This window comes from Haemorhous mexicanus, chromosome 19, assembly GCF_027477595.1.
Source record: "Haemorhous mexicanus isolate bHaeMex1 chromosome 19, bHaeMex1.pri, whole genome shotgun sequence".
Taxonomy (NCBI): domain Eukaryota; kingdom Metazoa; phylum Chordata; class Aves; order Passeriformes; family Fringillidae; genus Haemorhous; species Haemorhous mexicanus.
In genome coordinates this window covers 2,661,383-2,780,435 of record NC_082359.1, presented here as the reverse complement: position 1 = coordinate 2,780,435, position 119,053 = coordinate 2,661,383, and the positions used below count along the sequence as shown (strand labels likewise).

General features: G+C 47.7%; 5 protein-coding genes across 12 annotated transcripts; 3 read left to right on the top strand and 2 right to left on the bottom strand.

The window, feature by feature from the left end:
- The first annotated feature begins 4,237 nt into the window (after nt 1-4,237).
- UPB1 (beta-ureidopropionase 1) lies at nt 4,238-38,595 on the top strand. 2 transcript variants are annotated; one of them, XM_059863712.1, is made up of 10 exons: nt 4,238-4,437; nt 20,691-20,862; nt 22,312-22,399; nt 23,068-23,162; nt 23,412-23,573; nt 26,504-26,673; nt 29,907-29,988; nt 30,799-30,841; nt 31,574-31,728; nt 35,092-38,595. In XM_059863712.1, exons 1-10 carry the CDS (start codon nt 4,364-4,366, stop codon nt 35,173-35,175), a joined length of 1,125 nt encoding a protein of 374 aa, XP_059719695.1. In that variant the 5' UTR covers nt 4,238-4,363; the 3' UTR covers nt 35,176-38,595. The 2 variants fall into 2 exon arrangements, with proteins under 2 accessions (XP_059719695.1, XP_059719693.1); XM_059863710.1 differs by lacking the exon at nt 4,238-4,437 and adding an exon at nt 19,914-20,063.
- GUCD1 (guanylyl cyclase domain containing 1) lies at nt 36,270-45,683 on the bottom strand. 2 transcript variants are annotated; one of them, XM_059863708.1, is made up of 7 exons: nt 45,227-45,683; nt 43,648-43,732; nt 42,029-42,194; nt 41,688-41,774; nt 41,217-41,308; nt 39,396-39,637; nt 36,270-38,921 (listed from the first exon to the last, which is right to left on the bottom strand). In XM_059863708.1, the coding sequence occupies exons 1-7, from the start codon at nt 45,666-45,668 to the stop codon at nt 38,830-38,832; spliced, it is 1,206 nt and encodes a 401-aa protein (XP_059719691.1). In that variant the 5' UTR covers nt 45,669-45,683; the 3' UTR covers nt 36,270-38,829. The 2 variants fall into 2 exon arrangements, with proteins under 2 accessions (XP_059719691.1, XP_059719692.1); XM_059863709.1 differs by lacking the exon at nt 41,688-41,774.
- On the top strand, nt 45,528-48,058 carry SNRPD3 (small nuclear ribonucleoprotein D3 polypeptide). The gene is made up of 4 exons (XM_059863713.1): nt 45,528-45,626; nt 46,127-46,275; nt 46,871-47,063; nt 47,897-48,058. Exons 2-4 carry the CDS (start codon nt 46,150-46,152, stop codon nt 47,956-47,958), a joined length of 381 nt encoding a protein of 126 aa, XP_059719696.1. The 5' UTR covers nt 45,528-45,626; nt 46,127-46,149; the 3' UTR covers nt 47,959-48,058.
- A 9,612-nt stretch (nt 48,059-57,670) lies between these two features.
- On the bottom strand, nt 57,671-77,885 carry LRRC75B (leucine rich repeat containing 75B). Its single transcript, XM_059863715.1, has 4 exons — nt 77,580-77,885; nt 72,928-73,056; nt 69,859-69,971; nt 57,671-59,325 (listed from the first exon to the last, which is right to left on the bottom strand). The coding sequence occupies exons 1-4, from the start codon at nt 77,835-77,837 to the stop codon at nt 58,803-58,805; spliced, it is 1,023 nt and encodes a 340-aa protein (XP_059719698.1). The 5' UTR covers nt 77,838-77,885; the 3' UTR covers nt 57,671-58,802.
- A 9,020-nt stretch (nt 77,886-86,905) lies between these two features.
- On the top strand, nt 86,906-118,440 carry GGT1 (gamma-glutamyltransferase 1). Of its 6 annotated transcripts, XM_059863948.1 has the most exons (14): nt 95,936-96,091; nt 96,644-96,785; nt 107,050-107,211; nt 108,250-108,377; nt 108,601-108,690; nt 109,679-109,871; nt 111,010-111,167; nt 112,013-112,162; nt 112,662-112,798; nt 113,604-113,791; nt 114,593-114,720; nt 115,009-115,121; nt 116,109-116,222; nt 117,609-118,440. In XM_059863948.1, exons 3-14 carry the CDS (start codon nt 107,054-107,056, stop codon nt 117,750-117,752), a joined length of 1,701 nt encoding a protein of 566 aa, XP_059719931.1. In that variant the 5' UTR covers nt 95,936-96,091; nt 96,644-96,785; nt 107,050-107,053; the 3' UTR covers nt 117,753-118,440. The 6 variants fall into 6 exon arrangements, with proteins under 6 accessions (XP_059719930.1, XP_059719932.1, XP_059719928.1 ...); XM_059863947.1 differs by lacking the exons at nt 95,936-96,091; nt 96,644-96,785 and adding an exon at nt 86,906-87,057; XM_059863949.1 differs by lacking the exons at nt 95,936-96,091; nt 96,644-96,785 and adding an exon at nt 86,972-87,119.
- Nucleotides 118,441-119,053: the final 613 nt, after the last annotated feature.

Below are 119,053 nucleotides of genomic sequence, written 5' to 3'. Positions count from 1 at the left end.
CACAAAGCAGAGCTGTTTTCACCCAAACCACTGCCCTGGCAGGAAGGGGGTGTTCCACAGCAGGACCTGAGGGTCCATAACTGCACCATGCAACAGCTTTGCCAGCTGTGACTGGGCCATCCCACCCTGCTGGCTCTCCTTCCATGTGGCCCTGCTGGGGGCACCTCAGACCATCACCCTTTCAGACTTCTGCCCAGTTCCTGCCAGCCAAATTAGTCTGGAAATGGAGGCAGGAAATCTAGATGCTGCTGTGGTGTTTCTCCTGTCAAATCTGAGCAATGCTGAAGCAGAAGTAATTTCCAGCTTCTTCCACTGGGCAGCTACTAAATGTATGCCTAAGGAAGTTCATAGAAGTCTGTTCAGTGCAGAAGCACTTGAAATTAGGAGATTCTGAAATGAAAGTTCACCAGATAGCCATCAACCACCAGTCATTCTCTTTTCTGGGTCACTTTGCAGCTGTGCTCCTCACGGGAGGCCCCAGTTTGTGGAGAGCTGCTGGCACCCTGGTGCTCTGCAGTCCTGGTGCTCTGCCCGAGCCAACTGCCCAAGCTGTTCAACCAAGTGTGGAACTGAACAGCTTTTTGATTTTCCCTCCTTTCACAAACACTGAGCGTTTTGTTCTGCAACATCAGAGGCCGGGAGCTTCAGAACAATGGACGTCTGCAGGAGCCCAGCAGGAACAATGCTGTGCCTAAGAAAGAGAACTTGGAAGAACAGAGAGAGCTCCCAGTTTAACAGCACAATTGGCCTGATCAGAAATCTCTGCTCAGAGATCCACACCTTGGCTCAGACCCCCTGAGCAATTAGACTCTGCAGGGCTTTTGCTGTAGACAAGAGCTGGCTGCAGCTCTGGGGAACTGATGACATTTCTGAGTGATGAAGTAGGATGGGACTGTGGAGGATTAGCAGGTTTGCCCTACAAATGGGAAATAATGATTTTGGCTCTAAAGAGCTTTTCACAGTATTCAAAGCAGCACAATCTTCTTTGTCACTTTTGCCCCCAAACAGGAAGGCTTTGCTGCTAAGCATAATACACACAAGTGTCTGCATGTGTTTCAATAAGTTCCAGGTAGTTAAAAAGCTCTGAGCACCTCCTCTGAGGCCCTGTGGACCTCACAATTTACTTTCACAGGAAAGATTCCTTCAGTCTTGCATTTGACTATGACCATGTGAGAAAAGAATTCTCTGTGTGTTCATTCACGGGAAGGAGACAGACTTTTGCCAGCTCCGAGTGACCCTGAGAGGAATCCACTTCTCTGATGCCACAAATGAGCTCCTCAGGTTAGATGATGTGATTCACTGCAGGTTGGAGTCTCGCTGAATAGGAAGTGGACCTGTGTTCCTCCATAAATTCCCAATCTCCTCTTCAGTGTTCAGACAACAGAGAGGGGCATCTCTGGATATTGGAGATGTTTCCTCAGAAATGACGCAGTGGGTGGAGTTGTTGGAGGAGTTTTGGCTGTAAGATGCAGTCATTTCTTTGCTTTGGGACTGCAGCAGTCACTGCTAAGATCCTGCAGTGTCAGGAAAGTGCTGTCAGAAAATCAGAATTTCATTTCAGCAATTAGAGTCCTTGCAACACATCAGAGAAAGTAATGTAAACCAAGTTTGGGTCTGAGAGCAGCGTGGTGATTTTTCAGCAGGTGAAAGGCAAGGAGTGGGAAAAGTACTTTCCATCTGCAAGTTCAGAGTAAGCTGTACAAAGATGAGGTTATGTGGAGTGCAGATCCATAATGTGTGGTCCAAGACTGTTACCCTGTTGAACTCCAAAGCAAAGACTGTGGTTTCTGGGAGTGTTCTGCAATCCAGAGAGGTGACTGCAACTTCTACAGATCCCAGGGAAGTCTTTAAACCTGCTAGCTTGGACACTGACAGCAGTGGAGCTGCAATTGAACGGGTTTAGCCAAGGATTTACCCAGAATCTGAGGCAGCTCCCATCTTTTGTCTTTCCTAGGTAACAGCTCATGATGACAAAGAAGAAAGCTATGTGTGTGGTGTATCTTGCTGCTTCAGCTGTTGATGAGATCATGGGGATGTTTTTTGGGCTGGTATTGGTCCAGGATATTTCTTCTAACTGGGAGTTAAGCATATCTTGGGTACTTCATGTTGCTGGAGAACTTGCAGCTGCATCATTTGGGTACTTGGCATCATCTGGGCTGTGAAAGATTGTGCCTGTTCTTTGGGATTTCCATGGATACAAGGCTCTTGGGCAGTGTGATGATTGCATCCAGGAAAAAAACCACCTCCTAATAAAGAGAGTTGAGCAGCCTGGATCAGTTCTATGAAGAATGCAAAACAAGCCTGGGCCATCTCAGGGTAAGCTGCACTCATGGTGCCTCCTGAACCCATGTCCTGTTATTGTTGGTGTGGAACGTGAGGGTCTGGGCCAATGAAAATAAGGAAGGTGACTTGACAGACACAGATTTTATCTTTTGAGATTCGTCATGACCTTTCTTGTGTATAATAAATAAAGTTGACTCAGGAATTGGCAAGTGCCCTATAACACACAGTCCTGGTGTTGGGACTCGGCAGAACGTTCTGCTTAGCAATGCACTCTGTTGGCTCTGATTGCCAAGTTCCTATTTTGGAGGTGGAAGGGCTGAGCAGTGGCAGATGCTGAAGCCTCCTGTGGACAGGTGTGCTGGGCCCAGCCAGGCTGGGTGAAGGCCGTTTTCACTCCTTGCTCATACAAGCTTTTACCACTGAGCTGTAGAAAAAAGAGTCCTGCCAAGGAGAAATGCTGTTTGCAGTGCTGTGAGTCCTGGGCCCAGGCAGGCTCCCATCCTTCCACATCACTGTATAACCTGCCAGGCAGTTAAGTCAACATTGAACAATATTGCTTCCTGTGTTAATGTCTTGAGCAGCCCTGCCACACACACTGGATCCTGTGATATTAAACCATTCCATCATCCAGAGGATTTGACTGGTTTCACAGGTGACAGGAATGGTAGCTCTGAGACTTGCCGAGTGACTCCCTGACATCCTGTCTTCTCTGTTAATGTGATTGTGAGCAATCACAGGTTTCCTGATCCAGCCCTGAGATACACAAGGCTCCTTGCTGGCAACTGAAGATTGTGCTGCTGACTTGAAGCTGTTCTGTACTGGTAACACATCCAATTGTGAAGTTATTCTGCAGATCCAAAAGACTTTGGGGAGAAGAAGGCTAATGTTTGCATTCCCAGTCCCAGAGAGGCTCCTGGGGGACAGCTGCAGTTAATTCAAAAGGATTGTGACTGATTGAAAGGCAGAGCCTCGAGAGGAGAGCACTCAACAGCAGTACAGGGGTGCTGGGCTACGTGGCACCCAGCACCTTAAAGGACAGCTGACTGCCTCGTTTCTGAGGTGCCTGCCATTTGGGAGCAGTCCAGTATTCCAAGTGTTTCCTGCCTTTCTTTATATCCATGCCAAAAGCACTAACAGAATAGGGTGGAGACAAAAAAAAAAAAAAAAATCTCAGACCCTCCTCAAGATCCTCCTCTAATTCCAGAAGGATCAAAATGCTAAAGGTTGCATTGGAAAAACAGAAATAGTCTTTTCTCCCACCATCGGTAACTCAATGCCACGAGTAAAGCTGAGATTCAGCTGCTTGTTCTACAGCTGTGTCCTTTCTGAAGTCATGAGAAACAGCATTTTGGTTTCCTTCCAGAGGAAATACACAATAATATCCCTAACTTGCACTGAGGCCTTCCAGTCTGCTGAACTAACCCAGCTAGCATTCATCTACAACAAAATTAAACCCAAGATCCCCTATTCCTTATGGATTGAGCCAATGCATAGGAATCAAGTCTTTTGATCAGAATCACTTCTAGCTTGCTTTCTCTAAGCACTCTCTTCCCAAGCAGTTTCTCTCCCATCCTAAATTCTGTGTTTGCAGATGATCCTTTCTTTCCTGCCACACACCAGACCTAATGCACAAGAAGTTTATCCAAGATGTAGGGGTCACCTGTGCCTTTCCATGGTTCAGAACTACCTGCACTTTCAGGGACTGCAGCACCTGTGTTCCTGTAGATTTTCCTTGTGTGGCTGGAGAAGACGTGCTCTCTATGCTAACAGAAGTCCCTCATTCCCTTGCAGGAGGATCTTTCCATCAGCATTTGATTTGGAAACACTGTGTGGGACATACAGTCCTCTCTGGGAGAGTTTAATGCTTTCTTCCCATCAAAAGCATGAGGCTGCGTCCTGGGCTCAGGATGTCAGTGACATGTGGCTAACACAGAACACTGAAGCCTGTGTGTCAGTCAGGTCTTGGAAGAGCTGTGCTCTGTCTGCTGCACAGACACGTTCACAGTCTCCAAAGGGAGGTCCTTGAGGACAGAACCATGAATTCAGTGTTTTCCAGGTGGCTGTGTTCTCTCCGTGCCAGATGAATCCCAGTGCTGTGAAATGTGTCCCTGTTCTTCTTCCTAAAGAAATGCATCTGCTGATGTCAATTTCCAGGTAAGGACACAGGAACCTGCTCCCCTCAGCATCTGTGGCCTTTGGCCTCTGCTGGTAGTCAGGCATTCCAAGAAAACTAGAAGTGACCTAAAACCCTTTTTTTTTTGCTAACCCTTGGCCAGTGTTGCAGATAGAGAAGTAATGGCAGTTTTCCAGCAGGTGAGACCCTCCAGGCCAGCTAAGTAGACAAGAAAAATAAACACAGGAAATATCATCCATTCAATAAGATAACAGAGAAAGGAGAGGCTGGGAGAGCTTTGTGATGCTTGTGTGTTGAGGGGAAACCCAGAGCTTGGAGCTCTCTCCAACAGGAGCAAACAGATGTTGAACCTCAGCACAAAGGAAGGGGTTACTGCCTGGACAGAGGGGAGAGGAGAGTAAAGGAATTTTCTGCTTTGCCCAGACAGAGCAGGGGTTGCTTTCCAGGGTATGGGGTCTGTGGAATGAAGATCTTGGGTCTAGATATGGGGTGAATTAGGGCTTTGCTCCAGGGCAGAGACTGATCAGCTCTGCTCAGTTCTCAGTCTCGGGGTTGATGGAAATTCTGCTCTGTCTCACCTGTGAAACCCATATCCTGAACTCTTCCCTTTGTGTCCCATCCCCCGAGATCCAATGGGCTCATCAGAGCCTTCACACTGCTCAGTTTACCCCTGGTGGAATGGCAGAGCAGTACTGCGGTGAGGCATCTGCTGCCTCCATCCCTGTGCTCAGTGAGATGGAGAAACCACCTGTGGTGCCCAAAATAGCCCATGCCTGGGCAATCCAGTCCAAATGGTGTTGATAGTGCTGGGGGATTCCCATGCCTCATAAAGAGGCTTTTGTTGGGAGGATCTAAACTGAGCTCCAGGCCTTGCCAGCTGTAGAGAGAAGCAGATGGATCTGCAGTATAAAAATAGACGGAAGCAGACTTGTTCTGCCTCTTTTCTTCACCAGCTCAAAGTACAGCCCCAGAGGTGCCTGGTCAGCAGAACCGGAGCAGGGCACTGGGTGCTTTGCAGCTGCCAGTCTGCCTGGAGCCCATTAGCTACTGTCAGAGACAGAAATTTATCTCTTCTCAGTCCCATTGCCTTACAGCTGCCATGTGGACAATCTTGTTTGCTCGCAGCTGTTGGCAGCATGTTACATCCTATTTCCCTGGGGCAACAAAAGCAGAAGAATGGGACATTTCTGTGAGACACCATGTCCCTGAAAGAGGCATTAGTCTGTGGCTATGTCCTCTGAGATCTCTGTTCAGCACTTTAGGAAATGTGCTGAAGGCTTGCACCAATGTATCAGGGGCTGTTTCAATAGATGACTGGTAGATTTTGTGGCATCTGAGACCTTTGTGTATTGCACATGGAAATCTCACCTTTCCCCAGCCCCAGTTACAGGGGGAGCATTTTGGACTGGTATTGTCTTTGTTGTTGCTCCAAGTGACTTGGCTGCCTGTTTCAATGTCATAAGTTCATATCAAAACTCTGAGGTTAAAACACCTTCCAAAGGCATCTGATGCTCATCAGCCTTGGTCTCTTTATGTAGATTAAAAGGGGATGTCCCCTGTGGGTACCTCCAGGCCCAGTTGTTCATCCCAGTACTTTCCATCCAAGATTAGAATTTTTTCAACTCTAAAATATGATGGTTCTTGTGCACAAAAGCAATTGAGAGGCTGCACCAGGGACAGTCAGGACATGTCCCTGTCAGTCCATCAGTCCCATGTTTGCATAAAATCCCCTTCTCAGCTGGGCATTCCTACTCCATCCCTCCTGCTAACTGAATAAGGGGCATGTGGATGTTTCCTGAAGGGGCTTTCTAAAGGCACTAATTTGATACACTCAGGCCATCTTCCTGTAATGAATATTCCTGAGGTAAGGTAATTGAAGCTGACTCTGCATGGCTGGCATGCTGGCTGATGGGATGAATAGGAAAAAATTTATTGTTCCAATAAATTCAAATGTGTTGTCTCTCTCTATGCTCCTGAACTTCTGCCTGTGTTGTTTGTTTTGAAGGTGGTTGCACTCTTCCTCACTTTTTTTCTTTTTCATTTAATCTTGTGAACCTGTTCTGCACTTTTTCCATTTTTAGCTTTTTGTTTCTTTGTTGGTTTCTTCTCCTCTGCCTCATGCTCTCCTGCTTCCTGAAAAGCTGCACGCTGTGGTGTGTCAGGCAGAGGCCCTAAGGTTGGCCATACCTCTCCACACTGGCATCCAAGGATATACTAGCTGATTCCCTGATATTTGTGTGTGCCAAATAGCAGCAAGAAGGGAAGAGGGAGAAAAGAATAGCATCATTGGGAGAAAGCAGGTCAGAGGCTGAGGTGGGTGTACAAATGGGGCCCTTTTGATGAGAAATTTCCAAAAGGCTGCAGAGAGTTTCTCATCAGGAATATTCTCCCTGATCACAGACCCCAGTGCTCTCATTTGGTGCTGGGAGTCAGGAAATAGTGGCAGCATTGAGCCTTTCCACTTATTTACAGCATTTCCTTTTGCTTGCTGGGGGGCAGGAAGGTTTGTCTAAAGGTCTTGTCTTTTATCTGAATAACTCTGATTTGCCAAGTAGAGGCAATTGCTGTTCCTACACCTTGGGAAGCACATGATGGGGAAAAGGTGATTTCTGCACCCCAGAGATTGAGGTTTTTCCTCACACCTCTAGAAAGCCTGGATTGACAGAACTGCTGACAAGAACCCACCTGTAACGTGCCAGTAAACAGACTAGGAAGCATCTGCCCTGCATTTCAATGGTGTAAAGTTGACATTTAACCCCTGACTGTTTATTTTTTTAGCTGCCTAATGTTTGGTACTTACAGGAATGTTTCAGCCGCTACACTGATGGGATTCAGCTCACAAGATGATTCATCTCTAGTGACTGCCATGAGAGGTCTCTACACCTAGTGGGGGAGCTCAGTGTTGCCTCCACTTTGGACAGTCAGAGGCTGGGATCTGGTGGGATGGAGCCTTCACAGGAAATTCCAGTAGCACGGCAGGAAAGGTGGGATCAAACGTGGGGCTCCAGCAGTCCAGTCCAGACCACATTTCCATCTCCACATGTCAGTGAAACCCTAGATACAAACTAGAATCGGGACTAACCGTGTGCTGTGATCGCTGTGTGCTTGGTGCAGCGCAGCAGGGGAAACATCCTCCAAAACACAGCCCTTCTTTAGCACCTGATTTGGGCAATAACTTGGTCTAATAATTCATCAGCATTCGAACCGGAAGTGCAGCATGTGTAAATCGGTACCTCCGTTTTTCCAGGTGGCCACCGGGCGTCATTTTTACTTTTGTTTTGCGTTGATGAACTCGCACAGGATGCTCGAGCTGAGGACCGGAGCAGTGAGTGCTCCCTCTGCTGTCTGTGGTCTTTCAGGTTCCTGGCTAATCTGCTCCCTGCTCAGATTAAATGATTTGCCGGGCTGGAGATAAACACTGGAAGCTGTTTGGTCTGCAGATGGCTCTGTAAAGGACCCATCAAATACACTTATTGCTGCTTATATGCAAGGCCCAGTGTGGCTCACAGCATGTGTGTGACTGAATTCAGGTTTGGACTGAGAGAAATATCCCAACGAGAAGGGATGGATGTGTCACTTTTGAGGATGGACTGGACTGGGGGACACTCATGCAAGTGGTTTTTCCTGAGGAGGTGATACCTGTGATGTGTCATCCTGCGTGAGACAAGAGGAAATAAAAGCCTGTTCAATTTTGTAGGCACACAGTTTTTGGTGATGGGGTTGGGGTAGGTAATTGGTAATAGGAATTGGGGTTGTGGCTGAGCCTCATCTCTAATGGGCTGCAGCTGTGAAAAGCAGGTGACCAGCACTGACAGCAGAGAGACATGGAGTGCCCAGTGCACTGACCAATCACCAAAGGGAACAGAGGGCACACAGGTGCAATGCATGAATAATGAAGGGCATAAAAGGATGAGCTAAAGAACTTGATGGGCAGATGCTTGCAGCCTTCTGAAGTGACGTGGTGTTGCTCTGTACAGGTTGAAGCCTTCTGAAATTGTACAGTGATCCTCTGTGTATTGTGCCTGTCTCAATGGTGACACAATTTGGGGTAGAAATCTCAGGTCTGTAAAGCAGCTTCTTCTATGGACTTCTCTGATGGTTAATTTCAAGCAGGTTTCTTTACTCTTAAAGGAGAGAATGATGGAGACTCAGACCAGGACACATGACTTGACTCAGCATCAAGACTAAGGCCCTTAGGGAGGTGCCAAGAAGTCAAGGGGGAATGGGGCAACCACAAAGGATTTTTAAAAGCAATTAAGCAATTTAAGAGCAAGAGTGCCTCTAAATTACTCTGAATGTTGTGATTATTAAGCTTATTAACCCTGGTCATTATTTGTTTGGGTGAAGATAGAAAACATTCTGGCTGTTTGAACTGGGTAGTGCCTTGCCAGACAACAGCAGCAAGTTGGGGGGCAGCCCTTCCCTTTGCCTTGGACTTGTGTGGCTTCTCACTTCATGTTTATGAGGCCTCTTTTTGCTTTTGGAGGGTCTTCCCCTTTGTTTGCTTGTTTTGTGGGGTTTTTTTGTCCCCTCAGGACTCTCTTTTTGCAGACCACATTCAGGAATTGTGCTCAGGAAGACATTCCTGTGTTTCTTGACTGTAACATAATTCTTTGTTATGGTATTGCACTTAGTTCAGGTGCCCCTGAAGGATGAGCAACTGTGGACAGAAGCAACAAGGTTTTCTGGCTGTGATTGTTCACTGGCCTGGCAACTAATAAAAGTGCTATTTTTCTTCACCTTGGTTAAACTGCAAACATGACCCTGCATGCACAAGATGTGGAGGTTCAATAAACCCAAAGGGCTCATTGTTAAGCAAAGTAAATCATCCTGAGAGGCTGGGCATTACATGGTTTTCTACATTTAAAAAAGGAAATTACCTCAAGTATCTTTCTTGTTGTTGTTAAGTTTGACCCTTGCTTTGTTAGCAGCTGTACGCATTAAACAAGCTAAAAAAAAATATAGCATTAAAAAATGAGATATAGAAATAAGACAAAGGAATAAGAAAATCAAGCAACAATCTGATCATATATCTGAGTTTATCCAGACCACATTGAAGCTGTGAATTGTAAGCAGGCAGCTAAAAGACAAAATTGTAGTAATTTTAGAAGTTTTGTTTGAGTTTATGAAAGCCAGTGAGAACATACTTATTGGCCAAGTATGTGGATGAGGGAAGCTGAATCACTGGCAAATCAGAGGCAGGAAGAAAGAGGTGGATGCAGAGGTCAGGACTGGGAAGGGTTATTGCCTGGGATATGAATATTTTGTCTAATGCATAAGGAGATGGAAAGGTGAAGAAAGGCCACAGGCATATTAGTTATTTGTAAATTGCACTATGCCTTCCCTCCCTCTGCCTATTTGCAGCCATTGTGTGGAGTAGGCAGCAATATGTGTGCAGGCTGCATCCATCCATCTTCATAATGGCTGGGTTAAATTGCACAATCTTTAGGAATATCATTTGCAGGCAGCGCTTATTGCTGCTCCCAGCCTCTGTCCAGTAATCTGTGGCTCCAGGGGCTGGGCACATTTTGAAACTGTGGTGAGACAGAAAGTATTTGTATGCTGCTGCTCCTCTCACCTTTATATTCTATTATTCTGCTAAATCATTGCTTTGTAAGTAAGCATTCGTCTAGGACTGGTAATTCAAGATCTTGTGAGTCAACATGACTAGAGCATGATTCTTTGTACCTGTAGGAAGTGAGGAATCCTTCTACTCAGATGCTTATATCCTTGGGGAAGGCTTCCACTGAAAACTGCAGCTTTGTATATACAGAGCTTCCCCGTGGTTTGGTTTTTGAAGAGATCTTGCTTGCAGTGGAAAATTACACAATGCTAGAAGGAAGCTTTGAAGACCTGCAATGGTTTATATGAAATTAGGCACGTAAGGTGACCAGAGAAGCACAGACCAGCAGATGTGATAGTGTATCTTTTTTTCTGTACACTCAATGCAAGGTCCAAGTGAATCTCTGAAGTGTTGCAATTCCTCAGGATCACAGCCTAACTGGATGTTGTTTTGCAATGCTGAGCAGCCCTTCAGTGTAATTGCCTCTTCCCTCCCAAAGCCTGAACATCTGGATTTATGGTGAAAAAAGCAATCCAGCAAGAAAGGGCATGAGAAATGGTACCCCTGTGGATTAGAAGAGATACTAGATATGGTCTGAGTTACAGCACATGTAAGACACTCTCTGGCATTCCCCAGTTGTCCCATCCCTCAGTAACAGTTCCACTGCTGCTCCTCTCTGTTGGGAACTGCTGCTCACAGGGACAGCTCCTCAGCCAAAACATCTCTCAGAGCTTCTCTGCCATCACCTAAATGGTGCCACATCAGCCCCTTTCCATAGGAACTACTGATAACAGCCTCTACCATTTTGCCCTAATATCAATTTATTAATTACCTTTCTGTGTTTTAGGTGCATGTTGGTTAATTTTCACCTGCCCACCTCTCTTGGGAGAACATACAGCCTGTGTGTTACAAGATCATAAAAACTCTATAGCTGAAGGGGATGCAACAGTAATTGAGGTGACCACTGTCTCCTCCTGGGACAAATATGAATTTTGGTGCTCTTGAAGGAGCTTTATGGACCCTACTCACACATCTTCACCTCTGCCCGAAGTGCCTGCTAATGCTCTGTGGAGTCAGGGTGAGGAGTGTGGAGGTGTAGATAGGCAGATAGATGTTCTTCACTGCTCCTTCTGATTAACAAGGAGGAGGCTGTGCTAGAGGGGCTTCCCAGAGCACAGCCTGGCTTGATGGAGGCTCTGAAAAAAAAATCTAATTTTATTCAGTTCCTGGAACTGAGCTGACGCTGGTGACTGTCATTATGCCAGGCCCAGGAGGAACTGAACTGTGTCAACGTATTTGTGAGTGACATGCTTGTGACTGCTTCCCATTGTGGAACAGAGGATGTAAAGGGTGAGAGAACAGATTGCAAAAATCTCCAGGCATGCAAATAAAGGGGGGGGGGTATGCATTTTTTCCAAAAACATTGATTTTTGGTATGTAAAATGAAGGGTCCTTTGTTCAGGGTATTTCTCACCCAGACTTGCATCTTGGAGAAAAGCAAGAGCTAGTGCTCATGTTGTTGTTAGTGATTAAGAATTCCCACAGGAGACCCAGTGTCTCTTTGACGTAGGCTTATTCCTTTGTGTGCTGGCTGACTCCATCCCATCAGTGAGGCTTTCTCTTCCTCTTTCTCTCTCTTCTCCCATTGCCTTCTGCCCCTACCAGCCTGAAACAGCATCTTTTGAATAATCTTTGTTGACAGAAGCTGTCTTGGTTGTAGATGCTGCAGGGGTTGGGAAGGCTCCTCAAGCAAAGTTCAGTCCTTGGGGTCATGGAAACCAGCCAGGAATTTCTGCTCTCCCATTCCCAGGGGCATGAGGAGCCCACAGAGGAAAACCAAAGGTGACCATTTCCTCAGTTGAAATGTCACTGACCTGAATTGCAGATGTTTTCCAAGACTTTTTAAGATCAAGAGAGTAGTTTTGGAAATATAACGGGAATCTTGATGGAGGACCATTTCAAATTATAGAGTCCTATGAAACAATATAGGAAATTTTTATTTGAAAAGAAGAAAGCATTATTACTGTCTTTTTCAAGTCTTCAGAGCTTTTTTTATCACACAGGATACATATGTGCAGCTTGTTCATTGAGGGAGCTGGATATTAAATGGCCAGATATTATTTCTTGAAAATCAAGATAGTCTAAAATGTTAGCTATGTGCTATAGGATCCTGAGGATAGTGTGCTACAAGGAGAAAGGAGGTGACAGTGGGACTAAAGCTGCCTCTTTTCTGTAAGGGTGATATCTTAACAGCTCTCATGGGAGGAAGGACATGTTCAACCTAATAGGATAATGGAATAATATGTTGAACATATCAGCTTTGACACAGACCATCTGGTGGCTGTAGACACAAATAACCTAAGGAAAACAAATTTGAAATGTTTCAGGAAATGGCTATATGCATGCAGCACAGTGGGGAGGGGCAGGAGGGTGCCTGTGTGTAGAAGGAAAGAGATAAAAGCCCCTCTCTTTGGCTGTGGGAAGAGTGTCTCACTCATTCCTGGAAAGGACTACATTCCATCCTTAATGATATTTGGGCTATAAATTTAGTACTGACATCACCTCAGGACCCACAGAACTCTGCACTGTGAGGCTGGACCAAAGGTCTCATATGGAGTCTAGCTGGTAAACAGAAAAATACCCAAAGCCAAAGAATCTTCCTACAGTTACTGTTGGAAATTTGCTCAGAAATTGTTGGTATGGTAACTATTGCTCAGCAGGGAAATTATCTCCACCAGTAGATCATCCACAATCTCTTCCCTTCCTTCTTTCTACTGCCTTTGTGTTTCTAGCACATCCTGTCTCCTTATCTCTGTCCAGCCAGTTTAAGTTCCAGTGACCTGCACGGCGCTCAAGCCGAGTGACGCGCTGTGTCTGGGGCCCACGTGGGTCTGCTCTGTGTGCACAGCCCGGCTGCCACACTGCAGCTGCTCTGTGACCCCCAGAGGCATCACTGCCATCACTCTGGGTTCCCTCTGCTGTGCCTGGGAACATGGCACCAATGGCAGTATCAGTGACATAAACTGCTCACAAGCCTTTAAAAGATGCTGAAAATTCCCCAAATCTTGCAGACGCAAATCAATCCTTGCAGGTCTCCTCTTCCCTTGGTGTACAGGTGCTGTCTTGTTTGGAAGTTTTTGGTTTGTGCCATTACAAGACCACAGACACCTGTATGGGCTCAGGAAGGAGAGTAGAATGTCTTGCACTCTTCATAAATGCACCTTCCTCCTTCCTCCTTCCTCATGTGCCAGCAGCATGTCAGCAGCAAGTATAACTTTCCCGTGCAGGAATGGCTTTGATAAAAGGTACACTAATAAGATATACTCCATTGGCGAGTTATTTCTGGCACAGACAGAACTGGAAGGAAGTCAGCATTACACACAGAAACTCTTTGGCCTGGGAAGGTCTGAGAACCCTTTAAACACTTGGCTCAGAAATGGCTCTTTTCCTTTTATCTAGGAGATTTTTCCTTTCCTGTTAATTAAACTTCTGTTTTGTCTTCGTCATGCTCTTTTGCCAGCATCTAGGCTGTTCATGAAGACACCAGTTCAATAACCACCATTTGGAGTGTCAAGCTTATGTTCCTACTGTTTGTTTGCCAAGTGCAGCTGCAGCTGTCTGCCCAATTTCACATGTTCCTGTGAGCCAGAGATATTGGCCTTTGCTACACAAATGTGCTGTTGAGGCCTCCCAGCATCCCTTCCATGAGTTGTCCTTAAAAGATGGCAAGTTTTGTTGTCTTCCCACTTGTCTGAAAAAAGGGCTTGTTTACACAGAACAACTGATTTGGGTTGCAGTGAAATCTGCAGTCCAAGTGAGATACTACTTCTGGTTAGTGCCCCGTATTCTCAGTAATATCACAGATATTCTCACTGTGGAACAAAGTATGTTACTCAGAAATAAATTCTACAGCAGATCAGGTTATTCTCAAGCAGAAGATTCCAGGCTGGGTGTTGGTGTCAGTCCCTGTGTATAAAACCTCTGAAATCCTGAGACAATGTGTCTGGGTGTCAGGGGTATGGATCAACTCATTGGGTAAATTCAGTAAGGGTTGGAAAACCTTTGCCACTTCTTAGCACAAAATTGTGCTCCCACATCAAGGTGCAGCAGATGGATCCCACAGATGCTCCTGTTTTTCTTGCCTTTCCTGCCACTGAAATCACTCTGTGGGTCTGGTTCCTTCAGTGGGAGCTGTGAGTTGAATGGCTTTGGTGAGAGACTATAATGAGGAAGTATTTAATATAGAGAAAGTTCTGTCTTTGGGGCAACCTATGTAACCTGCACTGGAGGTCCTTTTATAAAGTGCATAAAGATCTCTATATGAGATCTAACCTGTTTTCCCTAATAATTCTAGTTGTGGGAAGGGTCTCATCCTCTATGAGAGAGAGACTTACTGCAATTTCCTCAATCTCAGCACGAATGCCTTCTCACAAAAGCAAGGTGTTGACTGGTAGTGGATGTTGCTGTTTGTTTTGTGCTTGTCAAGTGTGAAACTAAAGATTAATGTAGCACTCTGTTGACTGCTGTGTGCAGGTTTTGACCTGCCTGAAAAATATTCAGTGCCTATCCTAAAAGTTACCCATTTGGTGTCCAGTTCAATGGGCAAGTTCTGGAAACTCTTCAAGGTCCTTGTTGAGCTGCTTTGAATACCACCAAACTCCAAATCATACAACTGAGAGCCGGGCAGTGTATTGAATCATTTCACAGCAATTTGCCACCGGCCAAGCTATTAGCCAAAGCTCTCACCTAGAAGATAATGGGTCTTGGGGCCATCTAATAGGCTCGCCTGAACAATTTGCAGGTTTTTGCATGAAATAATTTTTCAATTACTTTTTTGCTCTTAAGAGCAATGTAAGGCTCCTTTATTCTGCATTTGGTTTTAACTTGGATGGCTCTGAGGTAGCTGTTTGGGATTACATTACAATCAGATCCTTTCTGCAAGGTTAAATGACTGAAAATTGTCCTTTTCAGAATTTCAAACAAACTGCCATTCCTTTCAATATGATCTCTCTATCAAAAGCTTTTCCAAAGTTCATACAATTCACATAGAGCTTCCACTCAGAGGGGAACTCCTTGAGGATTTTGAAGTTAGCCCTGTGATAAATTCAAGCCCATCTTTCTCAAAATCAGACCACTCAATTCCAAATTAGATGTTTGCTAATTCCATTATCTAACAATATTCTTGACAGGAATTGGGCAGTATAGAAATGGCACGTTCCAGACTCTTCCTCATCTCTCTGGCTCTTACACTTTGAAATACCTAATTTCTGCAAGGATTGAAACAAAAGATCTTTCTCCTCCTGTGAGGAGAGGGACATCTTCCTCATCCCAGATTATACCTAAAATTCATTCATTTTGGTATAGACTACTACTCACTTTGATGAAGGACTAAAACACTATTTATAGTAGGTGCTTAAAACTGGGCTTCCTGAACCCGTGGAAAACAAATGCGCCAGATTTTATTCTTTTGTTCTTTTAATAAACTGTCCGTGAGATTCTTCCCCTCCCCTCCTTTCCTGCTGGTTTACTTGCATTCTTATATGTTCAGTGTTTTGCTCTTCTGTCTTTGTTCCAGTTTATCAGCAATTTACACACAGTTGTTTCCCAGACTCCATGATTTCAACAGCAAAAATAACACTGACCTTTTGAGCCCATGAGCAATCGTGTTGGTGGTAATTTAGCAGAAAGTTACAGTAATGAACAAGAACTCTGCTCTTAAATGTTAGATCACTAAATGTGTTTTATGAGTCTTTATTACTTCTTTAATGCACTTCCTGTGCACCAGGGAGACAGCCATATTCCAGGGGAAGATGAAGTTTTTAATTGGCCAGGTAGCCAATTTGCAAATCTCTTCTGCTTTAAGGATACATTTTCAGGTGTGATTCAGTCAAAGCAATCAAGGAAAATCTTTCTAGCTAGAAAGACAACAGCACTAACAGAAGGGATCATCCAAAGATATATTAACTCTGAAAACTGTGAGCTGGGCTTTTCCTGTGGGAGGGAGGGGAGAGTGCTAAAAACTTAGATTTCACTGCCCGGATTTGGGGCTGCCTGGGGACTGCTTTGGTCCCAAGCATGCCTGAGAGCAGACAAAATGTATTGTCAACAATAAACTTCCTCAGTTTTCAGCCACTTCCCCTCACCCAGCCTTCAGAACAGCAGGAAGCCAAAAGCAGAGGACACAAAGCCAACTAGATGAGGTTTGTAATTTGGCTCTGCTGCTCTATAGGTGATTGTACCCATGGCTGATGCAGAGTTCACAGTTAAGACAGGTAATCTAAATGCAGGCTGGAATTTTCCATCCATATCAAAATCCTCAACTTCACTTTGGCTTAAGTTTGCATACAAACCCCTTTCTAAAACTGATTACAGTGCTTGTAAGGATTTAAGTAGAATTAGGAAGAGAGCTTTGTCTGTAAAAAACCCAAACCCCAAAAGCCCCAAAAGAGTTAAGTGTTATTAGCAAGAGGTCATGGTACAAAGGAGTGACTTCAAAACAGAGAATTTTGGTTTTCCTGCACCACAGCACCCTTAAACCAAAGCAGAGAGACAGGAAGGTTACCAACTCCCTTCTTTTAGCTGTGTGTTAAAGAGCCTGAAGCTTGTGTTTTATCTTCCCTTCATATTTTAGAACTTCTCCTCTCCTACACTTCTATTATGCTAATTCCCCTTCACTGCCTGTCTCTTAAACTTGAAATGTTTTGAATCAGGTGTGTTTCAAGATAATTGTGTTATATTTCCACATGAAGCAAGGGAATTGGAATTGGAGGTGAAGCAATGTAAAGACCTGATTGCAGTAGAATTCAGTAATTTATTTTGTGGCCACTGGAAGAGGACATTGTAGAAGATAATTTTAAAGGGTATTGCAGCATTAAAAATGCAAGCTTAGCCAGAGCACCAACATCATGTGCCCTTGCAGGACACATCTGCATCCAGCCAAATCCCTTGATGGGTGTTAATGACCAGCAGCATGACACTGGGGGTATCTGAGGCAGGTACTGGATTAGGGACATGAGTTATTAATCTATTTAGCTGCTCTGGGGAATTCTGTGGGACCAATTTCAAGGACTGACATGCAAAGAAAGTGTCAGAAACATGATTCACATGATGACAATAGCAAGGTTTGTAAGAAGCTGGGTGTTTCAGAGGGAGCACATATACTCCTACTGCCTCAGGAAGGACAGACAGAAATGCTGCCTCTAATCCTCCCTGTGAGCACTGGTTTGTGGTGCTGTGCAGCCTTTTCTCCTATCTCGGGCTAAAGCAGAAGGACTTTGTTTGTTTGTTTAAATCTTTTCTTGGGCCTTTCCCAAATTTAGCCTGAACTCCAGATATTTGGCTCTTAAATTAATTCTCCAGGGTGCTTCTGACTAATGCCAGGGTGCTATTGTGGGGTTTTACAGGAACTCTGGGGAACAGTTGCATCACAGAGCTGTGGACCAGTGCTACCCAAGCCCAGGTTGAGCTCTGTGATGGTGCCTGTGCAGTGCAGGGTTTCAGCACAGAAACACACGAGAACTGTTTCTGTACAGACTGCACTGTGTGGTCTTGACTTCTCGACTTTATGGACCACCCTGACTGAGGGCAATGGAGATGAAAAGCATGTGCACTTCAGAACTGTTTTGCAGGAATTTTCCCTCATTTTGAAGTGCTTCTGTTCCATAAAATACTTATTTTCCTCTAAATCAGTTATTACAGTTTGGGTTCATACCAAAAGCTTCAGCTGTTTCTCAAAACAATTTCTTGGTCCAGGTAATGCAGAACTGAGAAGAAGTTTAAATACAGAGGTTTGAAGAAGTCAGAATCAGAACTGGGATCTGGATTCAAGCATCCTACTTAACAGATAATTGCAATGACTGAGGTAGAACATTCAGACTTAAACCCAAGCCCTCTAATATGCTTTGTCTGGGATATGGAAGGCATCTTCCTTTATTAGGTTACTTTCCTGCTCAACATTAACATTTCGTGCTTTGAAGGTTTATTGTGTTGGCTGGAGTTATACCTTTATATACACACAGTCCCTATGGAATAGCCTGGTCTCCTTTCATCATTATTAGTAATTCTAGGCTTGTCATTTCCTATCCTTGCAGTCTGGACCTCACTGCCTTGTTGCAGGATGGTTGATACGGTGCACAGGAAATGTTCTGTTTTTTCAGGTCTCCACTGTTCCTAAGTATTCTTTTCAGGGGCTTCAGTTTTATTGCCATGAAGTCCATTTCCTACATGTAGTACAATTTACTAAATTACAAATAAACAAGGCACCAATAGAGAAGTCAGTGAAAGTTCACACTAAGAATAGAACTTAAAGAGAAAAGTTCAGTTATGTGACCTTCTTCAGGAGCTGGAAACAAAATAGACCTGCTGTTTTTCCCTTTAATTTCCAGTCCAGCAGAAAAGAACTTGAACAGTTCCCAGAGAAACCCAGGCCCTTCTGTTTGTTTCTATGAATCCTCCAGAAATGCTTTATCTGTTGACATCCTGGCTATGCTGATAGGAAATGAACTTACTTGGCCTCCTCATTTCCCCCTATATTGTCAGCTGACTTTTTCATTGATCTCCCTCCCTGCAATGTTTAAAGATTTGCCAGCCATGGACAGAACAAAATGTTACAGATAGGTACCTTTAAAATTGTCAATTAAAGAAAATAAGGATCATAAGATGAAAAATCCAATGTATGTATCAGTCACTGCCTATTACTGCCCTTCAGAAACATGTTTGGGAAAGAAAAGTAATTTCACTGAAACTTTTTTGGTTAAAAAGGGTGAATTAGAGAGACAGAATCACACATCTCCAAATGCCTTGATGAAACCAGACTACCCCTGGACGCTTTCTGCCTAAAGTTAAATATTAGACACTCTCTCCCTGACATTCTTTTTTTAAATTTAGTCTAAAAGGCTTAATATTTAACTCAAAATACCTAACAACTGCAAATGCTAAGTGCTGAAAGTTGTTACATCCTCCAGCAGATACATAAAGCAGTGCTTAGACTCAGTGGGATATATTTAGAGAAGTGTAGCCAACCCTGGACTTCGTGTTCCACTCGAATGAGAAACCCGGTTGCTATGTTGTGAACTTCTGTGTGTTTTGAAGCAGAAGGCATGGCCAGTGGTTCAGTGGGAAAAACTGCTTTAAACAGGGTGTCTGCCTTGGACCTGCAGAAGGAAATGGCCTTTATTTGGTGCACTTTTATTTTGTCCCAGATCAAGGCTTAATTGGTTCAATCCTTTATCTGACATTAAGTCTGGTTTTGGGATGGATTTCCAATTACAATGGGCCTCAAAATCCATGTTAAACTCAAAGTTAATTATTACTGGCTCCTGTTCAGAGTTTTACTGCAACTTCAGCGGACACACACATATCCCTGAGAACCACTGCCTTTTTATGACTTATTTCCAAGCCTCTTTGTTGGACAGGTATCACTAGAAAAAGCTCCTAGAGATGTTCTGCTTTTAGATGAGTTATATCTGAAGCACCAGAGTTGGTCCAGAAGCAGCAAGCAGCCAGGAACTGCCCCATCCCCTCAACATCCCATCAGCCGGATCGATGGAACCAGAGCTGGCGATCTTTTTCCTTTCCTTACCTCTCCTTTCCTTTCTTCTTTTTCTTTTCCTCTTCTTCTCTCCTCTCTTTCCCCCCCCTTTTTCTCTCTTTCTACTCTGTGCTCATATGGTAGATCAGGGACGAACATAACATATTCCCACACCAAGTGACTTTTTGTGGACTGTCCGACTTTGTGGTTCTTTTCCACCACGAGCATTTACGAGTCCTGAGCTCTCCCTGCCCGTTTGCGGCCGCACTCGCTCCCGAGGCAGCAACACTCCGGCAATGGCGGCCCCCTCCCCTCCCCCCGTCCCTGAGGGCCCCGGGCGGGCCCGTCCCGCCAAAAACCGTGAGGGGAGCGGGGCGTGACCGACGGGGCTGCCCGGGGCAAAGTGCAGGGGCCACCGAGCGCCTGAGGGGCTGTGCGCGCTCGGGCTCCGCCATGGCGACCGAGCTGGAGTCGCTGGACTTGTGCCTGGAGCGGCACATCCCGCCCGGGGAACTCGCCGAGGTGAAGCGGATCCTCTATGGGGGCGAGGCCAGGTGCGCCAGCAGCACGGGCTCGCCCCCCGCTCTGCGGGTTTCCGTCCCTCGCCGGGCTCCGCGGGGATGCCCGGCCCGGGCGTGAGGGGAAGGAGGCAGTGTGAGGGCGGGTGTGCAAGACACGGGGCTGGGCTGAGGGGAAAAAGGAAAAGTAGGGCTTGTGGTGCTGCAGTGAGGTGACTGGGGTTTTTTGGAGGTGATCCGGGTGTGGGGAGCAGGGCGGTGTGAGAAGATGATAGACAGGGATGGAAGACATGACGGGAATAGTGATATCGGGGCGATGGAGCCTGAAGAGTAGGGATTAAACTTGAGGGAAAGACATGGGAGGGAAAGTGTTTGTAATCCAGGTATGGCAGGTGGAAGTTTGTGTGTGTGCTCCTTGATTTCTGCAGCAAGGTGTTAATGTCTGGGAATGACAGGAGGGCGGGGACGGGTGACTGAGGTGAAAAAGAGGGAATCAGCACAGGAGCTGGGCTCTGCCTGTGCCCTGGCTGGTGGGTGACATGGGGCATGGCAGCTTGGGTGTCTCTGCAGGGTGAGGCAGAATTGTCATCCCCTTGGTCCATTGCATTCAGAACAGAAGAGAACATCTCATCTTGAAATGTCTTTATTTCCTGTTCAATTCAGAAAACTTGATTTGCCAACTGCTGCGCTGTCAGCAGCTCAGGAAAGAGATTTTGAACTACAGGGCTATGGATTTGAAGCTGCTTTGGAGCAATTGAGAAGGCCACGTATTGTTCGAGTGGGACTGATACAGAATAAAATTCCTCTTCCCACAGACACGGCAGTGGCAGTCCAGGTACACAAACTGGGACTGGGACTGGGGCTGTTTCTACCTCCTCTTCTGCTGGATTGAGACATAACACAGTTCAGTTGTTGATTTTACGAACTTAACGTGAAATGTCTAGTGAGTGTCTGGCAGTACAGGACCCATCACTACTGCAGTAGAGCATCCTGTAAGAAATTTGAGTGGCACATTTAGTTTCACTGTTTTCTCGGAAACATCTCTTGTATTTACCTAGCACGTCCAACCTGCTTGCAGTTTTTCCAAAGGTAAATATTAGTCGCTCATTTTATACATGAAAATCCTTTGCCTCTAAAATGAAACACAAAATCATTTACACAAAATCAAAAGGGATGGCAACCAGAGGAAACCACAGGTGCAGTTCTTGTTTTAATTGAGAAATGTTCCATTACAGGAAAATCCATTAGAGGAAACAGATTAATAAAGCTGTGTTCATTATTCTTTGTACAGCAGTGAGTGAAATCTTATTACAAGATAACATGGTTTAGTGGTGACTTGGCAGTGCTGGGTTAATGGCTGGACTTGGTTGATGATCTTAGAGGTCAATTCCAACATTAATTATTCTGAAACCATCATCTCTTAACATCTTGGACACAGCAGCACAGAAGTGACAAATCTGTATAGAAATAGTCTCCTGAGTGTAGCTTTAAAAAAGGGAAAGAAAATACTGCGTTTATAAACTCTCCTGGAGTAGTAGTTTTGTACAGTGACAGGACAGAACATTTCTGAAGTAGTTTTGGAAAGATTACCTATCACAGATGCAAGTCATTAATTCAGTGAACGGATCAAGTTTGTGGATTTATAAGGGCTTTTGAATAAAGTACTATATATCAGCTATATTAATGATTTTACTTTATGAATAACTAGTTAACTGTTTCTGTAAATCAATGTACAGTTTTTGATTTCATAGACATAGACAAAACTGCACTCTTGTCTTAATTAATTTTTTTTTGAAACCTGAAAGTAGCAATGCAAAGTACTACACCTATGCTCATCTTTACATAGAATACTCTGGAAAACTAATTAATAAATACTTTGATCATCTTTCTTGGTAATAATTACCCAGCTGTTAGGACAGAGGGCTTAACATCCTATAGGTTGTTTACAATGAGCAGCAAAATTATAATTTTGGTTGATTCTGTTTAGATTTTCAGCTTTTTGCAAGTCAGGCAGCAGTGAGTTTCCAGCTATATAAATGTTGCAACCATGGAATTAGAATCCCATTGGAATAATTTCTCTATTTTCAGCATGCAAATGCTTTTAAAAATCTATATCTGACTCTATTACCAGTGTTCAGGAATGATCCCTCGAGTTACTCCCCCTGAAAGCAATGGCACTGAGTATAGAGCAGGATGAACTCAGTGTGAGCAAAGGGTGTAAAACCAGGCAGCTGACACAGAGGTGAGTTAGAGCATGTTCCTTTTTTACATTTCTCACCATCAGGTGGCTGCTCTGCACAGACGCATCGAGGAGATGGTGGGAGTGGCTGCAATGTGTGGGGTCAACATTGTGTGTTTCCAGGAGGCTTGGAGTGAGTATTTGCTGTGGTTCCCTCTGGGCTCTCGGATGTCAAGTGCCCTCTATTTTAACAGCTGTCCTGTAAATGAACAGTAGAAATCTTCCAAAATACAACAATTGACTGTAGTGATTTGCTTCCTAAAGGAAAAACCAGAGAGTCTGATATGGAAGAGATACGAGGGGTCTGTTGTATTGAAGACTGCCATATGATATTTGGAGCTCCTTCATGGCATCCTTTATGATCCTTTCCTCATTTTTTTCCTCCTAAAATTTTGGGGTTTTTTTCTAGACAGGTATTAATATTTAAAAATCTGCTTTTAATTAACATGGGATGTTTGAGGCTTAATAGAAGCAAAACCCTTCACTTTCATGGGCAAGTGAAAACCCATGAAGTGTTTGTGGAAGCAGGTTGTTCACAGTTACACCAGTGACTGGGGTATATTGTCTTTTTACCCCTGCTGAGACTTCACTAAATGCATCCATTCTCTTCTGGTTTGCACTGTGTGATCTCAAAACTCCTTGCCCTGACTAAAAATATTTTTAAATAGCTTTTGCCTTAAACAGTTGAAGGAAAACAGTTGAATCATTAATTGCTTAATTTTTTAATCTGTATTCATGCAAATATCATGTATTTCTTGAGTGACATGAACAATTTTGTACATTTGCTTTGGTGTTTTCCAGCCATGCCATTTGCCTTTTGTACAAGAGAGAAACTTCCTTGGACTGAATTTGCTGAGTCAGCAGAGGATGGGCCAACAACAAAGTTCTGTCAAGAGGTAAAAAACCAAGCAAGCAAAAAATAAAAGACCAACTGACATCATTTGAAGGAAAAGACAATATGTCAGTGAACTGGCAGGCAGAATTTGCTGTATTTCTGACTCGTACCTGTGTTATTTAACATTTCTAGTTAACATGTAATGCTGTTTTACCCTTTCTTTTAGTTAACTGTTTCCTGGCTGTGGTGTCTGTCATTCTGGGGTGCTACAGGCTGGTGTCTAACAGAGGAACTGTGTTCATTTGTGCAGCTTGCAAAGAAGTACAATATGGTTGTGGTGTCTCCAATCCTGGAGCGAGATGAACTGCATGGAGGAATTCTGTGGAATACTGCAGTGGTCATTTCTAATTCTGGAACACTCCTTGGCAAAAGTAGGAAAAATCACATTCCAAGGGTTGGAGATTTCAATGAGGTAAGGTGCAGTGCTGTGACAATCAAGTTAGTCTTACCCTGCAGCTCGTGTTTGTGCCAGCATGTGTTGTGGCAGGAAATGCAATGTGTTTCTAGAAAATGGGGTTCACTTACTGTCAAATCAGTTTTTCTGAGATGAAGTGATAATTAATTTATCAAGAAGGAATAATTTTTGTGAGAATGATGAGTCTTGAAGGAAAAATAACATTGAATCTTGTTAGGTACTCTTCCTTCACCCAGTGAAACTTCAAAAGTCTCAGGTACCCTTTAAAAGGATTGTTAAAGTTACAGCTGTGTTGTGTTTGTTGTGCATGATTGGCTTGGCTAGTTTTGTCATGTGCACATTGAACTTACTTTAATTTGCAGGGCAATTGTTTCATGGTTCAAGCATGAACATTACTTGCAGCCTTTCTCTGTTTCTCTGTGAGGTTGTCTTGGAAATGACAGTTCTTTTGCTTGTGCTTATTCGAGCAGAATCCCTTAATTCATTGTGCCTCTGACTGAATAGCTGGTTTATGGCATCTTCTGTTTACTAATGGCATTATTGCAGCTGAAGCCCCCAGCAGGTTTTGGGCCATCCTCCAGAATCAGAAACTGAACTGGCAGTAAAGGCAGTGACTGGTAGATCTGAAACGTGTTTATCCATCCAAACAATTATCACGAGCAGAAAGATCAGGATTAAAAATTAACTGAAGTCTAAAAATACATTGTCTTACCTAACTAAATCTCTCCTTGTCAGCTAAAGTGAGTAATTAACAGAGGCATTTCTGCTAAGCACTGGAGGCTGCTGTATACCTGCAGTAGCTTTTGTTCCCTGTCTGACTGCTCCTGTCATCAAACTGAGGCTTCAGAACCTAAAGTGCTTTTTTTATTAATGTAAAAAGTTATTTTGGGTCTCAAAACTTCGTGTTCAAAGACCTCTGGAAGTTTTGACTTTGCTCCCAGTCCTGATCAGGCTGGTTTGAGTTTCTCCAGAGGAGGCTGTTCATAGAGTTCTACACAATGAATTTCTGGCACAGCCTGTCAGTCACCAGTCTTACCTTGTATTTTTAACACTTATTCTGATACTTAATATTATTTTATCAGGTCTGTCCTTTAGCTAGCAAAAGTAGTAACTAACAAATCCATTGGTTACTTTCCACATTTTTTATTTGTTCTTTATGTAATCCAACAAAAAAATAAATTCCTGTTGCTTGTGCTAAAATATTATGTCTTTCAGTTTTCCTGACAGTGTTTAGTGGAGAATCAACAGATTCCAAGAAACTCATTGTTTACAGCTATGAAACTGTAATGAGAGACACCTAAAAAAAGAAAGTATTTTTACTTTCTCATGTGAAGTATAAATAGAGTTGCACTAAGAGTTTTGCATAGTTGCTAAAAGAAGTTAGTTCTTAGAATCCTGAATGCCAGAATTACTACAAAACTATCTGTTTATAGCTTTCAGATATACTGGAATGATCTGGCATTTCTTCTTGTATCTACTTGTTACAGAATCAAGTAGTGCTTACCCAAGACAGCACTGTCTTCAGCTGGCTTTGTTAGCAAAGCATTAAGGCCACTCTTCTGAGCTGAACAATTCTGATAAAATAACTTCAGAAACCACCCAGGCTACAGGAATGGATTCTATTCATCTCTGTTACTTTAACGTTGTTTTCTTTATCAACAAAGTTAAACCTCAAGGAAATATCGAATTTGAAATTATTTCTTGTGGATTGTCTCTGTAGGGCAGATGGGAAAGGAGCCTTGTTAAAATCGTGCCCATTGAATCAGTAAGAACTAAATAGAAAGGGCAGAGAGGTTGGTCTGTGGCCTATTCAGCCGCGTGTGGGAGGCTTTATAAACAAAAATCAATCCTTCTTGAGACATCACACTTTATTGCTGTGGAGAGGATTGTGACCTCTGGTGTGAATTAAAGAAATAGGAACTGATGAATTCCCTGAAGCAACAGCATTCTTGTTTTTCTTCTGCTGTTGTAAGAAAAGAAGCTGAGAATAGGAGAAAAAATGGAAATATATTCATTCAGCAGAATTGTTTTGAAGAAGACTTGTGTGGGGACCCACCATGCAGTCTGCTGTCTACAGACATGAAAGGAGATCAAATCACTGCCCAAGAGACTGTGCAATTTCATGAGAACTGATAATAAACAAGAAACATGAGATGATTATTTTACTGGACATTCTGAACCTGTAGCCCTTGGTTTCAGAAGGTGACCCCCTGTATCTGCCATGCCACTGGCCCACACTTACAGGAGGCCCAGGTTTGTTCCCCAGCTGTACCTGCTTGCTTTAGGCCTCAGATGCTTCCATTTCCTTCAGGACCAATGGCAGTGGTGGTTACAAGGAACAGATCATTTCAATAAAGAGGGGTCTGCTTTACAGCACACCTTCCTTCTGTGATGAGAGATGTATCCTGTTGGATCAGGATGGTGGATTGTGTCCCTTGCTCTTCTGTCTCAGATCAGCACCAAAGGATACTGTCAGGAGTCAGCCTGGCCACTGCAGCTTCTGTGCTCCCTTGGGATCCTCAGTATTGTATAAGGAATGTTGGGTGGCATGTCTTGTCTCCTTATCTGTGGGTCTTTGTCCCTGTCTTTGTCCCTGTCTGAACCTGGTCATGGTACTTTCAGAAAGCAGCACATTTTGGAAGTGCACTGCCTGCTGCATAAAAGAAATTCCTTTGCTCGAAAGCAAAGGTATAAGAGTGTAGTTTCAGTGAATACACACTCCTGCTAGTGCCTTGGCATTTCTGTATCCATCTTTTCTACTGCCTAAGTGATTTTGTAAATCTCATCATACTATCCTCAGCCTTCCATCTACAGATTAAAAAGCTTTTTTAGTTAGAGGTAATTCTTTGCACTTTTTTAAGATGTCTGCCTTTGTGGGTTTTGTTGGTTGGACTTTTTCCTTTGTTTTTTCTTTTGTTTGTTTGTAGTCTACTTACTATATGGAAGGAAATACAGGACACCCAGTGTTTCAGACACAGTTTGGGACAATTGCTGTGAACATCTGCTATGGACGCCACCACCCTCTGAACTGGCTCATGTATAGCATGAATGGAGCAGAGATCATCTTTAACCCTTCAGCCACCATAGGGGCACTCAGGTAAAATACAAACTGATCTGTGCCATTGCTTCCTTTCTGGGTTAACTGAACCTCTGAGCCCCTCACTGGGGCCTAAAAGGCACCTGGCTGAGGTCTTGGAAGTGTGGTCTCCTTGTTTTGCCTTCAGAAAGGAGCCTGTGTACTCCTCCACCAGGAATTTTGGGTTTCCAGTCTCGTCCCAGTAACTGATTCTCTTTGAGAACTTTATTGTGCATCAGCAGCTCTCCTGTCTTTGAGACAGCATTCACCAGCATCCAACTGCTGCTCTGAAAACTGAGTATTTATTTAGATTTTTTTATGTAATATTTTTGCTATACCATAGGTAGTAGTCGTGTTCAGGCTTATTTTACTAGCTTGCATTGTCCACCTAAGGAGAATGGTATGAAATTGCAGTTTTCAGAACCAAGCTGAGATACCCTTTTCTCGGAATTTTCTTTTAAACTGTTGGCAATTTTATGATTATCAGGCCTCTTGAAACAGACTGGACCAGTGTAAATTGTCCCTTGAGATTAATCTTCTGTAGATTAACAGTAATTGCACCTGAGTGACTTGATTTTTTTAAAGCTAACTGTGGCTTCTTGGACAGAAAACATGCAGTGTGTGTGCAGTGAGCAAGCACCTCTGCTGTGTGTGCAGTGAGCGAGCACCTCTGCTGGGTGTGCAGTGAGCAAGCACCTCTGCTGTGTGTGTGCAGTGAGTGAGCACCTCTGCTGGGTGTGTGCAGTGAGCGAGCACTTCTGCTGTGTGTGTGCAGTGAGCGAGCACTTCTGCTGGGTGTGTGCAGTGAGTGAGCACCTCTGCTGGGTGTGTGCAGTGAGCGAGCACCTCTGCTGGGTGTGTGCAGTGAGCGAGCACCTCTGCTGGGTATGCAGTGAGCGAGCACCTCTGCTGGGTGTGTGCAGTGAGCGAGCACCTCTGCCGGGTGTGTGCAGTGAGCGAGCACCTCTGCTGGGTGTGTGCAGTGAGTGAGCACCTCTGCTGGGTGTGCAGTGAGCGAGCACCTCTGCTGGGTATGCAGTGAGCGAGCACCTCTGCTGGGTGTGCAGTGAGCGAGCACCTCTGCTGGGTGTGTGCAGTGAGCGAGCACCTCTGCTGGGTGTGTGCAGTGAGCGAGCACCTCTGCTGGGTGTGTGCAGTGAGCGAGCACCTCTGCTGGGTGTGCAGTGAGCGAGCACCTCTGCTGGGTGTGTGCAGTGAGTGAGCACCTCTGCTGGGTGTGCAGTGAGCGAGCACCTCTGCTGGGTGTGTGCAGTGAGCGAGCACCTCTGCTGGGTGTGTGCAGTGAGCGAGCACCTCCCCTGTGTGTGCAGTGAGCGAGCACCTCTGCTGTGTGTGTGCAGTGAGCGAGCACCTCTGCTGTGTGTGCAGTGAGCGAGCACCTCTGCTGGGTGTGTGCAGTGAGTGAGCACCTCTGCTGGGTGTGCAGTGAGCGAGCACCTCCCCTGTGTGTGCAGTGAGCGAGCACCTCTGCTGGGTGTGTGCAGTGAGCGAGCACCTCTGCTGGGTGTGCAGTGAGCGAGCACCTCTGCTGGGTGTGTGCAGTGAGCGAGCACCTCTGCTGGGTGTGCAGTGAGCGAGCACCTCTGCTGTGTGTGTGCAGTGAGTGAGCACCTCTGCTGGGTGTGTGCAGTGAGCGAGCACCTCTGCTGGGTGTGCAGTGAGCGAGCACCTCTGCTGGGTATGCAGTGAGCGAGCACCTCTGCTGGGTGTGTGCAGTGAGCGAGCACCTCTGCCGGGTGTGTGCAGTGAGCGAGCACTTCTGCTGGGTGTGTGCAGTGAGCGAGCACCTCTGCTGGGTATGCAGTGAGCGAGCACCTCTGCTGGGTGTGTGCAGTGAGCGAGCACCTCTGCCGGGTGTGTGCAGTGAGCGAGCACCTCTGCTGGGTGTGTGCAGTGAGCGAGCACCTCTGCCGGGTGTGTGCAGTGAGCGAGCACCTCTGCTGGGTGTGTGCAGTGAGTGAGCACCTCTGCTGGGTGTGCAGTGAGCGAGCACCTCTGCTGGGTGTGTGCAGTGAGCGAGCACCTCTGCTGGGTGTGTGCAGTGAGCGAGCACCTCCCCTGTGTGTGCAGTGAGCGAGCACCTCTGCTGTGTGTGTGCAGTGAGCGAGCACCTCTGCTGTGTGTGCAGTGAGCGAGCACCTCTGCTGGGTGTGTGCAGTGAGTGAGCACCTCTGCTGGGTGTGCAGTGAGCGAGCACCTCCCCTGTGTGTGCAGTGAGCGAGCACCTCTGCTGGGTGTGTGCAGTGAGTGAGCACCTCTGTGTGTGTGCAGTGAGCGAGCACCTCCCCTGTGTGTGCAGTGAGCGAGCACCTCTGCTGGGTGTGTGCAGTGAGCGAGCACCTCTGCTGGGTGTGTGCAGTGAGCGAGCACCTCTGCTGGGTGTGTGCAGTGAGCGAGCACCTCCCCTGTGTGTGCAGTGAGCGAGCACCTCTGCTGGGTGTGTGCAGTGAGCGAGCACCTCTGCTGTGTGTGCAGTGAGCGAGCACCTCTGCTGTGTGTGTGCAGTGAGTGAGCACCTCTGCTGTGTGTGCAGTGAGTGAGCACCTCTGCTGTGTGTGTGCAGTGAGCGAGCACCTCTGCTGGGTGTGCAGTGAGCGAGCACCTCTGCTGGGTGTGTGCAGTCAGCGAGCACCTCTGCTGTGTGTGTGCAGTGAGCGAGCACCTCTGCTGGGTGTGTGCAGTGAGTGAGCACCTCTGTGTGTGTGCAGTGAGCGAGCACCTCCCCTGTGTGTGCAGTGAGCGAGCACCTCTGCTGGGTGTGTGCAGTGAGCGAGCACCTCTGCTGGGTGTGCAGTGAGCGAGCACCTCTGCTGGGTGTGTGCAGTGAGCGAGCACCTCTGCTGGGTGTGTGCAGTGAGTGAGCACCTCTGCTGGGTGTGTGCAGTGAGTGAGCACCTCTGCTGGGTGTGTGCAGTGAGCGAGCACCTCTGCTGGGTGTGTGCAGTGAGTGAGCACCTCTGCTGTGTGTGCAGTGAGCGAGCACCTCTGCTGGGTGTGTGCAGTGAGCGAGCACCTCTGCTGGGTATGCAGTGAGCGAGCACCTCTGCTGGGTGTGTGCAGTGAGCGAGCACCTCTGCTGGGTGTGCAGTGAGCGAGCACCTCTGCTGGGTGTGCAGTGAGCGAGCACCTCTGCTGTGTGTGTGCAGTGAGCAAGCACCTCTGCTGGGTGTGCAGTGAGCAAGCACCTCTGCTGTGTGTGCAGTTAATGATCACCTCTCCTGTGTGTGTTGCAGCGAGGCGCTGTGGCCGATCGAAGCCAGAAACGCTGCCATAGCCAATCACTGCTTCACATGCCCCATCAACAGAGTTGGAACGGTTCGTATCTTCCTTGCCTCATTCATTCCATCATTCAGGCCTTGAGCATGGGTTTGTTCAAGGCAGCATGGGCTCCCCTGCTGGGTAACCACTGTCCTAGGGTTTATGATGTGATTTGAAGATGGACAGTGATGAAGAGATTGAGAGCCGCCTCTGTTGCTGGCAGCCTACTTTTTGGTTTCCTGTTCTTGAATTGAATCTTTGTAATAGGCACCCACCCTTTTGCTAACTCTCACAGTTTCTCTGGTGAAATCACTATTCTTTTAGCCAAAATGACTGAAAATTCATATATACTCAAGTCAACGGTACACAACTTGTGGCTGTTGTAGAGCTACTATCTCTTTCTGGACTGTAAAATTCTACAATGAAGTTGAATAATGCATGCAATAGGTCATTCTTACCTTCAGACTAGTCCAGTTACACTATGTGTATATTTTTAAAATTAGAATCCCTGCAAAAATCCAGAATTGTCTTTGCTGCTATGTGAATATGTTTGCCTTTTTTTGTGACCCGAAAAGATATGTTTGGTTAAACATCTCCTCTTCTGCCTCTTTAAACTTGTGAGATGGATACAAGGCATGTTCCCTAAAGTGTATGAACAACAGGCAGTGATACAAAAAGACCTTGTGTTCTACACTATCCATCACAGAAACTGGGCCCCTCTGATGACTCCCTTTAGACAGTGCTGATCATGTGCCAGAAAAAAATATTTGTAGATTTATATGAACTCCCAAAATATGATAGGCTAGCAAGGATTTCTTGAATGAAACGGAATTATACTGCCACCTATGGATTCCTCTTATTTCACAGGAATACTACAAGAACGCCTTTACTTCTGGAGATGGTGGAAAAGGTATGTTCAGAAATCACATTCAGTACCAGTTAAGGAAGTTAAAGAAAAGGATCAGTGAGGAGTATGAGATTTTCTTGTATGTGCTTATATGTTGAAACACAGTAATTTGTGCTGTGAAAACTGTGGCTGCTTGTGGCTCCATCCAGAGTGTGCCTGAGCCCTTTTTTTAGCCAGTTTTGGAGCTAAGTGCTTTTAGCAGCTGCATGAGAAAGGTCAGTGGAATCCATGGCTTAGTAGTACAACAAATGTGGTTGATTCTTGGCACAACTCAAGAGTTGTGAAATATGAAATAACATCTTTTCTGTGCCTCAAATCCCAGTGTTTTCACCTCTGACCTTTTATTGAAAATAGAATGGGTGTATCTCTGTCAGCTGTTTTGAAAATGTGTGATTTGACAATTAGAATTCATTTAAATGCAAAGTAAAAAGCAATGAAAGCAAAGCCTTTCATCCGGAAACTTAAAAAAAATAATGGGAAAGCAATAATGGTACATTATTTGAAAGGCAATGCAGGAAGATTTTCCTGATTACTTCATGGTGTAGTGTGCATGAAAATTATAACTGGCCAAAACTGCAGTTATTCTAGCATCATGCTGTGACTCTTCAAAATTATCATCTTGCCTAAAGGACAGTGAGTCCCCAGGAAATGGAGTCAGGTTTAGTGGGACACTGCATGTTAAGTTACAAACCTATTTGCAGATGACAATACATGCTTTTTAAAAATCTCTCTAAGCACACCACGAGCTGGGCCATTTCTATGGCTCGAGTTACGTGGCTGCTCCGGATGGCAGCAGGACCCCGGGACTCTCTCGCACTCAGGACGGGCTGCTGGTGGTAGAGATGGACCTAAACCTCTGCAGGCAAGTCAGTGACAAATGGAATTTTAAGGTAAGCCTGACTATAAAGGAAATCTAATATAAGCATAAACAAGCTTTGATAATGATTCTTTGTGGTTGTCAGTTTCCCTGGGTCTGGATTGAAGGCACTTGAGACTGTAGTTCATGTTTGGACTCAGGTGTTTATTATTTCTTGTCAGCAACACAGTCTCACTACTGAGTTCAGCAGCTTTTCATTAGAAGGCACAAAATGGCCAACAATCTCTTGTTACAAGGTCTTTTAAGACTAAACTGTCCAATTAAGAGCTGACACCTGGATTATTTTCCCTTTTAACCTAATAACTGATCCCAAAGAGCTGCAATGGGGACTTTACTGCCCAATTACAAAATGCCACCCAAACCCAAGAAGAAGAAGAAGGAAGAAGAAGCATGAAGAAGAAACCCAGGACAACACCCTGTGCCCTCCATCTTGCTTCTATCCACAACACACTAAAAATCCCAAAACCTAAATTTCTCACCAAGTGATAGACCTACACTGCTCTCTATGATCTATTTCACACTTTTGTGGATTCCAGTCTCTCTTGAAGTCTGGGAAACTTTCTCCATGGATGAGGGTCAAAATCAGTGCTGCCCTGGGGGTCAGGGCACCTCAGAGCAGACAGAAATATTCCCAGTGCCCTGGGTTCGCACAGTTCTATGATGTTACAATAGTTAAAAGGCAGCCTTTTTTTTTTTTTAGCATTTCAGAGCTTAAATTGTTGAAGCAATTTAACAGGATGTTATGGAGGCCAAAAGCATAAATAGATTTGGAAAAGGAGTAGCTAAATTCTGGGGAAATAGGCCAGTAGCTTTCAGATGAAAACCGTAGCCTCAGGACCTTAATGTGGATTGCCAGCAGCTCTGAGGATTGCTGGGGAAGAGTTTTGCTTTCCTTAGGCAGTGAATGCAGCCATTTGTTGCTGAGCTGAGCCAGGCTCATTGGATCTGTCCACCTTGGTATATCTTCTTAAAGGCCTTAATTGTCAGTTTTGGTGAAATTTAGTGAAAACCCAAACCCACAAGCTTGAGAAATTTCTGAAGGCAAAATTCTTGCAATGTTAACTTCCTGAATTTGTGGATATGTTGAAACTACAGAGAAAGAACTGTGTACTCTATATATTCATCTCTGAAGCATCTTAACACACATTTGAATTTATCTAATCAGATTAAGATAGCTGCAAGCCACTCCATATGGCTTTAACAAACCTTATTTATTACTATTTTTTTGTGTTCTGAGGTAAAGCTAATTTGGTTCATCTTTCCAGAGGGCATAATTGGATTTAATTTGTCCAGCAGCAGTGCTGGTTGAAGAAATGACTACTTCAGCACAGCAGCTTGCTGACCCTTCAGTTGTGCCAGTACAAGCTGTGTGGGGTGCTATGTTATATACTGATTTAGTGGAGTGAGCAGATTAATTTTTTTTAAACAAATGACTCTCCTTTTTTATTCTGATCAAGTTTACAACAGGCCACACAAAGATTCTGTTGGAACAAAAAAAAAGAAAAAAAAAGTGGCAACTCTGGAAATAGGCTTTGTTGATGAAGAAAACATCTTGTTTGCTTCTGTGGAGACAGATCTTTTGTTCCAGTTCTCCGTACTGCTAAAGACCAGAAGTTTTTCGTAGTCACACTTAAGATCAGAATGATTTGAATCCTAACAAAATAGACCAGAACTCCTGGCTAGCAGCTGTACAATATATGTAGGTTCTTCAGAGATCACCTGGTATTTAAAATAATCACTTGCAAGGAGTTTTTGAACATCATGCTACTGCAAGCAGACATTTATTTTATAGAGCTGCTTTATTTGCCTGTTGTTCATTACAGTATGGTGCAATATTCAAGATGTTTTGATGTCAGCTTGACATAAAAATGAAAAGTCTCTGTGAATTTGAAATGCTAAATAAGCTTTCTAATTAAAAAATAGTAATTTCTTATCTATAGCTCAATTTCTTTGCTGATATTGCTCATCCATACAAAGGGACTGAAACCAAGAAGTAATTTCAGGTCATCTTTTGGAACAGAATTGCATTTGTTATTTTACAGATGCCTGTGGTAAGCATGTGGTTGTTGCCATAATTGAATTAAGTTGTGCTGAAAGATTCTTAGCTTTTCAAGTCAGGCACGCATTTAGTTTTGCTTTGCCACGAGTCTGAGGCCCTTACTGCAGAGCAGAGGCTTGGTGTGTCAGGGGCATGGCTCCTACCAGCTTAGGAGGGCTATCTGAACAAAAGCAGTTGTATTGATTAGGAAAAACAAACAGTAAAAGCAAGACACTGCCCTTTGGCTGATTGTTGTAGAATTGTGTATTTTTTGTTTTCAACTCCTGTGCTTTCAGCACCTTTATCTCATGTTCATGGTGTGGAGTGCTGTTGTTGGGCTTTGGCACTTAAGGCAGAGCTGTGGTTTTGTTTATGTGACAGGGGAGAGCTGTTTCCTTTTCCTCTCAGTTGTGGCCAAGACAGAGGTGGTTCTTGCTGAGGGGAATGAGGAAGAGTGGCCGCAGGTTTTCTCACCCCCTGCAGAAAACCTTTAGCAGCAAGTAGGAACCTCATTAACCTGCTCTGGTAACTGCAGTTTGCACCCAGTGATGTCTGAAAGGGACATTCTGTAGAATGTCTTTGCTAAACTTAGAGCAGCAAAGGGGTTAAACAAATTAAATAAAGATGTAATTTTCCTCTCTCAAAACCAGTGTTGTGGGTTGTGCACTCAGAAGAGGACAATGGCACTACTTCAGGTGCTGTATTGCAGCACTTCCAGCACTTGCTCTGTTGCCCAAACCACTGGTACTTTGTATTATCAATGGGTGAAGTGAGAGTAACCCTGGCGGTGTCAGTGGCATATATGCAAACTTACTGCTGGCAGCAGGGTTCTTTAATTGTCAAGGACATGACATGGAGCCCTAATTACAGAGACACTCCTCTGCCTTCATTGACATAACTTAAAAAATTGTTGATGCATAAGAAAGCAAGTCCACCTTTCACATTCAGCTTTCAGCTGTCCAGAATAGCTATAATAAGTAGTAAGTCAGTGGACATGACTGTCACTGAAGGAGAGCTGCAAAACAAGGTGTTCATTTACAAGTTGGACTTTTCAGGGTGGAACTACACTTCTTTTTTTGGATAGAAATACAGTCTTAGGCAACATAATATGAGTTCTTTCATTAAAAAAAGTTTTTATAAAAACAAGTTCTTTTATTAAAAAAAGTTTGTGCTAAGGCACTGGAGATCTTGATTTTGAGGGAATTAGGGTTTTGATGTTTGGGACAATTAAATCATATATTGTCATAGAAAGAACCAGCCAGTGGATATAAATATTTTCTACTGAAGTACTTTTGTAGCTTACTTGAAAGAACTGAAGCTTTGATTTTTCTTTTCCAGATGACTGGTAGATATGAAATGTATGCAGAAAAGCTCGCTGAAGCAATCCAGCCTTTCTTTATACCCAATATCATCAAAGAGTAAGAGAGAGCATCTCATTACACTCAAATGTTACAAGACAAATTCAAAGTTACTGTTGGATTATAGCTTTACTATGAATCACAAGTTGCTGTTTTAATGTTGTCAGTTTAATTTCATGTAACCAATTTTAAATAAGAGGAGTTAGAACTATGTTATGTAAAAGAATTTAAAGTGGCTTCTTAAGTGTTTGTCATTTACTCTGAGTCTAAAGTTGTTCCTAGCTAGAAATACATCCAGTGTTTTTGTAGAGTAGATACAGTGTACTGTGATAGTTGATGGGATGAATTCAGAGGACATGAAAATTTTTACGTAAGCTTTGCATTGTACATCTGTTTCTGCTTTCTGGTTTTTACCCTCTGCCCAAGTGCATAATTTAGGGAGAAATGAGGCAGAAATTGTTTTCATCTGGGTTTTGTTTGCCTTTTCTGCTTACAAACTACTTGATGCAGTTCAGTTACAGCTAAGTAATGTACCACAAGTCCCAGTTGCTGTGGGTGCTGTAAAGCAGGACTGCTTTGGTTCTGTTGCCTTTTACACAAGCACAGCTGGAGCAGTGTCTTTGCTGGGCCCCTTCTAGGTGCAGAAGTCGTGCTCAGGGAGATGCTTTGGTATCTTCTGAAGCTCAGTGCCCTGAAGGGAAGCAGAATAGAGACCCTGGCCAGTGCACCGGCAAGGCTGGGGCAGTTGCATGCTTTTGACTGTGAACAGAAAGCTCAGGATGGGTAAGGAAACTGCTTCCCTGGGGCTGCACTCCAGTAGGATATGTGGCGGCTGCAGAGTATACAAACCAGCTCTGGAATAAAGGTAGTTATGATACATTTGCTGTTCTTAGGTAGTACTGAAATTTTAGTAGTATACTTAGTGTTCTTAGGTAGTATTCTGAAATTTTGCTTCATATGATTTGGGTGATGGCAATGAGTGTTCAGGCAATGCAGACTGAATACAATTTACAGCCCAGCAACTATGAATTTGTAGTTAGTAATAGTAATAAATATTTGAACTCTTGTTTTTGTTTTACTACATTACAATTTCAGATTTTCAAAAATGTTATTTCTAATAAACTTGTTAATAAATGCACTTGCTACGTTGTTACCAGGTTATTTGTGAGCTTAACCTTTATTGAGAATGGCTTAATTACAAATAAAAATATATTTATGTATAAAATCCCTGCATGTAAAATCCCCTTCCTTTGCTATTGACATCCTGACAGAAACAAAGCAACAGAACATTTTCAGAGTGTTTTGTAATAGGACAAGTCTTGTAATAGGAAACAAAGTTCCAGAAAATGCAGGTGTTCTGGATGCTTGTGCAGTGAGCTGCTTTTTCAGTTGAATTTGAGTCACATACTCAGTCTTTTCACTTGGCTTTTGCTTCTTCTTGTGTTTTCATCTCTCACAGCCATCTTCCATTTGGCAGCTGTATGAGATCCTGTTGTAGTGGACCTCTCCTTTTGTCTGCACTAGCTTAGACAGCTTTGCTTATCTTTCAGTTCTGTTGAAGCATTTAAACCCTGGGTACCCAACACTTACCTGTCAATATTGTTACACCTGTGTGTGCACTTAGAACACTAAGCCTGCCCTTAAGTTCATGTTTTCTGTAGACCCAGGATTCACTTTTGGTAATGGAAACAGTAAGATGCTGAATGCCAGTTACAAGCCTTTGTAAGATTTGTTTTTATTCAACTAATCAAGCCTGCTCTAAGATAAATCCTGTGGCAGTTTAATGGTATTGAATGATCTACCTACCTGAAAATGCATGGGTTAAGGAGGTACCCTAACAGCCTGTAGCTTCCATACCTGTTAATTATTAACAGAGCTAACACACTCTCTCAAAATCAAACATCACGATTTTGACCCTGGACATAAAAATTCCCAGATCAGGGGTCTTCTGGTTATTTACTTTGGAGGAGTTGAAAGGCACTACCTACAACAGGTTTTGTACCTTTCTTCTGGAAGGATTCTGCTGGTGGCACTGATGGACCAGTTCTACACAAATCACATCCTACCTGTTGCTCATCACTGCCAGAATATATTTAAACTTCACCAATGACAAGCAAAATTTGACACACAAAACTTCCTGTCATGCACTTTTGTTTGGATTTTTTTAAGGGTTACTGCATTTTAGATGTCTGTTATAATTTTTTTGCCTTTGTACAAAGGATCACTCTTGATTCTACTAAGTACTTAATCAACACTGTATACTTTTCAGTTAGTAACAACTGATAAAAAAAATGTTTATCTTGCTAAAAAAACTTTCTATGCTGAAAGTAGGTTCCTATTTATTATATCCACACAGTTTCAGAACTTGAACAGTTCTTTTCCTAAAACCATGCCAGAGATGTGGGATCTCTGCCTTAAGTGCAAATTTTCCTAGTTTTATGTCAGTGCTGATTTTTCTACTCACTTTCATATAGGCAGGACTGAAGATTGAGACTTATAAGAAATTAGGATGGATGAAGCTGAAATAAGTGGCTTTTTCTTACACTTCAGAGTGCTCCTCAGGTAACAGAGGAAAGGGCTATGAATGGGCTGCTACCAATTTCACTTCACGTCTCAATATAGCAACAACTTAATCCACATACAGCTGCAGTATAAGAGCCAGAACAATCTAAATTCCTGCCTTCTTGTAGAAGGTATGTGTGTATTTCCTCTTTCCTTAATTGATTTTAGCTCTTCTGAGAATGTCACTGAACTAATACTAACAGCAAAATTTGGCTCAAATTATGATTTAGCATTTTAGATACAATGCAGTAGATGCTGTCAGGTATTTACACTTTACACATAAAATATATATACCATTAGTGTGGATGATAATTTTCTGCATTTGCTTAATAAGTTTAAATATTTAGAATGTTCATATTTAGAATGGATTCTGCAGAAACTGGCACATGTGGGTGGCATAACATTCAGAGCTTTTTGCAAAAAGCACTACAGACTTCCAAGTGCAAATAAAATCTTTCCACCTAAAGTTTTGGAGCAATATGGAGCTCTGAGCAGTCATCCAAGAGGATTTAGCCAAAAGAGATTGAGTTTGTAGTGCAAGGGAGTAATTCCAGTATTGCAGTTGCATAAATGCTAAATCTCTGTGAATGTGGTAGATGGGAAGTTTCCTACATTGCAAACAACACTGATGAACCAGCAAGGCATTTTTTTGTTATTTAAAAATGGTTTAAGTTATTTTTTTTCCCTTTACAATATTCTGCTGAACTTCAAATCCATAGTTTTTGTATGAAGACCAGCCCTTCATGCTTTGACAGAGAGAAGCAGGTATTTTCTGTTTTTTCCTTTGTTTACCTAAACCTATGCAAATATTACCAAGTGTTGAAATTCATAAATTTGGTGCTTTTTTCTTATGTATTTAATTTGAAAATAAGCTGAAAGTGAACAGGCTCTGGGCCTGTATTTTAGAACTGCTGTCAAATGTGCAGTTTTGAAAATTAGGGGAAGAAAAAACCAAAGACAGATATTGCAAAATCAAAAAAAAAAAGAAAAAAGGTAAAGACAGCATTGCAATATAGTCCTGTCAATGTCTGTAAAGCCTCCCTTGTTGAAGGTCCCACTGCAGTCCAGGAGTGAGGTGTGTGCAGGGGAGTCCTGAGACGAGCAGCCAGCTGCCCTGCAGGCTGTGCAGGAAGGAGCAGGAGTGTGTGGGTGGGTGTCAGCTGTCTGTGTAGATGAACAGAATATCTTCATCCGTGCCATAACTTGTCCTGGCTTCCTCAAAGTTACTGATGCTGGTGCAGCATGTTCCTGGAAGGAGGAACAAAATGTTAGAAAAGATTCAGAAGGATTTGCCAGTGAAAGGTTCTTACATGGGATGTAACAGAATCCACAAACCAAACTAGTACAGAGACTACACCCAGCAGCTTAGGTTACAGCTTTACTCAGATTTTTCACCTTAGAGAGCTCAGTGAAGTAGTGCTGCAGATAGGTACCAAACTGGCCCTTCTGCTATATTCTGCACATAGACATTTCAGCATCTCTCACCAGCCCATCTGAAAGCCAGACAAGCCGATTGCTAGAATGCCTATCTGAATTCTTCAACTAAAATCACACCAATAAATGCAGCACTGATCTAATTAACATGGCAAAACCCCTCCTGACAAATTGGGTAGGGATGCTTAAAATGCCTGTGCACTGTGAGGGGAGGTGCAGCTGTGGCTCTGTCAGACTCGTTAGTAATGCACTGGCTGAGAATCCATCCAAAAGGGACAGGCTACTCACGGTCAGCATAGGCAGGGTTGTTGTAGTAAATGCTCCCTGAGGCTTTGTTGTAGCCACATAACACGATGAAATGGCCCTGGTAGTCAGGGCTCCTGCAGAAGCACTTCTGTCCAATGGGAAGGAAGCAGCAGTATTTGACAGGACTTGAGCAAAGATCACACAGCAGCAGGACTGCGTTCACAAGGACAATGGCTACGTGACCCTGGGACAGGTGGTTTTGGATGTCTTGAATGGTTACTGTGCTGCAAAGAAAAAAACAGACACACTTACTGAAAGAGGCTGATGTAAAGAAAGGGCCTGATGGTGGACAGTGCAGCTGGCACCTTATAGATACACTATAGATATACTTCTTTATCATAGGTACAGCTCTTTGCTGTTAAACCCTGCTGGCTTTGCCATGAACAAAGCCTGACAGAACCTGTAGCATTTCCAGCCTTTTCATTTCATTGCTGCTGCTGAAGTGCAGAGCAACAGCTCTGGATTCTGCAGTAACACAATCTGAGATGACACATCAGGTGCCCCAGAGAAGAGAATTAAAGGAGCTGGCAACTCACTCAGTAACTTGAGGGACTTCTGTTGTAGGAAAATTTTAAGTGAAGTGTTCTCTCTTGCTGTTAGAAAAGCTTATCTCTGAAACACCAAATCTTTATCAACTGAGTGGTTAAATGTTGTGTAACCACTAACCAATTTAAGGTGTACCCAGATTTGCCTGTGTCACACTTGATTGTGATTCTCCTAGCTGAAGTTTTGAATTGCCTCATATTTTGGGTTTTATTTCTACAAAGAGTAAGTGTTCACCAAACATCACCTATAACCTCATCTGTTAAAAGCTGTCCCTCTCTGAGGCAGATGGTGTGTTCCATATGCATGAGAAACTCATCTCTTGGATCTGTTTCAGGTGTCTGTGCTGTGTGCACCACCTGACTGAACTCACGTGCTTTTTATTTAATCCTTCCCAGTGTCACTTCCCCACTCTGATGGCCCAGCCTCAGTACTGCACAGGTAGATATGCCCTCTGTCCCTGCCTTGATCAAGACTGCAAAAGCAAGAGGGACTGTGTGTCCCTTCTCTCCTGTCACAGCTTATTAATTAAAGTGAAGGTGACTCCATGTATGATAGAAAGGACACTTGATTCTGCTAAATATAAGTTACTCTCCAGCACTCAAATATTACTGTGGCTGCCACATATCCTCTCTTCTTTCCTTACCCCTAATCATTGGGGTGGATCCCCACTTTGACAGCAGGGATCCAAATCCAGCTTCCCTATAAAAAGGAATGTGGCTCAAGTTGGATGCTTAGTCATTCCCCAATAGAATTTCACTGCTGATTATGAAAATTCTGCAGTTTTTCCATTTCTTCTGGGTTTGTAGTTCTTTCATGGAGTTCCTTATTTCATGATCTCCTTGGCAAAAGCTCCTATGCTAACTTGTAATTTGCATGTTTGTCTGGGAACAGAGATCCATAATGATTGCATAGCTCTGGGAACAATGAGTCCTGTACCCACATAGCATTCTCCTTAATTCCAACAATGGCCAATTAGAGTGTTGTAGGCACTCCCTACTGCCTAAGTGTAATGGATAACCAAATTCAAAACATAGCCAGCTCCTATCAGCAGTTTCTTATCACTTTGCATCATGACTAATTTTTTCTTCAGACTTCATTATTAGCTCTTGATGTGCATGAGGTTTTTTTAAGACAGATATAGGAGAAAGACACTAATTGGTAAAAAAAGGCTTAGGGCCTGATTTCAGTCTCTTTCAGTGATTTAGCTTGGTGCCTCCAAGAAAAGCAGAATCTCCAAAGAGAAAGAAAACAGCTTACCATTTCTCCACCAGCACCTTGCAGTCTTTGGCTTGTGCAAAGAGCTGATTCACTCGATTCTCTTCTGTGTCAAAGTGCTTCCTGTAAAATGACTGTGGAAATAACAGAAGTTCTGAACTGGAATGGTGTTTACCTTGGGTAATCCACCACTTAAGAGCCTGCTCGCAAGAGCCTGCATAAGTTGGAGCTCTGGCTATAGGATCAAAGATCTCTCCCTTAGTTCAGTGGAAACAAGACAAGGATTTCTGCTCTGAATTCCAAATTAAATTTGCTCCTGGTCAGTTACTGTTGCAGTTTCTATCCAGTGTCTGTTCAGCTGCCTACATAAGAGAAGCCTGTCTGGTTTCCCAGGGGAAACGGGGCAGGAGCTTGCAATAAAGTCACCACTGCTACAGGCCCTCCTTGGCCCCTTGTTGGCAGTCCTGGAGAGGCCAAGCTCTCAGTGGATGGGAGGCTGAGTTCCCCTCTCACCTCTAGAGGTGGATCTTCCAGGTCAAGGCTGAGGCACGGTGGTGGGGAAAGTGTGGAAGCTAAACACTGCTGCTGCCCAGGCTGTACCTGTTCTGTAGATAAATACAGGGCTTCAGTCTCCAAGGCTGTCAAATAGGTCGGAACCTTTCATGAACACTACATGCAAACTTTTTAAAAAGTCAAAAGATGGAATCAATATGAGATCGTATTGCCTTTGGAACAGATCGGTGCCAGTTTTGGCAGTAGGTCAAATTAACTGTGGTTGACTGTCAGTAACACACCAGAACTTTTACAGCATGACACTCAAGGCCTGCTCACCCCCTGTAGATGAGAATACTGACCTGATTTTTGTAGCCCTTGTCCACTCCGAGTGTCTGGGTGCAAAATTTATGCTTAACTCCGAAGTGCCTCATTAGGTAGGCCAGGTCAATAGTCCAGATACTCTTTGTTAACTGGAGTTCCTGGATGGCTTTCTGAAACTCATCATTGTCCAAATGGTTCAGGTACCTATAGTATCAAGAAAGGCAGGGGAAGGGAAGCACAGATCTTAGGAAAAGCAAAGTGTATGCTGTAGTCCAAGCCTCTACATCACAGCACATAAAAACTGAAACAGGCTTGGCTAAGAAATAACAAAAAAAAAAACCAAAAAAACAAAAACCAAACCAACCCACAAAGGAGACAGAAATTTAAGGAAGGGAATAGGGAATATTTAACTGGATTTATTGCTGACTTTTAAAAATTGTAAATGTGTGGTGCCTTGACTGTTTTAGAGTGCTAAAAGTGTACAGGTGCTGTACCAGAGTCAAGCTGGTATAGAACTCTGTCCTGAAGGGTTTACAGTGTAATGTACAAGTGTATTAGAGCCAACACAGAAAGAAGAGTTAAAGACTAAAACTTCCTTCACACTATAGATGGATTGTAAAAGGAGGAGCCATAAAGGAATTCAGTAAATATTGAAAGGAAGCTTGTCTTAGGCACTGAAGACACAAAAGGAAGAAAGTGGGAGATGGAAGTCAGGAGGAAGCTTGGGACAGGTTGCAAAGGGGCAGGGCAAGGTAGCTACAGAGTTCTGAAAGTAAGAAAACAAATGGAAGTAAATGATAAAAAATAAAAAGCAACAGGAATTGAGGATGCAAGGCGAACAAGGTCAGATCAGCAGGGTAAGAAGATTAATCTTGGAAGCTGAGTTTTGGGCAGACTGGAGTGGCAAAGAGGTAAAGGGAATAGAGGTTACAGTAGTCAAGATGGGAAATTACCAGCACACGGACTAACGTCTTGGCAGAAGGGATGGAGAGAAATGAAAATCTTCTGCTTCATATCTACTAAGTGGACATCTAAATAGGTATTTCTCCTGCACCTAAGCTCATGTTCCTCTGTGGAAGGAAAGAGGAGTTCAGCAGGACAGCTACTAGTTCAAAAAACGGTAAAACCAAAACTAAACAAAAAACCCCAGAGGGCAACACAATTTTGAAGCTGAAACTACTCCTGGAACACAAACACTCATCCCACAGGTTGGGGCTCAGCAGGACAGAGATAGTACAGGTACAGCACACACTCATAAACTGGGATACACCTACCCATCACTTGAAAACACAGAAAGGAATCAGATGAGTCACAGCTAACTATCATTTCTTAATTGTAACAACAGGAAAGAGGCAACACTTTCTATGAGCTTCTGCATGCCAGCCAGCAAAGTTCATAGAGCTGCTTAGGTATTCTGCATCTGTGTAATTAGTCAATTATTCAATAGGGTCCGAAGTTCCCTTCAGTTTGTTTTCCCTTGCTCCTGCTGGAGAGCTGGGCCAGGCCCAAGCAGCAGTCACTGTCCAAGGGTACCTCAAAACTGCTGCTCTCCTAAGAATGAATTCATGGCTGCTTCAACACACCTCTTCTCCCTGGGATTTGTTCCTGCTACCCCTCCCCATGGAATGGGATTTCCCACTCTAAGAGAGCCACTTACTGAAGCACCATCCTGGAGCAGGCCAGCCCGCAGTCCCAGTGGTACAGCTGCTGAATCACTGGCACTTTCAGCTGGATGCAGTCAACTGTGTGAGCAGGACACAAACAATGTCAATGCATACAGGAATGTTTTTCCATGCCACTAAAAGTCAGCCCGTTCTCAGCACTACAGCCATGGAAATTTAGGAACGTGGTTTTGTCTGACTGGCAGGTGGATTTTTTTCTTAGGGGAACATACATTTAGTATTTCTGTCCAGGTAAGCATTTGGTTTAATCTCATACTCCTTTATTGTTCCATTCCATTCCTAGATCACTGGCTTTCCACTCCTTTTCCCTTGGAAGTTTCCCTTTTTTTGGGTTTTTGTGGTTTTTTTGTTTTGGTTTTTTGTTTGTTTGTTTGTTTTGTTGGGGTGATGTACCCACCACACCTCAACTGAATCTGTCTCTCTTCCTGGATAACAGCAGGTAAGACACAGGTATTCATCTTTTCTCCTGTGTCTGATTGTACTTCTGTGCCACAAGAGGAGTTCCACCAAACTGGGAGAAAACATAACCAAGATCTCTGGGCAGGAATCTCTTAGAAGCCCCACAGATTTAAACCTTTTCTATAGATGTCTTTTTTCTCAGGGATGGTATTTTACAGAATTTAAACAAAACAAGTTAAAACTCGCAAGTGGCACCAGTTGTTCTTTTGTATTAATTCCGTCAAAACCTCAATAGAGAGGGAAAATTAATAAAATACAAACTCCATCCTCTGCCTCAGTTTTGTATTTTTACAGAGTTGGCAATACGGTGGTTTCAGTTTCACCACTAGCAGGACTTGAAGAGTTGTGCCTGTCACTGCTACTTCAGCATTAACCAAAATGAGTTAATCACAAAGAGTTTTTCTCAATAACCTTTGATCTAGAAAAGGCCTTTGAGAAGTCTTGTTAACAAGGTCCTCTACATTTTATGATGGGAATAAAAATGCATTTGACATCACGTGGATTTGTTTAGTTTTGGGGTAATACGATCTATAGAACTTTTTAGATAATGTTGTTATATTTTTCCTAGTTGTGCCTCTGTTTAATCATGACTTTAAAGAATGGCATACCAGTTGCTATATTCAGTCTTATAAATTCATCTACCAAGTCCCACATTAACCGAGGGGTACGTGAAAGCTTGAGAGAGCAGTAACAAGTTTCCTTGGTCGTCCAGCTTCCAGTCACCTGTTTCCCAACACACCGAGAGCTCTTCAGCGATGGCTGTGGCTGTCCCGAGACGAGAGACCAGCCCGTCTATGCCGTGCCTGTAACTCACCCTGCGAACCCCTCTGCGCTTGGCCAGCTCCCCGCCGCCCCGACCTTACCGACGGAGCCGGTAATTCCACATCGCTGCTGCGGGCCAAACCCGCAGCACCGCGGCTCGGCAGTACCGGGAGGCCGCCGGGAGCTCCAGCGGGGCCCGCGCTCCCCGCCCGCTCCCCGCCGCCCGCCGGGCGCTCTCCCCGGCCCGTTCCGCGGGGCGGACTCCGCCTCCCCGCCGCCCCCTGCCCGCAGAGGCCCCGCCGGCCCGAGCCGGGCTGGGCGGGCCGCACTGACCTGGCGGCGGCTCGCCAGCCTCCCGGGGGCTCTTCATGGCGGTGGCGGCACCCGCCGCCCGTTCACTGCCGGCCCCGCCGAGCCGGCGGCGCGGCCCCGGGGCCCGGCGCTGGCTCCTCCCGGAGGCGGGGGCTGAGGGGGGCCGGGCCCCGGGGCGCTTGCCCTGCGCCGTGGCGGCGAGGAGAGCGGCGGGGCGTGCGGGCGGGCAGGGGCATGACACGGCGGGCGAGGGACGCGCAGCCCTGCCCCGGACCCGGGGCACCGCGGGGCTGCCGGGCTGGCCCCGGGCGGGAGCGGACGGGACGAGGCCGCGCCGCCCCCAGCGCTCGTTCCGGTTCCGGCGCGCGGAGCAGGGCGGGAGGCGGCGGAGGCCATTAGGGGAGAGCGGCGCGGGCGGGCGGTGAGTGCGGCGCGGGGCTCCCGGCTCCCTGCGGGGCTCCATCGCTCCATGGCGCCACTGGGGAGGTGCCCGGGCGGCGCCGCATCCCCTGAGGGGCCGGAGGGGGCCGGGCCGGAGCGGCGAGGTGCGGGAGGGCGGGGGTGGCGCCGGCTCCCTCACGAAAGGGCCCGGGGCTTGGCCCTGCGGCCCCGAGCGCGGCCCGCGGGGCTCGCAGGGGCCGTACCGCTATGGGATCCACCTGGGGCTCTTCCCATGGAGGTACGAGTGGGTTTGTGGTCCTGAAAAGTGAATTTCCTGGAAAAGACCTGCTGTTGGTGTTCAAAGTCTACATGGGCATGTCTCTAGAGAGGTGTTATTGACGCATAGTCAAAACACAGGTTGTGTTAAAAATGTGAGAAAAATGGTGCTTTACGCTAATGGAAGAGATGATGGATTGTGTAATTGGAGCTTATTCTACATTTTCCTTTGTAATAAAAGCTTTTGTTTTCCTTGTGCCTCAGGTGTAGAGCACAGCACTGCAGCCATGTCGATTGGAGTGCCAATCAAGGTCCTGCACGAGGCCGAGGGCCACATCGTGACCTGTGAGACCAACACAGGAGAAGTTTATCGAGGCAAACTTATCGAAGCTGAAGACAACATGAATTGTCAGGTATCTTTTGTTTCACAAAGATGGAGGGAAGGTTGGCTGATCTGGGTCTTGGAAGGCTGAAAACTTGATTACAAGACTGTTGCTTTTAGTTCTGGGATATAAAAAAAGCCTGTACTGTTGCTGTTTTTTACCGTGGTAAAGTGGATTCAGCATTACAGAATGCTCCAAAGAGGCCAGAGCTTATTTCCAGTTTCAGAGTAGGATTGGGCAACCCTGTAAGTAGGATCAGAGATTTTAAGAGTCTGTCCTTTGAACAGTGCTTCTCCAGAATTCGTTGTTTAAAGCCACTGAGTATAGGAATAGAAAACCTTTGATTTAAGAAACTGAAGCTTATTTAATGCACATTACTGTAGTCATTCCAAGAGGGCCTTTGACTCCAGGCAAGTGCTCGTTAAAATCAGAATGCTTTACTAATAGTTAGTACTAAAATACCTTTGTTAAAGTTATTTTCGTATAAGAAAACAAAAATAATGATGCTGATGAAGCTAATTTGTAAACTGGTGAGAAAGCAAAAGTCTTGGTTGTGTTTGAATGGTCATGGTGCCTTGTGTCAAGCTGAGGCCTCTCTGAGCACTGACTGATTTTTCCCTTCCAGATGTCCAACATAACAGTGACCTACAGAGATGGACGGGTGGCACAGCTCGAGCAGGTGTACATCAGGGGCAGCAAGATACGGTTCCTTATCTTACCAGATATGTTGAAGAATGCTCCTATGCTAAAGAGCATGAAGAATAAAAACCAGGGTTCTGGAGCTGGGCGAGGGAAAGCAGCTATTCTCAAAGCTCAAGGTATGTACACTTTGTTCATGGTCCCTCCCCCTGTTTTTCTGTAGATCTGGAAAACTCATCTCTGTCACTGAGGAGATTAAGCAGCAAGAAGTGAAAAGATTACTGGTTCATACAGTGTTTTTCTGTATGTTTTATCTTACAGTAAGAGTCAAGACTCAAATTGTCCCAATTACCTGAATGTGTAGTATTGATGCTGCCGTAATTTAGAGGTAGTGAGTAGTCTTGTTAAACAAAGCCTTTCTGTTAAACTAAAGAGTTCTTTTTTCTTGCAATTGTGGCCACCAGCTGTTTGAAACACTTAGGGAAGGATTGGGGTGTTCTTGTTGAGCTGTTGTAGGAAAACAGCTTCAGTTACAAAGATGCTACTGCGAAGCTGTAATTATTACCTTCGCTGTAGTTCACTCTCATTTGTGCCTTCCTCAGGGGATCAGTCTAGGTATTAGGTAGTTGAGTAACAGTCATGTGCCACAAAGTCCCTGGTTAACTTCAGCGTGCAGTAACATTTGTGTGGGGGAGTAACCTACTGAGTAGTGTTACAAAACCTTGCAAGAGCGTGGGGTTCCAAATCTCTGGGGTGACACAGATTTGTGTGTCAGAAGGAGCATGAGATATATGAATATCTACTGCAGTTGTTCTGAGGAGCCAGACTGTGGGACCATTAGGTTCTGGTTCTTCTCACAGAACTCTTCCTGCTCTCACATCACTTTCTGAGCATTTCCTGGCTTCTTCTGAGCAACAGACCTTGAGTTTTGTTGATGTTTTGCTTGTCAGTTGTTGAGATAAATATGCAGCTATGTCAAATTCATGTCATCCCTGATGTTTTCTTTCTTCAGTGGCTGCAAGAGGAAGAGGCCGTGGTATGGGTCGTGGCAACATCTTCCAGAAGCGAAGATAATTTTGGTCTTGGCTGAATTGCTTTTTTTTTTATTAGGGGCTTTAACTTGACTCTGTGTGCATTGGTATCAGTTTTGTTTAATAAATGTTTCTGACAAAAACTCGTCTGCTGTTACCTGACAGGACAATTCTTGGGCAAATACAATGTAGGTTGATTTCAAACTCAAGGCACCTTTGGAAATTAGTGGACTTTATTCTATCTAGTTTTGACCACTTTGTGCGATGCATTGGTTTTTGAAGATCATTGTTTCCCTTTTCTAGTTTAGTCCTGCTGTCATTTATTCTCTAAAAAATTAGAAGTCATTCTTAATGAAGAGTTTTAAGTCATACATTATAAAGTCTTATTAGCAGCTGCATTTATGGAAAATACAGCAAAACAGAGGCAGCTTCCTGAGAAGCAGAGCACTGTGTTCTTTAGCTTTATATGGACAACAATAGATAGAGGGCCATCTTCAGATCTCTATATTGAACTTGTATTCTTGCATTTCTTATCTTTCTCTTTGGATATGGGAAGAATTTTTCATTAGGAGCACACAACTTTGATAGCCTGAATCTATATTTGCAGTGAAAAAAAACAATTCTGACTTTCTTAGCAGTTTTTCCCTGTGTCTGGAAAAAAATGACAGAACATAAAATAGGTGTTTTCCTGCATAAGTGTGAAATGCTTTGTAGATTTGAAAGGCAGTGCAGGTATATGAGGAAAGTTTTATAATAGTTGTCCATTAAGCACAGCTCAATCCAAATGCTGATGTTTTGAACAAAACTCACTATCAGCTTCAGCTTTTGATCTTATTTACACACAGTTGTGTATAGATCAGCTGATCTGCAGGAAGCAAAATGCAGTTGTAACTTCATTGAAGTGTAGTGTGGGTGTTTTTACTGACTTAAATGGTTGAAATGTTTCAATGTAACCCTTGTGTACCTAATCAGGTCCTTGCATATGGTCAGTTACCAGTCTGTACACACACAAAAGAGCTGCTCTTGCTTCTCTCCCTGGATGCTGTGAAGACTCTCCCTTGTGTGCAGACAGGAAAGTTGAACTAATGTATTGACTTGTTGAATTGTGTGTAAATAAAGCTGTATTTGGTCTCTAGGGAAAGCCCTGCTGCATGTTCTTCTGGGTGGTAGTGATCCTAAATATTTACAATGGAAACATCCTTAGAATGTGTGTAAGGGATACTTGAGCTTAACTCTAAAAGCATTGTAGTGTCATCTTGTGCCTCTCACGAGGAATGTGTCCAAAAGATGGCAGCCCTCACAAACAGGGGCCATTTCCACTGGTGGGGACTGGCTCACCTCTTCTAAAGTTCCTGTCCTCCTTGAGCAATGCCAAGCTGCTGTTCTCTCAGGAGCAGTGGATGTGGCATTCAGCAGTGCTGAGGGTGGGGGACAACCACGAATTTTGGAGAGAAACAGTAACCCTCCTCAGGAGGTTTGATGGAACCAACTGTATCTGCTCTAAGAAGTTTGGAGTAACTTTTGTAATGCATATCAGCTTTGAAGAAACTGGATCTTACATAAACAAAGAGCTTTGCACTGTTGCTTCAGGTTGAGGCTGAGTAGGATGAACTCTTCAGAAAGATACTGTGAGTTTAGTGTTAAAAATGTTGAAGTTTCACACTGGTAGGAAAGTCTCAGCCAAGACAAATGTCACTTAGCAATTTCTGACTGGAGTAACTGGACTGCTGGCTTTTTACAGGCTGCTTCCCAGAGCCTTCCTGTGCTGTGTGTATTATTACAGTGTGCTAAATGAGAATTTCCTTCTCACAGATGAGGTCTCACCCACTAGATGGCTCTGTTGGGAAGAGAATGAAGCTCAAGAAACCAGAACCCTCTGGAAAAGAAAAATGCAAGAAATGTGACTTCTGCTATAAAGTCCATAAACTCAAGGGCTATTATAAACTAGCATGAAAACACTCACCTTATTTTCTTTCTTCTTCAGTGTTCCCTGAGTGCTGGCTTCCTACACGGCTGGGTTATTCCAGCTGCTGATTGAGGCTGTGCTTTCCTGGTACTTGGCTGATTGGGCTAATGCACTTAGATAATGCAGATTCCTCAGTTCAGTAATTTAAGCTATCTGTTTCCCTGGGATGGCAGATACTAAGGAGAGATGCAGTTGTTTTTAACATCTGCACTTATTTGTCACTTTTTTTTTTTAATCACAGATTGCAGCATTTCTTTTCATTCTTTGCCATCACACTGTGTGTGGGCTTATAAATCTCGTGCTCTTCAGTGGGTTCAGGGCTCTCCATGATTTCCTGCTTTTGACAGAGAGAGACAAGCACTGGCCCAAAGCCTTGTTCCAAACTGGCCCCTTTGATAACACCAGTGCAGGTGCCTTTGAAGTATTGGTGGGACAGGGAATCTGTACTGTAGGTGTCCAAAATGGTGTGTGGAGGGTGCAGGTGGAAATTCACCTAAACTTCCAGGGTCAAAAACACATTTGTGCTCTTGTTTGAAAACAAGGCATAACACCAGAGAAAAGTTCAAGAAAGTATCACTTGAAAAAAAAATTGCTTTGCATAAAGGATCTTTCCTCACTGAGCAGGTGCTTCCATCCCATACATGTGCAGCTCTTCTCTCCAGGTGTGTCTAACTTATATTTGATCCTAAAGCTGTACTTTCCTTTAGTCCATTTTTCAATGCTCTTCAGAATACCTCTTCTAGAAGGGCAAAATGGAGTGGGAAATGTGAATTTCTGCTGCTGGTAGTCAGGATCACTGTCCAGTCTGTATCTCTTTGCCAACTGAGCTTTACAGTGAGCTTTCCTGTAAAATAGCTTTCCTGTAAAATATTTCTTTTGCCAGTAAAATGTGAGCAAGAAGATGAGAAGACTGATGTCCCAGTGGACCAATGATTTGGTAAGGTAGCAATGGATAGAATTCTGAGGTCTACAAGAGTATGTCAGTGATTCAGTTGTTTATTTCTCAGGCAAGGGTCAAAAGGGGGAAAGAGTTCTCCCAGGCATCTTTGTTGTTTCCATCCTGACAGAAGCAAAAATTTACATCTGGACTTGCACCAATCTGATTTCAGCCAGACCTGATCTTCCTCCTCCAACATTAGATAAAACTTTGTGGGACCCTCCTGCCCTCAGAGATTCTTTGGAAGGAAATACAGATATACCACTTTAAAAGCATGGTCATGGAGCAGCCTTGAAGAGGTGCTGATGGGTGAGTGGGTGCAGATCACTTTGCAAGTGAGAGGAGGCTTCACCTGCTCACACCTGCAGACAGGAGAGCTGCCAGATGACTGCAGTGTGCTGGGGCCTGAAGTAGCCAAAGCACTGCCTGCCTGCAAGTATTTTCCAGGTCAAGCTGTGTTTTGACTGCTCCAGGTGTCCTGTTGTTGCCTAGACCTGTAATGAGAGCTCTTGATAGAGTCAAGAGTATTTTGGAGGTGCTGAATAAGAATGTGCCAGCCTTCCCTGCTCATGGTAACTGTTCCTCACAGACCAGGGTGTGGGGTTATTTCACTCCTTCTGGAGGCTGACATTAGTGTGCAGTATGAGTGGTAGGTTTGGGGTGGGTTTATGCCACTTAATTCAGACGTTTAATGAGAAAAGTATTTGGGGTTTGTGTGTGAGTTGCTTGTTCCTAGTAGAGGGCTATTATTCCTGGCACAGGAGCAGTCATTGCATAAGCAAGTATTGTGCAGCCTTCTGCTGCTCAGCAGAGACTATCAGAGTCTGTGAAAAGTGGAGATTTTCCAGCATCGTTAATTCAAGGGAGAATGCTGAAGCCCTGGCAAAGAAACAGATTGGATCCAGAAGATGTGTAGTTATGCTGGGAGAAATGAAAAGAATTGCAGAAAAACACTATCATTGTTCTTTTGTTTGGTGAACTCCTTGCAGTGAGCATTTAATTTGTTCTTCATTTTCCCTTGCCTTGGGACTTAAAATCTGTTGTGTGCTTGGGGGTTTGCCCTAATTCCAGCTCACTGGAGAGATGCTGGTACATCTAATCCAGAGCAAGCTACTGCTTGTGAGGCAAAACTTCTTACATTTTGTCCCTTGGTGCCTAAAATGTTAATAGGGAGTGGAGCCCACAGCCCCAGAGAGGATTTGGAGCATTGCAGCTGATGGCCCTCAGGAGACATGCAGTGAAGCTGATATGTGACAATGCAGAGACCCACGTGGTGGCATTTTAGAATGTTTATTGATATCTTTACACTCCCCTAAAATCTCAAATAAACTGTAGGGTGAATTGGGTTTTTTTTCCCTGACACTATACCCAGCTGAGATACAGAACTGGCATGTGGAGATTTTCACTTTTCTCTAACAAACAGGTGTTGCTGTTTGTTGCTTCATGATCAAATGAGCTCCTTTCTGTCTCATGTCTCAAACAGCTCCACAACAAGCCTGTTTTTGCAAAGCTCAGCCAAAAGTCAGTGTTGTTCCCCTTGAAGGACACTGTATGAAAGGGCACATCAGATGCATCCTCAGAGCCAGACAGGAGTGTGTCATTTGCCTGCAGTCTTGTTCACCTCATGCTTTCGAGGGCAGCTTGGATGTAGCAGCAGAAGTGCTGAGGTCTGGGGAAAGGAGTGGCTGTACTTAGAGGAAATGTTGTTTCTTCCTTTTCTCTTGGTACCTGTTAGCATTGGCTTTGTTTTGTCTTTTCACTGCAACCTTTCTTTTTTTCTTTTCCAGTTAATGATCCAAATTTGACATGGAGAAAGTGGATGAAGCTCTAGGGAACTCATTAGAGGCTTTGCATGTCAAATTGGACTCCAAATACATGAAGTCTAATCCTAAACCTAGGCAGAGATTTATACAATGGGATGTGCTGAAGCTGCTGGCTGGAGGCTCTTGAGAGGGTCCATGTAGGAGATCTCACTTTATCTCCATGGCCTCATTTGAGCCTGGCTTTTACTGGCCCTGCAGCCCCTGGCTGAGCTGCATACCTTGGGAAGGAGCTCTGGGGGTGCATCCTGCTGTCCTGCTTGTGTTCACCCAGCCCCAGAGCACCTGGCCTGGTGCTAGCAGGAGCTTTGGGGCTGCCAGTGACACTGTAAAACACTGGGATTCATACTGGAGTGGGATGGGCCAGTCCAGGGCTGAGACCCAGGCAAGAGGAGCTGGAGACACTCTGGGCTGTTGTCTCTGAGTATCTGGTTACTCATCAGATCTGTTCCTTTGGCCTCCACTTGGCTCTCTTTCCATTGCAGTTTCTGAAAAACTGAAACCCCAAAGAGCTGTTGGTTAAATGAGTGGATGGGCTGTGACTTGCTCAGTTTTTCAGTTGCAGCAGAGTTCAGACAAAGGTGCACACATCAAACTGTTGGCTCTGCAAACCAAAAGATTTCAGGGGATCAAGAACAAAGCTCTGCTCAGAAGTCTGACATTGAAACTCAAAGGCAGCTGCCACTGCTAGTCTGGAAAAGGCCTTTTTCCCACAGTCTGTGCCATGTTTCTGTGTTTGAGACACCATGTATTTCAGGGGAACTATACAGGTTGAATAAAGTCCACATGGTTTTTGATAGCTTTTCAAATGCTTCCCATCATTGTGCCCAATGTGGGGCAGACTGACACAAAAATGGACTGGGAGGAATAACCCTCCCAGAAGCTGAGGAACTGGCTGGTCAGAAGGCAGTAAAGTGCCTCTCTTCCACCTTTGTGATACACCCTGCATTGCAAGCAGAATGAACCTGCTGCTCCTGTGGAAGGAAATGTCAGTGCCATTGTGGCTCACTTTTGAGGCCTGTTTGGATGCAGCAGGGGGAGTGCTGGCCTTTGGGAAAAGGAGCTAATGGAATAAAAGCTGACTTTCCTCTGATCTCTTCTGCTGAAGAAGAGTTCCTGTGTGGTTGTTGTGTTTTAGTGCCTCTTCTGGTTTTGAATCAGTATCACTGAACTGGGATCCTGTCAGACCTGAGAGGAGCAGCAGAGGGTCACAGTCAAGTACTTGGTGTCTCAGAGTGGATCAAGAGGCAGTCGTGGCCTTCTGGGGCACTGGCCTCAGCCAGCAGTGTTCCTGTTTTGTTTTGTGAAGTGCTCCTTGGCAGCCTTAAACCAGCTACTGCATCTATCCTGAGAGCACCTGCTTAAGGCCAGTAAACAGTAAAACAGGTTCTCTTACCTATGGATAATGTCCCCAGCTGGGGTGGCTGGGCTTGGAGGCTTTTTCATGCAGGGACTGCATATGAGTTTGTATTGGGGTACTTTTCCTCTTCCAAGCTTTGAGTCACGTCCTCTGATAGGGAGCAGAGAAATCTCTAAAGGCAATGTTTAATCTTCTCTTGTTTATTTTCTTAAGATGAAACAATTTCTATTTTTGACATCTTTGTCAGCAGCTGTCCACTAAGGAGCTTGTCAGCCTGCCCCAAAGAGTGCAAACTCCTTTATCTTCCTGGAGCTTGTGATGAGAAATGAATTATAAGTTGAGAAAAGAGCCTTGGCAGTGCAAAAGAAAAGAGCCTTGACAGGTTTTGAAGTGTGTGAAATAAAAAATAGATTAGACAAGCCTGTGCTTCCAGCTGCTTTTTGCATCCTTACCTCAACAAAATAATTACCACTTATTTAGGCAGAGTCACTGAAGTGAGGGAGGCTTTTGCTGAGCTCAGTGCTCAGCACATTGCTGCCTGGAGCATGCCAAGATGCTTACCTGAGTTTTGTGTCAGAAGCTGAGGTAAAATACAGGATGGAGTTGCAAGGAAGGTGTTGTCCTCCTAGGCAGGGAGAGAACAAGTGTTTTTCTGTTGGAGTAACTGTTCTTTCTTCCCTCCCAGGCTCCAATGGCCTCATTAGCTGTGGTGTTGCTCGTTATCTCCACATGTGGCTGGGCTTTGCAGGCTGGTGCTGCTGGAGCTCTCTGCTGCTGCCTGAGCCCCGTGGAGCCCCAGCTGACAGTGCTCACCAGCATCTTCAAGGGGATGCTTTACACCCAGTGACCTCTCCTTCCAGCAGACTGCTGCTGAACAGTGTGCTTAAATGTCTCCCAGAGCTGTGGTGAGACTGATCACCTGCTGGGGGTGGGGAAGGGGCTGTGGTACCCTCTGTGCAGCTGCAGGTCCAGCTTCCTTCCTGCTACATGACACAGGTCCCATCCCAGGCTGACCACCTGCAGCCTGCACGGAGAGGGGGGAGGCTGGCAAACTGAAAATGGTGGAGACAGAGGCTGGTGTCTGAGTCTTGATGCTGAGTGCTGCTCTAAATAGCTGAGATCGCAGCAAGTACCTCCTGAGGAGAGTATTCAGTCTGCTGAGTTACCTGACAGGAGACAGGCTCACTGCAGGGCAGGTGTCCCCTGATTTAGCATCTTAACTAAGCTGGTCCCTCTGGCTCTCTGTGAGGAGACCTGAATTAGCAGCTCATCCCTTTAATACCCCTGAGAGTCCTGAGCCTTCTCATTCAGTGCAAGGAAAGGCTCATTTCAGTTGTGTCATCCTCTCTGGTTGGTGAACTCAGCTTTTATGAAAATTGCAGATTTGGGGCCTCTAGATCTGCTCCTCTAGCATGCACCTCATCTGTAGGGGGGCCAGGAGCACTTCCCAGCTCTGGGATGAGCTGGATGCACTGTGCTGCCCAGAGCCCCTCTCCTGTCCATGGGATCAGGAGCTGGCAGGGAGTAGCTGGGTGTGCTGGGATTGTTTCTGCTGAGTTACAGCCCATTAAAATTCATCCAAGAAGCAGTGGCAGGATTTTGTAATTTGCATTTTCACATATTTATTCACAACCAGTTCTCCATGGGGAGCTTTCTGTGGCAAAGCAACCAAGTGCATATAGAGGAATAAACACGCATGCCACAGCTGCTCAGCTGAACCAGTGTGTTTCCTGCTTTATCTCCAGATCCTGGAGCTGCCAACTGGCAGGTGGCATGGCCAGAGATTGGCACAGAATTCCCCTGCAAGGGGCTGAATGTCTCATCTCTGTCCTGCTGGGTAGCAGAGCTCAGACTGAAAGCAGAGCTTTGAGCAGGGCTGGGAACAGGCTGGGGCTGAGCCAGGGGCTCTGCAGGGAAGAGCTGTGTCAGGGGTGCACTACACACTGAGGGTCTCACCTCATTTTAGGGAGGTGCTGCTGTTGTGGAAAAGCTGTGGGGATGCCTTGATGCAGAGCTCTAGGGGGACAGTGCTCAGAGCTAAAGACCAAATGTTCAGCAGCACTGCTCCCTCTTTGGAGATATGCACTGGCTCACCAAGCCTTCATTTAAATGCTTTGTGCCCGAGTTTCCTTCTTGGCACACAGCAGAGTGCTGCTCTCCTTAGACTGTAAGAGTTTAAGCAGATCTTGCTGACATTTGAAATACTTTTCATTTTTGCTGAAAGGTATTTTGGAAGGAAAAAAAAAAAGTAATACAATCTCTTGCATAGCAGGGAAGGAGAGGAAGGGCTGAGCCTGGAGAGTGGTGGTAAATGGAGCTGCAGCCAGCTGGGGCTGTCCCTGGTGGGCTTCCCCAGGGCTCAGTAGTGGGGCCAGTTCTGTTTAATGTCTATTGATTATCTGGATGAGGGGACTGAGGGCTTCCCCAGCTGAATTCACAGATGACACCGAGTTGGGTGGGAATGTTGATCTGCTGGAGGGTAGGAAGGCTCTGCAGAAGGGTTTGGACAGGCTGGATTTGGTGGTCCATAGAACAACTGTTTGAGGTCCAACAAGTGCCAAGTTCTGCACCTGGGTCACAAAAACCCCAAACATGACTCTTGGCTTGGGGAAGAGCAGCTGGAAAGCTGCTGAGTGGAAAAGGCCAGTGGCATCCTGGCTAGTATATGCCATAGTCTGGCCAGCAGGAGTGGGTTGTAAAGCATTGAACAGGACACCCAGGGCAGTGGTTGAGTCACCATCCCTGGAATTATGTAAGAGAGCTGCAGCTGTGGCACTCAGGGATGTGGTTTAGTGGTGGGCTTGGCAGTGCTGGGTTAATGTTTGGACTCAATGACCTCAAAGGTCTTTTCCAACTGAAACAATTTCATGATTCTTTAAGATACTACACTGAGAAGGGGAAAATGAGTTCTGAGAAGAGAGCAGGTGGTGACCTTTGTGCAGGTTAATGTGAAGGTGATGAGGTCCTGCACCTGTGACTGGAGTGCAGATAGGAGTGGGTTCAGCATTTGCAGTGTCAGACTGTAATGCTCAGCACAGTGTCTAACCCACCTTTCTTCCTCAGGGAACTGGTTTTATTTGGGGCGTTTGGTGGTTGATCAGAGACACCAATGCCTTCCAGCGTCCTCACACTCTTGATCACTTGAAAAATATCACCAATTTACTTCTTGCAATGTCTTGTGAAATTAGTAAAGAGCATGAAAGGTGTATCTATTCCATGTGAATTTGGGTTGTTTTCATATAGGAGCGTTGCTTATATGTGTTGCTCTGAGACTCACAGAGATAAGCAGCAGAGGAAGGCAAAGTTACCACTGTTCATTTAGAAGGGTGAGGATTTTTAAGGTGTTTTTTTTAATATGTCTCATTTTTAAAACTTTTAATTCTTTCAAAAACTCATCTAAGTCTGAATTCCTGTGGGGACAGATAATTGAGAGGACTTGACTTACTGGCTAAATCTCATCAGTTTACTTCTACCAGCCCCTTGCAACACAAAGGATGGCAGCCTACCTCAAATGAACACCCATGTTTCTCTTTCCTTAAAGGAATGAACCACACTGCCCAATGTGAATGGCACCTGATCCAGTCCCTCAGGCACTGCAGGAGGGCTCTGGGCCATTTTCCAACACCTCTGAACAACCCAGATACTCAAACTCTGGAGTGCTTCACGCTCGTGTCCAAGAGAACTCTTTATTATGTTTACATAGAGCATGAGCAATGTGGAAAACACTGGAAATTCTGCCTCAGTGGCTTGGTTCCTGGACAGCACTGGAAATGGTGATGCAGCTGCTCACGTCGTGGCTGTATTAGGAGGTGTGCAGTGTGCCACGAGGAGCCAAAGCTTTGTGCTTCCGACTGGGGAGCGCCTGCCTCTGGCACACTCACTGCTCGCTCCTCTAGTGCCACAGTTAGGTGCTCAGCTGTCAGCTTTTCCTCAATTTCACTTGGAACTTGCAATTGTAGTACCTTGGAACTTGTAATTTTAGTACAAAAGCACAGGTTTTGAAACCAATCTTACTAATCCACAAGACCGTTCCCATTCCCTCTCCTCCCCCCTCCTCCCAATCCCATCCCAACTCATCCCATCCCCCATGCTCCCACCAACACATGCCTCCTTCCCCTCCCTCTCACCCCGGTCACACAGCAAATATCCTGATGCTGCAGTTCCAAGCCATGTGTCCGCCCCAGCCTATGTGATCCAATGGTCTCTGACCAGGTCCCTTTGTTCAGACGTTCATACAAAACACACAATAGGAAAAAAACAAAACAAAAGGAGCCAGACACAAGAGGGAGACACACTGCCGGGCTCCAGCTCTGGCCTCTGAGCCCTTCCACTAAGCTCCACAGCACTAGGCTCTTGGGGTACCTCCTTTCACACTCGAGGCTGCAGGTCCCAAGGTTTCCAAGGTGCATAGGAAAAGGAAGAAAGGAAGTAAACTGCAAGCCTGTTTCTGTTTTAGGTTCCCCCCAACCCCCTTCCCTCAACCCAATGGCTGCTGGAGGATATTCTTGACTCCGACAGGTCTTTTCCAGTCTTCCAGTGAGACCCTGCCTGGGGACCAGGTTCACTGTAAGTCACCGGTTCCTCTCTGGAACGTGGGCAATGGGTTTGGCAGCGAGGGGAGGGAGCGGAACACGTCGTGGGGGGACGACAGGCTTTTGTCTCACAGCAGGTGGGGGGGAAGATGTCAGGGAAGGCGAGAGAAAAGAGCCAAGGGAAGCCGGTCAAGCTGGCCCTCTGCTTGATGTTTGTACTCAAAATTCTCCTTGGGGTTGCTTCAGCGTGCCAGCGCCGGCCCGTTGCTCAGTCACCTCTCGCAGCCCCGCTGAGAAAGAGCACGTGGCGGGGTGCTTCCTGCTGCTTCATCCTCTGGCTGGCTGCCCTCGTGCCCGCTGGCGATCTCAGAGTCGCAGTCAAGCGCCTCATAGATGGTCGGCAGCGTGGTCTGCTGGCTGAGGCGCTTGCGCAGGCCCACCAGCAGCGGCTGCGGCATGGAGGAGACGTCCACGTTGTTGCCGAGGTCAACCCAGGCCAGGCAAGGGAACTTGTTCATGTCCTTCATGGTGTCAGTCAGCTCCTTCATGGTGGCCCGCGTCAGCCGGTTGCCGTTGAGGGACAGGTGGGTGAGTTTGGGGAGCGCCCAGAGGAAGGGCAGCAGCAGGCGCACCATGTCGTCGTTGAGCTCCGTGAAGCTCAGGTCCACCGAGGTCAGGCGGTCGCCGTTGTTCTGCAGGTAGTAGGCCATGCGGTGGACATCCCGCATGGTCAGGGGGATGCCTGACAAATCCATGGAGTCCTGGCTCACCTTCTTCTGCAGGCTGGTCTTCAGGCTGGTGGTGGAGAAGGGGAGACATGGAGAGAGATCACTGCGGTTTAAGCGTCATTAAGGGGAGCACTCCCATCCATCTCAGCCAAGTGAGAGAGCATTTGGGACACGGAGAACTCATTAACAACATGGGCTAGAACGTTAAGGAAAGGGTTAATAGAGCTCACTGGGGAAACAAGCATTTGCACCATACCTCAGGGCAGACTGTTCTGGGGCTTTGCTGTGTATTTTCAGCACTTACACATAAACTTTGCCAGAACTGGCTCAACACAGGTTGCTGAAGTGTCTCCCACTAGCAGATGTCAAAGGGTTTGTCTGTATGTGCTCATACAGGCGCTCGTGCATAGAAAGCAAAAATAACCAAGGCAAGCAAACTTTCCAAAAGCGCTGGTTTGCTCTGTGTGGGGGCTGTTTGTGAGCCGCCTCTCCAGGTGAATGCCAAGGTCTGTGCTGCAGAGGAGAGCCATGTTAAATGTCTGAGAAATGGATGTTTCACCAGGAAAACAATAGATGGGCAAAATGCACTCCAGGAATGGATTTACTGCGTGTCCCTTTAAAAGCCTTCACAAGCAGCACTTAGTCAGTAAGCAGCACCAGTGGCTGCCTATTTGGGTCTCTGTGGTCAGCAGATCATCTGGGATCTGCTGCAGCCGTGAGGAGGCGGGGAGGGCACAAGGGTGCTAAGAGATGGCTTCAGCCATTTCCTTTATTGTCTGCCTGGCCAAGGGAGTGAGGAGGAAGGAAAGTTGTGTCATGGGGCTGCTGGGTATGCAAAGGGAATGAGGTGTGGAGCTTAATGATGGACTGTGGTTTGTAAGAGTGCTGTGAGACATGGGAACTGTGGGGCTACAGGAGCTGCTGGGGGATGCGTTGCAAAACTGAGTAGAAATGTGTGTTGGTGTAACACAGGAGAACCTAATCCCTTACTGTAAACTGTGTTAATCTTGCTGCTCTTTCAGACACATCTTGCCTTAAGGACACAGTAGGAACCCCCCTAGTCACGTGCTCAGGGGGTCTTGAAAGCGCCTTATTGAGTTTGGGAGGATCAGGGTGGGTTAAGCAATAACCACCACTTCCAAGGTCCCCACTCTTCCTATCTGGCTCTCTGTAGTGTCCTGCACACCTGTGGCACAGCCAGTCCCTGAAAGCAATGGGGACATGGGGACATGCAATTTCCTCGGAGGAGGCTACAGCACCGCAGGAGCTCCCGTGGCAGGTGAGAATGTCCCTCCAAGCCTCAGTATTGCCAGGCTCTGCTGGAGCTGTGCAGAGGATGTGGCACTGCCTCTGCAGCTTTGCTTAACATATGCAGTTCATGGCATCCTAGAAATTCCAGCCTTTAATAATCCCCTATAAGCATGTGTTGAGATAAGTCAGTTAATGTGCAACAGTGCAGGCCACAGCCCTTTGCAGACACATTCAGCACTGGCACAAACCTGCAGATGCACTTCTTGTAGGAGCATGAGGCAGAAAGACCTCATGGCCTGCCCTGTCAATTCTTAAGCCCACAAATTCCTGCCCTGGGTTTACCAGTACTTTCCTCAGGCTACTTCTATGTGTGCTTGTATTTCCCATGGGAATTCACTGTGCAAGGCTGAAACCATATCTGCAAGCATGCATTTGGATGAATTAACTTCTATTCAGACCTGAAGTATTGTAAGTAAAATGTATTACTTACTAAATATTTACACATCAGATGACCCACACTACACCTCAGTGTAGGAGGGGAAGGGGAGCAGTGCTTCTCTGTCCTGTCAAATGGCAGGGACTGATGTGCTGGGGAATTATAATTGGTCTGAGCACACAAGGGAGGTCTCCAAAGGGCCTTGAAGATGGTACTTGACATCCCTCCACTATCTGGGCCCAGAGGTGGGACTGTGAAGAATTAATTAATCCACCACATTGCTTGTAGCAGCAGTGCAGTTCTTCTACCTGCTGCAGCAGCAGTTGTGAACTGTGCATGCTGTGGTCTGGGTGGCACTGAGCAAGTCTTCCCTTTTCCTGCTAATCCAAGACATGCTTGAGATCAGCCCAGGCTTCTGGGAGCTGTATTTCTTCAACTCTCTTGAAAAACAACGTGTGTGTTTTGGTATAGTTTGTTACCAGTCACTGGCAGTGGTGTAGCACAATCTACCTCAAAAGAGGGTTCATCTTGTATGAAATTTATCAGGGACCAGCCTCGAAGCTAGAAACATCTCAGGTTTCCCCTAGCACAATAAGAGTTATCCTTTTAATCATGGCTAGGTATGTTATCTGTGTGTTTGATCTGGAGTACTTGTTCTAGCAGAACAGAGCATCCAATGCACAGTGCAGGTGTGCATTCATGTGGATCAAGTGAAACAGGGAGAAATGAAATGGAGTGTGAACCTGAGTGCACAGGTAGCTGTGCCCTGTATCCTCAAGGGGCTGCTACAAGAGATACAGCAGCCTGCTCTGGCCTGCAGGGGTTTAGAATAAGGCTTTCCTGGGAGTGTGGGGACTAGGGGATAAACAAGCAGAGAAACAAGCCTGTAACTACTTCAGTGCCTGTTTTGTACAAACACAGCCTGTGCCTCCTGGAAATTCTCTTCCCCAGTGCTGTCAAAACACAGCAGATCCTGGGGGGGGGGGGGACCCAGAAAGGAGACACGAGCACGGGGGCACATTCCCCAGCCCTAAGCCTTGTCTCTGTCTGTGCAAAGCCTCCTCAGACCTCCCTTTTTGTACAGCTCCAGGGCACGAGCCTGGTTTGGAGTGGGGATGGGAACCAGGCTGGACTGGGGACCACTGGAGGGCACGTCTGAGCCGGCACCGCTCCGCTGCCGGCCCTCGGCATCCAGGTGCCGTTCTCCTGTCGTGTCTGCAGCAGCAGCTTTCTTAAAAGGGGACAAGTTTGAAAGGCTCTTGGGGTCCCCTCTGGAGCGACTTGGCTCTGAGCACAGACAGTGATGACTGAAGGGAAATGTCTGAAAGACAAAAGCAATGTGCTCGTCTGTCTCTGCTCGCTGAGCCTCCCCTCCCCTCCCCTCCCCTCCTGGGACTGCCGTGTGGAGACTGCAGTAATAAGTCACAGATCGTGCTCTCACCACAACAGGTACCTTCTGCTGCTCTTCCAGCACCGAGCCAATACCCCAAGGAGGCTTTAATCAAGCAGACAAATTATCTTCCCATAATTGATTCTCCAGACTGGACTGCTCCTGGCTGAATGTACTTAAACCCTCCTGTCCTGTGCCAGAGCCCGCCCTCCCTTCTTTGCTGGCTTGTTTTTCTTTCCTTTCCTGTGTTTTTTGCTGCTTCCTTTTGCCCTCATTGCTGTACCTGCCAGGGTGACTCTGGGCCTCCTGTCTCAGGACTGGGGGCTCCCTCCTGTGTTTAAGCTGTTCTCTTGCCTATAAAAATGCCTCTTGTAGGGATGTGTTTGTAGGAGCCTCATCCTGGTGGACACAGCCCTATGCTGCAGCCAGGCCCTCAGCTCTCTGGTAAGTGCTGAAGCATGAGATGCAACACCCCACGCATGCTGTGAACCCTGGCAGCCTCCTCCTCACCTCCCTGGTGTTTCTGTGCTGCTCCAAGAGGCACAACTAAACCCCATCTCAGGGCAAGGCATAGAATAGCTACCCACTCTCTCTATTGCTTTAGAGGAAAATGGGTCTGCAGTCAGAAATGGGTCAAGGAGATGTGGGTAGATGCTTTACTCTGAATTATCTGACACCTGGTATTTTTTTGGAGGTCTGTTAAGCTCCATTTCTTGGGGGGAGAGGGGCATGACACACAGGGCACCAAGCTCTCAGTCACTTGTGCAGCAGCTGAGAAAATACTAGGTTTATTTCCAGGGAAATGGGTCATGTATTATCCCCTAATCTCTGCACTTCAAACAGGCTTTAAGATTGCTTCAGCTGCAGAAAGCTTTTTTGCTTTTGTGTGAGATACAACAGCTCCTTAGCAACGTGGCTCCTGCTGCCCGTGGGACTCGTGGCCAGAGGCTGCAGAGGGCTGGATTAACCCACTGCTTCTGCAACTGGGGCTCAGGGCACATCTGTAATTGTGAGAATTTGCATCTAACAAGGATCTGGACCCTGATGCAGGGCAGCAGACTGTTTGTATTATCTGTAGCAAGCCTGGAGAGGAAACAACCCCTCACTCCCTCAAATGCTGGAGAAATGGCTTGCAAGTGAGAAATTCTTGGAAACTTTGAGCAAGAAACAAGGGCAATCAGCAGCCCAGCCCCTCGTGCCTGCCTGGGGATGCAGCATCCAGTGAGGAATGGTGCTGGCCCAGAGTCCTGTTTATAAAGGATCAGCACCCTGTTTGCAACCCCTGTCCACCCCTGCTGAGGGATGGGAGCAATCTGAGGTACATCTCCTTGCTTCTCGTGTGAAAGGTTTTACTTTGTATTGTTCCCAACTCCCTTCCTGGGGTCTGGCCTTTCTCCCATGGACAAGGAGGCAGTCTTCCTCCCACCCTCACTGCCACCTATGCCTTCCCTGGGTGCCAGCTCTGCTCTTGAGCAGGCATTACCAGCAGTCCCTAGGCTGCACTTTGAGCCTGGCTATGGGAGATCCACCCTGGATCAGTCCAGACAGAGCAGGGGTCTGAGAGACCTGTGGGTGTCTGGAAAAAAATATCCTCTCAGTGAGAAATGTGGGCTGGGAAAGAGGTGAAACCATCTTGTGCCTCCCCAGGCTTTATTTTGGGATAAAAATCTTCCTCTTTCCACTAACACCCAGCCAGTGTTCCAGCCTCCTGGGAACTCAGCTGTTATAAGCAAATACAGAGCTGTCTTGAAATGGCACAATTAGGAGATCTGAAATTAATTGCTCATTGTTTGTCTCCAGGACCTGTCCCAAGAGAATTAACCCTCAGGCCATCTTCCAGGTCCTTCTTTGAGTCCATGAAGCTGCAGGCTCAGCATGTTTGGTTTTTTTTATTAGCACTGAATCCCATCCATTTCTTGCTCATCAGCTAAATTCTTTGGTAGCAGCACCAAAGGGCTGTAATGGCTCCTGTTGGGACTTGTAGCAGTCACAGTGGTGTCTGGCCTCTTGTTAGCTTTGTGGGGTTTGAGGGAGCTTGTTCAGCCCAAGAATGTTGAAGTTCCTGGAGTCTCAGCTCATTTCCTTGTCTCCATGCTATGGAGAAAGGCTGGGAAGAGACAGTAAGAGATAGAATTTTGCTAATGAGGGGTGCTCACCACTTCATGCCTATTTCTCTGGAGAACTACCAGCTTTCTACTCCTCTGTCTTTTATTTTTACATTAAATTTGTCTCCATAGAAAACTTTGCTGATGCCAGAAATTCCCATTAGTGGATATCCCCTCTGTCATTAACAGGCACTGCCAGCAGTGGCTAATTAGCCATGAGTCAGGTATCTCTCAGCTGCTCTTCCTTGCACAGAACCTCAGGCATGTCTGGATGGCATCCCTGCTTTGAGCAGTGATTTAGGGGATGGATTCTGAGCTTTTTAATTGCCTACTTAGCACAATCTGCTTACTTTGCTTCCCCAGTGGCACAGGGGGCTGCTGTGCAGGGCTGGCTTTAGCTGCCTCTAATGCAACATGAAAAAGGAAAGAGAAGCCTCAAAAGTACTGACCTAGACCAACCCAGCCCCAGCTGATCCAAGGCTGGGCCTGGCCCTGCTGTGAGGATGGGGGCAATGCACAAATAGGTCACTTCCTTGAGAAGTCCCTTAGTCACATCTCCATCCTTGTGCCCAAGCTCTTTTGACCAGCTGTGGAGAGGAGACAGAGGCAGCCTTTCTGCTGTCTCACTCCCTCTGCAGCTGGGGTGGGACATGGAAATCTGTAGTTGTTGATGCAGCTGAGTGCCTCTCTTTTCCTGCCTCTGCTGTCACTTTGTCCTTGAAGGTGTGTTCAAGAAACCTGTGAACCCTTGGCCTTCCTCCTGCTGCTACTTGATCTGTCCAAGGCCTCAGGTTGTTTCCTTTCATTATTTAGGCCTCTCCCAGCAAAGCAGGGAATGCTTCCTTGCTGTAAATATCATGTATTGACCCATGTCCTTGTCAGACCTTCAACTGGGTGAGAGTCACAAAGGTCTCACAAGGTCTGTGCTGATTGCTTTTAACTCCCCCCTTCCACCTAGCCTGTTATTTCACTCACTGTCTCTCCACAGAAAGTGTCCTGCTTCTCTTGGCCTTTTTACTCCTGACTCTGGCAGGGCAGTGTCAAGCTGCTGGGTGACCCTTTCTGCCACCTCCAACAGCCTTTCCAAATGCATGGGCTCTTGATGCTGCTGGGAACCCTCCTCAGGACTAGTGTTTGGGATGCTCTGCTGTAAGATGAGGGCACAATTCCTGCCCCCATCCACACTCATCCACCAGCTCACATCTGTCCATCTGACATCTCTGTGAGCAGCAGCTCCTTGGAAGCAGTGTGTGGGGCAGCCCCTGCACTCCCAGATGATGTTTACCATGTGGCTTTAGTTAACTGACTTGGCTTCCTCTCACTAGAGCAGGAATGATGGTGCCTGTTTACCCTGTTGCATAAGGGTGGCACAAAGCTGTAGTTAATATTCTCCTCATGCCATGGGAAGGCTGGGATCTCATCTGCCAGAACTGTCAGCCTCAGTGCTGAGTGATGTTTTCAAGGAAAAAAAAAAAAAAAGATGTGAAGCCCTTTAGAGCTGTTTCCTTGAAGTCCTCTAGACACAAGTGCTTTCACTGCATTTTAAAAATGCATCTAATGCTGCAATGTCTGGCCAATGCACATCAATAACAGAAAGGGAGCAATAAACCCAGAAGGGATCTGGATTAGCCATGATGAAATTCACTCAGATGAGCAAAGTAAAGCTGTGTGAGATTTGTGAAAAGGAAAGGCCATATACATGTGGTGTGGGGGTTAACTCCATACTCACAACTGCCTTTGCTCTTCCAGAACCAGCCACTGTGTGAAAAATCTGGAGGGTTTTTGTCACAATTATAAAGCTGTGTCTGCTGCCTGCCTGCTTTGTGGAGTCAGGTTTGATCCTTTGCACTCAGGAAAGGAAGTAGTTACACTGAAGGAGCCAGCTCTGGGGATGATGCAAGTGGAAGATACATTAAGGTTCCCTGACACTGCCTTGCCAAGACAGTTCAGTTGTAATCCAGAGCTTCCTAATCACAGTACCAGACTGTGATCCAGCTCTCTAGACAAAGGCAGTCTTCACCTGATACCCTTCTCCCTCTCTGCTCTGAACTGCAGCCCAGTGTGTCTGGCCCTCAAAAAACAATACACCCTCTGGGTCCCACCCTGTTCTGGCAGCAGATGGTGTCAGTTTTCTTGAATTAATCATGGCAAGAGGCCCCAAGAACTCTGAAAACAAGAATTAATAACATCTAAAAGTTTTGCATCTGTCAAAATGCCACAGAAGTGGCACTGATAGCCTAAAAGGTCTATGTCTGTATAAGGGAGCATTTCTTAATCCATTACTCTTTACACACTGAACATCAATTTAATGAGAAGTGAAGCTGGAGTTATACAACACTCCAGGATGTATTCTGCTCGTTAAGTGGGAGTGATCTATACAACTGTAAAATGATGCTAAAACTAAATTCCCTCTAGGATATAAAGGACTGAAAATTGTGTAGTAGTTATGCTAGTTCCTGCTGAAAAAAAAAAAAAAAAAAAAGCTGCAAAAATCTTATCCTCCAGCTTTTCAGCTTTCAATTTCAAAACCCCCAGAGTAAATCTGCAAGAGCTTATCATCCTAGTTTGGTTAGGCAGCCAACCCAAGTAGGGCAGAGCCAGTGGGGTGCAGGCTGTTGGCTGCAAGCCTGAGACAGGATTTTGCAGCAAAGGAGCCCCATCTTTTCAGTGTGGCAAACTAGCCTGAGTATCACCAGGGCAGCTGAAATAGTTCCTTTGGGTGACTGCACAGCTGGGGACTGCAACCCTTCCTTGTACAAGGCATACAGCCACTGCAGGGAGCCCACAGGCATGGATGCAGAGGGCAAGTTGCCTCCCAGCTTCACCTTCAGCAGTTTAGTCAAGCACAGAAACCAGACAGAGCCTGGGCTGGATGTCTCCTGCTCCCTCCAGCTGCTGTTGCATTGACTCCATGGACCCACAAGGAGCTTTCTGTATGGAAAAGCTCTGCCTGTGGACTGAAACAGCAGTGCTTGAAGAAATGTCTCTTATCCTTTTTGCTTTACCAGCCCATGGGTGGCTCAGGTGTGTACCTGCTGGATGTGGGTCCCACTGAGAGCAGCTGGGGATGGAACTGCTGTTAGTTTGTTTGTGACCCGCTGGTGTGGCAGTGGGGACACACAGCTGGTGCATGATCTGACTCCAGTACTGCAGAACCACATCTCCATAACAGCCCAAATGTAATTAAAACCTGGCAGATGCTCCAAGCTCTCTGTATGGCTGGGATTGCTAATTATCTCCTGGACCCATCTAACATGCTGCAGAAAGTAGAAATTGCATTTCAGAGAACAAGGGAATCGGGCATCAGCTCTGTGAAAGCCAGATGCCAAAGGCCAGGAGGCTGCAAAAGCAAGAGGAGAATTTGATTTCTGAATGTGGTCTCCATGCACAGATTCCTCCCTGCTGTCTTTGACCCCCACTAGATTTTAGAAATTCCTTCAAAATATTGCTGCTACAGCCATGCTCTTTGCAGGACCTAAGGAGCAAGAAGGGTGCAAGCCAAGGGCACAGGGTTTGAGACAGACACTGTAGTAAAATACTCCCACTAGCAGACAGAGGGAAGTGCAGAATCTGGATCATGTAAAAACAGCCTGCCTAAACAAACTTATGCCTTGGTATCTCCAAATGAAGCAGCTATTTCTTGCCTTCCTGCTACTGGCAACACCCATTTTCTTGCAGCGGCCTCAGATGCCAACTCTGCAGGCGTCTTTTGCTGCAAACTGCAAATCATTTCATCTCCACACTTTAAAGAAAAAGCTCTGCTGTTAAATATTTCATCAAAATTAATTTGTGCCTTATGTAACACGTTGTAACTGGGTGTGGTAGCCAGGCAGGGCAGCCCATTTAGACCTACTGCACATTGCCTTGCTGCCCTCTCCCTGCTTGTGCTCTGTACCTGGCCAATACCTGGGGCCCAACCCCTCTGTGTGGGGTGCTCACTGGCCCCAGAGCTCTTCCTCTGGCCACAAACCTCCTCTCTGTTGTTACTAAGTGATGGGTTTGCTGCACTTTGCAGTCCTCTGCTCTCCCCAGGCTGTGCAGTCACAGGGAACACTTCCAGTTTGACCTTTCATCCTGAAGTCCAGCAGGAGAAGAGGTTTGCCTGCAAGCAGGAGTTTGGAGTCCTGAACTTCTTCTCTTTAAACTTGGGAAGGGACAGGGATGAGGTCAGAATTGCCATCTATATCCTGCATCTCCAGTATTTTGCAGGGTCCTACAGGGAAAATGTCATTGAGTGAGTTTGGAAAAGGACTCGCTCAGCTCTGAAAGCTCAGTCTTGTTCTGAGCTGTGGTTGGCACCTGCAAAGCAGCACAAACAGTCCTGCCCTGTGGGCTGCTGGGGGTGCTCAGCTTCTGGCAAAGTGGGGCTACAGGTGCAAGAGGCAGATGGCCTGGAAACCATGGCATTGGGGATTTTATTCCTTAAGATGCACTGGGAATCTGCCTCTGAGTCAGAATGGAAGGTATGATGGAAATGTCAATTCTCATGGGGGGTTTTAAGTTACTGGCACACACATCAAAGACCAAAAGCATCAGAAAAGCCCAAGGCCATTCTCAGAGTGCTGCTGATTTTGCATTTCTTTTTATTCTATCCTGCATTTATTCCTGTGAATCTAATGGGGCTGACATGAGCTCTTTTCTTAGTCACTTCTCTGTCTTTTCTTCAGCAGTGGTGATCTGTGTCACAGGAACAAGGTTTGCTCCAAGAAAATGACAAGAGGAGGAGTGGATTTAAAAGACATGGGGATTGCTCTTTATCTGGGCAGAAAAACCAGCAAGTGTCAAGGAGGGAACAAGTGTGGGTGTCCAAATACACTTCTAGTAGTGAAAAGCAGCTGCCATCCAGCAGCTGTCAGTGACCAACGTGCTCTGAGTTGGGTTCTCTGTGCATCTGCACCATCCCAGGGCCCTCTCCAGGTGCTGGCAGAGAAGTGGGAGGTAAGAAGGATGGTCACCTCTCTGCCAGCCTCCCCAGAGAGGTTCCTGCTGAATGGTGGTAGTGCCTTGTAATGGGACACTTTTCCCACTGCCAGGGAAGCTTTAAGCTAGGTCAAGGTGTGATGCAGAGCTGGGAACAGCTCCCTTTGGCACATGGGTGTTTTTGAAGGCTGGCAGCCCTGGCCATGCTCCTGGGGCCAAACACCCTGCAGGCCCTGCAGGAGGGGTGTCTGTGCTGTGCACTCAGGGGGGATTGATTTCAGTGCACTTCAGAGAGGGTGAGGAACTTAACACCACACAGGAAGGAGCAAATGGCAAAACACGTCAAAGAGAGGCCTGCTGGGGCTGGGTTTTGGAAGCTGCTGTGCACTGTTTTCAGTCCTGCCTCTCTCTGAGGAGGGGAGTGGTGGCAGGCTGGGATGGGTTGCCCAGGCAGATCCCCCTCTGTGCCCATCCACACAATCCCTGCTGGGCTCTTACCACACTTGGGACTTCCTGCGGGGCATGCCGTGCCGGTGCCATTTCGAGTGCGGCGTGAGGTGGTAAATCAGCTGCCTGCAGATCCTGTCTGAGGATTTCCAGGGGTCATACTCCTGAAAGCAAAGGGACAACTTAGACTGCCTGCACCACAGCCGAACATGAGAAAAGGAGGAGGGCAGGGAAGATGGGAAAGGAATAAAGATGGCAGTGGAGCAGGGTCATGTATGTAAAGGAGCAGATGAAGAGAAGAGAGAATGAAAGAGGAATGGTGAGAAGGCCTGAGATGGCTCTGCCACATGCCAACTTCTCCTGGGATGGAGGAGGAGCAGAAGGAGTTCTGTACTGCCAGGAAGAACCCCAGCCCAGCCAGCATGTTCCTGCCCAGAGCAGGGCTACAATTTCCCAGCCTACCCAGGAACAAATGAAACTCAGAAGAGGGGATCATTTTCTAGAGCTGAGGCAGGGGTGACTGACAATGCTCTGTTGTAGGGACCCCTGTGCTGGCAACTCCTTGTGTTACAGGACAGTGCTGTACACAATTTCTACTAATTACTTTGCTGCTGTGCTTCCCCAAACTCTGTCTCTGCACTATCTGATGTGGAAAGGTCAGTAACTGGCACCCTTGCCCCATCCCCAAGGTGCTTCTTGCTCCTGCTGCAGTAACACACTGACTCCACAACCCCCTGTGCTCTAGCTGGGAAATGTCAGGACAGGGAACTTTGGCTACTTCCCCACAGTCCATCCCACTTCCTTGCAGTCCACTCTGCTACAGGAGGTTGGAGTTTGGGAGCTTGCAATGCCAGCAGTTCCCTCCCACCCCTGCACTAACTCATCAGGAAAAGAAGGCACCCACATGGTTGCTGCCTTCCTGGGTTATTTTTGCACATGTTCTTTAGTGCCATGACTTGGAACAGAACCTCTTCCTCTGCTGAAGCAGCATGGCAAATGGCAGCTGCTGAAGGCTGGGACTTCTGCCTTCTCTATTGTATTTTCTAATTGCTGACAGACACCTGCATTCCCACCCCTCAGCCCTCCAGCCACGGTGCCACATGTGCATTTAGGGATTTGATAGGTGAACACCCAGTAAAGCTGTCAGGGAATGCACTGATTTATTCCTTACTGTGAGCAGTTAAAGTGCTGCACTGGGGGCCAACAGCTGCTCTGTGACTTTGCTCAGCAGTCCCTGAACCAGCTGAACTCCCCAGGGATGCACTGCCAGCATGTGGCAGCTCTCCTGTGCCAAGGGGAGAGGGATCCCAGCCTTCTGCTCAGCTGAGCATCCCCTGATCCCCATTCCAGCTTCCCTAGGAACCCCGGAGGGACTGGCCCATGCCTTTGGCTTAGGTGCCTTGTTCTGGACTCCTGCTGTGCTGGCAGGGCTGCAGCTGGCACTCTGCTGTCACCTACAACAGCAAACCTCTCCAAGTGGCTGCACGTGCACAGCAGGCTCCAGCACAGCAGCTGGCACACAGCCCTGCGAGCGATCGCTGGCTCCCAGCTGAGAGTTACCCTCCTGTTCTTTCCTGTGTCCTCTCTGATTTGATTTCCACTGACAGACTGGGAATTGCACTCAGCCTGCTTGCCTGTAATGCAGTTACACCCACCAGATGTTCAGCTAGGGTTGGAGAGGGGACGTGCTCTGGCATTGTTCTGGGAAGGGTACTTGTCCTCTAGGTACTGAATTTCTACAAGAATTTAATTAAATAATTAAACCTCTGCTGGCTTTGAAGGGCAACTCAGGTGCCCAACATCTTCCTTAGGAATGGGGAAAACAATTTCTGATGTAATGGTACGTGTGTCAGTGCATTCATAAGGCATGAAACTAGAGAGGGGGGATAAGCAGGTGTATAAAAATGGTAATGTGTTATCTGCCAAACACATGGGTACTGGATTAGAGCAAGATCCCCTCCTGCTGCCTGCCCTGAGGGGCACTGCACAGCAGGGGCTTGGAGAAGATCTGGCAGAACAGCTGGAGATGAGGTCAGGTGAAGTGTGGTTAAAGAGATACCACTGCTACAACCCAGCCCTTCCTTCAAGTGCTTACATGAATTACACAGACATTACTCTTGGAAAGGGATTTTTTTTTTTCCCAGGCTGCGCTGCAGCCTAATAATGATGATTAAACTTTGGCTAAATGTGGTTTGTCTATTGAGACATGACTGGTTAATTGTTATCAGTGAGCCTCAGGAGATGGCAGAACAAGGTTAGAAATGCCACTAATCTACACCAGGCATTCGGTGTATTCCCTGGGGCACTGCTGCTTGCTCTGAGCTGTGTGTACTTAATAGCTCTCTTTGAATAAAGAAATTCACTCTATTCCTGTCCTTATAAAGCAAACATGACACTTGCCAAGCCTAATGAGCAAATGGGTACATTGCAAATCCAAGTGTCTGTGGTGGCAAAGGGTAACAGAAATAGATGCTGGTTGTTGCAGTGGGACTGGGACATCTGTGATGTTTGTCTGTTCTCAGCCCTGCCTTTCTGCCTCTGCTCTCCTCATCCTCTGAAAGAAAGTGCTGGAGCATGCAGGGATACTGTGCACATAGCACATTTACTTCCTGAACCCCCAGTGGCAATATATTCCTGCAGCACCATTCTCTGTGGGGAACTCTGAGAGTTTATGGGGAGCAATAATGCTGGGTTGAGGTAGTTACATATGGCAGAGAGCCCAGGAAGAGAGAGGTGGTTTTCATGCAGAAATCTCAGCTCACCTCTGCAGCTCCACGAGCCTCCCATGAGCTCTAATTGCTTTGCTCTAATCCAAATTGCTTTGAACCCCCGTGACACCAGTGATTATGGTTCTCTGCCCTGTCACTAAGTTCACTATGAGCACAAAAAGTTATTTCCTAATATCTGTGCACATAGCCATCCCCTCCTTCAGCTGCATTCATGTTCTGAGGTAGTTTTAACTGATTCCTACAGAAATATGCCCCACAATCCACATGCTGCCACTCCCAGGGCACACTCTGCCTGCCTCTGGAGGACTGACTGCAGCACCAGCTGCCCCAGCAGGGCTCTGTGCATCAGTGCTGTGCCACAAAGCACTCACTGAGCTGAGGGAGAATTCACCTTTTTGGGACACTGCAGATCTCTGGCAAGGCTCATCAGCAGGTCATGGGAGATGGGATCCACCAAGTTGAGGAAAGTTGCATTTTTGTAGAGCACTTCATTGAGAAATGTTCCTTCCAGTCCTAGGTCCTAAAACAAAAACAGACAGGCACACAAGCTTCCTCAGAGCTATATCCATGGGAAGTTCTGAAGGCAGAAAGTAAATCTGCTGTGGTGCCAGCTGGATGCCCAGTACAGGAAATGACCCAGCAGAGGTGAAGCAGCATTAGGGTCAGTGTCTGACCCAGCATTACTGTGCTGGGGGGTGCAGGCAGCCAGAGAGCTGAATGAGATGCAGTGTTAATTTGAGCTAGTCCACCTTATTTCCACCTACCACAGGAAGGTGAGAATTCTATCATTTCCAGGCTGGCTGGAGCCTGGAGAGAATTAACTTCAGAGAAACACAGTTTTGTCAGCTCTATGTGTGAATCTGCTGAAGAAGCCAAGCAGGAAGGCTGCCTCTAAAGCTGCTTCCCCAGTCTCAGCTTTTCTGGAAGAATCAGACCTTTCTCAGGTATTTAGATGCTGCCATATGCCCTGGTGGTGGTGGCTGAGCAGAAGTCCTGCCCACCTGTGTGAGTTTAGCTGTGCTGAGAATTTCTCAGGATGGGGTGCAATGGTAAATTTAGAGGTGGTTTTACACCACAGTCAGAGGAGCTCCTCTTCCATCTTCCACAGTGTGAGGAAGGGGAACATCTGTGGTCCATGCAACTGATCTGTGTGGGCCAAGGGATGGGGCACCTTTGGAGGAAACCTCAGCATCTTTGGGAACAAAAACCTTCCTGGAGCCAGATGGATAATTCTGCAAAGAACTAATCTGTTTCTTGCTAAGATGAAAGCAAAGAGCTAATATACTGACACAGTTACTATAACAAGAAGGTACCACAGAGCTGTGAAAAACAAACAAATTTTTTTTAAAATGTGGGAAAGAGAGATCACATATTCACATATGAAAAAAATACCCCAGGAGTAGAGATGTAGAACAGAAAAACTCTCTAGTAGGGGTAGTGCTGGGTTTGAATCAGTTGGTAAGGAGGGCTCAGCTAAGGGAGGAAAAAAGACTTTTCCCCATTCTGTATGCAGCTGACAGGAGAAATGAATAAGCAAATGGGTGCCCCATATGTTCACACTGCTCTACTGAGTGTGTGTTTCAGGCACCACCCAGTGACTGGGAGCTAAAAAAAAAATGGAGTGAGAGGGGGGCAAAAAGCTGGATGTATGCACATCCATCACCAACAGGGACAGAGCCATAGCTGGCAGAGGTTTGGGATCTTAACTCCAAGCACCAATCAAAGCTGGTGCTGCATCCTGCTCTGGATAGGCTGGACTGAGCAGAAAGCACAATCCCAAAGAGACCCTGGCTAGAGACACAGGAAGGGAGAATAAATTAAATATTTTACAGCCCCATCACTCTGTGTACACAAATGACACCCGTAAGCAGGCAAGGGGCCCAAGCAGTGGATCAGTCCTGAAGGACAGACAGCCACAGCTGGATATGGGCCAGGAGCCTGCCAAGGCATCATGCCAGTGTCTCCCTTACCATAAGGCTTCAGGGAAATGGAGCCTCCCACACCAAGAGTAATGTGCACAGATGAAGAAAGCTGCTGTGAGGATGGCATGGCTGGGCATGCAGCAGTGGATGTCAGAGCAGTAATTAAACTCCCCCAGTTGGAACTATACCATTAAGATGAATCTGCATTCCCCTTAGAAATCCTGCCTGCAAGGGTTTTGTAAGTAATATAGCTGTAAATGTTCACTTCACATTGATATTCCATAAATTCTTAGCCCAGAGGCATTTTTCAGCTCATCTTATTTATTTCCCTCTCTCCTTCCCTCTCTCTCTCATTTCTTGGAAAATTTTGTGCCACCTAAAAGGTGGCTGCAGACAGCAGAATATTATAACTCTTGCCAGTTCAGTTGGCTTAGTGCTGTTGTCTTAAAAATGACACTTTGCCATCATCTCAGCACAGGGAAAACAGATTATAGCAGACTTTTTGCTGGTGTAAGTCTAATGTCTCCTTGGGCTTCAGCTGAGTGATGCTCACCTAGATCAGCAGGAAAGCTGATCTGGCTTTTGCTGGTGGGCATTTCTGGGGTAGATGATGTGCAGTGGAGCTGCCCAGGTGTTCATGTACAAAGCACACGTGCACCTATGGTTTGCAGCTGCTCTCCATGCAGTCCTCTGAAATGCTGGGATCTCACATCTCTGTTAGTGGATCTGCTTCTGCCTGCCTTGCTTGCTTTACATTATCACACCCTCTGAACATCCTAGGGACTGTCTGCAGCCCAGAGGTGAAAAACCACTGGCAGATCCATCAGCCAGGGACTCCTGCAGGGCTGGGCAAGGGGGGGTGTGCTGGGAGCAGCAGGAGCCACACATGGGATCCCATGTCCTCTGCTCTGGCTGAGCTCTCTGCTCACCTGAGCTGGCTGCAATTCCAGTCCCACCATTTCTCTGCCTTCCCTGGAGTGTTGGCACCCTGGCCCAAGGCACAGTGATGAGGTGTGGTGTTAATATCCTCCCTCTCCACTGGAGTGAACAAGGTATCTCTCTTTTTCCAGGTAACAAACAGACCCTCACCTGGGACACACTAACCCGTGACTGCCGAGAGCGCGACACTGCCGAGGTAAGGAGACCAAGCCAAGGGGTGAACGCAGATCTGCAGTGAGGAAAGTCTCTAAGTTAGAAAGAAAGGCTGATCTGAAGCTGGCACTGGACATGTCAGGAGGACTGGTGGTGATTACATGACCCCAGCCTGGGTGACAGCTGGGGCTTGGTACATGTTAGTGGTGTAAACCCTCAGTTTCTGAAACCTCTGAGTGCTCAATGAACCAGAGGCTTTGGGGTGCTGCTGCATGGGTTCCCATCTTGCTTGGCAGAAGATGTTGTGATTACAGGATGCATGTCCCACTGTTCTGTTGTGAGCAGATGGGCAGACAGTCACTGTTTCAACATGGCCAGGCAGAACTGGGGACCAGGAATAACATGGGGAACTGGCAAGGCAGCAGGTAAAACATGAACGTCCATGACATGGTAATTCTCAAGTGCAGGTGTGGGGAAGCTAAGTGTTTAACTGATCCTGAAAGGAGCTTAGAAATGACCCTCCATTCCATATGGCCCTGTGCCTTAGCACTCAAACCCTGCCTGTTCACAGATGGACCTTCTGGAGACCTCCAGGGTCTGTGGAAGGTTTCAATGATTCAGTCTCCTGGAGAGGTGCTGAGCACTACAGAAAATGACATTCTGTAGTCCTGGCCTCTGGCATACCCTAGTAAAGTCTGTTCATGTTACATTGCCACAGCCATGAAGTGAGTAGTTGCCTCTCTTTCTTCACAAGCTTCTTGCAATAATGCCTTCCCAAAACTGCCTTAGAAATCTTATTCAACCTTTGCCATAGTGGTGCTCACACAGAGGTTCTCTGCTGTGAGTTTATCTGTCTACACATGTGGCAAGAAGAGTGTGGTGCTGGTAACAATCTTCAAGTCAATGGAAAAGTAGTGGACAGGAGAATCAGAGAGGTAATTTTTGGTCCTGTGCATTCTCACCTGTGAGTGTGTAAGTTCCTGGTAGCCCAGGGCAGTGAGCACCACTGTCAGATGTGCTGTAAAACCCTGGACATGCAGAGCAGACAGAGCTGTTCATGCAGCTCCCTGCAGCTGGTGGTGAGGGTGAGCAAGCATCCAGTGAGCCAGTCCCTGCTCCACTGCACTCACACTCAAAGGCCACTTGCTACCAAGGCAAGAGACAATGTACATTCCCAAGATGAAGTTAGATGATCATTATCTAATGAAGCAACATGACAAGCTACAAACTGATGGCGTTTGATGTCCCCATCAGAGGTGGGCTTTGTCCCCTGTGCTACCAGTCACAGAGTTGCCTGCGGTTTGGGGCAGCTGAGTTTGGCTGGAAAGGGATGGTAGCAGTGAGTGATGGAGGAGATGGCTCTGTTCCAGCAGCAGGGCTCTGTCCTCAGCACCAGTTTGGCACCACACTGTCTGCACGCTGCCTTTTCTGTTCCTGAATGGCGGCAGACTGAAACATGCTCCCACTGATACACTGACCCCTTTACCTCTCCTCTCAGCCTCGATTGTCCCAGAGGTGCCCTCCAAAGCCATTTTGGGATTTCCCAGACATATCTCAGCCAGGCTGGCTGAGTGGCCATAATGGGATGTGGTGGCAGTGGGGCGGCAGTGGCTTTTTTCTGGAGGGGCATCAATCCTGACCAAACCCGCTGCCATGGAGGGGTGTGGGTGAGCACAGCCCAAGCCCGGACCCCCTTCTCCTGCGTGCAGCACAGTTCCCCCTCGCAGCTCCCTCCCAGCCCCTCTCTGTGGCCCCGGCAGTCGGGCCAGGCGCCCCTCGCCCAGCCTGGGGGTCGGGAGGTGGCTGGCATCGCCTGGCACGGAGGGCACCGAGCGGGGGAAGGACCGGGGCACGGAGCGGAGGAAGGCAGCACAAAGAGCCCCCAAAGAGGGCTGCACAGCCGGGGAGGGGGCTCCGCACCGCGGCTCCTGCGCCAGAGCGCCGGGCGGGGGCTGCAGCCCCCGGCCCCGCAGGGCCCTTTGTCCCTGCCCTGCCCCGCCCGGCCCGGCCCGCATCCCGCCGCAGGTACCTTCCTGAGCAGCCGGAGGATGTGCACGGCGTGCTCCCGCTTGTGCTCCCGGATGGTGGCCTGGATCTCCCGCAGCCACCCCACCCGCCGCACGTAGGGCGCGGGCGAGGCTTTCCGCAGCACCCCGGGCAGCTTCTGCGGGTGCAGGAGCAGCGAGGAGAGGTGGAAGTCGCCCCGGCCGCTCTCCAGCCTGCCGGGGCAGGGCTCCTCGCCGCTCTCCTCCTCCAGGCTGCTCTGCCGGCTCAGCCGGGAGCCCATGGCCGCGCTCCGGCCGCGCCGCCGCCGCGCTCCGGACCGGGCGGGCTCCGGGCTGTGGGCCGGGGGAGGCGCCGGGGAAGGCGGGGGGTCCCGGCTGCCCCGCCCGGCCGGCCCCGCCCCGGCTCCCCGAGCTCCCGACGCTCCCGCAGGAGCGACGCCCCGGGGCTCCGGCGCTGCGGGGCTCCGGGCTCTGCACCCGCCTCCCCGGCGGCCGGGCAGCACCGCTGCCTCTGCGCCCCAGGCGCCTCCTCCTCCCGGGCTTGCTGTGCCGGGAGATGCTCGGTGGGGAGGACAAAGAGGGACTGCTCCTTCCATCCAGGCGTTTTGGGGAGCTGTTTTATTCCTGGACAAACTCTTTGAACATCGCAAAAGGTTGTCTAGATTAATAGTAGTTCAAAACACACCATCTGCAGGGACTGCTTCTGTGGGCTGTGTTTTCTATCAGTCTGCTGTTGGACCCAGAGGAGGTGTTTTACTAATCTAGAAAAAGTGGCAGGAATTTTGCCCACCACCCGTCATCTGCAACTGATAGTACGATGCTGGCACTGTTCCTCACCTGCTGTGGGTAGAACTGTTTTCCTTGTATGCATTCTTCCCTCCTCCAGCAGTGCACAGCAAGTTTAGCAGTCATGCTTTTCCTCAGACAAAATCACTGCCATCCAACAGGATGGGAAAAAACAAAGCCTGGATCCCATCTCCAGCCACCGAGATCTTGCAGGCAGCTCAGTCATGCTCCCAGCATAACCAGTGGCTCAGCCTGCCCTGCTTTTTGGAATTGGAGCCATAAGCTGACTTCTGTCAGGACTGTCAGCACAGTGAGCCCAGGTGCCCACGGCAGACTGTGAGTAGAGACAGAGAGCAGGGGTAGCTGTAATGTGAGGGCACACAGCTACAGGAACAACCTGGGGTTCCCACTGCCTTGTGTATCCGTGGACAAGCATCATCCAGTGCATCTGTGGAGGAATGTTGTGGCTTTTGGGCTCTCACTTCAGGGGAATGGGGATGGCTGTGGCTTTTTGTGGTACAGAGCCTGCAAGGATCCTTTTCCTTCTCAGCCTTCCTCTGAGCCATGAATGGGGATGGAGATGTGGATGCTTTGCATCATGACAGCCTCTTTCAGATACTCTGCTGGTGATCCCTGGCTCCCTTGAAGAGACAGAGACAAAAAAGGGGCTGGACTCTAAATCAGCCTGGCTAATGCATTAATTTTGTCAGGGTCTGTGCACCCTCTAACCATGGTAGGTGATATTCTGAAGGCCCTTCTCAGAATTTTCCTCAGCTTGACCAGACAGAAGCCCTGACTGTCCATCTGCCCATCTGTCCCCACCCCGCTCTGAGCACCTGCATGAGGGAAATTAGCATCAACAGATCCTGAGATATGGCTGAGACTGACTCAAGCTAATCCCATTTGGAGGGAGTAGATGCTGAGTAAGGACTTCTGGATCTGGTCAGAGAGCTTTGAGAGAGGCTGGGTCAAGAGAAAATCACTCCTATGGGGTGCAGTGTTACACCTGCAGGATTGTCACTGGGAGCAAAGGGAAGGAAAAAAGTGCTGGAGCAATGGGTAAAGGTGTCAAAGGAGGGGTGCACGGTGGCCTTTCCCTGCTGTTTGGCAGCTGGACAGGCTGCCACAGATCCATGCTGCCACAGATCCGTGCTCCTGCCTGCCCTGCTCTGGGTGACACCGAAAGGAGCAGCAGCGGTAGTGGATGTGGAACCGGAGGCTCAGCTCATCAGCAGAATGGCTTTGTATGGCTCAGCTGTCTCACACCTTATCTCTGAGAGGCAGGAGGAAACACAATCTGCAGTTCACTCGTAGTGGGGTGAAACCAGGTGGATTGTTCTGAGGCAGTGGGAGAAGCAGGGCACACAAGTGGCTCAGGGGATGGCACTGTTACCAGGATACCCCTGCTCTGCATGTGGCTTGGAAATATCCTGCCACAGAGCAAATCCTCTTAACAAACGAACAATTGCAGGGCAGTCCAGCTGTCTCCTGGCTGTTCTTTAGCACCGGGAGCACTACAATAGCATGGATAATGGGAGCTAATGGGAAACACACCAGTGCTCCACTTGGCTTCCCCGAAGGAGAATGCCTGGCCAGCAGCTCCCTGTAGACTGAGATAATCCTGCCCTGTCTGTGTGTGCCTCCAAAGGGCACATGACAGGGAGTGGATGTAGCTCTATAGCTGAGATGGTCGGCAAGGGGAGGAGGCAGGAGTCTGCCTGGAAAGAGTGGACTCTTCTGTCAGAGTCTGCATCCTCTGGTCCTAATGCAACCCTAGGAGAGAGCGAGCCAGCACGCAAGATTGGGAGATACCAATCTACAGGAGTGTCCCCACCTTCCTTTCCTCTCTGCTGCAGTGTCAAGGGCACCCATAAACTTTACAGAGAGATAGATCAGCTCAAGAGCTTGTTTGGCACAACAGAGTGGGAGCTGGGGTTTCTCACAAGGACCACAAGCTGTGGGTTTGAGACTTGGAAATCCCATCCCCGTGGATATTTTAGCACCTCTCAGAAGGATGTTATCTTGTTTCTAAACTGAATGCGGGGTACGTGGTGCCGCCAACTGCATCTAGCTGGCTGCAGCATGACTGAGTTAATTTTACCAAAAATTGCTCCTAACATGAGAAATGGGAAAAAAGGAAAGCAGAGATCTTTCCTCTATTCACTCAAATTCTGTGCTATAAGCACATCTCCTCGTCACCCCAGTGCCCAGGAATGGGAATGTTCCAGTTCCTTGTCTTTCAGGGAACTGGGGAGAGCTCAGATCAGTGCCAGGACAGAAGAACAACTGGACAGGATCAGACCACAGATCTCTTTTCCCTGGGAGCCTCAATTGGTTAACAGAGGATGTCCAGCAAGGAGGATAAAACCAGGGGGATGTAGGTCAGTGTGTTGCTGGGTACTCTCCTTACCATCAGCCATCTGTAGTTCAGGAATTTCCTGAGATGTGGATCTCTGCATTTAATAGTCTTTTCAAATTTTTCCTAAACCCTTTTTTGAGCCTGAGAAAATTTTGGGTATCCACAGCAACTTATGGCACTGTTCAGCTGTGTGAAGAAATATTTACTTTGTTCTGAATCTGTCACTCACTGTTTTCATTTGATGCTTTTGTAGCTTAAATATTGAAAGAGGCAGCAGGCAGTCATTCCACTTTCATTTTCTCTAAGTCACTCTCAGATAAACCCCTGCTGTGCCCCCTCTCAGGTTTCTGCTTCCCAAATTGAAGAGTGTTGGACTTGTACAGAACCCATTTCATCCTTAACCAAGTCCCTGCCTCTCCTCTAGCCCTGCTGTAGCCTCTGCTGCAGTGGGACAGCCACGGGGCTGCAGCTGCACCCTGGAGCTGCCTGGGAGCACGCTGGGTTTGTCATTTTGCTCTGGCTGCCAGGCCTCACTTGGATTTTTTTGATTGTGCTCAAGCCTTGAGCCGATGCTTTCACTGAACACTCCTGCCTTGCTCTTGCTGTCACTTGGCCCCCGTGACTCAGTTTCCCATTAGTGGGCTGGGGAGGGGATAACCATTGCTCACCTGTTTATGAATCCACCCTGGCAGTCATGGCCAGGGATTTCCATGTTGTCCATCCCTGCAGAGTCTGCAGCCTGTGCAGCTGGGCTGGGAGTTTGGGCTCCCAACTGTGCCTGGGGAAGGCTGTGGCTTCCTCACTGGCACAGCAGAGGGGCTGCCTGGAGTGGGCACTGCCTGATGTGCCCTGGCCCCTCTGTGCAGTGCCAGTGCCACAGCAGTCCCTGCTGCCCTTTCCCCTGGCCCCTCTGTGCAGTGCCAGTGCCACAGCAGTCCCTGCTGCCCTTTCCCCATGCCCCTCTGTGCAGTGCCAGTGCCATGGCAGTCCCTGCTGCCCTTTCCCCATGCCCCTCTGTGCAGTGCCAGTGCCATGGCAGTCCCTGCTGCCCTTTCCCCACACCCCTCTATGCAGTGCCAGTGCCACAGCAGTCCCTGCTGCCCTTTCCCCTGGCCCCTCTGTGCAGTTCCAGTGCCAGTGCAGTCCCTGCTGCTCTTTCCCCTGGCCCCTCTGTGCAGTGCCAGTGCCATGGCAGTCCCTGCTGCTCTTTCCCCATGCCCCTCTATGCAGTGCCAGTGCCAGTGCAGTCCCTGCTGCTCTTTCCCCATGCCCCTCTGTGCAGTGCCAGTGCCATGGCAGTCCCTGCTGCCCTTTCCCCATGCCCCTCTGTGCAGTGCCAGTGCCATGGCAGTCCCTGCTGGAGCTGCTGCCCTTGCCCAGCACAGCCGGGCTGTGACTGCAATCCCAACATCCCTGCCCATCATGGGGCTGCTCTCATTTGTATGCTGGTCAAGCTGGCTTCCAATGACAATCCTAATTATGTTTGCCTTGTGTATGATGAAGGTTACATTTCTGACTGATTTTGCCGGGCTGGAAGTGTAATTGATTAATTTAGAGTTTAAGAAGGGAAAGAGGATTAAGGCGGAGGTGAGGCTGTGCTGCCAGACGCTGCATTGACTGCTTCACACTTTCACAGCTTCAGCTTTTGTTTGCCTGCAAACCAGCTTGTCTGAGCTCCCAAGTTGTTATTTCTCGTGGCCCTGAGCTTGTTGGCAGATCCCTCAAAGCCAAGCCTCCTGCTGGGAAGGGAGCTGTAGCTCTGGAGACATACATGCAAAGAGCTAGTGCAGGCTCCAGATTTAATTCCACTGTGTCTAGGGGCAGATGCACTTGGTTTGGCCATGAGCTATTCATGTGGGAGCTCCATATCCCAAATACCTGCAAGCTCTTGACTGAAAGAAGCAGCAAACCTGCAGAAGGTCAATCTGTCCATGACAGTGCAGTTTTGGGGAAGAATTCCTCTTAATGACAACCAGTAGGGGGATTTCTTCCCTGAAGCTGCAGAGCACATGGAGATGGGGCGATACAAGATGAACACAGCACCAGCTGGGCTCTAGTCTTAGGGACTTCCTGCAGCATCAGTGCTGGTGGAAGCAGCTGCATGCAGGCAGTCACTGCTGGGGCTCTGCATTTAATGGAGAAATGGTAGCAACAGCCCATGTAACATTCATTAGGTCTTAAACTTCTTGCTTCTTGCAGCTGAGACTCTCTTTGCAGCCCACGAGGCCCTTGGAAGTGTTCTGGGTCTGAGGCAGTGGTGGGTTTTCAAAAGGACAGAGTTCTGCTATGTCATTATGGACACTGCTCTGCTCATTATTGCACAAATTAATCAAGTTCTTGCAGTGCCCATAAAAGCAGATTTGCTGGGCTGTATATTGCCTGCATAGAGAATATTAACACCCTGTTACAGTGAAATTGGCCAACACTGCTGTGAGCACTGGGAAGGTCACCAGGCCACTCCAGTGACACATGGCATTTCCTTGGCTTCTTAGCACAGGGGAATTCTGGGCTTCTGCTGCTTTCACAGTCAGTCAGTTTGGAAACTGAGATGCCTGGAGGGTTTCTGTTACCTCCATTCTGGGAGCTGCATCCATTTCATTTAGATTCATTTTCTCTTGATTGAATTAAGGTGGGCTGTGAAGATACTGGGAGGTTTGGATTCACAGCCCTGCTCTGAGCTGCTGCAGTGGCTGTGGTGCCTGGCAGAAAGGCAGGGCAGGCAGCTCTGAGAGCACCACCAGAGATGTTCCTCACTGCTCTGGGGCTGGCCAGACCCTCCTGTCCCAGTCAGGAAGGGAATCCCACAGCTGCATTGTGGGCTGTATCTTCCAGCCCTGTGGGGCTTGCAGAAGGAGGTGGTGGCAAGCTCTGGCTCTTCTCACATTCTGCCCCAGGCTCACACTTCCCCTCTCTTTCCTTCCACCTTTTCATCTCTCCACTGCTGCCTGGACCTGTGTGTGCTTTCCAGACACCTTTTCTGTCCTTGCCAGCCCTCTGCTTTCCCCTGGCAGACACACAAGACCCTCGGGAAGCCCTCCAGAGGAAGGAGGGGACAGTCACTGGGAGCAGCAGGAGGCCTCTCAAGGCAGCAGCACAAGGTCCCCTTTGTGACACCTTGTGCTTTTGATCAGCCTGGAAAGGGGAGCAGTAGAGTTAAACCAGCAGCAGAGCAATGCAGTGAATGGAGCAAATTCTGGCAAGTGTCACTTCCAGGGGCAGCCTGGTGCTCCAAGGGCTGCTTTTCTGCTCAGCCACCTGCCCTTGTTTGGGCCACAGAGGAGGCCCTTGCCTGCAGATGCTTCCACAAGGCTGCTGGGTCACGTAGGGGAAGGCTCTGGGACCTCTCCAGGCATTGCCATACCTTAGACCATTTAAGAAGCTGACCTAAGATAGGAGAAACATTGGAGGAAAGCCTTGCAGGGACTTAAAATGTACCTTGCCATGGGGCTCTGGCACTTTCAGCTTTTAGGAGGCTGAAATGTCTGATCTTATAACACATCCCTCTGGAACCCCCTTTATTTGTGTGTGTGTGTGTGTGTCTCATGAAAATATTTCTGAAGAGCTTTTAGAAGACCTGGCTTAGAAGCTGCCCAGTTGAAAGCTATGGGCTGGAGTTCTGGTTTCAGAAAAGAATTCAACCCTCTGAAGCCCCTGCAGAGAGGCTGAAGGCAGCACCTGGTGCTGCTAAGCTGCTTTTGGAGTTTGAAACCACTAAGTGCTCAGATTATACTGGCTCGAAGCATCTTAGCAAGCAGCTCTAAACCACTGAGAGCAACCACAGGCCCTTGGGGGACTGTATGGACCAGGCACTGGAGTCTGGGCTGAGCAGGCACAGTGCATGGAAGTGCTGCTGGCTGGTTTGAGGGGTGCTGCAGGGGGAGCTCAGTGCTCCCCATCACTGGCTCTGGCAGAGGGCAGCAGGTCCAGCCAGCACATGACACATTAGATGTCCTTCTGCTCAGGAGGGTGGCCTCCCTGACAAAGACTTTCATGTTCTCCAAAGATCTCAGCACTCCTTAAAATGTGTTTACAGTTCATAGAAGGCCTGGAAAAACAACCAGCTGTTTTTATTTCTTTTCAGTTTGACTATTTTTTCTCCATCTATATCCAAAGATAAAGACATCTCTTGTCTAAAAAAAAACCCCAAATGTTTGAAGAAACAGAACTTGGAGTGGGAATTGAGGCATAAAAGCTTTTTTTGAGCATTTCCTTCTCTGCCCAGCAACCTTTCAGAGGCAGGTTGTTACACACCAGTCACCCAGCATTTAGATTTAGATGCTGATCAGGAGAGGTCTCCAGGCCTGTCAGTGAGAGCCTGGTGAGGAAGGAGCTTCTCTGGCTGTTCTGTGCTTCTCAGCCTCTGGACACTGCACTGGAGCTGTCCCCAGGACCTAGCATGAGTCTCTCTCCTGGTTTTGCCCAGGTCACCAGGGCCACCCACTCCAGCCTTTAGAAGGTAAGAGCCACTGAGCCAAACTGACCTGCTGCCCTGTTTGACCATGGATGAATTTGGATTTTACACTGCAGGCATCTGAATCACATTTTGTCTCTCACCTACAACACCCTGAGGGATTCCCCCTGTGGGTTTGACCCAGGTGATCTCCAGCCCCACTGCATCTGCAGGGCAGTGCCAGGAGCAGACAGACAGGAAAGGGTAGTGCTGCTGGAAAAGCAAACAGGCTTTTCCTTGGAGACTTCTCTGTGTCATTAATACCTGGCATCTCTGAGCTACTCAGCACAAAAGCTCTTTTGGGCTTTGCCAGGCTCAGGCTTGGATAACACCCATGTGTGCCACTTGTGCCCTGTGCACAGAGCTTGCTGCTCAGTGCCACCCTGCCCGTGCTGTCCCTCGTGCCCTGCCCCGGACGGAGCCGTTCCAGGCAGGCTCTCAGAGCCTGTGCTCTTCAGCAGAGGCATTAACTGCATTCACCTTTGAAGTAAAGTGAATTTCTAATATCACAACAGCCGAGGCCAACATACAAACTTCCACCTTCCCATAGTTTTTTTCTGTCACCACAGAAAGCACTTTGGCTTTTCCTGTGCTGACCACGGCAGTTCTGTGTGGCTTAGCCCTTGTTTGCCTCAGCGCGTCAGTCCACACGGTTCATTGGGAAGGAATTTCATCCACACCTTAAAGAAATTGAGGAAGATGAAGTTGGGAAGGCTCTGGGGTGCAGGTCCTGCCTCAGTGATTGCAGGCAGCAGCGCTGAAAAGGAAGAAAACCAGGAGGAAGAGTGAGCTGCTTTAGAGGAGCTACCTTGTGACAAATGCTTTAGGAGCAGTGACTAAGTGCTTCCCTCCTTTGCACATCATCCCACGGGACAAAGGAAAGGTGCTGGGTGCCGCTCCTCAGAACTGGCCTGAGCCCAGAGGGACCACTGATGGGGTCCCTGCCCTGGCTGTCTCCACGCTCCGGGGATCAGGTTTTATTTTATTGTCCTGGAGGCTGATGGCCAAGGCGCAGCTTCACAGTGAAGCAGGACAGGCCCTCCAAGGGAGGACTTCTACCCTCCTTTTAACGCAGTTTGAGGCAAATACAGGGTTGCTCAGAGAACCAGGCGTATTCAGGGAGCCTGAGCTTGGTGAGGAGCAGCAGATCCAGGAGGCAGGGGCATGGATACCACAGCCCAGCCGGGCTATCCAGCTTCCCGGCGCTTTGGCCGGACAGGACGGGCTGTGAGGGGGGGATGCAGGGCAGTGGCAGCGGCGGCACCCCGTGGAGGGGACACCCGGTGGAGGGGACACCCCGTGGAGGGGACACGCCGTGGAGGGGACACCCGGTGGAGGGGACACGCCGTGGAGGGGACACCCCGTGGAGGGGACACGCCGTGGAGGGGACCCGCCGTGGAGGGGACACCCCGTGGAGGGGACACCTCGTGGAGGGGACACCCCGTGGAGGGGACACCCCGTGGAGGGGACACCCCGTGGAGGGGACACGCCGTGGAGGGGACACCCCGTGGAGGGGACACGCCGTGGAGGGGACACCCCGTCCAGGGGACACCCCGTCCAGGGGACACGCCGTGGAGGGGACCCGCCGTGGAGGGGACCCGCCGTGGAGGGGACACCCCGTGGAGGGGACACGCCGTGGAGGGGACCCGCCGTGGGACGGCGCTGCTGGCAGCGCATTCCCCGTGGCAGAGCCCCTCGGGCAGCGGCAGCCCCGGCCCGGCTCCCCGGCAGCGCCTCCCGTCTGAGCCATCTAGTGCCCAGCGCAAGAACTGGGACTGACCCAGCCTCTCCCCCGCAGGGACCGGCCCGGCCGCTCTGGAGAACAGGCTCTCCTGCCCCTGGGCCGGCCAGGGCTGTGCCGGCAGGAGCCCGGAGATGCCGCACGGAAAGCGGCCCTTAGCTGCAGGTAGGAGCGCAGCGCGCAGGGGGCCGGGGCGGACCGAGGGAGCGGCTCTGCTGGGGCTGCAGGTGAGCTGAGCTGGGCTGGGCGAGACCTCCTGCTCCTCCTGAGCTCCAGCTAGGCACAGCAAGGCTTGCAGCTCCTGGGAATCCTCCCTCTGCTTTTCAGGCTTTGTGTTCCTGTGGCGTGCTCTAAGGCTGCGCGCTTGTTTTAAGGGATGAAAATAATGACCTCTGGCTGGAATTCTCCTGTTTGCAGAGATTTCAATGCTATTCCAAGGGAGCTGCAGTTAGCTGTGCTTGAGTGAACACCCTAGACTGAAAACACTTTCTTTTTTAGTGTGTTGGGCATAATCTTTGTTATGTCATTTCTTAGGTAAGTTCCTTTTACTAAGTTATTCTTTTTTTCAAAAGTTTCCATAGCTGTCGCTTGATTTGCCAGCTTTGAATCTTAACTCTGCCTCTGTCCCCTTTATCCTTTCAAAGGAAAACTTTTCCTCTTTACAGACCCAGTTTCATTTAAAAGCTCTAAGTAAGAGCCAATTATTCAGGAACTAACAAATTCTTGCTTCCTTCTTGCTGCATTTTTTCCCCCAAATCTTTGTAAGAGATTTAATGGTGGTGTAAGGAGCTTCTAACTCAAACCCATCAATATATATCTATCCTTCATACTGGTTTATCACAGCCTGGCATTACATATTTCTCTATATTGAAATTCATCAGCTGTTCTTTGCCCTGTTTCACAAATGTTTTCAAGTTTTGAAGTTTTCCATAACTTTTGCTAGCTCCATATGTTATCTTTACTATTTCATTACTGGGTCACAAGTAAATATATTGAACATGCTGCCTCTGGCATCCATAGGACACCCCACTCAGCTTTTCCAACTTGAAGTTTTGATCATTCCTTCTTCTTTTGAAACTTGTATTGGATTAAAAATGATCACCTGACAGCTGCTTCCCAGGATATCCTGTTAGTGACTTTAGGGAGTTAGTAGTTAAACTGCTCAAGGAGCAGATGAACATATCCTTGTCCTTGGGATCACATCCCCTATCTGTGAGCTCTGCTCCTCTTCCCTTGTGAACCTGTCTGTGGGTTTGCCTCTCCAGGATAGATTGCACAGGCACATCATGCTGCTTCTGAAATGCAACATTTCCTCCTACTGATTTTTTTTCCCCCTTGGTACCTAAGTAAGGCTGATTGCTTAGGAAGTCTTGGGAGCCTTTTCAGAAATGAAAAGGTAGCAGTGGCCCTTAGCACCTGGTGGGTGACTGGCTGTAGTGAAAGCCTGGTGGTTTTGGAGCTGGCATGCTTAGAGCTCTCCCCTGGGTCTGCTATTGATCTTGGCATGTTCCTGCTTTTGAAGGGACTGATCCTTGAAACCAGGCTCCAGGAAATCATTTAAGGATGTGTTTGCATCCTGCTGAGCACTGAAACTGTGAGGATTTCTGTGGGAAGGAAACTCATCTTGAAAGAGACACAGTCTTTATCAGCCTTCCCTAATTAGCACTCTCTCTTCCTGGGGTGATACTCTCCACAGCATCCCCTGGGCTGCAGGAAGCCAGTGCTGGGGTTAAGTCCCCACCTGCCCAAGGCTTGCCTGGTCCTGTGCCCTGAGAGCTCTGTTTCTGAGCTGCCTGAGCTGGGGGCAGGTGCTTGCTGTGCTGTTTGCACACCTCTGGTGCCCTCCTGCCAAGGCACAGCTGGTTCTCCAGCGGGCTCCCAGCTCCTCACGGGTCTGTCAGCTCTTTTGCTGCTGTCTCTCAGTTCTTTGGCACTCAGTTTCTAGGGCTTCACACCTTCCCCTGTGTAATCCACTCCCAGGTCTCTTGTGTGCCACAGCCAGGCTTTAAAGTGTTTGGGAGCCAGCAAGAGTCCATTCTGGGGTTTGTTCCCAGAGCTACTAATTAACAGGGAAGCCCAAAATCTCTGTTTTGCATGAAAGTAAGTGGAGGCTTGGACAGGCAGTGTGATTTATTGCATTTATTTAGCACCAGAAACAGGGGAAAATCCCCTTTCACTCCCCACACCTCAGTGCTGTAACCCCAAGGCCACATGTATCCCTTCCCCCAGCCCCTGCAGCAGAGTCAGGGTGGGTGCCCAGCTGGAGCTGGGGAGGTTTGGTGCAGGGGGATCCCCTCCCCTGTGCTGAGGAGGTGTTTGGCCTCACCTGCATCATCTTCTCTCATCTTTGACCTCCCCTGGCATGGCAGGGCTGTGCCTGGGCAGGGCTGAGCTGAGCCCAGCTCAGGAAGGGGCTGTGTGACAGCTGTATCCCCAAACATCCATCCCAGCTTTAATTACTCTGACACTGTTTCCTGGGTGTAATTAGCAGCTGAGAAAATCTGAGTGTGATTTTAATAAGCTGAGAGTAATGCAATTTGTCTTTTCTGTATGAGATGCTTTGCAAATAAAAGCTGTAATTAAAAAGCACATGCACAGGGCAGGCAGCAACTGTGCTGTGGGTGTGTGGCTGCTCTGTGTGCAGCGTGCCTGGCACATGGCCTGCCCTGGCACAGGGGTCCCCCTTTGGGACAGTCTTCATCAGGGGGTTCCTGAGAGAGTGTAAAAGCTGCAGCATGTAAAAGCTGCAGGATTTGGCTCAAATGTGGCTTTTACAAAAGGCTCTTCCCTGTCTTCACAGATGCCCTTTGATATACTGTTGGTTTTTGATAAGAATAAGTCCCCTGGGTGTCAGCCTCCCCACTGCTTTTCATTCCTGTCACTATTGTGTTTCTGTGTTCTCACCCAGGAGCCCAAATTAGCTCGAGGCTGGTGGGATCTCTGTGGCAGAGGCCAGCAAGGCAGCCAGGGTGGCATGGGGGGAGTCAGGAAGCCTTTTCAAGAGCAGCCAGCTTTTCTGGTGGCCTCAGATCTGAACAGTCAGACCAGGCCCTGGACAGTGCCTCTTTCCTGCTCTTTCCTGCTCCTTCCTGCTTTCCTTTAAAAAGTCCATATTTATAAAAGGATAATCTCTTTTATCTAGTCTTCTGTCTGTGCACAATTCTGTCCTGCCCTGCTGAAGTTCAAGGTTCCTTTCTGTGGGAGCTCTCACAAGGAAGCAGCCCTGTTAAACCCCAGGGTCTGGTTCCCACAAACTCCTGTGACACATCAGGTGAAGGGTTCCTCTTCCTCAGTGCTATGGGGCACCTGAGGGGACAAGGTGGAGACAGAGGCACAGCAGCTGGCAGAAAATGGTCACACCCACAGCATCAGAGGGCTGGAGAGAGAAGGAACATTGCTCCAGCCTGTGGGAAGCCCTTTTGCCTCTATCTGCAGGGGAAGGTGAGAGCCTTTCCCATGGAAGGCCACTCTACCCCCTGCAAAAGTCCATTTGTGCCTGGTGGCACTGATTGCTGTGGCTCTGAAAGTTTAGGAGGTGTCTGTGTTTGTAGCACCCTGCTCTCAACCTGTGGGAGACACCCTGATCCTTGGGAGTGCATTGCCTGTGGCATCCCATGCATTGCCATTTCTGCCTGGGAAGGTCGGGGGCTCAAGGGGCTCAGGTGCATAGAGGGGGTTTGAAGCAGCTTTGTGCTGTGCCATGCAGGTGGGACTGGCCCACTCTGCCAGCTAATTGCAGCCCTGGCACGTTGGGCAAACAAACCAAGCCCTCCCCAGAGATCAGGGGGAATCATGGCAGAGCATCTGTGGGTCCCACTGGCAGTGGAAGTGGGAGCAGCTGTGGGAAAGCACCAGCAAGTGCCCCATGGCAGCCCAGAGAGGCTGAGCAGCCCCTGTGTGTGGGAGAGGGAGAGGGGGAGAGCTGCTGGGGCTGAGCCTCTGTGCCTGGCTGTGTGTCCAGTCCCTGTGCAGGGCTGTGTGTCCAGCCCCTGTGCCTGGCTGTGTGTCCAGGTCCTGTGCCTGGCTGTGTGTCCAGTCCCTGTGCCTGGCTGTGTGTCCTGTCCCTGTGCCTGGCTGTGTGTCCAGCCCCTGTGCCTGGCTGTGTGTCCAGTCCCTGTGCAGGGCTGTGTGTCCAGCCCCTGTGCCTGGCTGTGTGTCCAGCTCCTGTGCCTGGCTGTGTGTCCAGTCCCTGTGCCTGGCTGTGTGTCCAGCCCCTGTGCCTGGCTGTGTGTCCAGCCCCTGTGCCTGGCTGTGTGTCCAGTCCCTGTGCCTGGCTGTGTGTCCAGTCCCTGTGCCTGGCTGTGTGTCCAGTCCCTGTGCCTGGCTGTGTGTCCAGTCCCTGTGCCTGGCTGTGTGTCCAGTCCCTGTGCCTGGCTGTGTGTCCAGCCCCTGTGCCTGGCTGTGTGTCCAGGTCCTGTGCAGGGCTGTGTGTCCAGTCCCTGTGCCTGGCTGTGTGTCCAGCCCCTGTGCCTGGCTGTGTGTCCAGCCCCTGTGCCTGGCTGTGTGTCCAGCTCCTGTGCCTGGCTGTGTGTCCAGCTCCTGTGCCTGGCTGTGTGTCCAGCCCCTGCAGCCCGTGTGCTCCTCCCAAAGCCAAGTGTGTGTTCCCAGAGCTGTGCAGGTACAGGCTCTGCCTCCAGCCCAGCTGGGCCCCTCACACTTCCCAACCTGGGTTCCAAGTGCTTTGGGGCAGAGGTTTGTATTCTGGTCTCTCATAAGCAAATGGCCATTTCTGGTGCCCTTGCAGCAGCTAAACAAGCAAGCCCTGAAGGAGGCTGGGACAGGCAGGAGATGAAGCAGGCAGGGACTCTTTTCTCTGATCTGTACTTGAGGGGTGAGTCCTGTTTTCCTGGCAGCACGAGGCATCTCTCAGGACAGGAGACTGGTTGGTGTTTGAGCACCTGTCCTTTCCTCTGTCCTGTGTTATGCTCTGCCCAGGGAAGGAGGTGCTGCAAGCACCAAACCTGCCAGATTTCTGCTTTCAGGTGCAGAGGCCAGTCAAGACAGGCTCCTGTCTCTGGAGTCTCCTTCTGTAGGAACTTTGTGATGCCCTTGTGGACAGCACAGAGTCACCCAGTGGTTTCAGTGTACAGCCTTGGGCTGGTGGAAGCTGAACATGCTCAGTGCTTTGCTGTGGTGGCTGTGAGAGGAGCCTGTCCCACAGGTGGGCTGTGGCTCATGGTCTGCACCAAGACTGACCTGTGCTGTGTATTTCTGTCCTATGGTCTGATGGGTTGCAAATGGCCACACAGACATGAACTGTATTGCCCAAGCCTTAGCTGGGCTAAATGTGAGCCTGAAGCACTAGGGCAGTATTGGCTCTGCAGTGACTTCTTTAGAAATAAAAAATTCATCTATTTCCTGTTGTTTTGAGGAGCAAACCCAGAGAGAATGAAGTGCTGACAACCACTGGAATAAAAGAGTTGTATGTCCAGATTTTTATGTAGGGCATGAGCTGTCTTGCTTGGTGTGCACCTTTCCTGTCTAGGGCTATATGAGCTATTTGTATGTCTGCTGAGCACCCTCCTCACCTGCCCACAGCAGGGAAAGGGGTCCCAGTGTAAAGGTCCATGGAACTCTTGTTTCTGAGTGCTCATCCCCAAGGTAGGTTTGCCCTCTGAAGCCTGGCACTAGTGTAGCCAGAATGTGCATAGTCCCTGTCCATTCAGTGCAAATCAGAGCTTTATCCACAGCCTTCCCAGGGACTCAGTGGGATTTCTTCCCTCACAGCACCTAACAGCCATCAGTGGCTCTTGGCTGGGTTGATTCCCACCCCACTGGGAGCCCAGTGGCCCAGAAGGCACCCCCAGGGCTGGGGAAGCAGGGTGACAAGTGGGGAGGACAGATTTGGGGGTGGCTGCACTGCTGCTGTGCCCATCCCTCTCTGAGAGGCTCCACCCTGACCCTGCCAGGGGTCCCATTGAAATCCTGCCACACTGAGGTAACCCAGGAGAGATTCTGCCTTACCAGGACGTGCTGAATTTGATGCTGGGAGGTTTCATTTGTTGCTCCAAGAGCAGTAGAGCTGATCCTTCAGCAGAAACTGCTGGGAAAGGAACAGGAAATTGTGGGGCTTCCTGAGAAGCACAGCTCTCACAAGGCAAAGTTTGGGTGGGCTGTACACTCAGATCTCTGTGGGTCATTGTTCATTCATGTCCAGGAATAACTTCTAAGCCTCACATCTCCAAGTCCTATTAATTCTTAAGCAGAATGTAAAGTGGACCTTGGCTCTTGCTGGGAAAGTCTGTGTTCCTCTGCTTTTAGAGCCCTCTTGCTTAGGTTAGACTTTAACAGTGATTAGTTACCCAACAACTTTCTGTAATAATCTGCAGGTTTTCCATTAAGTGGCAAACACTTTGTACTTCCCCCCAGCACCTCTGTGGCAATCTAACCTGCTGTCATTTTTCCCAAGGAGATGGAGGGTGCTACCTTCACATTTTATTAATTTCCTGTTTCCAGCAGAGGAGAGACCAAAGCCTTGAGGAACACTGAGCACAACATCCCATGGAGCCCTGGGCTCAGTGCTGTAGATCAGTGTCAGCTCTGCTGTCACTTCCAGCTGCCTCTGTATATCAGGCATGTGACAGGGAAGAAAGGAGATGTCTAGGAACATGGTTAAGGAATCTGGGGAGAGATTCCTTATTCCAGCCCAGGCACTGACCTGCTCTGAAGCCCTGGGCAGGATTGTTGTCCTGTCTCTGAAGTGGGACATGAATGCTTTGATCATGTGGGTCTGTAAGGCTCCCTGGCCCTGATAGTAGCTTTAAAATGCTGCTAAGTAGTGAAATTATTTTTGTGGTGATGGTGATAAGAATTCAGCAGTCTGGACAGGTTATGGAGTTTGGAGATCTTCTTGTAGGTGCAGCAAGTACCAGAGGTTCATATTTGGTAGGCAGCTTTGCACAGTCTCCCCTGTGTGTCTGTCTCTTACCATGAGTATCAGTGGAAAATTAGGGGAAGTAACCTAACATGACTCTGTTCTTCCTCTTTGTGTTTACAGTTTAGATAGAGTTTACTTTGTCACCCACCCAGCATGTTTAGGTTGTCTCCAAACAATGCTGTAAAAAACGTGCTGCACCTTGAGCAAGTGGGGAGCTTTCCTTGGGAGGCATGGGGTCTGCTGCAGTTGGGGTTGTACTGAAAAGTACCTCTTGGGTCAGGTTCTTGTTTGATACCAGAACACCTCATTGTTGTTTCTGTTTCATTCCCAAGAGCTCCAAAGCCAGGCCCTCCCCAAAACAACAGAACAAGAGGGAGTAGTTTATTGAGATTATGTAATTTGCAGGAGAGTGCAAATATAGTAGAGCAAATCTTACATCTGTAAGAGAGAGCTAGTTTGTCCTGGATCTGAAAAAATCTCTTTGGCAGCATCCCTGGCAGTTAAAAGGGGTTCTCAGTTGCGTGTCTGCTTTCAAGTCCTTTGACACTATCAAAGCAGAGCCATTCCTCAGGGTAAGAGAGACCCAGACTGTGATGTGCACAGAAATGCTCCTTTGCTCGAGATGGCACAGTGTTGTGTGGTCAGGGGACATCTCTGGCTAGAAGAGTAACCTGTGAACAGGTAAAGGCACTGTTCTTCTCCAGTTCAGTTCCCTATGCATTGCACAAGCAGCCCTTCTTGCAAGGGTCATTCCCAGATCTCCCTTCCCCACCCAAATCTGAGAATTACCCACAGAGGCTCCTGTCAGTACGAGGCTTTGGTTCTTGGAGCTGGTGGCATTTGTTTGGCTGCTGTTGCATGATCCTGTGGCTCTTGGTGCAGTTCCTGGTGGAGGACAGCAACTCTGTGAATTCCACTTTGTGAAAGCCTGGACTGGCTCCTGCCTTTTCCAATTGCATCATCTGAGAGCACACAGAAACTTCTTGTTAGCCCTGGACTCTCCCTTTATACAGCAATCACAGACCTACCCAACTGATTGTTGATTGATTATTGGGCAATCACAGACCTGCCCAGCCTTTGAATTAGACAAACCTGGTCCTAATGCCCGATGTGGCTCTTCATGGTCAAACAAGCCCTTCAGTGAGTGGCCATAGAGAGAAATGGGGAGACTGACTCAGTGATCAGAATCCACTTTTATTGTGGGATACAAACACTTCTATACTATTTCAGGGAGACTGGCAATGGGTCCTGCAATGATTAGGTTAAAATCACATACACAAAGTTATGCATTTAACAACATCTCTTGCTTGCAGAGTTTAATGGGATTTTCTTTTTCTGGTAAACCTGTCTGATGTAATCTTCTTGCAATCCAGGTCTAATTTTCAAAGTTCCGTTTGCTTTTGCCAAGGCATCCTGTTATCAAATCTCTTACGTTAAGCAGGTCCAGAGTCCATCATCTGTCTTGTGTCCCCCAACACTCCAACAGTGAGTGATCAACAAAACTGAAATGAAGGAAGTCAAAAATGACTATTTTCCCTTTGGACAGAAGTGGTACATCCTTGAGAGATTTCCTCTCCATTCACAGGGTTCAAGATTTCCTCTGATGGGGAAGGGGAGGATGTGCCTCTTCCCAGGTCAGTGTCCAAGACACCACCATTTATGGGATGCACATTTCTTCTCCTCTGCAGAGCTCTCAGCCCCTATGGCCATGGAGCTGGGCAGTGCTCTAGCATCAGCCAACTTGGAAGAGTGTAGGAATGGGATTTTCTCTGTCAGGATGGGAATGGGGTCACCAGTGCTCTAATGCAGACAATGTCCTCCCTGTCAGGACTTGTGCCAGGAAATCCAGCAACTTGGCAGAGAATTGTTTGATGCATGAAGAAAAGAAACAATCCTGCCAGTATAGATTCACTCCTGGGACTACCTAACATCAAAGTATTGTCTCCATCCAACTCTGATCTTTGCTCCCCACCCTCAGCACTGTTCCCTTTACCATGAGAAAGTACAGCATGGAAAGTGCTGGACCACTCTGTTCTCATCTTGCCCTGAGAGCCAGCAATTCTTCAGGGACAGGGAGGGGGAAGGGTGGCATGCCTTTACTGCTCAAAGATAGGGCTTCATTACATCAGCCTCCCCTCCTGACCACTCCCATATATGAAGCCTTGCTGCCACTCAGCTCTGTGCGACCGGTCTTGGTTTTGGAGTCCCTGCTCCTGGGAACTCTTGAGGAATAAGGGGCAAGAGAACCAGGCAGAAGTGCCTTCTTTTGGTGCCACTGGCTGAAGGTGAACTGCATCCAGGGAGAACAGAGCTTTGAAATTAGTGAGTAAACAGCTGATTTTATCTTGGCATCTCCACATTGGTTGGATTGGGGTGGGAAGTAGAGGAGTTGTTTCTTCCCCTTTATTGTGTACCTTTCCAGCTCATTAATCCTATTTCATTAAGGGGTGCCTTTGTTTCACAAGCCTGCAGGCTCAGGTTTGAAGAACAAGTGTTTCTCTGTGGCAAGGATGGACAGGACCTGATCTACTGTGCTGCTTTTGGCTTGGTTCAGTTAGCAAAGGCAGCAGGGTCTCTGTCCAAGCACCCTGAGCAGCTGCTGAGCCACCCTGTAGGGGAGCTGCTGTGCCTTGGTAGGACTGCTGGCTTCAAGAAGGATTGGGGCTTCTGACAGGCTGAGATAAGAGCAAGACCTGGAAGTCTGGTGTGCTGGGATCTCAATCCCATCACTGGGGAAGACATTTCACCTCTGCATGGCCCATCCAGCCCTTGGAAGGTACTGTCTACCACCCAAGCTGGTGCTGGTCTCTGCTCCTTTTTGGGTTATAGAGGTGTCTGGAAAGGTTGGTGCAGGGTCATTGACCTGAGTGTCAGGTTTTGCAGGTGGCATAAGTGACAAGGACTGCTGATAAGAGAAGTGCTGTTTTGGCAAGCTGATACAGGAAAGGCTCCCAAAACGACCAGAGAGGTCAGAGCTATGCAAACATGGGAAGGCAGATTTCATGGGGTCCTAAAGGTGAGAAATTCTTACTTCAGTCAATGTCCCTCTGGCAGGTGGTGCTCATCAGAGAAAGCAAGGTCTAAGAAGTGGCTGAAATCCACAGATCTTGGATCCCTCTTCTTTCCATAGCATTCTGTGCTTCCTGACAAATGTAAGCCCTGTTGGTGTGGGAGGTAAAGCATAAAGCACTCTCAACTTTCTTACCTGGTACCTGGGGGAAAGGCCAGGAGGCAGGTGCAGAACCAGAAAAGCTGCAGGGGCAATGGGATGATGCTGAGGGTGTGATCCAGAAGCAGGGTGGAAGGGCAATGCTGTGGGAGAGAACAGAGGTCCTGGGGCAGAGCAGGCAGAGCACTCAGTAGAGCACAGGTCAGGGATCATTTGTGTACGTGGAAAGTGGCCTGTGAAGGAGGAAGAAATACTCTGAAATAAATCAAGCAGTTCACATTTAATTCTTTGTAAGGAGAAAAAAAAAAATGTTGCAAAGAACTATCAAGGGCAACTGTATTTGTATGAAAATGAGCAAATTCTGCCCAGGCAAATGAATATTTAGACACATGAAGGACCAGAACAGCACCTGGGACACTCTCTGCTCATTACCAGACCAAAAGAACGGCCCTCTCCTATGTGTGTTTAGAAAACAAAGACCTGCTCCTGCTCTGGGCTGGATCCCCTCTAACATGTCAGAGGTGGGCTCTCCAGGACCAGGGCTTTTCCTCTCAAGGTCCCAGTCCTGGGCTGCATTTCCTGATCCAGGTGTCCACAGCAAACAGGAGTGAGATCAGGAGAGGTGAAGCCATTCAGACCAGCCCTGTGGTCATTAAGGGATTCACCTACCTGTAGAGTCTTGGTTTAGCAAACACAGGTGAATTTAAGCAGGTAGCTACAAACTTTTTTTTAGTTGGAAACAGCTCTTTTCCAACTTCAGCTGGAGTCTCTGAAACCTCTTCAGTGAATTCAGTCTTGAGTTCATTTATTATAACTGGAATCCGGGGTTTTCAGTGGCCTCACCCACCCATCCAGATGCTCTGCAGTCTATAAAATACACAGTTATCTGCTGTGGCAGGTATAACATTGCACAAACCTTACAGAAAAATTACACAAACCCTTCTTCAGAGCACCAAGAAAGTCAGAAGTTTCAATGTGCATGTGCAGGACCTGTCCAAGTGCAGCAGTCAGGTGAGACTGGGGAAAACCTCTAGCCTAGAGAGAGAGGGCATAGCTCATTTTTTGCCCTTCAGTTTCCCCTTTCCCTGTTCTTTCACCTTTTTTGTCCTCCTATCTTCATTCATTTATTTTGTCCTCCTTCATTCCCACTTTCTCTGTTTTTCTCTTCACCAGTTTAAATTTTCTTCTTTCCCTTTCCCTTTTTATTTGGAGATAGTGAGGTTGAGGGGAAGCTGTGTGGGACTGTGTTGCTGAGCTCAGTGCTGGCTGCTGGGGGAAAGGCAGTTCTGTCAGCTGCAAGAACACAGTCCCTTTGGTGGCCTGGCAGAAAGGCTTTGCAAAGATTAAAGGCTTTATAAAGCCACTAGATAAATGGCACAGATGGATGTAGGTTTTGGAAATTGCAGAGCTTGACATAAAATTAATGAGTAAGATTGAGTTGAGACAGCAGAAAGATAAGATTGAGGAAAGATGAGGAAAGAAGGCAGAACTCTGGACAGAGGACAGTCACCCTTTTCTGGAAGGGAGAAGCAGAAGGGCTTCTTCTGCAACAGCAACCAGCAACCTCCAAACACCGAGGAGTCCCAGTGCTTCACACAGCACTGTCCCAGCAATGCTGCTGCTGCAGCTGCCTCTGAGCTTAGAAGGATATCACCAGAACTGGTTAACCAGTGTGGCTGGCAAGAAAAGGTCAATAAACCTCCCTGATTCCCAGTTATCTTCCACTTGCTTACCTCTGTCCCAGAGGAAAGTGTGCACCTGTGGATGATTATGGGAAAACAGGTCACTAAAATGAAAGCACGTGGGTTTGGTGGGTGGCTCCATTTCACCAGGTGAGTTCCAGTGAAAGCAACTCTCACTGGAGGAGAAGGAGGTGCTTGGGCTGTGGACAAACATCTGCTTGTTTATTTTCAGCTCTGTAAGGCAACTTTGTGTCCCTGCTCTTAGTCAGCTCAAGCTTTTGCACGCTGGGCGTGTTTTCCGTTCTTAAAGTACTTTTTCTCTAAGTCTCCCCTTAAAGAGTGACTTTTCCAGGGCTTTTTCAGCTGTGATCTCTTCTTTGAATAAGCGTTTCTTGGGTCATATTTAGCCTAAATTAGAATTGTCTGCTACCCCTACAGCTGGCAGTTAGCTTCCCCGTGGAAGAGTAGAGTAAGGGGTCAAAAAGGGAACTGTTCTTTAGTAGGAAGAAGCCTCATGTGCTTATTAACAGCTCGGAGTTAGTGGGCACTCTAGGTGCTCTTTTTGATGCTCATGTTCAGGTAGTATTGGGTTGCAACACTGCTCTGTTAGAGGGGAAAGACTTCCTCATGGGAAAAATAGCTAACCTGCAACAAGAGGTAAACCTAAGGGACAAAATCTTGTCACAGCATCTATTCCACCAATGTGTTGGGATGTTAAAACATGGGGAAATGGTGGCTTTGGGTTACCTGTTCTGCCATAAAAAGTAGGAGTCTGAACTGTTGACCTGGTCTGTGCTTTGTGAGTCATTGCTGGGGTTGCTTCATGAAATTCCTACAGAAAAAATCAGCAAGGGTGGGGGGAAAGAAACAAAAAGAAAAATTCCCCGGAAGTGCCTCGGGTTGCCTGATGCTTTTCAGTGTCTGCAAGTTCTGTGACAAGAGGTATGAAGGCATTGCTTCATGTGCTGAAAGATGAATTTGTTGCTCAAGTTGCAATGTAACAGCACATCCTAATTTTTGGGAAGTTAAAGGTGACCATGCCATGAACATCACAATTGGAAGGAGGTGGCAAGTTCTTCAGGAGATTTTTTTTTTCTTTATTTGTAATGGGTTGAGAAGAGCAAGTCAGCAATGTATGTGCATTAAACATGGCATTATTGCTTGAGGTGTGGCTTTGCAGCTTGAAACACGTAAGGCTGAGTTATAACAGGGCTCCCTATTATATTAGTGCCTAGACAGAGATGCTTGATAGCTGCCAAATGTTATGAACAGCTGAAACAAGGTGGCTGTGCATAGCACACCCTGTACACAGCAGAGTGTTCGCCCTTTGGAACTGCAGGCACTGACTTCAGGTTTCACAACTTTCTCTGACCCCATCTTCAACTCCACTTGGGCATAAGTGAAAGAGTAACTTGCTGAGGAGCATCCAACTTGTTCCAGCTCTGTGCTGGTAAGAACATGGCACTGCAATGTCCTTGAGGAAGGACAAGATTTGCTTTGTTTGGTTGGGTCACTAATATAAACCCTGCCTGTGGGGTGAAATATTACAGTGGGATAAATACGATTTAGAACTGGGCTTTCTTACAGCCTTTCCATGTCACCTTGCACCTTCTGAGGCAAATGTGACAGGGAGACTCTTGTCTGACCTAGACCCACTTCAGGGATGTAGCAACTTTAGAACGATGAAAATATTAAGAATAAAACCTGGTACCATCACACCTACAGGGTCAGTAAATTAAGAAAAAGGTTCTGCTCAGTAGACTGCATCCTAAATTCCCCTGTTAATATTAAAGGTGTGCCAGACTAAAAGTGCAGGTTGATTTGTTTGGGGCAGAGACCAGACACCTTTCCACACTGTCTGCTTTTTCAGAGGATAGTTGTGTGCTCCTGTCACAACCTTTTGTGTGGAGCATCATGAGTCTCACAGCAATAAATCAGACACAGTGAGAGGGGTGTGTGTTAACAGCTGAATGTGGCCTGGACTCTGAAAGTGTAGCTCAGACTGGTGGTAGGAACAGCAGATTTTGTATCTCAAATCCTTCTGAGTACTTTCTGTGCCAGTATCTACTTTCCAGAAAGCTTCCATTTTTTGCTCAAGACCTCTTGGATAATAGCAATATAACTGAAGGGGCCTGTTCTCTTCATACAATGTCTTGAAAGGAGTATTTGAAAGTCACCTTTGGAAAATGGGCTCAGGCTATATTCCTTCCAAATATCTCAGGGCTGAAATGCTCGTGTTTTTTGGTACTGATTTTTCCACATGTAAATGTTAAACAGAACTCCATTTTGTGGCTATTATAGAAAAGATGATGTATTTTTAGGCAGGGAAAATATCACCCTAAAGCTTTTAATCTTGGAACTTGGCCAGATTTTGTTAATGAGTCAGTGTAGCACAGTTACTGTCCTGCAGCAGCAAGTGGAGATGTGGTGTGTCAAAGGTTGGCGTGGGGCAGGGGGACTGGGCTGCATTGCAGTTGAGGCATTAACCTCTTGCCTGAGCCCTGTGAGTCCAGAGACAGCATCTCTGTGCTGAATGCCATCCAGGCAGACTTTGCTTCATCCTGGGTTTGCAGAGAACCTTCTGGCTTGAAGTCAGGCTTAAGACATGTGGGCTTGGATCCTCACTGTGCCCAAGTTTCAGGCAAGCTGTGATTTGCTTGTGTTGCATTCTGGTTGGGCATTCAGCATTTCTGGGTGCTGAGCTTATGCTAAAGGAGGGTCTGGGGTTTCTGGCAAGCCATGGACAGGCACAGTGACCTGAGTTTTAGTAGCTGAGTCCATAAAGTCCAAGGACAGTTTGTACAGCTCCTTACCTCAGACTGGGTTCTGCTGGGTTTTGTGCTACACTTCAGCAACCTGGGAGCTGCAGCTGTGCTTCCAGACTTGGCACAAGCAGATGTGGAGGATTGTTGCTTAAAATCCTCAGTGAGATTTAGTGATGGAGGGCAGGTTTCTTCATCCCTGCCTTCCTGCTCTGCCATCCTGCCTGCCAGAGGGTGCTGCTGTGGCAGCAGGCCAAGCAGAACAGGCATTGCATCTCCTCATTGCAGCTGGAGCATTCATCTGATGCCAGCTGAAGGTGGTGTGGCTGTGATGGCTGAGGGGCAGCTGTGGGGGCTGAGCAGGTGCCCTGGCACTGCCAGCACTGCCCACCCTTGGCAGACAGGTTATTCCCACCAAGTGTAGTCACAGCTCAGTCTGGCAGTGTCTGGGTTTGAGCTGAAGGGACAGACACCAAATCCAGTCTGTCTGTGAGCACAAGGGTGTAGGCAGGAGCGGTGTGAGGGTACCTGGCCATGGAGAGACACCATGGGTTTAGAATCACAGAACCATTTAGGTTGGAAAAAGCCTTTAAGATCTTTGAGTCCAGCCATTAACCCAGCACTGCCAAATCACCACTAAAACACGTCCCCAAGTGCCATATCGACATGTTTTTTAAATCCCTCCTGGAGTGGTTACTACACAACTTTCTGGGGCAGCCAGACCACCATTTCAGTGAAGAATTTTTTCCTAACATTCAATCTAAAACTTCCCTGGTGCAACTTGAGCCCATTGTATTTGCTCACTTGCTCGATCAGAACTTCAGAGATAGCAACGAGGTGAGGAAAAATATTTGTACCACACAGTCACCAAATCCAGGAACACAGAATGTTTATCAACAGCAGAATCAATCTTCGTGGATCCTAAAATATGCATTTTGAGAGGTGTGGGTTCTTGACTCTTCACCTAGTCAATGATTACTTCTGCATTCCTCTGGTACTGTGAATTCAAACATAATGAGTTTCAATGGGTTCATCTCTGTGAGCAGGGCAGTACAAATACCAAATACAAGTTTTGGAGAGCTTTTAAGGGAAGATAGGTGGTTACTGCTACTTCTACAAGGATGTTTTGCCCCAGTGAAAGGGTTCACTTCCTGAGAAGGGACACTCAGAGGAGGCCAGTAAACACAGGTCTGTGCAAAAGACAGGATCCACTTCCAAATACTCTTGAGAGGTAAGGGGGAAACAGGAATTACCTTCATTGAGCCATTTTCCTCAGCCTGAAAGTGCTGGGTGGGATTTCTTTTTCAACAGAATGTGTAAAAATGGGACTTTTTTAGTAAGCAGATGAAAGCTTGCCAAAGGAGAATGATGGGACCAGACTAACCAGTCTGAATGAGTTCAGGTCTAATAAACAACTTCCAGTTTAATGGCAAAAGAGCACCTGAAAACATCTTTTACAACAGTTGGTTTGATGTTTTGATGAAGTGTTTTGACTTTAAATTGGGAGTGAGCATAACAAGAATTTTTTAATGGGTTTATAAAAACTCATTCTCTATTGTTTTAATAACTTGTGGTTTTGAGATTGAGTTTGCCAGTTGTGGATTTCTGGGAGGTCCTCAACTAGGAAACACTGTGAAACCCATGGGAAATGGGGAATTCTGTGTTTATTCCACCTTTCTGTCTTTTTTTTTTTCACTTCATAGTTTATGCTGAAGTGTCTTAAAATAAAAAATGTTGGATTTGATGCTAAAATTTCTGCAGGGAGACATGAGGGATTTTTGAGGAAAAAGTTGCTTCAAGAGGAAATTATTGTCCCTCTCTCAGTGAACTCAGAGTTTGATCTACTTTGGGCAGAATAATACATGCCATGGGGCTTCAGAAAAGCCCGTGCCTGTGCAGGAGTCACAACCTGTGATCACAAGAGCTCTCTTTGAGTCACAAGAGCTCTCCTGAGCAGCACCTGGGGCCCAACTGAGCAGCCCCTTCACACACAGACTCAGTGCTCAGTTCTTTTCAATGTTGATTATCTCAGCAATAAGCAGGGACCACTGATCCCCACTGAGGCCTTTCTCCTGCAAGCTGATGTGTGTCCAAGAGTCTGCAATGCTGGGATTAACCAAGAGGGGAGTGCTGGCCCCTGCACAGACACCAGCACGGAGGCACCGTCAGTGAGGAAGGCTTTTAACTGAGTTGGATGGAGGTGCTGTGTTTCTCCAGGTGGGAGCAGTGCCTAGGTCTGAATTTGGAAGCCTCTTTGGGCCTCTTCATGGCTTGGCTGAACCTCTGTTTTAGTTTCCCTCTCGCTGGTGGAGCTGCAGACTGTGTAAGACCTCAATTACAATATCTCACGATGGAGCATCAGCGTTTGTGATGTGTCACAAGGGCATGGCCTGTGTCCTGTGACAAGAGTTCAGGTGTCCAAACTGTCCTTGCATTTTCTGTGCTGCCTGGGGAAAGTAGGGCAGCCTATCTCAAAGCTAATGGCCCAGTGGTGGCTGCTGGGCTGCGAGAGGGAGCACAGGGAGCTCTCAGGAGTGGGTGCTGGGGTATGAAGCTCTTGCAAGATGGGTTTAAAGCAGAAAACTGTTGGTTTGAGTTTGTGGTTAAAGTTTTCAGCGTTGTCAGTGGATGCTTCATTTACTGCTTCATTTGGGAACAAAGCAGTGCCTGATCAGACCTGGGGTCCTTTGTCATCCCCTGGTATCCCACTGTTCTCTTCCCACTGCTCTCTCCCCACATCTCCTTCTCCTGTTCCAATTCTCCTGGCACTTTCCCTGACCATGGCAGATTGCTCATCCCTACAGAACACCCCAGCCCTCTTAGAGGAGATGTCAGACCCTGCATCTCCTGCCTGACACTAACTAGCAACCCCCTGTTGCACTGGGGTACTTTTAATTCAAGCCCAGTGTCACGTTTAAATAAGGTTGTGCATGTAGTGACACACCTGAGCACAGCTCACTGGGGCTGCTTGTACAAGCATAGCCCTGCTGCTTGCTGGTCCTACCCCTCTCCTAAAGTGAGGCAAGCAGGCTACTTCTTAAATTCCATGACTAACACTGGCTGGTGGACCTTTATAACAGTGAGAAATAATTGTATTGCTTTTAAGTGCTTTATAGCCCCTGTCTCTTGGAGAACTTTTGCTGCTGCCAAAGCACTCTGTGACTGAAGCCAGGCTTCCAAACAGCTGGATTTGGCAGAGATGGGGAGGTTAAAGCCAGCCTCAGCAGACAGTGGCTGGGGAGCCTGCTCAGGTGGTAGCCTGCAGCTGCTGCTCCACTCCCATTAATAAATGATAATGGGGACTCAACTCAGAGCCAAGGTTCAAACAGACTATTGCTCCAAAAACTCAGCTGTTCCTGCAGTGTGCCTGCCCAGGACACAAGGGGTGTGGAGAGGTGGGTTAGCAGTGGGTGTCTGCAGGCTCCTGATCCTTCTCTGATTTCTGTACATCAAACCAAACACACATTTGGCTCTGCTGTGCCATGGCTGGGAAGGCAGTGAGGGCTGTGCTTCCCTCTGGGGTCAGGCCTGGGATGGGCTAAGGAGCTTCTGGGAGCTGAGCTGGCAGCAAAGGTGGAGAGGATGATCCTCAGCTGGGCTTGCTCTCTGCTCATTGCTGGAGAAGAGAAATCTGCAGGTCTGGAGCTCATACATCTGCTGCTTCCTGGGCAGGATCAGAGTGACAGATTGCACAGCTACACCTTCCTTCAGAGCATTCCCTGGAGTTACAGAGGCACGGGGTGGTGCAGCACAGGGTCAGTATCTCTGCAGGGCAGCCTCTGTGTGCTGCTGCCCAGTGGTGCATGTCTCATCCTCAGGCCTGGCAGGCCAGGAGCTGTGCCTGGGTCACATGAAGTTTGCTGGAGGGCCCTTTCCAAGGTCTGTGCACTCAGCAGGCAGCAGGACACAGCATGGAGCTCTCCTGGGTCTGTGGGGTGCTCACAGGCGTGATCCCTTTCCAGTGAGGAGGTGAGAGCAGAGGCAGTACCTGGAATTTCCCCTTCTCTCCTGCTGTCAGAGTAACTTCCCTGATGAGGCAGTAAAGCTCTGCAGGGACCCAGCAGTGGGAGAAGAGCTGCAGAGCCCCAGCCAGGAGCCCAGGGGTTAACTCTGCACTAGGGGGCTCGAGTCAGCCCAGGCTTGAAGGACAGCCCAGCACAGAGCAGCCTTCAGACCAAACAAAGTACCTTCTGCTGAGCTGGGGCACAGATAAAAGATCCCATGGCATTTCTTGTGTAGCTTGGAGGAGACTGCCAGTGCTGAAGCTGAAATATCTCTGCCAACAAACAAAACTGTCTTTAAACTCTGAGGCTGTGTGTGAGCTATTGTTGGGGACATAATGGCTTCTCTGTTTCCCTGCACAGTCATTGCTCTGCAAACACACCACTGGTCTCTTTTTAAAAGTGGTTGAGTGTAAATTAAGTTCTAGAACCTGGAAAGAGGTTTCATCCATTTACTTTTACTACCCTCAGTTGACACTTGTTTACAGAGCAGCACATACAGTAGATTTACAGCTGCTTTACCTGGATGGAGATGGGCATCTTTAGTGCCCAGGCTGAGACTCACAGATACAGGGCTTGGACAGCAAATGTGTCCAAATGCCCTGGTTTAAGGCAGGGGGTGAGGCTGGGGGGGCTGCTTGCTAATCACCCCCCTCTAAGAAAAGTTTTGGTTTGGCTGGCCTGGCCTGTTTCCTTTAGTTAGCTCAGTGCTGGCACGCTCACTGCTGCCTAGTCCTGAGTGTGTGTGGCTGCTGCAGGGTACTGAGTGCTGCTCTGGCTGCTGGAGTTCACTCTGCCTTGGGCTGCTGGGCATCCACAGTGGGGTTGGTGCATCTGTTCTTCACCACAATTCCATGGACTGGCTTTTCTCTGAGGATGGCAGATGCTCTGGTAAGGTAAAGGACATCTTGGCTATTGTGCTGAAGTTGTGGTAAAACCCAGAGCTGCAGTACAAAGGGGGGAGGTGGTATCTGAAGGCAATATGGTTAATTTAGGTCTATTTTGCTGGAATGGTCTTGTAATGGAGAAGAAAATGGGTCAGGGTAGCTGTTCAAGCTGTATTTGCTGAAGTGCCTGTCCCAGCAAGGTGGCAGTGACTGTCCATCCCCTCAATAGCTCTCTGCTCCTCCCTGTGTGCACCCAGAGAGCTCCTTGGTGTTCTGTGCTCACTCTCAGGTGAGCTGCAGCCCGGGAGCAGCTGAGTGCAGGACTGGCACACATGGGGACCTGAGCACTGGCTATGGCCCTCTGGGAGTGCTGGGCTCATTGGGAAGGTGCTCTGGCCAAGGGCCCCAGGCAGGAATGGGTGCTGTGCTCACACTGTAGCTTTGTCCAAGGTTGATTCCTGATGACCTACATGTGTTTTGCACTGGTCCTTAGCAACCTTCCAGACAGAGACTCTTCCACAGACATGGCATTTAAAAGCAGATTATGTGAAGTGAAATTTTTTAATTTTATAAATTTTTTTTGTCCTGAATATGATGTCAGCCATGATTAACAGCAGTTGTGTTCTGCTCCTTGGATTTCCCTTCTCCCCTGTGCATCTGGAGGTTTCTGTGCTGTTCCCTGCCTGCTGTAAGGCAGGCTCTTCCCCAGGTGACAGCTGCTGGTTTGAGGATACGAAAGGAGGTGGCAGCAGGGCTGACAATCCTGTCTCTTTCCACAGGAAGATGAAGACACGCTGTGTGGTGGTGGCAGGGGTGGCTGCAGCCCTGCTGGCCCTGGTGCTGTTCCTGGGGCTGTTCTTTGGGCTGCGCTCAGGGGACACACACACCTACAGCAGGGCAGCCGTGGCCACCGACGCAGGGCCCTGCTCCATCATTGGAAGGTACCCACTGGGGTGGTGTTCCCAGGGCTCCCAGCACGAGGGGAGAGATGAGAATCTTGACTCCATGTTTCAGAAGGCTGATTTATTATTTTATGATATGTATGGTATTAAAAGAAAATTCTATATTAAAACTATACTAAAGAATAGAAGAAAGGATTTCATCAGAAGGCTAGAAAGGAAAAGTGGAATGATAATAAAATCCTGTGGCTGACCAGTCCCCCACATGTGATTGGTCATCAAGTGGAAACAACTCACATGGACCAATCAAAGATGCACCTGTTGCATTCCACAACAGCAGATAATTATTGTTTTTCTTTTCCTCTGAGGCTTCTCAGCTTCTCAGGAGAAAAAATCCTAATGAAAGGCTTTTTCATAAAATATGTCTGTGACAACCTGCTCGCTGTGCCCTGCCTCTCATTAGCTCTGACAGCTCTGGCATGAGACACAACTGCTGCTTCCCTGATGTTCAGGTGCAATCCTTGCAGTTGCCCAGCATGGATAATCAACACCTAGTCTCCCTGCAGAAAGAGGAGATCCTCATAAACCCCAGGCTTTTACCATGCCTGACCAGCTTTACTGCAGTTGCTCACAGACAACATAGTGGGCAAAGATTCCTTGGATCCATTAACAATGAGAACGAGAGTTTTCTTTCTAGCTCCTTTAAAAAAAACATTTTTTGAGCTATCCTTCAGTTCTAGTCTCAAGTGCTGCAGATTTAAGGCTCCTCAGAAAACTGTAATTTCTGATGACAGTGTAATGAATGTGTGTGGAATGTCTGTCCCCACGTGTACCCTGTCACATCTCGCTGTTTTCAGGCTGGTTTGGGTGTGTCTGTAACGAGGGCTGACCTGGTCTGCACGCTGACCACTCAGGGTCTGTTCTCTCTGGTGACAGAAGCTCAGAGCTTCCTGAGGAACACAGGCTGGGTGTGGACAAATGTGCCTGAGAGAATCTGTCCTAGCTGCTCTGACGTGGTGCGTGCAGTGCTGACAGGGAGCTGAGACACTGTCACATGTCACCTTCCCTTCTGCTGCACAGGGACATCCTCAAGCAAGGAGGATCAGCAGTGGATGCTGCGATTGCAGCCCTGCTGTGCGTGGGACTCATGAATGCTCACAGCATGGGCATTGGAGGGGGCTTCTTCTTCACCATCTACAGCAGCACAGGTAAGGGACAGGGCCACACACAGCTGGAACAGTTGGAGAACTTTATCTAAGCCAGGTGGTTTATCCTGCCTGAGAGAAGGTGAATGATGCTCACAGCCTATGGGGGAATAGCAAAAATAATTGCCAAGGAACTGGCTCATGTTGGTCAAAGTCCTCCAGCAGAGACCATGGCTGTGTGCAGAGTCCAGAGCTAAACATCATCTTCCTTGCTCTGTCATTAAAGGAAAAGTGGAAATCATTAATGCAAGAGAAGTGGCTCCAAAAAACGCATCGGCAGACATGTTTGGGAACAACACACAGCTCTCTCTGAAAGGTATGGCAAAGGCTGCTTGGGGGGACCACAGGGCTCCAGCATTCCCTGCTACCAGCACATCTACATTGAGAACATTTCTTATGGCTGGCTCTTGCCTACCTACAAGATTTCCCTCCTTCTGGATATTTCCAGAATATTCCAGAGGATATTCTGAAAATATCCTCTCACATAATTTGCAAACTCTGGCCTGACAAAGAAGCTAAAAGCAATGCCCTTGAAACTAACCCCATCACTTTCTGCTTTTCACTTCATGAAAAAGCAGGTGAATGCAAAGCACTGAGTAGACCTGTTCCACATGTGCCATCTTTCCTTTCCACCTCTTTGAATAAGTCTTTGTGTGGATCATCTTGGGTTTTGTCAGTTCAGGTGTCCTCCCTAAATTACTTGTAGTGGTGGCTTCAAGTAATGGCTTGGGGCCTCCAGAGAACTTTCCTATCAGGAAAGTACTTTCTAATAAGAAATTGAGAGAAATACTAACTGGTTCTCTTCATGGTCACTCTTCTGAGCAAGAAGGAACAGCACCTTGGAGGGGGTTTGAGCAGTGTGTTGAACTTCCAGGAGATGCAAGTGAAAATAGGATTGAAGCAAAGTGTAACATCACTGTGGGATGTGGAATCAATCTGTTCCAGTTGTAATTAAAATGCTGCAACAAAGTTTTTGGTTCAAGTGCATCGCAGTCTGTGTCCTCTCCCATGACAGCTTTTGTGTTCTGAGCAGCTTTGCTCTAGTACAGAGCCTACAGAGGGAAATGACCCTAAAACTGGAGTTACCAGCAAGAGGACAGAGGGGTTTCAGCAGTTCAGAATACACAGGCACAAATGCCAGACCAAATTATTCTGTTAATTCTGCTAATTCTCCCAGTAGGTCACAGTACACACAAGCCCTGCCTAAAAGCAGGGCTGGCAGAGATGCCTGCCCAACCTCCTGCTCCATCAGCCACTTTCTTTTCTTGCTGTGGGAGACTTAACACATTCCTTTTCTGCTCCAGGAGGACTGTCAATTGCTGTTCCAGGAGAAATCCGTGGCTATGAGCTGGCTCACAAGCGGCATGGCAAACTGGCATGGAAAGACCTGTTTCTGCCCAGTATCAAGCTGGCAAGAGAAGGATTCCCTGTTGGGAAAGGCCTTGCTGCAGCCATGAAATCAAAACAGGAGGCAATTGAAAGGAATCCCTTGCTGTGGTAGGTAGAGCAGTTGCTGTCCTATGCAGAGAAATTTGGGGTGGCTGCATCCAATCTGCAAAGTCCCTGTGTTTGTGCAATGCAGTGTCCATGGGGAGCGTGCATGCCCTGCAGTAACCACACTCACTGTGCCTGCTGGTGACTCTGCAGATAACTAAAGGTGCTCAATCATGGGGAATGTTCAGTCCTGACCTTTAAAGGGGGAGAAATTCTACTCCTGAAGCCCATTTGTCTGAGCAAGGTGGAATTAGAGTACGTGCTGGGATCAGCCTGCCCAATGGCAGTGTATTTTCTGAATCCCTGCTTTTCCTCATGCTGTAAGAGCACCAAGCTGATCCTGCCTGCATTTGGAGCAATTGCAGAGTCTCCTTGAACATCTCATCTGCTGTCAGGCAGTGGGAATTTGGATCACCTCTTACTCTACAATCAGCCTTCCTCAAGCCGTGCCTCTGACCATCCACTTCTGGCAAAGACTTTGAGCATGAAGGGTTTTAAATACTCCTCACTTCTTACAGTCAAACCCTTAGTGTTTATGTCCAGCCCTGATGGAAATCGTGCTTAATTCTCTATTTTCCTTAAAATCTCTGCCAGCTGCAGGTTTGTTTGCTATCTAATTGGTAATGTACACCCTGGCCTGTCTCCTGTCCTTCCATCAGACAGGTCCACAGCAGCACAATCATGATCCATCATGAAGGAGCTAGAGAGGAATCAATCTACCTTAAAGTGATCTATCAAGCAGGGTCTGAAACACTTCTGGATTTACTGGAAGCTTTGAACCTCATAGCTTAATAGGCTGTGCTCTGAACTGCACTGCTGAGTTCAAGGACTGTGGCCCCTCATGAGCATCCTGAGGCACTTGTTGGTCCCTGGGTGGGCAGGGAGGGTGGTGCTGAGGTGAAAATCCCTGCTGCAGGCTCCATTAATCACACTGAGCATGTGGAATTATAGGTCAGAAAACACTGCTCAATTTCATGTCCCGGTGCCAAGATCTGAGGACCCCTGGGCCATGGCTCAGGCAGTTTCCTTCTCTCCAAGAAGCACCTACCATGAACACTCATGCTGGTTCAGCTGCCACAGACACACATGGTTTTGAATTTATCTCTCATATCTGATCTTCTCCATCTCCTTTCTCTGCTAGTGAAGTGTTCTGCAAAGGAGGGAAAATCCTGCAAGAGGGTGAAACCATCAAGATGCCCAAACTAGCCAACACCTATGCCACCATAGCCAATGAGGGACCAGATGCCTTTTACACAGGAAGCCTGGCAAAGCAGATCATTGCTGACATCCACAATGCAGGTGAGAACCAGGACACCTGTCCCAAGCAGCAGGAGTGACCACACTGCTCAGAGCCCCAGGAGGAGCCAGTGACCTGCAGAAACCTTGGGAGAGGTCAGCCCTGAAATGCTGCCTCAGAGATCTGTGGCAACAGGACACTTAAAAGAAGCACTTTAACAGATGTGCTTGACACTCAGAAATGGAGAGTGTTTGCTGTGCATTTCTGTACCACAGAGCCTCCCAAGTCTGTGCAGTTCAGGCTGTTCACAGAGCCTGAATCCCACGAGTTTTGTGCCTAAAACGTTACATACGTGGTGGTCCTGTGAACTCTGAGCTGTTTGATCTCTCGGTACCACTAGATGGTGGCAGTATCCTATCCTCACCAGCCAGCACGGGCTAGCTTGGTGAACTTCCTGTGAGTAATTTACTGGCTTTATTTGTGGTGGATAATTACTTGCTCTCTTCCTCCTTCAGATAAGAAAGGTGAAGGAACACTCAAATTATTCTACCTGTGGGGTGCCACAAAGCATCTGCACCCAAAACTGCATCTTCCTCCTGTAAACAGAATTCCTAAGGACATTTTGTAGCCTGACACTGCTGGTGTCCTTTGTGGAAAAAAGATGGATGATCAGAGTTGTGGCTGCTGTAAATCAGCCCAACCTCATGCTTAGGCTATCTGAGCCTGAGAGGGATCTATCAAGGAGTAAATCTCCTGGACACACATTTTTGCTTTCTTCACCTTGTTAGTTTTTGGATTTGTCCATGTTCTCTCCAATCCTTGCTGTGATTCATGGTGATGGAGTATGACCTCCTCTTCCTACCAGAGATCACATAAACCCACATCTCTAGTTTCCTTCTCTTTCCAGGAGGAATTGTCACCTTGGAAGACCTGCGGGACTACAATGCCACAGTGATCGAGGACCCCATACAGATCAAACTCGGGGAGTTCACCCTCTACACACCCAGTGCCCCCCTAAGTGGCCCAGTTCTGGCCCTCATTTTCAACATATTGAAAGGTGAGAATGCCACAGAGCAGTGCCCCACAGGCAGCAGGAGCTGGGAGAGCTCCAAAGACATCACCTTTTTTGGGGGAACAAGGCCTCCCTGATAGGCCTCCAGCAGCTGAGAGGTCTGAGAGCCCAGGAGAGATCAGAGCTGCAGAAATATTCCTCTTCTGCTGTAAACTCAGGGATGTTGCCTTCCTACCTGAAATACAGGTGCAAGAGGAAAAATATTGTCCTGATAGGGGAGCTTCTCTGATATTTTTATGGGTGGAACCTAACATGTACTTGAGGCTTCTTTGGAAAACACCTCTGCAAGTACAAATTCTGCTGGTGACTCCCACAGTGCTCAAAACTACCAGAGCTCCTGAGTTCTCCATGTGGAGATGAGGACAGTCCAGTGACTGCATCTCTGTAGAGACTGGGCTTACAGGTTATACATTTGACCCAGGTGCATTAGCAATCCATGGACCCTTGTGCTTTGTGTTCACAGTTGTTTTTCCTCTGTTGCCAGGATATAATTTCTCTGCTGCCAGCATCAAAACCGTGGAGGAGAAAGGTCTGACCTACCACCGCATCGTGGAGGCCTTTCGCTTCGCCTACGCCAAGAGGACTTTGCTGGGAGACCCAAAATTTGTTGACATGACAGAGGTACCTGGCAAAAATCTTTTCTTTCTGCAACACCAAAGTTGACTAGAACGTGGCTTAAAGTTTTTGGGTGACTCCACTTTGTCAGGCATGCTCTGTGCCACTTGCTGTGACAGGCACTGAAACAGCTCTGAGTCACAAAGTGATGTCCTGTGTGGCTCATGGCTGAGCTGTGGGGGCTATAAATGGAGGCAGCCTTCCTCCTCAATTCACCAGGAGAGCTGGAGTGCATTTAGGTCTAACCCTACCTGTTTTTATAGTGTTTGAAGCCTTATTCACTGTATTCCCAGCCTCCTTGTGGCTCTCTAACCAGAGTTTTGTGTGTAGTAAAATGAAGCAGCAGATGGGAAGGGATGAGACTGCTTGTCCCAACTTTGCACTTTGTGCTTTACTTCTGTGCCTGCAAAAGCAGCAGACTCTGAGCCAGCCCAGCTTGACGAACACAAATTTTCAACTTAGAGAGCTCTGGTCTGGCCTTGCCTTGTACCTATCCAATCCCATTCCTCTTGTCCCTGAAGCAAGTGTAGCCCTGCTTGCCTCACAGCAGTGTGGGAGCAGCCTTCCATAGCACTGCAATAATGGATGCTGATCAACTTCTACACAAAGGGATGACTTTGACAGCTGCTCCTGTGACAGCTTAAAATGATCTTTTGCTACAGTGTCCATCTTCCAAGAAGGAAGACTCTGGGGGAAAACCGTAGCCTCACTGCCGGGATTTGCCACTGCTGTGTGGTCTGAATTCCTGGATATCAGCCTCATGACTACATGTCTCAATGTGCTGAGTAACTGCCCTGGGTCTCTCTGACAGGCAATCAGGAACATGACATCCGAGTTGTTTGCAGATAATCTCCGGAGGAAAATCACAGACAGCACCTCCCACCCCATTGGGTACTACGAGCCCGTGTACTACACTGCAGACAATGCCGGTACATCCCACGTCTCCATTGTGGCTGATGATGGCAGTGCTGTGTCCGCCACCAGCACCATCAACCAATAGTAGGAGCTCAGACATTCCTTCCCTGTAGGCCTTTGCCATCTTCCTAGTGCCGGTTCTGGGTATCAAACACCACCAGCTGTCACCTCTGGGGCGGGGTAGGGGTCAGTAGTGCTGGGGATGGGCACTTCTGCTGAGCCTGCAGGTCAGTGCTCAACACGGAGGCCTCGTGCTTGTGTCCCAGGACAAGATGTGTCCTCTCTCTTGTTGAATTCCACCACAACATTGGCTGCATCTGGATCTTCTCATAAGCTGAGCTATTGCTGCTAGTTTTGATTCCCCAGGCTTTTGGAAGGAATTTGAGCTAATACAGCTGGCCTGGAAGTGCAGTGTTTGGCTGTGAGTGCTGTCAGAAAGAGCTGTGTTCACACAGATGGCCTGGAGCCAGGGTGGGAAGCTTATTTTTATCCATAGAAAATGTCTTCAGCTTGACCCATCTAAGCAAACCCCCAGTCATTCCCAAAGGTGCCAGCCTTGCAGCTGTGCTGCCTCTGAATGGAGTGCAGTACTGCCCACCTGGAAGGGCCAGGAGTTGTACTGAGGTGCTGTGCTGGTTTTCCCCATGGGGTCCTCTCAGGGGAGCTCTAGAGGGGCTCTGAGCTGCCTTTCCTCTGTGTGTAGCTGTGTACTCACGGTATTAGCTGCTTCCTTCCCCCTGGGGGTGACAGAAAGTCCTTTACAATGGGAGGGAGTGGAGTGTTACTCCAATCAAATCCCAGGTTTCACATTGTAGTAAATTCAGCTGAAGCTCTGCCTAGATTTGCTGTGGGTTTGACCTGACTGTGACAATTTGTTTTCTCCAGCTTTGGCTCTGATGTACGATCCAACATCAGTGGAATCATATTTAATGATGAAATGGATGACTTCAGCTCACCTTACATAATCAATGGATTTGGGATCCCTCCTTCTCCAGCAAATTTCATAGCTCCAGGTAGCTGTAAACTACCTTCCTGCCTCAGTCTTTTGGTTGCATTCTGCATGCTCACACTGTAGCATCTGTGCCATGGGACACAGGCCTGGGACCTGCAGGGGACAGGGGTGGGAGAGAGTCAGGGAGGTGAGTGCAGGGTATGTGGGATCCCCAAGGACTGAGCAGGACACGAGCTGAGTCAGGAAGGTGAATACTGAGGCTCTGGGCTTAGATGTGGAGTAAGAGCTGGAAGTCTGTCAGCTGCAGGTAGAAAGCTGAGCCTCTGTGTTGCCTCTGTGTCCCCAACAGGTAAACAGCCAATGTCCTCTATGTGCCCCTCCATTTTGGTGGATAAAATGAAACAGGTGAAGATGGTGGTGGGTGCTTCTGGAGGAACAAAAATAACTACAGCAACAGCACTGGTACGTGAGGGTGTGGGCAAATGGGGCAAAATGGGAGAGGCAGCATTTGGGGGGAATCCCATCTGCACCTGTGACAGGATCATGGCTGTGGCTCCCTGCTGGGGGCCAGGGGCTTGAAAAGGAGGTTCCTGCCTGGCATTCTGAGGGCCAGACCAACACCAACTCCTGCCAGGGCTACAAAAGGTCTGCTGTTAAATTGCCCCCTTTAGTGACTCCAGTGCCTCCTTTAGTGACGTTTTCTCTGGCAAATTGTTCTTACCACTTGCACAAGATTTGCTTTGAGTTCTGTTCTCTGCATCTCCATGACCCTATTTACCTAGTTCAGAGTTGTTCCCATCCAGCATCCCAAACTTTGGATCAAAGGCACACAGAGAAGCTAAATAAGAACTCAGCTCAGACACAGTGTCAAGCAGGGCCTCTGTGGGCTGCTGTGGCAGCCACTCAAACCCCCCAAGAGTGACTGCAGCAGTGACTGTCCCCTGTGCCAGCAGCACCAGGCTGGATCTGGCTTTTTGCCTGAGGTAGAAGAGAAGCACTACAAACAATTTCCTAAGCCCTGGACTCTGAGAGTGTTCTCACCTCCCAGTAGCTCCAGCCTGCAGTTCAATGCTGCAGAGATGAGCCAGGCCCAAGGGAACTGGCTGTACAATGGCAGGAAGCTGTAGGTGTGTTTGCTGAGGTGACTGTTGTGTGCTTGGTTACAGCAGCATAAATCCAGCCACCATAGCTTAGGGATCTGATCCTTTTGCTGTGGTAATTTTAGCCACTCGTGGCTTCTTTGTGTGGGAATCCTCCTGAGCATATACAAGTTGCAATGTACCTGTGTTTTGCTTAGCCAAGAGAAGAATCACTGAAAGCCAGGTAGACCAGAAATGATGTCTTTTGTGAGCCCTGTGAGCATCCTTGAGGCACCTCTGCCTGTGTGCCTCAAAGGGTCAGACTTCTCTGAACACAGTAATTAACATTAAGGCTTTTTGCTTCTCACAGACAATCATGAATTCCATCTGGTTTGGTTATGATGTGAAGAAAGCAGTGGAGGAGCCCAGAATTCATGATCAGCTGTTTCCCAACATCACGGAGCTTGAGCAGCAAATAGAGGAGGTTGGTCTCACTAGAGCCATACATGAACTTGTATGAGCTGGGGCCCTCGTGCTGGGAGGGCAAGCACTGTGGAAAATCATCAAGTTTGGCCAAATTGTTCCTGGGTGAGAATAGTAAAGCTGGTACAGGTCTAGGGCTGGGTCACGATAAGCTGTTCAAAGTGCACCTTTAGTTTCAGTCACACAGGTGTGAAGCCAGTGCATTGAAGAGTGACTTGTGTCTGAAACTGAGCATCTGCTTGCAGTGATGTTTGGCAGAAAGGACTTGCAAACAGCAAACCACGTCAGGGCCCAGACCATCCAGAAGTCTCAATCCAGTCAGTCTCAGGGAACTCTTGTGTGACCTGATGATGAATCTGGAAGGCCTGGCCCAGAGCTAGCAAGGGGGGATGCCCAGAGGGACCTGGGAACAGACTTGAAAATATATTCACAGTAGAGATGTCAGCACAGTACTGTCAGTTGGAGAGCTGATGGCAAGGTCTGCCTTGCTCTCCAGACCACTCTCCTGAGCTGGCAGCTTCATTCATCCCCACAGGCCCGAGGCAGGCACAGGCTTTGTACATCTCTCATGCCTCTGTATCTACCTCTTTGTACCTGTCTCATATCTCTGTGCCTCTGTATTTGGGAAAACAGTCCTACATAATGCAGTTTTCTTATCAAACTCTGCAGAAGTTCCTCTGTTAATAAGCTTCTTATGAAGGTAACAGCTGAGGTATCCGCCAGCACTGGGGAGGATGCCCTGCTCTCTCCAAGTCCTGTGTTTTCCACCACTGCCAACAGGATCCATCCATCCTGGCTGTTAGTGTGTGAATATCTGTGACCAAGAATAGTATTGGTAACCCACACTGAGCACCACACATATCAAATTCTGAATTCCACTTCTTCAAAAGTAGGGCATCCCAGAAAGCAAAGGGAAGAGGAGGAACAACATGTAGCCCTATGCAACACAGGCCCTGCAGGTTGCAGGGCTGCAGTAGGTGCAGTTTGCTCACCCAGCTGGGCGTTGCAGGCTGCAGCAGGTGCAGTGTGCTCACCCAACTGTGCATTGCAGGCTGCAGCAGGTGCAGTTTGCTCACCCAGCTGGGCGTTGCAGGCTGCAGCAGGTGCAGTTTGCTCACCCAGCTGTGCATTGCAGGCTGCAGCAGGTGCAGTTTGCTCACCCAGCTGGGCGTTGCAGGCTGCAGCAGCTGCAGTTTGCTCACCCAGCTGGGCGTTACAGGCTGCAGCAGGTGCAGTGTGCTCATCCAGCTGTGCGTTACAGGCTGCAGCCGGTGCAGTTTGCTCACCCAGCTGTGCGTTGCAGGCTGCAGCAGGTGCAGTGTGCTCACCCAGCTGTGCATTGCAGGCTGCAGCAGGTGCAGTTTGCTCACCCAGCTGTGCGTTGCAGGGCATCGAGCAGCAGCTGAGGAAGAGGAGGCACGACACGACGCGGGTGAGCAGCGGCGCGGTGGTGCAGGCCGTCCTCAGGACGGAGCGCGGCTGGGCCGCCGCCTCCGACTCACGCAAAGGGGGCTTCCCTGCGGGCTACTGACCTGGCTCAGCTCCTTCTTCCAGCGCTCTAGTGACACCAAGGTGTGTTTGGGGGGAAGATCCTTTAGATCTGCAACTCAGGGACTTCTCACAGGAAAGAGAATGCATTTACCTGTGATTCTGTTGATGGAACTGGGACAGTTCTCTACAGCCATGACCGAAGTGCCTCATGCCACAGCCGTCTGCTAAGACAGGCGCGTCCACCAGGACGTGCAGTACTTACTTGAAGAGTCTGTTCTGCCTTGAAGAGTTTGTTCCCTGCCTCCTCTCCATCCCACGAAGACAGATTGGGTGCCCAGTTTCTGCAGAAGGTCCGGCTCACTCAAGCTGCAGGAAGCGTTTCCCCTGCACGGTGTCAGCTACCGGGAATGTCCCTGTCACTGCTAGAGAAGATGTTTGTTTCCTGTTGAGTAGGTGGGAGTTACAGGACTCTGGGGCTGGGTTTTCTAAGTTACAAACTAATAGGTCTGTGCCATAGCAGGAAGCCCAGCTCTAGACTGGGATAAGCTAAACTTACCACTCTGTTAACAAAAGATGTTTCTGCATTTCACCCAGTTGATTTTTGGAGATGAGGGGGGAAATGGGAAAATGGTTTCAAACTTTTTTATATTTCTGTTGAGAAGGTCTAAAGGGAAGATGCTACCTGTAAAACTCTGAGCACAACTAAAATAAATAAATACGGAGTCACACATTTTCCTTGCCTGCACAGTTGCTGCAAAAAGGGATGGTGAGAATCTGTGTGAAAGAAGCTCTTTTGAGACTTTTGTTTTTCTTCACTGCCTTGATGAAGTCATGAGTAAGCAAAAATAGTTACATATCCAAAACAAGCTTGTTTTTCTCCACTTTGCTTTTTATGATATCATACTGCAGTGAAATATCAGAGTTTGGGGAAATGAAATTTCTAAGAAAGGGCATGCTGCAGCTACTCTTGTTTAAAGGTAAGTTACTGTTAACCAGACTTTTAAGGACCTCTCAGAAATCCCTGTCTGATATGGAGCAGCTGAGTGTTTGTACCTGCATGAGGTGGTTTGGAGCAGGACCAATAGATCACATCACATAAACTTGGCTCAAGATCAAAACCAAATGATCCACGGGGTTGTCATGCTCTAGTGGTGTTCTTGAAATCCTTGATACACAAGTGGCAGTAAGTTAGCTCATCTATTTGGCTCGTGGAAACTTCCTGTCAATTTGTAAGAACCTTAAAATACGGAAAAGAAAATGAAAGTCTGAAGTTTTAGGCATCATGCAACCTCTTTCCTAGAAGTGTCTGGAGTTGAGGAGAGCCCAGTTTCACAGAATAAA

What these genes read in the sequence shown, in the direction of transcription:
- UPB1 (XM_059863710.1), top strand. Translation starts at nt 19,963, where the DNA reads ATGGCGACCGAGCTGGAGTCGCTGGACTTGTGCCTGGAGCGGCACATC. An exon ending in ACACGGCAGTGGCAGTCCAG is followed by an intron (nt 20,863 to 22,311) that starts GTACACAAACTG and finishes TCTCACCATCAG; the next exon opens with GTGGCTGCTCTGCACAGACG. An exon ending in CAACAAAGTTCTGTCAAGAG is followed by an intron (nt 23,163 to 23,411) that starts GTAAAAAACCAA and finishes TCATTTGTGCAG; the next exon opens with CTTGCAAAGAAGTACAATAT.
- GUCD1 (XM_059863708.1), bottom strand. Translation starts at nt 45,668, where the DNA reads ATGGAGCCCCGCAGGGAGCCGGGAGCCCCGCGCCGCACTCACCGCCCG. An exon ending in TGCTCCAGGATGGTGCTTCA is followed by an intron (nt 42,195 to 43,647) that starts GTAAGTGGCTCT and finishes TTGATACTATAG; the next exon opens with GTACCTGAACCATTTGGACA. An exon ending in CAACCCTGCCTATGCTGACC is followed by an intron (nt 38,922 to 39,395) that starts GTGAGTAGCCTG and finishes TCCTCCTTCCAG; the next exon opens with GAACATGCTGCACCAGCATC.
- SNRPD3 (XM_059863713.1), top strand. Translation starts at nt 46,150, where the DNA reads ATGTCGATTGGAGTGCCAATCAAGGTCCTGCACGAGGCCGAGGGCCAC. An exon ending in AAGACAACATGAATTGTCAG is followed by an intron (nt 46,276 to 46,870) that starts GTATCTTTTGTT and finishes TTTCCCTTCCAG; the next exon opens with ATGTCCAACATAACAGTGAC. An exon ending in AGCTATTCTCAAAGCTCAAG is followed by an intron (nt 47,064 to 47,896) that starts GTATGTACACTT and finishes TTCTTTCTTCAG; the next exon opens with TGGCTGCAAGAGGAAGAGGC.
- LRRC75B (XM_059863715.1), bottom strand. Translation starts at nt 77,837, where the DNA reads ATGGGCTCCCGGCTGAGCCGGCAGAGCAGCCTGGAGGAGGAGAGCGGC. An exon ending in TCCTCCGGCTGCTCAGGAAG is followed by an intron (nt 73,057 to 77,579) that starts GTACCTGCGGCG and finishes TTTTTGTTTTAG; the next exon opens with GACCTAGGACTGGAAGGAAC. An exon ending in CGCAGGAAGTCCCAAGTGTG is followed by an intron (nt 59,326 to 69,858) that starts GTAAGAGCCCAG and finishes CTCCACCACCAG; the next exon opens with CCTGAAGACCAGCCTGCAGA.
- GGT1 (XM_059863945.1), top strand. An exon ending in CACCATCTACAGCAGCACAG is followed by an intron (nt 108,378 to 108,600) that starts GTAAGGGACAGG and finishes CTGTCATTAAAG; the next exon opens with GAAAAGTGGAAATCATTAAT. An exon ending in TGCTGACATCCACAATGCAG is followed by an intron (nt 111,168 to 112,012) that starts GTGAGAACCAGG and finishes TTCTCTTTCCAG; the next exon opens with GAGGAATTGTCACCTTGGAA.